The sequence below is a fragment of the Arvicola amphibius genome, chromosome 2, assembly GCF_903992535.2.
Source record: "Arvicola amphibius chromosome 2, mArvAmp1.2, whole genome shotgun sequence".
In the NCBI taxonomy this organism is placed as follows: domain Eukaryota; kingdom Metazoa; phylum Chordata; class Mammalia; order Rodentia; family Cricetidae; genus Arvicola; species Arvicola amphibius.
In genome coordinates this window covers 92,789,856-92,912,307 of record NC_052048.2, presented here as the reverse complement: position 1 = coordinate 92,912,307, position 122,452 = coordinate 92,789,856, and the positions used below count along the sequence as shown (strand labels likewise).

Below are 122,452 nucleotides of genomic sequence, written 5' to 3'. Positions count from 1 at the left end.
TATGTGTCTATGCCCCACACATGTAAGTTATGGACAGTTGTGAGCCACTATGTGGGTACTGCGAATTGAACCTGGGTCCTCTGGAAGAGCAATCAGTGTTCTTAACTGCCTAGCCATCTCTCCAGCCCCTGAGAATTCTACATTTTGATCCAATGGCAACAGGAAGTGAACTGAGACACTGGGCATGGTTTGAGCATATATGAGACCTCAAAGCCCACATCCAAAAACAGTTCTCAAACAAGACCACACCTACTCCAACAAGGCCACACCTCCCAATAATGCCACTCCCTGTGAGTTTATGGTGGTCAATTACATTCAAACTACCACAAGTACCATGTTTTTCTTTTCTTTTTTCTTTTCTTTTCTTTTCTGAGACAGGGTTTCTTTGTGTGGCCCTGGCTATTCTGGAATTCCCTCTATAGATCAGGCTGGCCTCAAACTCAGATGTCTATCAGCCTCTGCTTCCCAAGTGCTGGGATTAAGTCCTTTGTACCAACGGGATAATTATTTCCCCTCAAACATAACATGAAATGGTGATCTTCACTTAGAACCATTGTAATAGGGAAAGGAAAAGCACACAGCTTTTCTAATCAAGGGTAACTCTAAAGTCCAGTGATGGAGGAGTGTCTATGTGTTACTTTCATTATTAATAAAGAAACTGCCTTGGCCCTTTAAGAGACAGAAAATTAGGTAGGCGGAGTAGACAGAACAGAATTGTGGGAGAAAGGAAGCAGAGTTGGGGAGACGCTTCAGGCAGTCACCATATGCAGTCGCCATGCCTCTCCTCTCCGAGATGGACGCAGGCTAAGATCTCTACTGGTAAGCAACCACCTCGTGGTGTTACACGGATTACTAAATATGGGTTAATTAGATCATAAGAGGCTGGGCCAGGCAGTGTTTAAAATAAGTTTCTGTGTAATTATTTCGGGTGTAAAGCTAGTTGACAGCCGGGCTGTGGGACGCAGCCCGCTGCTCCATCTACAGTCCAGTGACATATATCCTGTAAGCTTGATGGGGGCTCCAGTCTATTATCTACATGTAAAATCTTAGAACTACCATGACTTTTAACACAACTCTTTTCAAAACTTTTCTACTGTGCTTTTCTGTGTATGATGTATATATGTGTACTTTGTGTGTGCTTAGTACCCACGGAGTCCAGGTATTGAGTCCTCTGGAACAGAAGTTACAGGCAATTGGGACCGTTATGAGGGTGCGAGGTCCTAACTGCAGAGAGCTTGGCTGTGACACTGGTATGGAATGAAACCTTAAAGGTATTAACAGGGTTTCTTTGGACAGCCCTGGCTGTCCTGAAACTAGCCCTGTAGACCAGGCTGGCCTAGAACTCAGAAAACCTAAAGGTATGTGCCATCACTGCCTAACCAGAAGGAAACACTGCAAAAGTCTTAAAGACCCACCTAAATTTTCCTGACACCGATGCCCTAGCTAAAGGATTACATTGTCTGACCTTGAATTTTTTTTCTTCCTTTTCCAAGTTGAAAGCAAGGTGCCATTTTTATTAATAGCTAACTTTCAGTACAGGGCTTAGGCCTTTGGGGCCCTGAGACCAGTTTTTGTTCCTTTTAAGGAGGCCTGACAATATGGGATTGGTTTTTGCACCGAAGCCTTTTTCTAAATTTGAAAAGTTGTCAGCATCTTGCACACAGGAATGAGATGCAAATTTGGACCCTTAGATGTCACTCTCACATTTTATTACAGGCACCAGGGTTCGGCTGAAGGTACTTTTCAGTCTTGACATTCTAGTTTATTGTGTGTCATTTCCTATTCCCCAGGTTACTATGCATCCATCTCTTTACTTAGCTTCCCACATCCTAATCATGGCACTTCCAATTCAGTGTTTCCCAGTAAAACTAGCTGGCTTTCTGTTGCTTCCTCAAGGCCATTTAGATTTGTGACATTTTGTATCCAGTACTTTATGAATTAGATTTAGTTTATAACATTTACCTTCAAGTATGAAGATCTGTTCCTCTAGCTATAAATAAACCACTCTGAACTTCAATGTCTTGAAACAGTGTCCTGTCCCTTAATTCCACAACTCATTTGGTTTATTCTGGCTTGGAATCTCTCCTGTTTTGAGACACAGAAAGCTTTCAACAACTGTAGAGTAAGGACACAATACCTCTTCTACCAGTATCAAGGCTTCTCCACATGAGCAATTTCAGCTTCCTCCTATGGCAACCATGAGGAGAGTAGCTCACTCCTGTCAAGCCTAGAGGATCCATTTAAAAGCCCTTGAGTAGTCTGAGACCAACGCAGGAGTTTCACTTCTGTCTATTCACATCTAGCCTGGGACTACATAATTCTACCAGATTCCTTTACTCCAAGTTACACTCTACCCAGAGCAAGGAAGGTTGATGTGGGATTCCTCTCTATATGCAGTGAAGATGTTTTATTACCAGTGATTAATAAAGAAGCTGCTTTGGGCCTATTGTAGCACAGAATAGAGCAAGGCTGGAATTCCAAGCAGAGATAGAGGAGAAAAGAAGGGATTTAGGGAGACACCATGTAGCCACCAAAAGAGACAGTTGCCTGGGAACCTTACCAGTAAACCATGAGCCTCATGGTAAAATATAAAATAATAGAAATGGGTTAAGATGTAAGAGTTAGTTAGTAAGAAGCCCAGGGTAATAGGTCAGGCAGTGTTTTAATTAATACAGTTTCTGTGTGATTATTTCAGGTCTGGGTGGCCGGGAACAAATGAGCAGCCTCTGTCTACTGAGGGTCTCAACAATGCAAGATCCTGGAACATGGGAGGGACTTCCTGTTGTGGCCACCTGTGAAAGATATTACCTGCTAGAGGGAAGGAAGGGAAAAGAGGATACACTGTATACATAATGCTGAGTGCAAGCCCAGGAGCTGAGATGTTGACTCAGTCACACCTCAGCAACCAGAATCTCACTGACTTCCTTCACACCCTGGGGTTAACCTCAGAAGGGGTGAAGTTGGCAGCTTCAAGGTTACAACTCCTATCACCAAACATCTAACTTCCTTTCAGTAGGCTCCACCTCCTGATGTTCCACCACTACCCAATTACCAGCACAGGATAGAAGAAAACCAAATTTTTAACACATGGGACATCAGGGGACACTGCAGCAATAGCTGTGTAAAAGCATTAACAATATGACTGGAATACTGCCACAGGACATTATACACATTTAATCTTTATTCCTACATCTAATTTGTATTCAAGGAAAAAATTTGGTGTGTGTGTGTTGCGGGGAGGGGGTCTTGTTATGTAGCTCTTCTGGGAACTCATGATCGTTCTTATCTTCTGGCTAGGCACTCTGGGTCACTCAATCACAGCACTCTTGGTACAATACAGTGCCCAGTTTCTTATACAGAATTTGAGCCAGTCCTCCCACACATGAAAGGGAATGGAAGAAATGAAAACTTGGAAAATATTTAAAATAAGTTGTTTATTAATTTTAGTAACTATACACATACTTTGGCTAAACTGACTACTCTTGTCATTTTGTGAATTATTCTGATCATTTCTTGGGAGGAATACTGAATGTGTTAAGTTTTAAAATCAAAGCTGTTTTGGGGTGTCTAGAGATTTTAGATCTACCTGAATGACATGTATAAATACCTGTTCAAGAATTGGCCCAAGTTAGTCAATTAGTCCTTGTCCAGTTCACAAAAGCATAACCTTAATACATATAAATTTTACATTTTTGGAAGTTACACATAGTTTAAAAGAACAATAGCTTTTAAAATTTTCCAACGGATGTTACTACTAACACAGGATGGCTTCACTAAAGATTAAAAATAAAACGTTTTGACTGTCTTCAGCAGGAGCAGCTCAGTCTCTGAGGGCTGCATTTCCCATAATGCACTGTCTTCAGCGGGAGAAGCTCAAGATCTGAGAGTTGCATTTCCCATAATGCACTGCCTTCAGTAGGAATAGCTCAGATCTGAGGGTTGTACTTCTCATTCTGTAAAAACACATTTAAAACTGCTACAAGAATTCAAATCACTGAAACTCTTTAGCTAATTAATGTACTGGTAAATTCCACTTCACTTTTTATTTGAAAGAAAAATGTATGTATGCTAAAATAGTTCTGATACAAAGGAGTTATGCTGCGTATGGAGGTGGGGAGTTTAAAATACTCAGCGGTTTCCTCTTTCTGTATCAGACTAGAAATGCGTTTGGATTTTTGGCAACTATTCTAAGAATACATTCTCTTCCCCACCAAAACAAAATCAGATTTTTCAATAACTATATAAGTATGCTTGCATTTAAAAATAGTACTTTTCTCAAAATATTTCCTTTTCAAGTTCATAAATATGTATTCTGATTCTTATTGCTGGTAATATAGGGAGTGCTTCTTGCTGCTATTCAATGTTAGTTTAAAGGTTAGTCCTAACCTTAGTAGCTGTTACAGAACACAGGCACTAGTATGCTCATGTTTTCTTAAAGAAAAATCAAAATAGCAATTTTTACAATAAACTCATCAGTGTGGGAACTCTTCAGTCTTTGTAAAATCAGAGTGTCTCATGTCATTCCACTATCAAACGCAGGCTTTGACCCATGTAGCCACTAGCTACTCTGACAAGAGGCATGCACCTCCCGATCTTCCCAGTCCTCATTTTCACTTTTATTTTAAGATAGGTAAAGCTGCCCAGGCTGGACCTGAAGTTACTCTATAGCCCAGGCAAGCCTAGGTGATCCTCTTGCATACACACACACACACACCCCACCAGTGGCAGTACCACCAGAAACAGAGGGCTTACTAGGGAGACAGGCTACAAGTCAAAATGGGAACTCTATTACACAGCCCTGGCATGTTCTTCCTTGGGTAGAAGACAGTTTAAGGACAAAGGAGAAAGCATTGTTGGGGCTGGCAGTACTTATTTATCAAAGTGCCTAATAAAAGGTACTTTTGACAACTTAAAATTGATGAAATATAGTGATTAAAAACAATACCCCAAATCTATAGTTGTACCCTAGTGTTAAAAATCAATGGGCAAGCAAAGATTTGCTTAGTATATCCAGACTTATGTAGGTCTCTAATACTTAAACCAAGTGTGCAGTATATCCAATCTTGTGCACTGCATCCCTCTATTCCATACTGAGACATTTGCTAATTTTAAAAACTAGACCGTAACAACCTGGAAAGTCAAAAATAAACATCAGGTGCTCAAACTTTTATTATAATTCTTACAAAATACTATAGAAATGAACGCAAACTGAACAGATATGTACATGTGCATATGTACAAAATTTTACTCCTGAAAAAATTTATAAAAGTAGATGGTAAAAACAAACAAGTAAAACACAGAAACTCCAAAGCAAGCAAACTTAAAAGATTTAAAACCAGTATTATGAAATTGGTTTTCACAAGGAAAGCAGTAGTAATTTTATCTATTGGCAGCGGCTGGTTTTCTAGGCTTTCCACAATCGATGGATCAGATTAAAGGAGCCTCTTCTATTTCAGAATCTCTCTAGTCTCATTCTGTTTCATCTGTCAGTCCAGACCCCCTCACAATCTTTCAGCAGGAGGGCAAGGCACTAAGTTGTCAACTGGTGTTGTCATCTTCCTCTTGAGTCACAGGTTGGAAAGGCAATGTGGTCTGCCCTCTTTCAGGATCAGACATTCGAAGAATTCTAATCAGTTTACTTGAAGGAAGTGAGCTAGAGGAAGCAAAATTAAACACTCAATTTCCCCCCAAAAAAGTTTCTACTCATTAAATATTTGCACTCACCATTGGTTCAATCCCCAACAATATGAGCAATCAATGAATGAAAACTTCCTGCTAGATCCCAATATTTTCAATTTGGATGAAAAGAAAATAAAAAAAAAACTTTATGTCAGCTATTTTACATTCTTGTTCTTGTCTAGAGTTGCCTGTATATTCCAAATCAAACTTTCACAGAATCACAGGACAGAGGAACAATCCTTAATGGCAGAGGATGGCTAGCAGAGCAGAGCTCTTTCTAAGACAAAAGACTAGTGTTTCTAAGTAACCAAGATTAAAGAGGAGGAAATCTTGAGTCATTTGTCTTACATAGAATTACTAAAATCACTTTGTATTAGCTGGTCAAAAAAACCACAAAGGAACAAATTCAAAATATAATCAAGTCAAAATTACTTCTGAGTCCATTTCTTAAAGAAGGGGCAGGACATGAATGGAAAGCAGAAGTCATCTTAAGTCTGCTGAGCAAGAAAAGGATTAAAGCCCCCTCACCCTGGTTATTTACTTCTGTATTTAAAACCATGCCAGTCCCATGCTGTTTTCACTCAGGACTACTTTGGCTGGCTGGGACTCTGTGTGTGTGTGTGTGTGTGTGTGTCTCCATACAGATTCCTCTCCCATTGTTAGATGTTGCATATATTTAGAAATGAAAGATGCTCTGAAAGGAAGACCCACTGAGTCTTAGACCCACTGATCTCAGAATGTTTGCTGGATGATACTGGGTATGAATGAAACACCTTCATCTGGCAGGTGTGACTTTGGAGCCTTGTATGTGTAGGGAGGGGTGTAAGTTATGTACATCACTTTACATGTAATCAGAAAAACAAAACACACACATATGTGTGAGTTCACAGAAAGTTTTAAGAAGTTACCTCATGCTTTGAGGAGTAAGCAGGATAAACTGTCTAAAACGCTGGGAATCTGCCATCTTTAGTATCATATCCATCGCAATTCTCCTGTTAACCATATCCTGAAGAAAAGTGATAAAGTTAGGACTGGTTTCTCATCAGCTATTCCTGTAAAAGCACATTCCATTGGCTGAAACAAACTTCTAGAGTTTGGTTTATTACTTTACATACAATGCCACGTAGATCATTTATAGAAAAATAGTATCAGAAACTATAAAAGGAAAATAACTGAATAAATATCCTCCCAGGTCATTTCTATAGACACGAGTATTTATATTATGGCTTCCTCTATCAAACATAAGTAACAACTAAAATAATAAGAAAATATACCAATAACACAATTATTACAGAATGAATCTATAAGTACAGTAATAGTTAATTCCTCAGGATTAAGACAAAACATGTCTAGTTTAAAATTTATCAAGTTTCTTAGAATTTGGTAGTCACAGGCATCATCAAATCAGTATCACTGAAAGATAAGCAGACCTGAACACACAATGTATGAAAACATTAGACGGGCATGGAGCTTGGAAAATTACAGTTTAGTACAACTAAAATTTTTATACCATTAAAGGTCTCAATATTACCTTACAAAATTAAATACTTTAGATATAACCAACTAGGGCTTTTAAAAGAGTTACCACAGTCAGGCCTGTTTTTACAAATCAACTCTCCTAAAAGATGTGGAGGATGGGCTGCAGAAGTAGCAAGACACAGTCCGAAAGCCTAGCAAGAGGACACTACAGCAGCTGGAGGTAAACAAGAGGTAGCAGAGCCACACGAGGAGGGAGAAAAGGGTACAAACTTTTGCAGAGGATCAAAAAGAACCAGTCAGTGTGTAAGTCAAAGGAAAGAGTTAGTCAGATATACACAGGTTTTAGAGCTAGGTGATTAGGGTGGTAATGATAATTTGTCATTAACAAGGTAAAAAATTAGAAAAGATGTTTTGAGAGAAAGAGCCACTTAGTCTCAGACACACTGAGCTCGGATGCTGACAGTTTACTGGATGGTGGAATGGGCAGTGGGAAGTCTAGATTACAAATGAGATATCAGGACAGGAAACATCCATCAAGTAGGTCTATAAGCAGATAGTATTTGGGGCCTGTAGGGAGGAATATATATGACATCAAATCTACATATGTGACCAGAAAATTAAGAATACTGTAGAAAGCAAACTGAAAACTTCAAAAACTCAATGATATCAGAATTGGGAGGTAGAAAGAGGACACAGAAAATGTAAATCCAGAAAGGGTGTAGAGGCGATAAGAAAACACACCCCAAAGGAGGGAGGACAGGTGCCAAGTACTCCAGTAAATAGAGACCAAGCTGACAGACGACATCTGACCAACAAGTGCTGCTGTAGAGCCTGCACCCAGACTACAATGCATCAATAGTATGGGCACTGTTAGACAAAGAATCTCGTCTGAGCCTCACTGCAGCCCAATGAGGTAGCAAATAATAACGTCATCTATTACATGGAGAACTGAGACCCCTGAAGGATAAATCTAAGTCATTTGAAAAATTATAGCAGACCAAGATTTTACAACCTTTTTTTTTAAACCCTTAAAGTCAAATGTTCTTGCATCTCTGTTACCTAGCTTGCCTTCATGTTATTCTTTTGAAAAGCCTGGCCATAACCCAAGTCTACAAAAGCTCTGTGTTAAGAAGCAAAAGCTTTATGATATCTCTAGGTTGATGGCAATAAGCTAGGGAAAAGGCTGAAGGAAAGAAAGCCTGCCAGGTGGACACTCACAATGTACATCGTTAGACAAAAGCTGGAGTATAGCTGGGTCTCTAGAGGACTACAGTAGCCTCGGAGAGAACTAACCTATAGGGTTTTCCCACCACTAACATCACAAACTAATGTGACAAGGCATGCCTACCCTGCTGTGGGGAAACAAAAGATTCTTCCTTTCAAAACATTCCAACCAAATAAAAATTAGAAAACTTAAAATTCAACAGTACCATGTAGACATCAAACTCATCCAGGCATCTGAAAGGTGATTCGGCAATGGACCACAGGGAAAGGATGAAGCACACTGTGGAGAAAGAGCGCTCACCGCCGGACAAAGCACGCATGTCATTGAAGGAAGCTTTATTTCCCTCTCCAGGCTGAACCTTTAAGGGTGATCACAAGAAATAGGTTTATAGTTAAAAAGAGACAAAGAGAGACACAGAGAGAGAGAGAGAGAGAGAGAGGGAGGGAGGGAGGGAGGGAGGGAGGGAGGGGGAGAGGGAGGGGGAGAGAGGAGGTAAAGCTAAGATAATTTAGAAGTTTAAAAGAATCTACTACATTCAAAATATTTTATCCTCTAACAGCAAGCTATCCAACTTTTGTTTCACTTTAAAAGAATTAAGCAGAGGGCTGGAGAGATGGCTCAGAGTCAAGATGCTTTTAGCTTTTACAGAGGACCCTGGTTCATGTCCCAGCACCCACAATGCGATCCATGCCCATCTATGAGTCCAGTTCCAAAACTATGATGCCTTCTTCTGGCCTCCTCAGGTTTCAGGCATGCACTTAGTGCATAGACATTCATGTAGACCAAAAGTCCATACATAGAAAATAAATTTTAAAAAATCAAATTGAGTACTTTTTGTCACCTTAATGGAACCTAACATACCAAAATTCAAAAGGTATTACAACAAATCTAATACTTAACCAAACATTATTTATTAAAATGAACAATTTAAACTAGTTCTTCTAACACTGTTACCAAGTTAAGCATTTAACCTGCTGAGACAATTTCCATTACTAGAATCATAGTGACATCTAGTGGTTACACAGCTTTAATAATTGAGATTGTCAAAACAGACCCACTTAAAGAGGCTTACCCAAGAACAGTGGGAATGGACTGAAAGAAATTTTTTAAAAATAATTTTTAAAACTCTCCATGGTAACAACAACAACAAAATCAATTAATGATATTAAAAGCATTCTTTTTGCATAATCTCCTGAGACAGTAATATAAAGAGATATTCTATTTTATTTTGACAAAACTGCAGACATACTATATATCTAACCAAGTGAAAAGACACACATATGAAGCACACACCAGCCAAGTTAGAATAATTAGCATTTCGATCCCCTTACTTGTGTCTGGGATAAAAGTCAGTTGGGTTTTTTTTTCCTGTTGAACCAAAAGAATACTCAATAATTTGAATCCAATATAATTCACAAAATGATCACCCTTTACCCGCAGGTTTACAGCAGTGTCTGTCTAGATGAGGGAGTCGTGGTCAGTCTGCTTTGTAGCCTCCACTGTCTTGTTGTCCCTGGACATGTGCTTTCTCCTCTCCTCTCCTGCTCTCACAGTTTTATGAGGTCTCTGTACCCGAATTCCTAGTTATCTTCTCCTAGCTTCCTGAGATAGACCACTAACGTTGGCTCTGCCTTCCTGAAGCATGTATGAGCGCCACGCCCCTTCTGGGAATGCTGCAACCCCACTCAAGGTCTGCCGTGCTTCACTGTTTCACTGTTGATGGAGATTATCCTCTAACTCCCACGTGATCTGCTATGATTCCTTAGTCATGTAGAAATCTGTAATTTCATAAACTTGGGGTTTTTAGGTACTGTTATTTCTAATTTCATTCAATTATAACTTTAATTCTTTGAAACTTATTGAGATGTTTAACCAAGAACAAGAAAATGGTCTATGCTGGTAAATGTTCAATAGGCAGTTACCAAAAATTATAATCCACCACAGTGTTCTACATTTATGCTACTGGGTCAAAATTTTGGTAATACAATAAGGCTTGTAAAACTTTACTGACTTTATGATTTTTCCATTAATTACTGAGAGTGAAAGTTCCACCTATATTTAACTATTATCTTGCCCTTTAATCCAGTTTTTCTTTATTTCTTGTCTTCTGACTATACAAATTTAAGTATTTTTCAACATAACTTTCTAATCCTACGAAGCACTCCTTTTGGTCTCGGGCCTATGGAAACTTCATTTTGTTAGCAGCAATGTGTAAGATCTCTTGTCTACCTGCATAACACACCTTTGTTCCATGTTTTCACTCAGGATCCCTGTTGTCCTTATGTTAATATTATTTCAGGTCTCCCTTTAATAGAACTGATTCACAATCTCATACACATTGGCAACCTTTGCCTTTAATATACCTTCTTGGCCCACAAAGGCATAATGTAATTACTGGTAACTACATTTTATTTCTCACTATTTTGTGTCTGTCTCCCATGCTCTTTGCTGTCTTCTCTCTTTTGACTATTTTAAGACAGAGTCTCCCTCTGTAACCTACAGTGGCCTCTAATTTGTATTAATCCTCTTGTCTGAGCACCCCAAATGTGATTAGACATACCTGGCTTCTAACTAAGCAGTTTCTTTTAGTTGGCCTTTAACATGTATTCACTTGCCATTCTTTGCAGTGGTTGTGTTAGAGACCTCAGAGTAGCCCTCATGTTTTGGTTTATTATAAATTAAGAGCACTTCCCAGAATGTGAAAGAATCTCAGAACAGGTTAAGTTTGATGCTCTTGGCCCCTTAAATACTTTGGTTCTGAACATTTTTCTGTTCTTTGCTCATTCTGTTCTTAGTGGAACTCCAAGTACATTTTCACAAAAGCTGTTAATTTTGTCCTTCCTGTCTGTTCGGCTCTGTTCAGTGGTTTTTTGTTTTGTTTTTATGTTGCTCACATATTTCTTTCTGACTTACTTGAACTCAGTTGTATTTATCTTTACCTATATCCAGCTGGCGATTAAGTCAAGCCAATCAATGAGTTCTTCATATCAAGTACAACATTTTTAAAGTTTTAGAACCATGTTTTGTGTGGATTGCAAATCTATATTGAAACTGTACTTTGCTATGGATAACTCTTATTTCATGAAACATATCACTTGTGGTAAGAGACCAGTCTACTATCTACTGTAACTATCACCATGAGTTTGGTTCTATTCTTGCTTTTCCTTTTAATTATCAATCACATTTCGAAATCTTATTTCTCTGGTAACTGTTATGGCTTTGAGACAAAAAGAAAAGAAAAGGAAACAACAAGAAAAGGGCCAGCAAGATGACTTAGCAGATTAGGGTACTAGGGGCCAAACCTGAGCATCTGAGTTTCATTCTTAGGGACTCCCAGAATAGAAGGAAAGAATAAACACTTGCAAATTGTCCTTGGGTCTCCATACTTACACTGTGGCATGAAATCTCAAATAAATGTAAGAAAACCTTTTTAATTTTAATAAGACCCAGCAAACCGCACACATTTAAAACACACAATTTAACTAAGTTGTAACAAATATGTTTAAGTATGAAACTGCAATTCAGAATAAAGAACATATCCATCGTTCTGTAAATTCCCTTGTGTGCCTTGTAATCTCCACTTGGTTTCCATAATCTGGATGGCTTTATATCACAGGGGTTCTCAACCTGTGGGTCACAACTCCTTGATAGGTCTCTCAATGTAAATCAGGAAACAGATTTGCATTATGATTCATAACAGCAGCAAAATTAGAGTTATGAAGTAACGGGGTCACTACAAGTTTCATAAATGAAAATAATTTTATGGTTGGGGTCACCACAATATGAAGAACTATATTAAAGGGTCACAGCATTAGGAAGGTTGAGAGCCACTATGTAACAGAACCTTACTGTCTATTACTTTAGTTTTCAGTTAATGGAAGTCTTCAAATACTTTTCTTCCTTTTCAAAGTTATTATAACTATTTTAGTTCCTTTGCATCTCCACATATTTTAGAACCAGTTTATCAGTTTCCACAAAAAAGCTTGTGACTATACAAATGGTGTTGAATCTAAGAACCAAAATTTTGACGTGTTGAATTGTATGTGCTGTATGCATATATGCTTTATATACATAAGTGTACGCAGTATGTGTGTGCATGTGTGGGGGGGGGGTTCCTCAATCCTTTTCACATTTATTTATTTTGAAATGGTCTCTTACTGAACTTGGAGCTCAGAGAGCTCTGGGGTTGGTGTGTGGCCTTTTATGCAATGTTGGCGATCTACATTCAAGTCCTAACACTTGCAGAGCACTTTACTGGATGGGATTCTCCCCAGACCCTGCTGAGTCTTTTGAGTCCTGACAACCATGGATTTCTCACTTAGGTCTTCATTAATTTCTCATTACTACTTTTGGCTTTTCATATATTGTAGATATTTTGTCAGATTTCTATGTATTTTATATCTTAATGTTGTTATAGATGGTTTTTAAAATTTCAGTTTTTTTTAATATTTATTTATTTATTTATTTATTTATTATGTATACAATATTCTGTCTGTGTGTATGCCTACAGGCCAGAAGAGGGCACCAGACCTCATTACAGATGGCTGTGAGCCACCATGTGGTTGCTGGGAATTGAACTCAGGACCTTTGGAAGAGCAGGCAATGCTCTTAACCTCTGAGCCATCTCTCCAGCCCAAATTTCAGTTTTTGATCATGCTGCTATATATAAAAATATAATTCACTTTTGAATGTTAACTGCCTCTGTAACCCTGCTAGTTGCATTTAACTATTTTAGTTCCTTGTTATATAGATTTCATCATCTAGATGGCCTGGTTAAGGTATAAATATAAGGAATTTGACTTCGTTTATCATCCCTTTCTTTGGTTCCTTGACTTTGGCTAGAATAACTGGTACACTGATGGTGAGCATGGACAACCTGCTTGACTCCTAACTATATGGTAGGGACTCAAGTCTTTTTACTTTATACTTAATGTTTTGCATAAAAACAGATATGCTAGCCGACATAATAGCCTACAAAGGTGGAGCCAAATTTCCATGACTAGGACATACTATGCTAAGGCTGGCTGACAGTTAATCTGGGAGAAATCAGGCCTGGAGTGGATTTATAGTCTTACTAAGATTTAGGCTCTGGTGCCTTTGCCCAGCCATGTACAACCTCGGCCCTCAAGAATGAACTGAAATAGTCATGTGCCTATCACTCCACAAGCCCTGCTGCCTAGTCCTCTTCACCACCAAAATTCTGACATCAGCAAATGTCTCCAGGAAGGAAAATACCCAGCAACATTAGCTTACTTTGGACAGGCTCTCCCACTTCTTGGAATTTCAATTCATCTAGTCGCTGTTGCTTCCACAGCTTTCCAATGTCTTTAAAAATAGAATTTTTGTAATTTCTTTGGATTTCTTGTACTTTTGCAGTAAAAACAATGGGTTATCATGACATACTACCCACCAACCATAGGCCTAATTCCTCCCCATACTTTTAAATCTGTACCTTTAAATAACTGGATCTCAAATATGGTAGGTAGAGAGATGGTGTACACAATTTACCAGTGGAAATTTAAGCGATAAATAAATAAATAAATAAATAAATAAGGCAAAGCCAATTTCCTATTTTGGTTAAAATACAGAGATTCTAAATGACGAGGGCACCACAAATATCAAATATTTCCTGTGAATATTAGAATAGAAGGATAAAATTATGGTATCAAGGACAACAGTTACTATTTAAAGTGAGAAGCTGTTTTTTATCTTCCTATACAATTGTTAATCCATACCACATACCACATGTTCTGTACACATTTCCACAACCACAGAATCTACAAAGGTAGTTATCTACAGCAGATAATTAAATTACGAGGTAGAAACTTCTTGGTTTCCCACAGTGGAACTACAGACAATGGACTTTCTATAATGTCCTACATGGTGCTGTGCAAAACTTAAACAGGAGTAAACAAGATTAACACTTGTTAGACTGAAAATAAAACTATTTATCATCCTAAGATAACATTGTGACTGGGGGAAAAAATCCAAGCTACTAGCTTTATTAGTAGCAACTTAATGTGAAAAATACTAGCACAGATCATCTTTAGCTTAGAAATAAATTTCTATTTTCTAAAGATTAATAGGATAAGGTTGATCAACGTCTCATCAAAAGAACAGAAAAAACTAATAATAAAGATGTGGGGTCAAAATACTTACTGATATGCTAAGAGTTTCATTTTTGTGGTCGAAATTCATTTTTCCACAATAAGCCCGCTGAGATAATAAATTGTCAAAGTATAATTTGCATCGCAATGTCAAACACCTTGAAATAAAATATGACACATATTAATACAGAACTGCATGTTCGACATGGTCTAAACACAGACAACTATGCTAACGCTTGGACAACAGCTCTCCATTTTAATAGGTGTATTTAAGATGATTTTCGCTAGGTTTTTAATATTTATTTGTGTCCTGGATTTTAACAAATTCATTACTTTTAATCAAGTATTTATAAATGAATAAAGATAGTCTACATTTAATATGCCCCATTATGAGAGCCAGTCCATATGAATGTATTAGTCACCCAAATAGTTTATTCAAGGTATTATTACTCTCGGGCATAAGACAAATCTTGTCCTTAAAGAAATTAAGCTTTAGAGACACCAAGGTAAGTAAATATTCATCTTTTTTATCTGCCTGTCTGTCCCCCCAACTTCACAGTGGAAAGAAGGTTAAGGGAATGTTTTGTCTCTTGTCGGTACACTATAAGCCTCATCATTTCTGCTCCACTGTCTGGTGACACTGAACTATTAAGGAAATTTCTGCTGCCTTAATTCTCTTTTCCTCTTGATTCTGGTGTATATGTATATGTGGACATGTGCAAGACCCAGTGAACCACCTCACCTGTCATTCTTTGGTGCTATCCACTTTGGTTTTCCTGTGTGCATGCATGTTAGATGATTATGATTATGTGTGTTTTGTCGGCATGTTTGTCTGTGCACGACAGACATGCAGTATCCACGGAGGCCAGCAGTCAATGGATCCCTGTGACTGGAGTTGTAGATGGTTTAAGTTGCTATGTGGGTGTTGGGAATTGAACCCTGGAAGAGGAACCAGTACCCTTAGCCATCTCTTCAGCTCTGGGGCTTGATATTTAGTGAGCCCTAGAGATCCTCCTATCTCCACCTCCCCAGTAATAAAAGTCTAACTATGTACTGCTATGTCTGACTCTTCTGTGCCCAACTTTTATGTGGGGGCACAGAACAGGGACTCAAACCCAGGTCCTTACGCTTGCACAGCAGGCACCTATTGACTGAGCTGGGCCCCAGCCATCGAGTTCTTTACTGATCTACCTTTCTCTTTATCAGGACAGAGTTGTTGTGATCATCAGACTGTCCCTGATTTTGGCAATGAGAGCCTTTTAAACTGTCTCCTAAGACCTTCTGTCATCACTTTGAAGGAGTGGTTAGGGCTGGGATGTGAGCCATAACAAGAGACTTATCTATACCTTTCCCATACTGTTTGCTATTGGCTCTTTCTTTCCATGAGATCTTGGTTACTTTTAATGAGGACACAGTATTTAAAAAATAAGATCTGGGTGAGAGAAAACTGGCAATTTTTCTTACCATCTCTACTCATTAATGAGTTGAAGCCTTATTTCCTCAACATACCCATGACTTTCTCCTCACTGTTTCCTGTCCTTGATGTGGGATGTCCTTTTGTATATGTGTTGTATTTATTGCTTGATAAATAAAGCTGTTTGGGCCAATGGCTTAGCAGAGTAAAGCCAGACGGAAAGTCAAAACAGAGAGAGAGAGAGAGAGAGAGAGAATGAGAATAAGCGGAGCGAAAGAGATGCCATGTAGCTGCCGAAAGAGAGTCGCCTCTGCTGGAAGCTTTTCTCTTGCCAGAACCTTTACTGGTAGGCTAAAGTCTCGTGGCAATACACAGATTAATAAAAATGGGTTAATTCAAGATGTAAGAGCTAGCCAATAAAAAGCCTGAGCTAATAGGCCAAACAGTGTTGTAATTAATAGTTTCTGTATGATTATTTGGCTCTGAGCATCAGGAAAACAAATAGGCAGTTTCCACCTACATATCCTAAACTACTGATGGGGAACTTCAGCCAATCACATGCTGTTTAAGGTGTGTCCCCCTGGGGCCACACAAAACAAATAAAAAGATCCAGGTGCACTTGCTCCTCCTTTTTTTGGTTCCCTACACTCCTGGTATTCGCGGGATCTTTGGTGGTGTAAGTTTTCCCTTTTTCCTCAATTATTAAAAACTAAATCTTTTGTATTGAGCTGGTCTGGTTATCAATCGACCATGTCCCTTCAAACTACATTAACTCTCTAAACTCAAAGACAGAGAAATCTGGGTTTTCTTGGTTTCTTTCACTGCCTCAACACTGGTAACTGGATTCCGGAACTCCCTATTAACATCCTTCAATACTCCAATGTATGGACTGCTTCCATTTACAGGATTTCTATCATAAACGGTCCAAAAATAAGGTTAGAGAGTAGAGAGAAATGATTCTAACAAGTTGGTCATTTTTGTTCTCTTTCCACAACTGAGAAAACAATATAGAAAAACACATCAGTGTTAAAGCCTCTACTAAGGTAATACACTGTGATGGCTAGTTTTGTCAATGTGACAACCCAGAATAACCTGAGGAACAAACCTGAGCATACCTGTGATGGATTATCTTTATTGGGCTAACTAAGGCCAGCCTAAAAGCAGGTAAGACCATTCCTTGAGCACGGGATGCTTAGCTAACAATGTAAAAAGGGAGCCGAACAGCATGTATTCACACTTGACTCTTGCTTTTCCCCTGTGGATACAACATAACCAGCTGCTTCAAATTCCTACCTCCTTGACCTGTGAGCAGAAATAAACACTTCCTCTCTAAGCTGCTTTTCTCAGTGTTTGTCCCAGCTACAAGAAAAAGAACCCAAACCAAGAAAGCACAAGTTTTACAGAGACTATTTAAATGTTAGCTTCTATAACAACAGAGAAACAAACTACATCTGGAAAACATGTACATAACAGAAACTTTATTTTAAATTTAAAATTCAAAATAAAAATAGGGAAATTAAATATCACTTATTTTTCTAAAACTCTTCAAAACCCAGACAAAATACATGAAATAAGAGTTTTCAGTCTGGATACCAAATAGCAAAGGCAGTTCCAGTCAAAATGATCTTTGAAAAATGGGAAATGAACTGATGAGCCCTACAAATGGCCCCAAATTACTACTCATCAAAGACTAAAGCAAGTGTACACTTACATGCAGCCTAGCATTTGAGGAGGAACACAAACCTAGAGAGCACAGCACTAGAGAGCAGAAGGATGTACAAAGACTGCGGAGGACATACCAGTCGTGCCAATGACCCTGATCTGATCTTTGCATAGTATCTATTTATGTACATGTACTGAAATGCCACCCTGTACATAAATGCGCATGATTAAACTGTCCATTATAAACACCTTATTTTAAAAATTCAACAACTAGTAACAGGCGGTGATGGTGCACACCTTTAACTCCAGCACTCAGGAGGCAGAAGCAGGTGATCTCTTTGAGTTAGAGGCCAGCCTGGTCTACAGAGCTAGTTCCAGGGCAGTTAGGACTGTTACACAGAGAAAGCCTGTCTTGAAAAACAAAAACAAACAAACAACAAACAAAAAGCCAACAACTATACACATGCATTTCAAAGTTTACTGTAGTCCAAGACTATGATGGAACATTTTATCTTTAAAGCCGTACTTACTGGCCAGTAAGATGGGTAAAGGTGACTGCCACTAAACCTGGCTCCTAAGCTCAATCCGGACATGTGATGAAAGGAAAAGATGAACTCTTGCAAACTGTCCTGACCTCCATATGCCAGGTCACAGTGTACAGTACACACATACATACATGCCAAATGATAAACATAAAAAAACTTAAGACTACCTCTGAATTTCTATATATATACAACAGCTAGGTATATTTTCATGCACTTTTTTTCCTAGGAAGTTGATGGTACAGTTATTGAATTGCCCCCTAAAGTGTAAAGATCTGAGACTGGATCTCTAGACGTCATATAAAAAGCCCCACATAGTCTCAGGCTGCTGTAACTCCAGCACTGGGGGGTGGGGAGTAAATAGGCTCAGATCGCTTCAAGTTCGGGGGGTGGAGTGGGATTAAGGAAACACACTTGTTATCAATATCAGGCCTCCACACACATATGTACACGCACTATACACAAACACAAGATCATAAAAATTGGTATATATAGACAAGTAAGAAGCATTACTGAGGGACTATATGGGGAAAACAGAGGTAAAAAGAATTACAGCTGCCTCGGGATAAGAATATTAAAAGCTATATCCTCTATAATCTCCCTGCCAGTTTTTATTCCCCCCAACCCACCCCAGGCTTCTTGTGGTGTAAGCAGGGGATCTATTTACTCCTGAAAGAGCATGAATCTTTGAGTATTGTCTTAGTTAGGGTTTCTATTGTTCTGAAGAGACACCATGACCACAGCAACTCTTATAAAGGAAAACATTTAATTGTGGTAGCTTGTTTATAGTTCAGAGGTTCAGCCTATTATGGCGAGACACAAGGCAGAATGCAGGCAGACGTAGTGCTAGAGAAGGAGCTCAGAGTTCTTACATCTTGACTCACAAGCAACAGGAAGTGATTTGAGACAGTGGATATGGCTGGAGCACATAAGACCTCAAAGCCTGCAGTGACACACTTCCCCCAACAACAGCATACCTAGTCCAACAAAGCCACACCTATAGTGCCACTCCCTTTGGAAGACATTTTCTTTCAAAGTACCATATGTATGTTATTTAATAGCCTGTTTCCTTGGGTATTTATTCAACCTATATATATCAAGTACCAGCTATATTTCAAGCACAGTTATAAACACTAGACACTGCAGTAAATAAAAAAAAAAAAAGAAAGGTTTATAATCATGGAACTATACCATTCTAGTAGATCTCGGTAAAGCAACTGAGATAGTGTCTTAAGAGGCCCCTCCAATCTCCCTTAGTAACATACAATTTCCAAGAGTAAAATCAATTGCTCCAGTACTACTAAGCTCTCACTCAAAACACCCTCCTGGGCAATCAAGCATCTGAGAGCTATCTAGTAAAGGATACCTAACAGTAGAAAAGCTGGGCCAGCTTGTTGTTAAGGTCCTTTCAAAGTATTCTGATTCAACTACAGTTTCTAAACGTGGATCGTGCACCCACAGTATCTCATACTGCTGAACTTGAGGAAAGAGCTAATGATTTTATTATTCATATAGAATAATGTGAAAAGAAAAAGAGATATACCTTTCAAATGCACTTACCTTCTAAACTGTTGGTATGTTTTGTACCTATGAGTCATTATTTCTTCTAGTAATTTAATGAACCTTCTTAAAGTTCTTACTTTATTATCCAGATCAAGATATGTTTCTCTTGCTTCCTGGTACTGCCTATTTTATGAATAAAATATTCAGTAAATAAATACAAACATACAAGTAAAGTTTCAAATATATTTTATTGGAGAAAGAAGGGAAAAGAGTAGTGTTGAGAGCCCCTAGGAACAGTGACTCCATTACTCTCTAGTCAAAGCATGTTCCCACAAGGAATGAATGCTACCAGAGACCGACATGCAAGCGTGAGGGGTAAAGGAGAAAATGCAGTGAGATGGGATGGTTAAGTATCCAGGTAAGGCTCAAAGGCGGCGGATCTCAGAAAACACTAGTGAACTGACACTTTCTAAAGATAAAAGGTCACACCAGAAGGTCTTCTTACTAACAATGTCAACAAGGAACAAAGGGACAAAAGGTCAGTATCCAAACCCCTTCATTCTAAACAACATAGATCAGCGAGGTAAGGAAGGCATACTTACTCAAAACTGCCACAATAGAAGAAAATCAACAGGCTGACACACTCTCACTACATCTAAACCTTACCTAATTGTCTGGCTGGCCCACTGAGGACTGATGCTGGCTAATTCAGGACACTGACTGCACAGCAAGAATGTTAGAGTCACTCCCCTCTCCAGCTCATTCATAGATACATATATACATAATGTATACATGATGCAGTACTGAGAAGCAAAGCCGAAGCCTTTAGTATGATAGGCAAGTATATACTATTGAGTGGCATCCACATCCAAATAATGGAGTTTATAATTTTTTTAAAAAGTGTGATATACTGCCTCCAGAAAGTTAATAGTCTGATTTTCTCCCCATTGTTTTGAAAATGAAGCTGAGATTACTTGTTTTTTCAAACTTGCTTTTAGAAATTACTTATTTATTGTGTGCACCTGCATGTGGAGGTTAGTAGGTACCCAATGTTGTCAGTTCCCTCCTAACTAATGGGTCCCAGGAATTGAACTCTGGCCACCAGGCTTGGCATCTGGTGCTTTCACTTGCTGGACCCCTTCTCAGCCTTTTGTAATATAAAAAGGGATTTTGTAGAAAAGCTGTTATTTTACTAATCTTTAGCCATTCTTCAGAGATGTGTACTATTGTTAATGTTTCATTTGTAAAAAAAAAAAATAATACCTATAAGGGGATAGGGGCTTGGTATATTTTCTCACATTACAATATAAAAGTAGTAACTCTTTTAAAATTACAACAAATATTCCACAAAGCATTTTGATTCATACTGATGAAATGCTTTTTAGAAAAGCTTGAACAACCATATGCTACATTTCCTCTAGGTTTTATTTATTATAGATTCTTTCATTTAATTTTCCTAACAAACTCTAAGTTATCATAATTGTACGCATTATGTAAATGGAGAAGGCTAAAGAAGATTCGATGATTGCTCAGTCATGGCAGTAGACAACAGTCCTCTAATTCTCTTAAAGCCTTCCTTTTTATCAGTAATGAAAGAACACCCATTTCAATGAGACATCAATGACCTAGACTATTAGTGACTGACTAATTGCATTTGTTTCATGCATATGGAAAACAGCTTCTAATTATTCTGACTTGCAGTTCTGGATCACTTATGAAACTTAATATTTTCCTGTCCATATGATTCTTATAACATAAATTGTATTTATGCTAAAATGTCATTCCATAATTTAGTAATAAGGTATTGTTCGTTGATAGTAATGCCCATCTAACACACTACTTCAGTACAATTACATATTGATGGTAAACTTCATCCAAATTAAATTTACATATAAAATGATTCAGTCTTAATAATATCCACGGATATTACACTAAAGTAGAAAATTAGAAACACTTACTTCATTATTTCTTCTCGATCTCCATGACTAGCATGTTCTGCCTGTATTTTTTGTCTTAACCGATTAATTTCTTTGTCTAGAATTGATGCAGATTTCTTTACTTCTATCCGTTCTGGGCATATCTGTCTTGCTTGTGACATTTTCTCCTAAGAAAAGATATTTAGATCTTAAAAACTTCTTTGTTATGATAATTCATTGTACTAACTCTGCTAAAGCATGCAAAGTAAAATGAACTTAAATTTAAGGCATATATTTACTATCAGTGGTTTTTCAAAGATTTAATATATTTAGTTACATATATGATGTGAGATTTCCCTCCGTATGCTTAAATACCATTAATGATTAAAGAAACTGCAAAACTTAGGTAGGTGGGGAAGACAAAACTGAATGCTGTGAGAAAGAAGGGCGGCAGAGTCAAGGGATGCCATGGAGCTGCCCCAAGATAGATGTGCTGAAACTTTGGTGGTAGGCCATGGCGTCATCGTGATATACAGATGAATAGAAATGGGTTAAGATGTAAGAGTTAGCTAATAAGAAGCCAGAGCTAATGAGCGAAGCCATGTTTTAAATAATATAGTTTCTGTGTGATTATTTCGGCTCTAAGCTAGCTGGGCAGCCGGGAACCAACAAGCAAACCTCCTTACTAATGTGTATGTATATATATATATATAGAGAGAGATATATGCATATTTACGTGCATATACATACATACACACATATATAGGTATATGTGCGTGTGTGTGTGTGTGTGTGTGTGTGTGTGTGTGTGTGTAGATGCCTGTGGAGGCCAGAGATGTTGCATCTCCCCTGGGCCGGAGTTACAAGCAGTTGTGAACACTAGACATGAGTGCTGGAAAGCACATTCAGGTCCTGTGGAGGAATAGTATAAATGCTCTTAGTTGCTCAACCAGCTCTCCAACTCATATTAATGTTTTTCTCCATGGTTTTACATTGAAGAAATAAATTTCCCTGTCATTAGAAATGTGCCATCTTTAAGATGTACTCTGAAGAACAGAGGGATGGAAAACACAGACCATCTTGTTTATATGCAATGAAAAAGAAATTCAAGTATTTTCTCATACAGTATCTATTTTTTTATCATAATGTACTGTATAATGTTTGGAACAAATATGGGAACAGATTAAGAGTTCCACTCATTTTCCTTACAACATAAAGCAAAGAGGGAATCTACCTCTTCTGGCTACAAGACTGTCTTCAATTTATTCCCTAAAAACACAGTGGCTGCTTAGCTATGAACAGGCACAGCTGGCAGGAGTTAAGCCCTGCCAGCACACACCCCAGTGATGCAGAGGCATAGTCCTGACATTCAGTGGCATGCACTTAAAGAGAAATACCTAATGAGAGAGCCACGTTCTCAAGCACCAAGACACAGTGGAAATAATTAGGTCCTTACATTTTGTTAATTTACAAAGTACCTGTTTCTCTGTAGAAAACAAAAACTCAAGACAATTTGTTTTTTTCTAAAAACACGACATTGGGGGAAAAAGGCTCATAAGAAGCAAGTAGGAAAGACAACATAGCAAAATGGAAGGAAGGCTGAAAACCAGAGTATAAGGAGCAGAGAGATATGGGAGAACAGGGGAAGATAAAACTAACCAAAATGAATTATGTATGGAAACCTCATATGGAAGCTTGTTACTTTATAGTTAAGGGGCTCCTTGGAAACCTCCAAACCCAGGCTATTGCCAACTCTCCACAACTGATGGACCTACTTGCTGAAGACAACATCTACAAAAAGAAGGAAAGAAAATCACTGAACATGGAGAAGTCTAACTGTTATTTACCCAGAGCCTTCACCTCAACTAACTAGTGTTCCTGGTACTGGAAGGCACTCTACACACACTACCAGAGGAGAAAGGTAAGCCCCAATGTAAACACTATACAGACCCTTCAATCTACATTAGTGACCTTCATGCAAGATACATTGGTAAAATGATGTCACAGAAGAGGAAGTTAACTAATCACTATCTGAATAGAATTAAGGCCCACTCCGTGAGATGGAACCCACACACTGCACTGGCCAGTGGCCAAGTACCTAAGATTAGATAGGACACAGACTATCTATGGGAAACCGAAATACTTCTGTTATGCTAAAGGAACATAGCAATAAAATGGCTTCTAACAACATTCTGCTATTTTCGTAGATCAGTGCCTTGCTCAGTCATCATCAGAGAAGTTTCCTCCTACAACAAATGGGAACAAATAAAGACCCACAACCAGACAATGTGCAGAGAAGGGGGAGCTTCAAACATTCCATTCTAACTGGGATATCTCCATCAAAACTTTACCTTCAGGGTTCAGGAACTCTGCAGAAGAGCCAGAAAGACTGTAGGAGTAGCCACAGGGGATAGAGAACAGCAAAAAAGCAAGGCCTTGCAGACACAACAGGACTGACACACACAGGAACTCACAAACTGTGCTAACACGTACAGAACCTGCAAAGAATCCCACTGCTGAGACAAAAGACCCAACATAAACCCAAAAGCTGTCTCCAAATGCTAACGCCCACAAATGAAGTTCCCAACGGACTTTCACTAGGTATACAAACCACACTTAAAGAGCAGATCTCATGCCCAACAGCAGATGGTCACCAAGAAACAGATCTTTTGCATTATGGTTTCTGATTTTGTCTTTATGGGCTTTCTGTGTGTGATAATGTGTGTCTTAGCATCTGTACATGTTTGCATTTTTTCTCTTCTATTTATTTGTTTTGTCCTATTCTGGTTCCCTTGTTTTTAATATTATTTTTAGATCTCTATTTTGTAATAAGAAAGAAAATGTGTAGATTATGGTGAAAAATGTGGGCAAGATCTGGGAGGAACTGGGAGAGGGGAAACCATAATCAGAATATATTGTATGAAAAAATCTATTTCAGTGAAAAAGTAAAAATAACAAATACTAAAATTACAAAAATTTTAATGATTCAAGTTGTAGATAAAATAATTTGAAATGAAAAAAGCAAATCAAGAGCTGGGTGGTCGTGGCGCACGCCTTTAATCTAGCACTCGGGAGGCAAAGGCAGGCAGATCTCTGAGTTTGAGGCCAGCATGTTCTACAAGAACTAGTTCCATGATAGGCACCAAAGCTACAGAGAAACCCTGTCTCGAAAAAAAAAAAAAAAACAAAATAACAAGAGAAAGAGAGAGAGAGAGAAAGAGAGAGAGAGAGAGAGAGAGAGAGAGAAAGAGAGAGAGAGAGAGAGAGAGAGAGAGAGAGAGAGAGAGAGAGAGAGAGAGAGAGAGAGAGAGAGAGAGAGAGAGAGAAAAGCAAATCAAACCATTGGCTAACCTGTAACTCCTTTTCCTTCATGTCCAGTTCTCTTCTCTTTTTATTTAAGGTATCCAAATGTTCTTTCTGTTTATCTTCATAATGCTGCTTTCCTCGTTTTTGACTATCCACTTCAGAGTCAGCAAGATTTAATTCATCCTGTTTCAATAAAGACAATATAATCTATAAAGAAAGGTGGGTGGTCTGGGGCTCTGGGAACAGGGGACAACTTAGCTGATAAAGTGCCCACTGCAGTTTTTAGCAAGGGAAAAAAACCTATACACCAAGTTCCCTGTGAGTACACTCACTACCTCCCCACGACACCTCTGACTAACACTCAGTATACTCCCAAGTTCACTATATTTGGCAGCTGCTAACATATTACAGTGGGAGTCTTAGGAATTCAATTATTTTGTTTGAAAATCATCTTGGCTTTGTTACTGACAGCTGGTATGACATTCTGAGGAGGAGGAAAAATCTCCTGCTAGTATTTGATTACAAGCAAGTTTACCAAAGAACTAAGCTCCTACCTTACAACAATTTGAAGGCAAGGCAAAGATAAAGAAATTCTTAATGCCTTTTATTGAACTTAAGAACTCCCAATTCCATTGTTTGCTGGACCTTAGGTATTAATTAAGAACAGAGAATTCAAAATAGAAATTAGAGCACTAGAGACAGAGAGAGGGAAAGCTCAGGGGTACCGTGCCCGCATTGCTAGCACAAGAAAGTCCTGAGTTTGTCGCAAACAAACAGATCAAGAGCAAATAAGCCCAAAACACGGTTTGTTCTTCATTCTTTTCTAATTTTAAATCTCCTGGGCAAATATTTTATCTGCTAATCTCTTCTATTCTGCTTTAGCACATCACTATTAATATTTTGAGTGACCCTGTTCAATTCTTTTACCTGTGTAAGATTTTCAATGTTACTTTACTTTATTATAGTTTCATTGTTGCAATTCTTGAGACCAAAATTTTATTTTACCTATTCAAATTTCTGACATTTAAAGTTTCATTCCTTATTTTAAGGCAAAATACTAACTTTGTCTTATTTTTCATTCTTGGGTACTTTGTAGGCTGATACTTATTTCCTCTAGGACCTATCTTTTCTTATTTTTTTTATCTTAGCCAATAGTATTTTTTATATGAAGAAAAACGAAAACTTTGCCAGTGAACCGTGCTTTATCAATGAAATTTCTAATTCTGAAAACAGAATTATTCATTAGCATGGCATTAACAATAAGGTGCAGGATAGCAAAATTACCATAAGGACTGAAATTCAGTTTATTAATTCATATATATATAAATAATTAATTAGTTTAATTTAATTCACCTCACTTTATTTCCCTAAATATAGTCACAAATAGTATATGCTTAAAATAAAAGTCAAAGGAAATCAGCCCAAGCCATGTGTGATGGCACATGCTGCTAATCCTACCAATCGGGAGGCAGAGGACGACTAACCTCCTAGTTCAAGACGTTAATAAAACAGAGAGACCCTAGTTTCAAAACGCATCAAAGAAATCAGTCTCAAATCTAACTGCTGATCAACAGCTTAAATAACAATTTATTTCGAGCTGACTTTCACAGCTGCTAATTCATGAATAACTAAGTTAAGGTGGGAAGATTCCAGCAGGGACTGAAACAAGCATTCAAAGACACCTCTACCATTGCTGCTTCTGGAAGACAAAGAGGTTTTGATCCAATTATTCATTTTTCTAAAGTCAAGAGTAGAGTGTTCTGTAATAACTGGCTTAATTCAACAAGTTCTGTTTCTATTTACAACTAAACAGTGAGGCTCTCCGAGTCTGTTGGTGAGAGGCTGAGACAGGACAGAACCGCAGATACCTTCAGTGGATCCGCCAGCTCTGACAGCTGGTTGATCTTTAGTTTAATTGTATCGTACTTGTTTTCTGCTTCAATTTTTAGACTTTTAAGATTCTCCATGTTTTCTTTTTGTTGCTCCATATTTTTCTCAACCATCTGCATTTTTATTTTATTTTCCTCAGCTTCATCTTCCTGATAAAATTTAAAGAACACAGAGTTAAATACAAGTTATCCAACAACAACAATATATATACATATACTCTGAGAAAGGACAACAGGAAAAATCAGAGCTACGATAAAAAACAAACAAATGAAGCCCTTTCGTGCTTAAACAGAAATTTACAAGGTAGGGCAAAAAAGTTCAAAAGAAGGAAGGAATTGTATTTCAATCAAGTAAAATAATGTTCTGTTTGAAACTATAACAAAAGTATGACATCCCATCTACTAGCTTCCTTTCAAAATGTACTTTGTATAAATCAGTATTTATTTTGTGACAATATGGTATTGGCTAAGTAAAAAAAATTAAAATATAACCTATGCTTTTATAAAAGGTAGTTTATCAATAAAATAAATGAATATACGGAAGGAAACAAGACTACTAATAAAACTCAACAATCCTCATTAGCCAAAAGCTCTGCAGCGCAGGAATCAGAGCTGTTGCTCACGCTTACTGTACGTAACATGCTGCCAGTCATCATGTAGGACATGAGTCACGTGCTGCTTTGTTGTGCTCCAGAAAAGGGGAAACTGGATGTCACAAACAAAAGGCTAGAAAACTTAAATATAAAAAAACATGTAAAAAAAATGAGATGGAATATGAACCTGGAAAAAGAAATCCAAGCTCAACCCTGACTGACTGACTGGAAAGGAGTCCTGACCTCCCTCAGACCCCAGTCACAGGGAAAGCCAGGCGCTTCTCTGAGAAGCAGAGCTCTCAGTACACTGTTCAGATGCACACGCTTTGCTAACGTGTTCTGTATGTGTTAGAAGAGCAGGGCAGTGGTGCAGAGCACCTTTAATCCCAACACTCAGGAGGCAGATGCAGGCGGATCTCAGTGAGTTCAGGGACAGCCTGGTCTACAAGTGAGTTCCAGGACAGCCAGGATTCTTACACAGAGAAACTCTGCCTCAAAAAAAAAAAAAAAAACCACAAAAATCAAAAGGAAAAAAAGGTGACACTTGTGAGCCAAAAAGCTAAGTTACAGTTTTATCCTTTAACGTTTAAATGGAAGAAAAGCATTTTACCAAAGTTGCAATATCGACAGACTGGTGTTCTTCTATATTCTCAAGTTCCCGAATTTCAGAAATATTTTTTCTTATTTTCATCTAAAAAGGAAGTATTTAGAATTTAACAAAAACCGAAGTCCTTGGAAGACTCTATTAAACTATGAAGCTCTATTATGCTTATCCCACAGCAGGGTGCAGCAGTCAACAAAGGAGACATCTGTATTCCTCCACAACCAGGTGAGAGTGCTTCCCATTCTACCACAATCCTTCTCACTGCTAGCCCACAGCCATGCAGAGAAGACAGAAGAAATCTACCTTAGCATTCCAAATAACCACACTACTCAGTCTATGAGAGAAAATGCTCCTCTAAAGTAACAAATGTTTCAAAATATTGAAAGATTACTGTAGAAATACAGTGTCTTTCTCAAAGACCCAAATAGTCCCTGGGAGATCTGGGAGTCCATGCAGTCAAAAGTATTTTCAGAAAAGCACTGCAATATTGCCCACCATTTTTATCAACGCTTCCTCTCAAATTTACAGGTACCTTATAACTGTACAGATCAAAAAACCAAAACTTTGTTTTCATTTCTAAGTACTACTGGGCAGTGATAGTGCCTTTAATCACAGCACTTGGACAGCAGAGGCCTGCGGTTCTCTGTGAGTTCAAGGCCAGCCTGGTCCACAAAGCAAATTCTAGGACAGCTAAGGCAATACAAACAAAGAAACAACAACAACAACAAAAAAAAAAACCAACTTTAAGATACAACAACACACTTGTACTGTCTAGTTTTCAACTCGACACAAGCTAGGATAATCTGTAAGAAATCTTAATTAAGAAAATGCTCCGACCAGTCTGTAGTGCAATTTCCTGTTAGTCACTAATATAAAAGGACCCGGCTCACCATTGGTGGTCCTGGATGTTCTAAGAAACAGGCTGAGAAAGTCCTGAGGAGAAAGACAGTGAGCATACTCCTCTGTGGCTTCTGCATCAACTCTTGCTCCTATGATTTTGCCTTGTGTTCCTGCCCTGACTTCCTCCAATGATGGACTGTGATGTGGAACTTTAAACTGGAAACAAAACCTTTCCTCCCCAATTTGTTTTTGGTCATGGTCTTTTACCACAGCAATAGAAACTCTAATTAATACAACCCATAAAAGAAAGTTTATGCCTAAGAATACAAAGGGGATTGAGGCCAAAATATTTGAGAAAATGAATGACAAAATTATACAATTAACTTTGAAATGGTTAAGAAAAACCAAAGGCTATTTTTATTTTTGTTACCTTTATTTCTTTATAATGTAGCTGGCACCTTTTAAGAAGTTCTTCATTTCTTTTAATATCCTTCTCAAGGGCAGACAAATGGTGCTGAAGATTTATTATGTGGGCCTTTTTATTTTCAATCTCAGTCTCCAAATCACTTGATAGAAAAGAGGGAAAAAAAAACTCTTTTATTAGATTCCTTGCTCTTTTACAACAAGGAAAGTTTGTTTGTAATAGCTTAGTTACAAAACCCTATTCCATCAAACCCTATCAAATAATTTTATGACGCTACTAAGTTATTAGTGAAAACTAGCAGAAATGTCAAAAGATCATCTAAACATAAGTTTTACTTATTTGATTAACAAATATTAGGTACAAATTCTATTCTTCAGGAATTATGCATGGAGGTAGGTAGAGGCAGAAACAGGACAAAGATTCAGTCCCTCAATAAAAAAAGACAACCAGACTATATGCAACATTAAATATGAATAGGACAAGATACTTTATGTCCTCACAACTATAGGAATGCAAATGTTGTTCTGGAAGAATGTTTTTACCAGCTAGGTCAGCTGGGTAGAGCACAGGAGCACGAATGCACAAACACACAGTTGGTGGGGACAGAAGACTGAAAAGAACAGCTTAACAATTCTTGTTTAAGAAAAACAAATGCTAGGAATATGTAAGGAGTGGAGGGAAAAGAGGACACAGAGATGGAAAACAAGGAAGGCAGAAGCCAAACCCATTAAAGGTCTCTTTGCAGCAATGGAGCTATAGTTTCAGTGTTCTGCTTTACTAGTTTACATACAACAAAGAAAAGCTGTTCCCTAAGACATGCTGAACATGAGCTAAGTATACAAGCTGCTTGTGTGAGATGAATGTACTCCAACCAAATAGTGATCCTCAGTCTCTAACTGAGCACTGCACTTTGCTGGTTTCCACAGTACCAACCTCGTATAAACTACCTACCTCTCCTTAGCACATTTGGCAAGCACTAAGTAGTGTTGTTTGAAGGAACAAATGAAAGCACAAACTCTGGAGGCTACTTCAGCACTGCCTATCGAACAGTTTCATCATGCAGTTCAACAACACACAGGCCCTAAGAGCCTACTCACACATCATGTGTGCTTTCCTAACGGGACTGCTTTGGGATGAAAAATTAAACCAAGTGTCACAACATTCACTTAGTGGTTTTTTTTTTCTCCTCAACCTTTTCCTACACTAATCAAGAAATTTTATTTAAAATTACCAAAACCTTCTAATGACTTCATGCTACTTTAATAATCACATGAAAACTATTTAGCATCTGAAAATGAGAAACTGCAACAAAGCCCTCATTTCCTTACATTGCAAGTCACTTAGGATCTAGAATCCTTTGATTTTGGCTCAGTTTTTTCAGATGCCCTTCCTTTCCCTCTCCTTCCTTTCTTTTGTGGTGCTGGAGGGTGAATCTGAGACCTCGCACATGGTAGCCAGGTCTCTGCTAAACCAATGATCCTTCCGCCTCAGTCTCACAAGCAGCAAGGATAGCACCACCACTAGATCTTTATCTTAAGCCAATTTACTATAAACATATATTAAATCATTAACTAAAGCCTAACCTATCACCAAAGGGAATTAGTTTAGTTGGGACTCAAGATAACAATGATACCAAAATTTCTTTTTTGCAAACCTCTCTATAATTAAGGGCATGACTCTTTTTGTAATTTTTTTAAGATTTATTTATTTATTTTATAAAGTGGTCTATCTGCATGTATCCATGCAGGCCAGAAGAGGGCACCAGATTTCATTACAGATGGTTGTGAGCCACCATGTGGTTGCTGGGAATTGAACTCAGGACCTCTGGAAGAACAATCAGTGCTCTTAACCTCTGAGCCATCTCTCCAGCCTCCAGGCAAGGTCTTTTAACTTCTCAATTTCTTGTTTCGTTTTTCTATTTGGATACAGGGTTTCTCTGTGTAGCTCTGGCTGTTTTGGAACTCGCTCTGTAGACTTAGCTGGCCTTAAACTCAAGAGATCCACCTGCCTCTCTGCCTCCTCCCATCAATCCCTTGACTAACATACACTACCACCTCCCCCTCCTTATTTAACTTTTCAACTTATCTTCTCTACCAGCCTTATTTTCCTAGGCCTATGTTTTTGCTTTTGGTTTTTCGAGACCGGGTTTCTCTGTAGCTTTAGAGCCTGTCCTGGAACTAGCTAGCTCTTGTAGATCAGGCTAGCCTTGAACTCAGAGAGATCTGCCTGCCTCTGATTCCCAGGTGTGATTAAAGGCATGTGCCACCACCGCTCAGCTCCTAGGCCTATAGCTGTGTCAACTGATCTTCTTTCTTGTTTTCTCAAACAATGTCTATATATGAGACAAATGAGGAAGGTTATGTCTGAATGTAGCTCAGCACGCTGAACTCTTGCTTAAAAAAAAAAAAAAAAAAAAAAAAAAACACTGTGACCTAATAGTGAGCAGCAATCCAGCTCCATTTCTTCCCCATGGACTGCTTCAAATTTCTAATCCATCCTTTCACAAGAGTGGACTAGTCTTTTCAGTACACGTGTGCCCAAGCAAGCACTAGTTCCCACTCTGTCCAGTGCGCTTGCAGCTTGTGGACAGGTGGCACTGTGCAGATCAGCTGGTGAGGACATTCTGTGTATTTGGTACTCAATATCACTGTCAAAACATGCTAAATTCCACATCAAGTGAAATAAACTTTTAAGACCAAACACTTAGATAAATCACAATACTTCCCTGAGAGAATCCCTATGGGAAGGCTATTAAAGAAAATGGAATCCAAAGGAGAACAGTGGGAAAATAAACTTAATCAAACCTTATTTCAGAATCCACATCTCTGCTTAGAAACTTGGGCCTTGTGTTTTCAGATGAATAATAACGACCTGCAAACACTTGATCACCATCAGCAGTAAAAGCTTCTCTACAATTTTTAGGTGGCTTTTGGGACTGCATGACTGCACGAGCTACAGAATTATTCTAGAATAGAAAAGAAAAGTAATTATTAAAACACTGTCAAGGTATTTCTCATGGATATACTTCAAAATTTTATCTACTGGTAATAAAATTTAAGTATTTTTATTTAAACATGGAAATAATTCTCAAAATAATAATGTATTTATGAAATACTTTACAAATACCCCAAAATAATAGGGCTCTTGGGGAGCAAACTGCACAAACAACTCTATATTATCCTATAGATTTTCCCATGTGATGAAAAAAACAGACACATATCTAAGAAAAAATTCAGTTATGAAGATTTTGACTCATTTGCCTTACTTTGATAAGCAGCACTGTCTCTATGCTCCGCATGTCAATCAGGCTATTTGCAACAACAGCATTGTCTATTTCTAACGCTGTCAGAACAGTTGGAAACTCCGGATGGTAAGCAGCTCTAGAAGACACAGGGGGAGGGCAACTTAACAAACTTTAAACAGAAAAAAAAAGAGCAAAATTGTGCAATTTAATGGGTAAGTAGACTATAGAGAGAGAATATGAAATATCTAGTAATTTGTAGACATGTCTGTAAGAGATTTATTTATTTATTGAACAAGTACACTAAAACAGTGTGTGAAGACACTGCTCTAAGCACCTAAAAAAAAAAATACAAGCTCATGTAATGTCCTAACAACCACTATAACATATCCTCTCTATTTTTTGTGATGAGGATGCTTCAGAGAGCTTAGTTAAGTTCCCTAACATCCTAAAGATACTTAAGTGGCAGGCTAGAATTTAAAGTTGGAAATACTGATTTAAACCCAGACACACAACCATCATGCTCAAAACTGATTATAGCAGTTATAATTTGTTTTATAACTGTACACAAACATAAAAGTTAGTTTATATAAACACATTTTAAATAGCCGAATAACTATTTCACAGAATAAATGGAATTGGAGATGGCTCAGCAATGCTTAATCTGCAAGCATGAGGACACGAGTTCAAATCCACCACATCCATATAAAAAGGTGGACACAGCTGCAAGCCCATTACTGAGGCAAGCATGTCCCGAAAACTCACTCACCAACAATCATTTCATAAATGAATAAAATGCATCTTAAGTATCTGATACAGTTGATGTTCCAATAGTTGTTCTTTTTTATATTAAAATGTATCATTGTTATATAAGCTCTTCAACACACATATGCACAAGTCTTCTTCAGTACATTTAAGTCAGCTAGAGATTATTAAACCTACTCCCATCATATCAAAAAGGCTCTTATCAATAGCCAGCCAACAATAAAAATACTACAATTTAGATCTTTCCACTACTTCAACAACTTTGTACTTTAGCACATTAGACTTGATGCCAGCTAACACAATGACTTTGCCAACACCCACATCTGTTTTATTAAACTATAATTTCTATAATTTCTCAATCTTATCAAAACTTTTTCTCAAGCTCTGCCTGCTAAGCGTGAATATTTTACAAAGCCAGCTACATTTTCTCCCAGGCTCCACTTTCTACGAAATAATTTCTCAGCAGTACCTCAACTGCTTCTCTCCTCCTTGTCACACCTGCACGTTCAAAGACTTACCTACTTTAGTCTAGTAAAGACATTCTTACTGACAACTATAAAGACGTATTATTAACAAAAACCCCATGCAGCTACCATAGGTGTATATCTTAAGTGGAGTATCAGTCAACTTCCTCTGTGATTTGCAGCAGTTGGTTTAGACTTTTCAACAGCATAATTTCCGAGCCTCCTACAACTCCAGTGCAATGCCCTCATTCTCAGCACATGAACTGTATTATCTGCCCCCCCCAATGAAAATTAGCAACATACTGCACAAACTTAGTTCACCTTCATACCCTTCCACAGTATACTGTAAGTCAGAGCTGCTATATATTGCTATCTCTGGAAACACATCGGGTTGGAAAGCACCAGGTCAGCCAGGCAGTGATAAGCATTCCCCGACACCTGGCCCCATGGCAAATCACAGAGCAGTCGACACAACTGTTCAGGACGAATAGGGAACTGGAGAGGTGGCTCAGTGCTGAAGTGCTTACTGTTCTTGCAGAGGACTCCAGTACTGACATCAAATAGCTCACAACCTTTAACTACAGCTCCAGGGAATCAAATGCCCCTTTTATAGCTCGGTGGGAACTGTACTCATCTGTACACACCTCAAGACGCCCTATCCCATTAGTTAAAAATGAAATAAACCCTTCATTAAAACAAACAACACAACAGGCATAAGGAGGCATTCTCCCTCACAGAGCTTTGTAGAACAGCTTCCAACTTCCCTATCTGGACCCCATCAGGCAAGTAGGCCACCAGTTCAGGTGCGTTTCTGTCCTTAGACGAATTCATTACTTAAAGGACTAGTAAACCATGTTCCCAATCTCACTAACACATGACTTAATGTTGTGGATTATTAGTTTGGGAAGTGTTACATTTGTTTATGCTGTGGAACATTGGTTTTAATGATGCAAAGAAGTATTGCATTCTTTTATGTTGCATTTGTTTAACTCTGTGAAGCTGTGTTACTTTGCCTGTCTAAAAGACCTGACTGGTCTAATAGAGCTAAACTGTCAATAGCAAGGCAAGAGAAAGGATAGGAGGAGCTCCAAACAGAGAGAATAAATTGGGAAAAAAAAAAAAAAAAAAGACGGCTCAGGAAGCTAGAGGAGGAGCAAGAACAAGGAGAGGACGATAGAGAGGGGCCAGTCACCTGGCCAAACAGCCAGCCACGGAGTAAGAGTGAAAGCAAGATACACAGAAGAGAAAGGTAAAAGCAGAGGCAAAAGATGGCCAAACTAAGACCAGGCATTTATAAGTAATATTAAGACTCCACATAATTTATTTAGAAGCTGGGTAGCTGGCCTCTCAAAAGAGTAAAGGAAAAAAAAAAAAAGACCAACCACAACAACTTAATGACCCCCTCATTTGAATTACACCTATATCTTATGATACAAATTTAACTAATGCTTAGAAAGAAACAAAGGCAACTATATGTTGGCATACAAATCTACTCAAAAATGAATCAGGTAGCATCAGACTTACAAAACAAACAGAAATATAGATTTATGAAAGTCAAGATAGCAAGAAATCAAAATTCAATCTTAGAACTCAATACATTTATTTTCTTTCACCTTTACTGTCCCTATGAGAGGAAAACAGCTCTTTAAGCATCCTATGAAATACCTTTTTAATCGTGCACACGATTAAGCAAAACCAGAGACAGTATTTATCTGATTACCTGAGTCTCACATCATATACCTCATTCCGAAATTCAGAAACAATTATCTGAGGCCGAGAGGTCCCTGGCGGATAAAATTTTTTCATCAATGATTGAAGTACTCTCTCATCAGCATGATTATGGCAACAATAGGCTTGCAGAAGTCCTTTCAAGCAAGATTCAATGGCCAAAGCAAGTTCTGGATCCCGCAGATGAATGCAAGCACCTAAAAGTGATCCCCACCCACACACACAAACACATAAAAAAAAAAAATATAGGATTCATAAATATTTAAGTAATATATTTCTACACAGAGATCACTACGTAGAAGAACATGACTAAAAAGTTTCTGAAACCCTACGTAGAAACAAATGAAAACACATTAGCATGGACTTTGAAACTAGGAGAGGACTAGAGACCAGACTGTTTAAATGAAGTTAACAAATGAGAAGGAAGACATTTATAAGAAGCACACGAATCTGAGAGGAATGCCGCTTTTGTTTTGTCTCTTTATTACGTGTTCATGGTAACAAGTTGGCTTACTAATATTCCTTCCCTAAATTCTCTTTCTCTTCTCAGTTTTAGTTCTAAAAAACAAAAGGAAAGGTAGGCATTTAAAGTGATTTTCTCATTATGTTTAAAAAACGTGAACCAAAAGTGGTAGCACATGCCTGTAGTCCCAGCACTCAGGAGACAGAGATAGGAAGATCAGGATTAAGAACTCAAGATGATATATATCAGACTATCTGTCCCACACTACTGCCCAAACCCCTTAGTTCAATCAAAGCTAATACACAACCAGATAGCTCATTAAACAGAATACTTCCTATAACTAAGAACTCAAGTTAATGACAATATTAAGAACAATGACAAATACCTAAAGGGCCGATAGGCTTATGAGTGAATTGTCTCCGCCTGTACGCGTCGTCTATTGCCTCCAGCAGAGCTGGAACATGAGGACCAAATCTTTTCAGTCGATCAGTTTTACTATCTTTCAGTTCTTTCAATTGTCTCTGATTATAGTTCAGTGTATGCCTCACATCTATATCTTCTCTCCTAAAATATAAAACCAGAAAAAGGAAATATTATGTACAAAGTTATACAAAAATACTAGGGTTTTGTCCATATTTCCATGTTAACCAGTAACCTTACTACATGAAAAATGTGGGTTCATTTTATTTACAAATTGAATTACCAGACAAAAGCAGCCAGCAGACCTCAAAACTCACATTACAGGTGCTGCAATAGCAATGGAACAAGAACCCACCGACTGTGAAAACATAAGTAAAGTCTTAGAAGGAGAACTGGAATACATCTCTATCAGCAGTTCAGGTGTGGTGGCGCAGTATTTAATCCCAGCATTCGGAGGCAGTGATCTCTGAGGTGGAGACCGTGAGCTTGCCAGTCCAGTGTGATCTGACTCAAACAAACCAAGTCAAAAGGATCTTTACTGCTATCACAAGAGCTGTTTTCTCCTCATACTGACAGCAGAACTACACAATATTCAGTAAGAGGAAGGTGTGAACTTACTTAATCCGGACATGTTCTTGTTTGTCCTTTTCTATGACTTGTTCGAATTGTGCAGCCTCCTGATTGACAGAACTTTCCTGGTCCTGCAAGGCCTGTACTTTTTCTTTCAACCAACAGATTCTTCGTTGCCTTTCCAAGCGCTCTGGTTCCAAAGACTGATCAGTGCTAAGGAGGGTAATAAAACAAAAGTAGGAAATGGGCTAAATGCCATTTAAAAGTACAAGTTACTGTGGCGAATTTTCATTAACATCAATACAGAAGATGCACCACTCCTGGTGCCTAATCATTACAGAGAGGCGACTGTGGAAATGCCAGGCTACTGTACTACCTTTTCTTTAGCTCCTCGATTCTTTTACAAAGCTGTTCATCATCTTTCTTTAATGCTTTATATTCATTTAGGGAACGGTTATACAAAACCTGACCAAAAAAAAAAAAAATATTTTAGTTAACATGTAGAAATACATACACATTCCATCAAAACATACCCATGATCACTTGAAACATTTGGTTTGGTTAGATTTTTTGAGGCAGAGGTTCTCTGGGTCCCTGGCTGTCCTGGAATTTACTCTGCAGACCAGGTAACCTCAAATTCACAGAGCTCTGCTTGCCCGTGCCTCCCAAATGCTGGGATTAGAGACATGCGCCACCACTGCTGGGCTGAAACAACATTTTTTTAATGAGGAAATGAAACATGTTTACTTTGATCCAGGTAGAATAACAGACAAGGAAATGCTAAGACAGCAGTCATTGCATTTAGAAGACTCCTCCCACCTCGGCATCGTTAAAGGCTCTCGTCCTCGCGATGACGTCTGTTTTCAACGCCATGCATTCCGGAGCTCGGGCATTTGTCTCTTCACTAATTTTTTCTAGTTTATCTTGAATATCTTTGTACTTTTTTTCTGCATCATTAAGTCTGACCTTTAAGTAAAATAAAATAAAATACTCTAATTATTTTTCTTCAATAACAAGAAAAACATAAAAAAATATGGACCAATCACAGTCCAATAAAATTAATTTTACTCAACAGGGAGGGCACCCATTGTCAATCCTGACAACCAAAGTTCAACCTGACAAATAATATGCTGAAGAGAATTGACTCTCTTAAGCTGTCCTCTGACCTCTTGGCATGACCCAAGGCATCTCTGGATGCCATCGCTTACATGCGTATACACATATGTGCACGCGCACGCGCGCACACACACACACACACAAACACAAATAAATGAGATGAAGCCTTTAAAGTTAAAAGTTTGGCAATCAGTTACATAAAATACAAAAATATAATTTAATTTGGACCCATTTAATTATCCAATAGATGCTATCCTGAGTATAGAAAATAGTGTCTTTAAATGAAAAAGATTTAAGAAAGATACAATATAACAAAATACACACAAGCTGAATACCATGTAGAATATATCGTATCTATACTTATAAAAACATAGAAAAAGAAACTGTAGGTATGCCAGGAAAAGTCAGGATGGTTCAAGGAGAAGCATTTATGCTAGCAACAGGAAGGGTGTTCATTAAAGTGCACCTGGATATAGAGGTCAAAGTTTTAGGGAAAGACACTAGAGCATGTGCAGAGTTATCAGTAGCTATCCCAGAAGTTAAAAATAACAGGAGTTCAACTGAGAACATATTGAAGTGAAATTAGATGATTGGTAAAAAAGCTTTATATTCCATAATCCACAGCTTATAACTCAATCCTCTAAAGTAAAGATAATGTACATCTTGGTATCTGATTATCCTCAAACTTGTTGAAGGCAAGGTGGCAGGAAATTTATAGGAAAAGTTTGAATAATAAAACAAATATAAAGTCTTATGGGACCAAAATGAGACAATGACAACAGGGATGAATTAGAAGGACGGGAAGGAGGGGAGGTGCCATTTAAATCAGAAGCTAGCAAAATTCCTCTATAAAGAATCCAACACAGGCCTGCCTCTGCGGGCCAACAGGGCCATGTGTTAGCGTCACACTATCAGCTCTGACCTTGGAGCTTAACAAAGACACCTGGGTCCGGTGGCTCACACCTGTAATCCAACACTGGAGACAATAAAACAAGAAGAATACAAAATTAGAGCTTGCTAGATGAGGAAGAGAGTAGAGGAGGGAAAGGAAAAACAAAGCAAGCAACTAAGGATGATGTGGTAAATTGTTTTTCAAGACAGGGTTTCTCTGTGTAGTCCTGGCTGTTCCTGGAATTCAGTCTGTAAACCAAGCTGGCATTGAACTCAGAGATCCACCTGCCTCTATCTCCCAAGTACTGGGCTTAAAGGCATGAGCCACCATTGTCTGGCTAAAAATTGTTATTAAGTTAACAAAAATTCAAAGTTTGTATGATATACTCTTTCATCAGAAACCTTCGATTCAAAAGTCAGTCTACAAACAATAATAAAGTCATATTAAAAGTGCTGCATAAAAAAATGGTAGGAAGGCAGGGCAGAAGCAGGTGGATCTCTGTGAGTTCGAAGCCAGCCTGGTCTACAGAGCGATTGCTAGGACAGGCTACAAACTACAAAGCTACACGGAGAAACCCTGTCTTGAAAACAAACAAACAAACAAACAAACAGGGTAAAAGGTTAGAAAAGGGATTGGACAGATGGCTCAGCAGTTTAAGAACACCTGCTGCTCTTTACAGAGTGTTCAGGTTCAATTCCCTGAAGTCACATGGCAGCTCAAAACCATCTGTAACTTCAGTTCAAGGGTTCCAACAACTTCTTCAGGCCTCCATGGGCACCAAGCACACAAGTAGGAAAAACACCCATACTAATAAATTTAAAAAGATAAATGGTAGGAAGGATATAACTATCACTATAAGATAGTCCTTACCCTCCGAAAGTTTATACTTTTACTACAGAAATACCAAATGCTTACACAAAAGAGAGTCCTATAGCTTTCTTCACAACTACTAGCTTTTGAAAAGAGATGAGCATCTATTACTCAAATTTGGTTTCATTATTAGACTGGGAAGTATTTCTCAAGGAAAGTACTTAAGAACTTTTTCTACAACAATCTGAGAAGTAAGGCAAAGAGGATAAATATTTCAAGAAAAAATTTTAGGCTATTATGTCAGAAACAAAATTTGAGGTGAGAATGGTGGCAAGGGTTGAACTTCCACTTATTACCTGAAGAGGGAATGAGAATCCTTGCCTAGGATTATACTATACTAGCAAATATACTATTCATGACTACTATTTTTCCATTGAAGGATCAACAATAGAACCCTTAAAGTAAAGGCATCTGTTGCTTTGAAGACAGGCAAGAAGCAGTAAGCTGGGGAAGATTACATCCTAAATTTCAACCATGCTTGGGGCAGAAATTCCTTAAGCAAAGGAGAATAAAACACTAAGACGTAAGCAATCTATAACGACAGAAAAGGATGAGTAAGGGCCAGACACAAACCACAACAACACATAGAGTAGGGTGTGGAAGAGCCAGACATAAGTAATCCAAAACGACAGAGTAGGATGAGGAAGGCAATCTTATAAAGCACTACTTCTTAAGTTGAGCTGTACTCCATGTGACAGCATGTAATAGAATGTGTGAGTCCAAAAAATTAATGCTTTAATAGTAAAATGCTACCGAATTAACAAAATGAAAGGAAAATCAAATGCATAATGAATTTAAGGTGTTCCTGGCGGTAGTTGCCCATGCTGTATCATGCACCTTCACTGCAGGCTTGATTCTGAACACAATATGAGCACTTAGCACTATATACACCATTATGTCACATAAACACCTACACTGTCTAAATTATACCTCAGCTCAGGTCTGGGAGTTTTGTTATAAACTGAAGTATTGTTATTGTATACATAAAGTTAGAGTAACATAATGGCTTAATTAAGGAGAACAAAGACATTAATATTTTCTTTCCATCATTCTGTAGCTTATATCAAATTACTGTATCTCTAAGTTATTACTGTGTTAAGGTGCTTACTTTTAAAAACTGCTCTGAGTTTCTGGCTCCAGTTTCATAAAAAACAACAAACCATCAAAACATTGCTTAAAGCAGGCATGGTGGCACAAGCGTTTAATCTCAGCACTCGGGAGGCAGAGGCAGAAGGGTTTCTGAGTTAGTTCAAGGGCAGCTTAGTCTATAGAGAGAATTCTAGGACACCCAGGGGTACACAGAGAAACCCCGTTTCCAAAAACAAAACACCGCTTAAAAAATTCCTTGAGATTAGAACAGTATTTCCAACAATTACTGAAATAAGCCTTCTAAAAAGCTTTCTGCTACTTTGTACTCATATTGTACTTTGTACTATATAAAGTGGCATTCTCAGCACTGATGACTATAAACCTAAGACACCAACTCTGAAGAAAACACTAAAAACATATGAAGCACAGTATCAAATACGGAGCTAAAGATTTAATTACTTAGGTAAAAAAATTAAAAAAAAAAACCCACCCATCTTATTATTATACAAATTTGTGCTAGTTTTTAAGGTAAAATTTTATGTTCGCCAAAGAAGTATGCCTTTAATCCCAGCATTCAAGAGGCAGAGACAGGAGGATCTCTGAGTTCAAGGCCAGCCTGGTCCAGTTCCAGGATAGCAATGACTACACAGGAAAACCCTGTCCCAAAATACAAGCAAAAATTCCTTTATGATTTAGTATCAGTAAATGTTTGACTTACAAACATATTTTACGAACCTACATACAGGTGATAAGGGGCTGGGAGTGGAGAAGTTGTAAGAAGCTCTACCTATAAAGATCAAAGGAGCTACGAGTTTCTGGTGTGGGAGGTCCTTTTGTCTATGTGTTGCTTTTATTGGTTAATGAATAAAGAAACTGTCTTGGGTCTGCACATAGCAGAATAGAGCTAGGAGGGAAAACTAAACTGAACACTGGGAGAAAGAAGGCAGAGGCAAGGAGATGCCATGTAGCCGTAGGGAACAGATGAGCAGGAACCTTGACAGTAAACCACGTGGCGATACACAGATTAATAGAAATGGGTTAAATTAAGATGTTAAGAGCTAGCCAATAAGAAGCTAGAGCTAATAGGCCAAGCAGTAATTTAATTAATACAGTTTCTGTGTGGTTATTTTGGGAGTCTGGGTGGCTGGGAAATGAATAAGGGGCCTTCCTACAACAAGTTCCACTTCGGCACGACAGTGCGGGAAGCCGTATGTACAGCTCCACAGCGGGTTAATATTCTAACATCACTGGCCTACACTTGAACAGCCCTAACAAGTCATCTAACACAAATTCTATATATAGGAAATCTAGATTCTGGATCATAAATCATAGCACACTGAAGTTTCTCTGGACACTGCTCTCACTTCTGGTGTCTTCGGTTCACCAGTGCTTCACTTCAATGTGAATCTACAGGTACTTCAGTCTCTCTCTCTCTCTCAAGTGTTTTATGTTTCCTCTCCTTTACAAAATCATACTGTCCACAGGCACGAGAAGTCAGCAGTCAAGGCTCAGACAGAATTATTACAGACAAATACAGGTCTGTTTCAAAAAAGCTGCAGCTGCTATATATAATCTTTGGAAAATTACAAAACTGGTTCAAGTTTAACAGACTTAAGTACAGATAATACACAGACGGTTTGTAGATCAAACCAGCACCAGTAGTCTCATGACCTAACTGATTATATCCTTGAAAGGACCTCTAAGTACCTGCTGTTCTTCCATTTTCCTATCAAGTTTGGCAGCACGCTCTTCACCAATTTTGATATTATCTCGAATAGCATTTAATTGTTTTTCAATTTCATTGACCTGAAATGCAATCATATATAAAATTATTACAAAAGTTATGAATTACAAAAAAGTTATGTTACAAATGAATATAGATGAACAAAAGTGAAAATTACCACTGCCCAAGCCATTTCATGTTTCAAATACTCTAAGTTAGTCTTCATTGTACTTAAGCCAGCAATATTTTGAAAACGTTCCTCTTTCTCCAAACACTGGCGCTTCAGTTCAGTAAGTCGCTTAAAAGAAAAAGATTATGTTTATAAACATCAGAAGGAAATATTCTGTAAATATGTTTTTTAAGACAAGGCTTAAACTGGCACCACACAAACACTTATTAAAAAAATGACATCATTAATGTAAAAATAAAAAGACTTTATAGTATTTTGGAATACTTAGTATAATAATTTTGCTAAGTTCTGCACAATAAAAATGATCAACTATTATGACCAAAGCATTACAGGTTCAAGATCACACAAGTCCTCAAGCTTCCTTTTCATTTCCTGCTTAATTCCCTATCTAAATATCCCTAACTCTTAATTCCTCTCTAAAGGCTAGACAAGCCTAATCTTCCAGATAAAACATAACAAGTACCCAAAAGATACTGGAAAGAGAAAGAATGTATTCCCCCAATCAAACAAGTCCTAATTTTCTTTTAATAATGAATGAAACAAATACAAAATATGTCATTAGAACAGGGTATTAAGTGGGTCCCAGAGCTCACCTATGTGGACGGTCCCCGTCATTCACGTTTTCTATAATCAATCAAGCCTCAATACTGTAATCTTACTCTGATTCCCTTTCCAATCCAATTTACCTTCCCTTAGCTAAGATTATTTTAATCTACTTCAAAATCCTTCCAAACTTACTTTCCCTGCCTCCTGATTTCTTCACTAGTGCTCCCTGCCTTTGCCTTCAGAGGTTATGAAAGTCAGCAGAGGGAATCACTCAACAATTTTCAGCATTCTAAAGTAGCTATCCGCAGGGACTGCTGCAAAAGAAAGGAGGTGGCCTGGTTATCTAAAAGGTCATCTCTATCCCCTACCTGTCTTGGATTCTATAATCTCATTTCTCCTTTCTCACCGAGTTTCATGAAAACTGTCTGTATCTACTACTCCACTTCCTAACTACAGATCTGGCTCCTGTTTTTCTCCCTACTGAAACTTGACCTGCCATAAACATCTGCGAAGACTCTGCAACTTAATATAGTGAGAAGTCCTGTTGATTTCTACATCTCTGAGCCATAACCACTTCTCAAATCTCTCTTGCTTTGTCTTATATGGCTTCCTCTCATAGTTCAGACTTGGGTCTGCCTTTCCTGTTCTCCTAGTGATCTAAATAAAATATATTATGTACTTGGACTCAAAAATGTTATCAAGATCAGATTTCACTCTGATGTTTCTAATTTATATAACCAACTTTCTACTTGGTAATCCCATTAGATAACATAAAAGCAACTCAAAATTTTGTTTAAAACAGACTGAAACAGGGCATGACTGGTAGAAGTTATTTAAAAATTCAAAGATTCCAACAATTTGGCCTGGTGGCCAAAGTGTTAAAGTACAGTCCGACAGCAGTTAACAAGCCACTGGATGCCTAAAGAAGGCCACTATCCTGCTGGTGTTATCAGTCACCTACTATAGAGACATACCAGGTTTATCGTCAGCTTGCGGCTTGTACTCAACAAAATAAATGTTATGTAACATTTCCAAACTACTTATAGTGAGAATCAGTGACGCTTTGTACAGCCAATCCCTTGCTGTGTTGTACAACAAGGGATATGAAAGGTAAGATACAGCCTTATCTTCTAGTTTAAAACTGTCTAAAAGGTGAAAAAAGACACACACATATCCATTATTACAAAACAAAATTAATTCCCTAATTATAAAAATTAAATGAAATATAATTTAGTATGCTAAAAAATGCCAATCATTTTAAGAAGACATAGATTTTATACACAGGAATATAATTTTGATACTTTTACCTTAAGTAATCTAGGACCTGAGCTCATATCAAAAAGATTTACAGTATTTACAAACCTCTTCTCCCTGATTTATCTGCTCCTTTGTTCTTTCTTTTGTTTCCATAATATATGAATAATCCTCCTTCATCTGTTCAAGCTGGGTTGCTTTCATGAAGAACTATACCAACAAAAAGAAAAGTATACTTAGGATTTTCTAGGCTTTTCTGCACAAAAAGGGGGACAATGATGGTCCTCCAAACTCTTAAATCAATTACATAAAAAGCATTGAAAATGTAAGCACATATACATAAACACGGAGAACATATTTTATTTTACATTAAAATTACTGAACCTGTTACATCCACATCTACAGTCAACTGTGAAAGCTCCTAATACCTCATGAAAAAAAATACTTCTAAGCATGAAAATAATAAAACTTGAAAATTTAAAAAAGAATTCCTGTATTTTTATAATTCTACTTTCAAAGTAAAAATGACATTACATTCCTATCTTTGATCTGAATGAATCTAAAATTTCTAGAATCAAAACACATTCAGATTATACACTAAGTTTTAGTAGTAATCAAATAATCCTTTAGCTTTAAAGTTTGTTATTAGATTATATGTGGCCAATTCATTCCACTGTATTTTCTTGAAGGTTATTTGAAAAAAAATAATAATCTATTCTTTAAGAATGAAAAGTCAAATTAAAAATATAAAGATCCACCAAAAAGTTATACCTACATCTTATTTGGCAATGTTTAAATCTATTTTACAATACTACTTTAAGTGGGTGATTCTGAAGAGAAAAAAAATTCTCAGTACCCATTATCTGAGCAAGTTCCTATGTATCCGAAAGCATGACCTTAGTTAGGTTTGTATTTAGTTCATTCTCTTACTTTGTATTTGTCTCCCTCATTTTTAGACTGTAAGAACTGCTTGCTCATCTCCTGCGTTAAAACAGAAACTGGATTGTCCACCTGAAAGAATTTTTTTAAAAGGGCATTAGAAAATATTCCATTTTAATGCTTTAAACCAAACTATACATTATAAAAGACCAGTGGTCAATCAAGAAAGCTAAGCTTTAGGCAAAGTTTATAGCACGAGGACTAAAATACTAAAAGCAATGTTACACATTTTTAACACAAGATAATGCTTCAAAATGGAACAATACCAAAATGCGCTGTCATTCCGCATTCTACTACAGAAGATACAAGCTCAAGAAGCCTCCCATATGCCTTCACTGGTTTTTTCAGGGGCTAGAGAAATGGCTCAGTGGGGAAAACACTTGCTATGCACGCATGAGAACTGAAGTTCAGACCCTCAGAACCCATGTAAAAGGTCAGTCAGCAAGGCCAGCCAACTTTAACCCTAGCATTCAGGGGACAGAGACAGGAAGAGCTAGCTAGCTAGACTAGTTGGAATTAGTAAGTTCTGGGTATAGTAAGAGAACCTAATTCAAAGAAGTGCTGAGCAACTGAAGATACCCAATGTCAACTTTGGCTTTCCACACAAGCACTTATACCCACATGTACATGCATACCCAACACACACGCAAGCACACAACAAAAAAAGAAAAAGTAGGCTTTCCACTTTCATATAGCTCTAATGTTACCAAGATCAAAGGATAATATAGGTAAACATACAGCATGTGTGTCAGCTTTCCTACACTCTTATCTGAACTCTGTCCTTACCCCTATTATGCAGTCAGTGAGCTTTTCACTACACAAAAGTTCAGTCCAGTTACCAGTGGTCAGATCGGTGATCAAACAGGTGCTGTTTTCTCACAGCAGTGCGTTAAGATTTATTTGTCGTTCTAACTTCGTGAGGATAATAGAAAAGCCAATGGAACTATATCATTTAACACTTGGAGCACAAATCATTTTAAATAACAGCTTAAGCAGGAATACAATTGGCTACCAGAATATATAAGATGAAAAAGTTTTAAATACACACTCTGCTTTGAAAGATTCAGAGTGCTTCCTTAATAACAACTATGGTACTAGCAACAAAGCAACTTATGATACTAAAAATACAGATTATATAGAACTAATAAAAAAATGACACTTCTCATTTTTAACATTAAAAGTGACAACTGTTCAATTTTTAAGTAAAACAATGTTTTTAAAAAACACCTTCTTTAAGTGAATGCTGGTGCTTTTTTATTGTTTTCAAAACTGCTTACAGTTCAGTATGACGGTGCTCATCTTTAACTCCAGCACTTGGGAGGGGAGGCAGACAGGAAATTCTACGACAGTCTGATCTACAGAGCGAGTTCCAGGCCAGCCAGAGCTACACAGTGAGTCTGTATTTCAAAAGGAAAGAAAAAGAGGAGGAAAGCAAGAAACACGTTTCACTGTGCATCCCTAGACCTTAATTATATCTGACTTCTTGAAAATGAGACCTGCGAGTCCCTATACTGCACAGAAATTTTATACCATTATTAAAATAAATTCTAACAAGATATTGACTATGCTAACAAAACCAATGCACTAAAAATGGAGCACATATTCTTATCAATTTACCATGAAGCAACCTTATTTACTTATATGCATGTCAAAGGCAAAAATCACACCAACAAAATGATAGTTTCATTAATTAATCTGAAAAAGAAATTTAGTAATTACCTGGATATTAAAATGATCAAGAATTGCAATGAGCTCTTCCTTCTTAGTAGAAACCACGGTGCCTGTTTATAAAAACACAAAGACCAGACTCCTTGTGAAATGCAGGGGAAAGGTACAATTATCTATAAAATGCAAATATTGAGCACATTTATCAGGCCAACAACAACAAAAATACCAGTAAACACACGTAGTTTCAGAGTGACATTAAGTCATTATATCAAATAGAGAGTAGGAAAAAACCCACGTGCAGGAACAGCGCATGTGTCTTCCTGTGGGAACCAGACAGTACCTTCTCAATAACTGAACCCCCCTTCATGCCCTTTCCTACCTTCTACTAGCTCTAAGCTGTAGAAGTCAAGGGGAAGAAAGGATACCTACAGTTAAAAACAAAATGACAGAGCCTACTTCAAATTAATTCTGTTAAACATGTTGACTTTATGTCCTATAACAATTAAGTGTAATATACACAAGTACTGTTATGTATTGAGTAACCAAGCAGGTTATTAAATGAAGTTTCAAGATACTAGGACGATATCACAGGGACAATCATAAGAACTTTTAACTATTTACTAATATTTTATAAGAAACAAGGAAACCAACAAACCTTTTTCACTTTTTAGTTTGTAAGATCGACTTCCGTCCACACTAATGTGTTGCTGCACAACTATGGAGTCTCCATACACATTTGCCCTGAAGGCATCATCACCTCTGTTCCTTAACGTTATTGAGATGTCTGCTGAGCTGAAACAATGAGGTTAACCTGAGTTACATGATGGCACAATGCAGTATGTTAGATTACAGCAATTTTCAAGTCCCCTATGCAATCTGATTAACGTGTTAGTTAAGGGTTATAGTCTATCACTTAATGTTAAAGACACTGTGTCAGTCAGAAAACTAAAGCTGAGAGTAAAATCAGAAGTATTTCCTGATTGATATGAGCAAAACACTAATGCCTTCTCATGCAAAACTATTTTCATTAAGTGAAATCTTTGACAAATTTCTAATGAGTCTGTCAATAAACTCCATCCTTTAACATTTACAGGAAATGCAGGGAAAATGTTTAAGATGAGCTTCTCTGTGCCCTACAGATGTGACGGGAGATACACATCAGCATTTGCTGTACATACTCCCATCCTCCTTTCTGCAAGATGGACTTAGTCACCTGTCTATATCTACATCTCCAAAAACTAGGCTAAATGTATGTAAATCTGCATGGAACAATCACTCTTAAAATTCAAGTTCAGGAAAATAAGCCACACTTCAGTGAAGACTCCACTAATGTGAATTACACAGATGTCTTGGTTAAAGACATCTTAGGGACCCCTAATCAACAGTAAGGGAAACTGGGTGAGAAATATAGAAGAAACACTATACTATTTTTGCAACACTTCTGTAAATCTAAAATACATTTTTCGTAATTAAAATTTCAACATGATCAAACCAAGAAATGATGGTTCATTAGAGCTATAGTTTTGAGGTCTCAACAGCAAAACTAATCTGGTGAGATGATGAAACCTGCAGGAGCTCTCCAACCTCGCCAACTGACAGAACCATGTTCCCCCAGTCACTGAATCAAAGACAGACAGAACTCACTTCCTTCACACACACCTAAATAAAGTGTCAGTGACACCTGCACGCATGGAGTCTGGGTGGCCAAGACAAAGATGAGGAATAAGACATAGAACATAAGCTTCACAGCTGAAAGTCACATACTCGTTATCACAGAGAGACAGGGAAGGAAGCTAACACACAGTGAAACAGAGCCAACCAAGAGAAGGGATTGGTGGGGAATGCCTTTACACCCAACATTCAGAAGGCAGAAGCAGGCAGATCTGTGTGAGTTCGAGGTCAGCCTGGTTTACAGAGCAAGTTCCAGGGCAGCCAGGGCTACAGAAAAACCCTGTCTAAAGAAAACAAACAAGGACGGGAAAGATGGCAGAGGAGAATCAAAAAGAAGGCACTACAAAGATACACAAAACAAAGTAGCCATACAAAAAGAAAACTAGGTCTGAAATAACATCTAATACTTTTAAATTAATGGTCACAACTGTTTTATTATTTTTATTATTTATTAGACACTCTAATGCTGCAACCTTTAAATAGTTCTTCATGCTGTGATGACCCCCAACCATAAAATTATTTTCATTGCTATTTCATGACTGTATTTTGCTACTATTATGAACTGTAACATAAATGTCTACATTTTCCAATGTTCTTAGGTGTCCTATATGAAAGTGTCATTCGTTCAAACCCAAAGCAATCAACCCACAGGTTAAGAACCAATGTAATAAAAGTTCATTAATTTTTAATTTTACACTTTCATTATCAATTACATTTATTCACTTGCGTGTCATTACAAAAGGATAAAGAAAAACTGGAACTAGAAATAAACTAAATTTTATTAGTTAAAGTGCAAAACACTAAGCAGAATCCCAATGCTTTAAAATAGCCATTCTAACTATATAGAAAGTGACTGAGTGTTTGACTGGCTTCCTTAAACTAGCCAAGCAATGTTTTTCCATGAGACATTTTATGTTAAACACTTTAACCTGTCTTCCCAATTTGGGAAGTACTGAGACACGAGCATAAATTTCTAAGACATATCCTGACTATACTTTAAAAACTACTAGCTTAGGGGGCTGGAGATATGGCTCAGAGGTTAAGAGCACTGGCTGCTCTGCCAGAGGTCCTGAGTTCAATTCCCAACAACCACATGGTGGCTCACAACCATCTGTAATGAGATCTGGTGCCCTCTTCTGGCCTGCAGGTATACATGCAGGCAGAACACTGTGTACGTTTTTTTTTTTAAAAAAACAAAAAACAAAAACCTACTAGCTTATACAACAACTGATTTTCAAGGATAATTGCCTTAAGAGGGAAAATGTATATATCATAAAGCAGAGGTAACAACAGTAAATAATTTGTTTTGGGAAACCAATTTCTTAACTAACCAGCCCTTGCTGGACTGGTCCAGGTTGGCTTGGAAATACAACAAACATCACGTCTCTGCCTCCTCAGTGACAAGATTACAGGTATGGACCACAATGTAGCTTTAGTAACCTTTCTTTAAATAAAGCTAAAAGAAGAGCCTTTTAAAAAAATGCATTGCTAGCCAGAACTGTTGACACATGCCTTTAATCTGAGCACCTGATCTCTGTGAGCTTGAGGCCAGCCTGGTCTACATAGCAAGTTCTAGCCAGCCAGGGCTACACAGTAAGACCCTGTCTCAAAAACAAACAACCTCATTATGAGTTCTTTTTTCTTCCACCCTCTGTGATGCATTTAGTATCCATAAAACTGTCTTAGCTTTTTAATGACTCTTACTTCTGCAGATGGCTACTCCACTCGGACTCTATCTGAAATTATACTCTTGTTCCCTAGTAGCCTACTATGTCTGATCTGGAAGTTATCCTAAAGACAACAAGTTCAGAGAAGGAGGCCAACAGAAGTATTTGTTGGGACAGAATTCCAGTAAGATAAGTAAAAGCAAAGACTATACTGGAAAACTGTCATCAAATAGTTTTTTTCCTAAGCCAGGATGGGAAATGATTTCCTGTGTACCTATTCTTCTTTTCTATCAACTTGGGAATCCTGAATTAAGGCTACAATTCCTAAGTTCCTCAGCAATATGTAATTAAAAAACTGGCATTCTTCATTTGTATCATATTTCTACTCTATGTTTAAGTATTAAAATAAAGAGAAAAATGGAGAGAACAAATAGAAATCTGTATCCTGTTCTGTCAGGTATTAGTATCAATTATCAAAGTTTCCATTTGATAAAATCACCAGCTACACACTGTAAGAGAATGAAACAAAAGCTGGGCATTATTATGAGAACCTAAGGCCTCTCTAGAGGGTATCTTGGGTGCTGGGGAATATTATTTTAAGGTGTGTTGCTTTTGTGTATGCTGCATTTGTTTAACTCTGTGAAGCTGTGATTCTTTGCCTGTCTAAAACACCTGATGGTCTAATAAAAAGCTGAACGGCCAATAGCAAAGCAGGAGCAAGGACGGGAGGGGCTGACAGGTAGAAAGCATAAATAAAAGGAGAAACAAGAAAGAAAGAAGAGGAGCAATAAGGAAAGGGGAGAAGAATGTCAGGGGCCGGCCAGCCAGCCATGGAGTAAGAGTAAAGTACAGAAGTAAGAAAGATAAAAGCCCAGAGGCAAAAGGTAGATGGGTTGATTTTAGTTAGGAAAAGATGGCAAGAAATAAGCCAATCTAAGGAGGAGCATTCAAAAGAAATAGTAAGATGCCATATAATTTATTTGGGACCTGGGTGGCAGCCTCCCTAAAAGAGCAACAAACAAGAAGCCAAAAAAGGAAAACATCACACAACACTTGGATAGTGACAAGAACAAGAGGAACTGGGAATGCTGCACAGTCCTTGTCTAACAGAAGGGAAAGCAGAGCAGGAGGAAAGACAACACCATCCTGACTCCTTAGAAAAAGGGTTGTCAGAGGGCAAAAGGCTCCAACAGCAATGACGTAAAGTTAGACAACTGGTAAGTTATATACAAAAGAAATGTCCAACAGAAATAGGAATAGAGCCAGACACAACTGAACACAAAATTCCAGCACTGGGAAGGCAGAGGTAAAAGGACAGAAGTTCAAGACCAGCCTCCGCTATATAACAAGTTAAAGGACAGTCTATGTGACACAGAATCCTATTTCAAAACAAATAGAAAGAAGTATGAATGTTAACCTACAAGGCAGTACTATGACTGCTCATCAAGGGTCCAGACAGTAGACGTGTGACTGTGATCCTAAACTCATATTCACTGAGTTAAGAGAAACAGCCAGATATAGGATACTTTTCTAGGAATCACAGAAAGCTAAAAGAAATTCTGCACAGAACAAGTTGGTTCAACACTGACTTTGCTCTCATCCCTATCATGTTAGCATGACTGCTGATACGAAGTTTAAGCAAAAACCCACAAAGATATATTTAATAAATATTTGTTTAAAAATACATAAATTTGCTGCTGCCATTTCTCCCATAAAAACAGCAAGTTTAAGTGGGCAGTACACAGTACTAAGTAACACAGGCTATCTGCCAAGATGATAAAAGGAAGCAGAAGGCCATGTTGGCAACAAAGGCAGGACAAAGGACTAATATCTGAAACCTCTCCTTGGAGATACCCGCTCTCCAGGGTTCTAAAGCATGCTTCTTACTAGAGAATAAAGATCAGCAGAGAACACTTACTTCTGTCCAGCTTTTACAAAACCTTTTAAAGAGGATCCTCTATTAGTAGCAACTGCTTTTCCACCAAGACCAACTATGAGAGCGGTGAGCACAGCACTCTTTCCACCTAAAGAAACACATTGAAAAATTCATAAAGAGAAAATGCTGACTTTATAACTTCATTCAAAAAGATGGCCAAATCTGTCTCAACCTGAAGTAAAACGTTACAAATACAATTCTAATTTTCTTCCAGTGCTATGGTGGCAAACTAAGGAAAGTTCCCCATTAAGAACTACATTTCAATACCAATTTTGTACCCACAATAAGAAAGGAGAAAAATGGTTACTATCTTTCCAACCCGAAACTCAGTCTATTGTCTCAGTGCATCAAACTAACAATTACCGGGCTGGAGAGATGGCTCAGAGGTTAAGAGCACTGACTTCTTTTAGAGGTCCTGAGTTCAATTCCTAGCAACCACACGTTGGCTCAAAACCATCTGTAATAAGATTCGGTACCCTCTTCTGGCTTGCAGGGATACATGGAGACAGAATACTGTATACATAATAAACAAATCTTTAAAAATAGAAACATTTACATATGTAATTAATTTACATAATTTGTCATTACATTCTAATTTAATTATGGCTATGCCTTTCATCATAAATTTCTTTTTTTAATATTTATTTATTTATTATGTATGCAATATTCTGTCTGTGTGTATGCCTGCATGGCAGAAGAGGGCACCAGACCCCATTACAGATGGTTGTGAGCCACCATGTGGTTGCTGGGAATCGAACTCAGGACCTTTGGAAGAGCAGGCAATGCTCTTAACCTCTGAGCCATCTCTCCAGCCCCTCATCATAAATTTCTAGGCACAGAAACTTTAAATAGCTCTCAAATGTAAGAACCCAACATGGGAAGAGATATTGTCTCTTTACAGTATGGATGCATCCTGGAACCAGCACATGTATTCATCGAACGCATTAAATGAAAAAAAGAAAAATCACATATTTCTAATTTAATATTCTAATTTAGTATTTTAAATTTTAGTATTTTAACCCTTAATTTTCAAATTCATTTCCTATCTCTTTTACGTTTAATTTTTTGAAATGTAATTTTTATTCTAAAAGATATAAAACATCCAAAACTCCACTTTGAAAATCTAAACAACACAGACACAGCAACCATTTTCTGAATCTCATCAGCCGCCAATCAATTAACAACAGTTTGTTATCTTCTACAGCATACCACCTATTAAGCCAACAGAAATTAATGATTATCTTGCTTTAGTTCCTGGAATGCCTTTTAAATTCTTATTTTTTTTTTTTTACTGCCAGGTATAATGTTTTAGTTAAATGTCCTTTATTAAGTTTTATAAAAGAAACCACTCAACTTTTTAAAGACACAACTTGAGAATCATGGTTCTTTTTTCTTGTATTCTGCGACCTCCCTGTAATAATGAACCTCTTCTTCATTCACACTCTCCTACTGAAATATCTTCTTCTTCACTCAATGACAGAAGAAGCAATAGTAAAGAAAGGGACTATGGCACCACACATACCTAATTTCCTTTCCTTGTACTGTCACTATCTCAGTCAACCCTGACACCGGCTTGTCCACCATCAGCTGCCACAGTGTAGCCAGTCCGTCACAACAATCTTGCCCACGTCAACTCATCACTCAAAAATTTTAAACTGACTGTCCAAGGTTAACTGAGTGAAGTCCTAAAATCTTTATCAAGCCTTTAAGATGCTCAACAATACTATGCACAATATAACTCTGTCATGTTCTGCTCTTCCCCGCCATGTACTAGATGATACATGAGGTTAAGCCCCATTCTCCAAAAACATTTTCTTTCTTCTGAATATTTGAGAATGAGCCATGTGTACCTAGAACATCTCAGCTTCTTGCCAAATGAATCTCAAGGACTCTTCAAGTTTCATCCAAGTACCAGCAAAAACACAACCTCCTCATAAAAACCACTGACATCAACAATGGATAGTCACTTCCATTGTCTGGATTTCAAGGCACTTCATCTGTGCCTTATCTAGTGTTTACACAAAGCTGCTATGGTGCCTTTCTACAGAGACAGGAAGCTTCATGGGCCAAGTAGTTTGAGGTGAGCCTGAGCAAAATAACTGAAATTCTATCATAAGAAAATGGAAGGGGGCGGGAATAAGGATAGAGAAAGGAATGAGGTATGTATATATGGAAGGAAGAAAGAGGTGGCATAGTGGTTAAGAGCCCTGCTGCTCTTAGATAGGACCTGGCTCACACATCTGTAACTTCAGTTCCAGGGGGTTCAAAGCCCTCCTCTGACCTCTGAGGGCAATGCATGCATATGGTTCACATACATACATGCAGGCAGGCAAACATTAATACACATACAAATAAATAAATCTAAAAAATAACAGAGAAAATGGAGAAAATGTTTATACCTACCTTAAATAACATATTTAAAAATAATTCAGTATTTTCTTGAAGTGTAAACTGAATAAATACAGGGAAGCCACAAAGTTTAGACCACATATTTATCATCACTAATAGTCACCTATTTCAAAACCTCATGCATTCTCATCACAAAGTAGAGGATAAAGATGGCAAAGTCACTTACTTCCATTATTGCCAACAACGAAGTTGACATTAGAACCAAATTTAAAAGGTCCAAGCATTGAATGGCACATGAAGTTTCTTAGCTGAATACTCTCAATTATTCCAACTTCTGCTGCAGTCTATTAACAAAGAAAATGTGGAGGGAAAAATCACTCTCTTGAATCCACTCATTACTAATACCCAAGTATCTAAGAGCCTAGTAGTATTTATCAGTCAAGTTATATCAGGTGAGCAACAATAACTTTAAAGACCACCATTAAATAAAATGGGAATTTTCTTTAGGTTACCACTAATTCTACAAACTATCTACTCAAGGTCCCAAAGTTTGACTATGGAATTCATTCTGTGACTTGGCATTTCATTTTCACAAAAAGAATTCAAAAAACATTGTACAGACTCTTCTGACATTCTGTTTCAGGCACTTACAAGAGCTGAGAGACTTTTAGCAATGTATAAAGAATACATGATTTGCTCAGCAGCGGTGGTGCACACCTTTAATTCCAACATTTGGGAGGTAGAGGAAGGTAGAGCTCAGTGAGTTCAAAGTCAGCCTGGTCTACGAGTTCCAGGATAGCCAGACTACAAAGAGAGACTCTATCTACAAAAACAAAAATAAGAATATAGGATTTCCAAGCCAGGTGTGGTAGGGCATCCCACCCCCTAACCCCTCCAAGACTCCCTACCCCACCACCTGTACCTTTGCTGTGTTGGGTTTTCAAAACAGCATTTCTTTGTGAAGAAGCCTTGGCTATCCTGGAACTTGCTCAGTAGACCAGGCTGGACTTGAACTCAGAATTACCTGCTTCTGCCTCCCGAGTGCTGAGATCAAAGGCATGCGCCACCAAAACCCAGCTAAGATGGTTTTAATAATAAAAGTGCGAAGTTTACATGGTACACTATTTCTTCAGAAATCATCTATTCAAAAGTCAGTCTACCAATAATAATAAAGTCATGTCAAAAGCGCACAACTTTAATCCCAGCACTGAGGAGGCAGGAGTCGATCTCTGTAAGTTTGAGGCCAACCTGGTCTACAGAGTAAGTTCCAGAACAGCTAGAACTACACAAAGACACCCTGTCTCGGGGAAGGCGGGGGGGGGGGGGGGGGGGGGGGGGGGGAGAGGAGTAGGATCCCCAAATATGTAAAGCAGAAAACACTCATATTATAAAATAAATGTCAGGATTAAGATTATTAAATGGTTTAATCAGTATTTGGCCTATAGCACTCACCTGCACTCCTCAGATACTAAGTACCAGAATAAACCAACCAGATTGTTAGTCCTAACGTTTCAGAGACCACTTTAATGTGATCAACAATTTTAATAGGTTCTTTAGAAACTCCATCTCAATTCTAGCCATCTACATCACTAAAAAGCAGAAAATATTTACATCATTGCACAAGTAGATTACCAGGTATTCTGCTTTAAGCATTTCTAAAAATATTTTTACTTTATGGTAACTGAAGAGTCACATGCAATTATTAAGAAATGAGACCCTATGTACTGTTCGCCCAGTTTCTGTTAATGGAAACATTTTAATAAAGCATGGTTTCTCAGGCAAGACACTGACAGTCTCGATACACTGTATTTCCCTCACACGCAGTCCCTTCTGTTTTAAAAGACCATAATCGCGATCACAGCCCTTCCCTTTCAACCCACTTTAACCACGTGCACACTAATCTTTATTTCTGTAAATGTTGTTCTAAGAATGTCAAATAAATAGACTTATACAAAATATCATCTTTTGGAACTGGCTTTTTTGCTCAGCTCAATTGTCTGCTGTTGACTCTGTCACGACTAAACAGTTTTCATGGAATGGATGTCACAGAATGGTCAGCATATCACATGTGGACTTATTTTGAATTTAACTTTTTGTGAATAAAGCTACTAAAAATATACTATGTTTTATACTAAAATAAATCTTCATTTCTTGGGAACAAATGCTAGGTTATATTGCAATTTTATATTGTTTGCTTCAGAATCAAACATTCCATAGTGCGGTAACAACTTAAAATTCCCATCAGTAATGTTTAAATGATTCAATGCATTCTTGCCATCTGATAATACCACTATTTCATACTTTATCATTCTGAGGAGTATGCAGTAATAGCTCAGATATAACTGAAGAGTTTCCTTACTCTTTTAAAGCTCATAAGGAGTCGAGTCAATAATCATGGCCTGTACTCTATCCACCACACTGGCAATTTATGACTTCTCATTTTCCTACTAGTCTTACTACAGGTTTGTCAATTTTATTTAAAGATTTAGTTATTTGTCCCATTATTTTCTTTAAATTTTCTAATTAACACAAACTTCAAAATCAGAAGCTATTTTTACCCAGCTCTCTAAAACTCTTCTACTGTCTCCAGACTACAAATTACAAAAGAACTATAAATTATCATGAAATTATGATACATAAAACGACTATGAGAAACCAGCCAATTGGAACACATTATTTGTGATTCTGTGCTTACCAAAGTAGAGGTCCCATTAGTGAAAGAAATTGTGCATTCGTCCTCATCGCCATCTTTATCAAAGTCTTCCAGTTCCTCTTGCCTTGGCCTTTTAGCATTTTCAGGAGAGCAGAAATTTTCTTCCTTTCTTTTGGCCATCAGATCTGCACAAATATTCATAGTAACAATAACATAAGCCAAGAATCACATATAAAGACTATTTAATAAACACTGAACAAAGAAAATTACACAAACTCCTTTAAGAAAAAAAGTTTCCCTAGAACCTCCAAAAAGAAATGCAACCCCACTGACGCTGTTAGTCCCTTAAGACCTGAGCTAGACCTCTAATTTCCAGACATGTAAGAAAGTAACTTACAGTGTCTTAAAAGAAACAAAACCACCATCACCTGGATCATACATATCGGGTGATTTTCACCTCATAACTTTTCATGGCTACAAATCAGTAAGAGCCTAGCTGAGTATTTCTTCTCAAACCCACGAAAGGGAAAAACACTTTACTGGGAAAATACTATCTTCTACTTTCCTATTAGTAGAGAGAACACAGTCTCTCCTGAAATTACTATCACACTCAACTTTTATGACTTACAAAGTAGTATTAATCAAATAAAACTTGATTTTTAAATTATTTCCCAAAGGAACACATTTTGAATCAGCAATACCTCACACTAGTAGTTTCCCTGTTCTCTAGATAATCAATTTCAATTGTCAAAACCAAGTACTTAAAAATACAGTAGACACTACCCTTGCTAAAGTCATGAACTATATAATAAAGTTAGAGCAGTGAGGACATAAGGACCATAAGATGACTTGTAGACGTGATGTTCAGAATACAGCCCAAAGATCAGAAGGCAGTGTCTGCGTACCTGGGAACTGCAGATACCCCCAATCCCCGGCTCCCTGTCAGTACCCTGGGAACTACAGATTTCCCCAATCCCGGGCTCCATGTCAGTACCCTGGGAACTGCAGATACCCCCAATCCCCGGCTCCATGTCAGTACCCTGGGAACTACAGATACCCCCAATCCCCGGTTCCACGTCAGTACCCTGGAAACTGCACAGATACCCCCAATTCCCGGTTCCATGTCAGTACCCTGGGAACTGCAGATACCCCCAATCCCCGGCTCCATGTCAGTACCCTGGGAACTACAGATACCCCCAATCCCCAGTTCCATGTCAGTACCCTGGAAACTGCACAGATACCCCCAATTCCCAGCTCCATGTCAGTACCCTGGGAACTGCAGATACCCCCAATCCCTAGCTCCATGTCAGTACCCTGGGAACTACACGGATATACCCCCAGTCCCCGATTCCATGTCAGAACATGCACAAGTAAGAACCTTAGGAAGATTTCAGGTGACACAAAAGCAGTTTTATACAATTTGAGAAATGGTTAAATCACGTTACTAAAGGATTTGGATTCTGTGCCACTCTAACATCACTAATCTTTAATAGAAGATGTACTAGCATCTAAAAGACATTTAACCTAAACTAATACTTTTCCTGGGAATATTATTATTAATTACAACTGTATCATATTATCATCTTTCTCTGCAAAGAGTTCAAAAAGTATGCCAAAACTTCAAAACCAAACATCTTTTTTCCAAATTACTCAGTCACAAGAATCAATGTATGTTCATTTTAGCTTGTGGCAAATTTAAACTCCTCTAATACCACCAGGACATTATTTCCAGCAACACTTTCTGTCTCATCCACTCTCTACTCCTTTACCAATGACTTAGTGATAACTTATAAATTACTAGCAGAGAGAAGCATTGTTTTTATTCCTGACTAACAGACACAGTCTGACAGAAAGCACTCAGAAGTAGCCTGGCTGCCTTTAGTACTTCATCATTAGAAAGCAATTTGACAAGTATAACTGGGGTGAGGTGGGTATGCCAGGCTAAGTGTGATGAATTTACAATGGGCATCGGAGTCTACATTACACAAAAGATACTACACTCAAATACTTCAAAATGAAGCTGCTTTTTATTTGCTGGGTATAGCCTGGGATTTGCAGTCTGCTGGGTTTCCAAGGTAACTTGCATCTGAGAGACACAGAAGGATCCTAACTTTTAAATAGGAATCACTTTGAGACTTAAAGACGACAGACTTTCAAAACACATATATGAAATGTCCTGAGTGTGAGATATAGGCAATAATAAAACCATTATTACTAACAAGATAACAGACACAACAGATGTAAGAAAGGGAAAGATTCCTGAGATCTTGAGCATACTGAAAGCAGTATAGTTTATTTTACTTACTTATCTACAATTTTCTAAATATTTGTTGTTTGGTTTGTTTGTGTCTGTATTTAAGACAAGGCCTACCTATATAGCCCAGGCTGTCCAGAACTAGAATGCTGGGATTATAAGTGTGCCACAAGACTTTAAAAAAAAAAAAAAAAAAGAAATCTAAGGAATAATATCACCTCTTCTTTTATAAGTAAAACTTTAAAGCACAAACAGAACACCACCTCCCCCACCAAAAAAGCAATGAAGAAGAAAAATCAGTAACTAAGGTCTCAAGGAAGCATTTAGGCACATTTGAAATTTTAATATCCTACAAATTTTAGCAGGATTATAAAATTTTGACTCTTGATCTTTAATTTTTGTAACTCATACTTCCCATTAATGCCAAAGTAAAGATTAACAGTAGTATCCACCATAACACAATTAGACTTATTAAATTCAGTAACTATTAGATTTTTTTTTTGTTTGTTTGTTTTTTGTTTTTCGAGACAGTGTTTCTCTGTAGCTTTGGAGCCTGTCCTGGAACTAGCTGTTGTAGACCAGGCTGGTCTCAAACTCACAGAGATCCGCCTGCCTCTGCCTCCCGAGTGCTGGGATTAAAGGCGTGCGCCACCACCGCCCGGCTATTAGAACTATTTTTAAGTAATTATAAAACTGCCACTTTGAGGCAGAAGTGATGGATTCAGATATCTGCTCTAAACTGTGTTTACCACTTCCCTAATTATATTCTTCTGATCTACAAAACACGTTAATTCTATATTAAACAACCTCAATGTACCAAATTAACTGAGCAGTGTTTAGAATATATTACAAAATCAAATGAGGTTAACTAGATAACACAGTAAAACATTTTGTTAAGTCAAACACCAGAAAATCGAAGACCAGCAGAAACTGGGAAGCCCTCTACTTTCAGCATTCCCGGTAAGATGATCTGAACACTCAAATTTGAGTTGAAAGCATACCATAATCTGAGATACACTAAGAATAATGCTAAAGTAGACAGTTTCTAACAAAATCCTAAACAAAAACTCGAGGAGGGTCAGGAATGAAGAGGTGGCGGTGAAACCAAACAGTTGAAAAGACTAGGTAGAATTAACATTAGTTGAGTAGCCTATGGTTAGCTCTGGATTAAACTATATCCTTTGATTTCCTTATGATAGAAATCATGCCTTTACTTTGCAAAATAGGAAACTAAGGCAAATGTAGATTTCAACTTATGTAGCATCAACTTAGTAACTAGATGCAGACAGCTGCTAGCAGAGCAGATCCACATCCAGGTTTCTCCAAGAAAGGTGAAGCGACTTATGTACTGGTTCTTACTGGCATAAATAATTGAGTTTAACCAATACTTGATTGACACTAAGTGACTGAAAATGTCTGTTACCTTCTTGTGTGCCTCCTGGAAAACCTAGAAAGAAGAATTTTATCCTAAAGTGTTCCTCTAAATGTTCCTTTGGGCTGGCTTCAGTTTCATTTTCTCACTTAATGCTAACGATCATCATAAACTGACAGTATATTCGTCAAGAGAAAAGGATAATAAGTTTGTTTTGTTTGCAAACACTTGAGTTTGAAGGATTCCAAGGATAGACTCTGCCATAGAAATCAATCTAGAAGTGGAGGAAAGAAAATTACAGTAAGTAATTTGAATTCGGTGACCAAGGAAATCATACAGAGTGAGAAAGAACATAACTAAATTAACTCATAAATTTAAAGACACACACGCACACACATACACAGAGAGAGTACAACTGACCACACCGGACCATTGGGTGCCAGAACTTACTAGTGTGATATTTAAGTATGTAAAATGGGCTGGAAAGGTGGCTCAGGTTAAGAGCACAGACTGTTCTTTCTGCAAACTCTGTCTGATTCCCAGCACCCACATGGAAGCCTATTTCTGTCTCTAACTTGAATCCTAGGGATCTAACACCTCGGTGGGCACCAGGCAAGTATGTAGTGCATAGACATACATGCAGGCAAAACACCCATACACATAATAAAAATTCTTAAAGTATTTCAAATATAATGCACATACAGTTACAGTAAACTTTTTAGTTATCTATTATTTCTTGAATAATATAATTTCTTGAAATACTTTGGGGAGGGGGGGTCACTGAAGATTGGATCCAGGGTCTCTACATGTTAAAGTAGCAATCTATCACTGAACGATACTCCTAGACTGCCTACTACATCTTGGTTGGCTGTCCTAACAATTAAATTCAGGCAATTTTTACATAAAATTCTAGTTTTGGCACTTAGTAAAATAAACCTTTGGGGACTAACACTTGCCTTCCGCTAACACTCAACATGGTGTTTTATACCGGCTTCTTGTTGAGCTCAATACTGAACACTTTACACTTCATTAATCTCTCAGGAATCCTCTGATTTGGAACTGAGAAGTAAAGAGGTGGAATTACTCTTCAAAAAGTCTTACTACCTGCCTCGTGTGGATCAAAAACATGTTTTAAGCGATTGCAAGTGGTCTCTACACTTACTACACACTAAGAAAATGATTTCTTATTTTGGACAGTCTTCCATTGCAGGCTGAGCTATCCTGGAACTCACTACATAGCCCAAACATTCCTTTAACTCTGTCTTACCTCAGCTCCTACTAAGAACTGAGATTACAGGCATGAGCCACCAACCCCAGCTCAGAAAACGATTTTTTTCTTTGAGACATGACCTCGTGTAACCCAAACTGGCTTCAAGCTTGCGAGGGAGCTTAGGGTCTTCAGATGCTCCTGCCCCCATCTCCTGGATGTTAGGATTACAGGCCTGCACCACCAGAGAGTTTTGTGTGCTGGTGGGGACAGAACTCGGGGTTCTGTGCTTGCTACGCAAGCAAGCCATCATCAGCACTACGTAGACTTCAACACTCAGAATCAGTTTCACATACTAACTGGCTGAGTCCAAAGGGGAAGTCCTAACAGCTCATCACCCTCATCTCCCCTAAAACCAGCTGCTTGCCACTGAAGATTCTAGTATACATTTTCAACGACTCCAGTCTCCTTCTAAGAGTCAGGAAATACGTACCTTTCTAATTTGGAATAGACAGCTCAGAGCAGCTTGCTTTTAAAATGCAAGCGTGGTCTTCTGTCTACTCATTAACTATAAACTGTAGCAAGTTTTGTCTTCGGGCTTCAAATGCCAATTAGCCGCTCTTTCTAGGAACCAGGAGTCTTACCTCAAGCCCTACTCTCCAGAGTTGCCAATTGGATTTCCCTCCAATTCCACAATGAAGGACAAGAAACGCCACCCAAACCTTTCCAACACGACGATGTACCCTCGACTGGTTATCCGAATGGTGTTCAGGGGAAAGCTAATTTAACGGCAAATTCAGATTTCAGCGGCATTTCCAGCCGTGTCCGCCCCCCACCCCCCATCCCAGGTGCCTGCGCATGGAGTACCCAGCTCCGAAGACGGCCTCAGACCCGGCCCCGACCTCTGCGGCTGCCCGCCAACGCCCGGGCCGCCTGGGGACGCGCGAGGGCTGGCCGGCGCCCACGGCCAAGTTTCCCCGACGCGGAGAGCCGCGTCCCCCGCTGGGAGCGTAAAGGTCCCCGCGGCCAGCACGCAGGCCCGACCCCTCGGCACCCGCAGCCCGCAGCTTCCCAGGAGGGGCCGAGGGCGGCCCGCCGAGGCACGGGGGCTGCGGGACATCGCGCAGAAGAAGCGCGCGCCCTCACTCTACCTCCAACAAGTCGCGGTCGCCCGGGGCAAGGTAGTCAGCGAGGGTGTCACGACGCGAAGGCCAACCCAAATGCGTCCAACCTCGGCCACCACTCGCCCGCCCGCCAAAGCAGGGGTAACCCGCCCCGAAAGCAGGCGGGAGCCCCGCAGCCAGGCGCCCGCCGCGGGACGGTCCGCGCCTGCGCCCCGCCCCTCCCCGCCCCCGGACTCCGCCCGCGCATGCGCGCTCCAGGTCTCTGGCGCCGCTCGAGTTTGCGAGAGGGAAGCGGAAGTGCGCTCTGTGGGCGGGAGGAGGAGGGTGGGGAGGGAGAAGAGGAAGCGGAGAGGCACGCTCCCCACGGCGGCGGCTCCATACCACGGGGGTGGCGGGTGGGAAGATCTCCGGGGCGCCCTGGCAACAGGTCTACGCATGCGTCCGTGGGGTCGACCGCAAGGAGCAAGGGGAAAGCGAAACCGCGAGGGAGGGAGGGAGGGCGAGGGGGGTCTGGGAGGAAGCGGACCGTTTCCCGGAAGGGGCGGGGCTAATGGCCAGGGCGCTGGATTCGAAATTGTGGCCCAACGCTTAGTGCTTGGGAAGGCCGCATTCGTCTTTTCTTTTTTCTTTCTTTTTTTTTTTTTTTTTCTTTTTTGTTTAACCTTCGGTTTGAGGGCAACGGGAACTTGAGGGCGGCGGTAGTTGTTAGACTCCGGGCCAGATTGGTAAATGACAGGAGTGTACCTTCCGCGGCCTCGAAGAGGGGCTGTCTGGGTAAGTCCTTCCCCGAGGACACCCCCACGCCATCTGGGTGACCTTCCCCGACGCCCGCTCGCACCCCGCTCGGCGTTATGGTTGCAGTTGGGAAGCAGTTTTCTGCCAGGGGTGTGTGTGTGTGTGTGTGTGTGTGTGTGTGTGTGTGTCCCTCCTCCCACCCGCCCCACCCTAGGGTGGGCATCGCCTGAAATGAATAGCAAGCAGTTAAAGTGGTTCTTGGGTCTTCTCCATTGACTGCTCGACCCGAGGTTAGCCTTCCATCCTGTCTTTACACAACTTTTTCAATTTGCCGACCTAACCAAGAAACCTCGCTGTGTTTCAGCTTGCCCACCGACGTCGAGGGGGAGGGGGGAATATGGCGTTCACTGTCACCCCAACCTCGGTGTACAACATCAGGTCTCCGGTAATAAAGTAAATTTCTTCGTTCAAAACCACTGTTCATTTCAAAAATAATCATACATTGCGTCCTTTAGAATGGATTAGTGAAAAGTTTGACATAGTCAAAGTAGACTAAAATGTGGGACCGAATCCTCGTGTAACTAATGAGAAACAGACAGCCTCAGGCAGGACTATTATCCTATTAAAATGCTGGGCTTTTTTTTTTTTTTATTCCCTTTACAGCCTCACCCTACCAAGTCATTTAAATCCGGAACCTGATTATTATCGTTAACTCCGGCACCTAGGCACATTCCTAGTAAATACAAATAGGTAAATTAAATATGGGTCTCAAACTTTAAATTCGTGTGAGAGGATAACTGAAAGGAATTTAAAACAGCCCGAGTTGGTGAAGTTATGTGGTAAATCCCACACAACTACAACCCTGCGCAATGGAAGTTTATACTGTTGGTCGGTCTTTCCTTTATGAAAATACAGTTGACTAAATGTGGATTTGGAAATTTAACTATTTCCTGTCTCTTCTTTAAACTTTGACAGAGCAGAAAATCTGCCTTAATAAAATGTGGTTTTGCATAAATCAAGCTATTGACTTCTTTTTATGTTCTTTACATTTGATTCATTAGTGGAATTAGCAAGGGTCTGTTTTTCTCACCTCGTTCAGTTTTATAATTAACCAGTAGAAACTTAATAGCTTTTAAGGAAGCTTTAGGAGCATGAATGGATTTATGGGCACCATATGGCTACTTCAAAGCATCTGTTTTTGTTTTAACTTGAAGAAGATTCTTCAGCTCCTTTTTAATGTAGAAGCTTAGCTTCTATCAAGCCATAATTCGGATGTTCCTGCTACTGATAGGAGCTCGTCATTTGTCTGGTTTAATATGTCTCATTTTCTAGACAGGCTCGCTGTCTCTCTGAGGCTATGAGGTTGATCACTAGTATATCCAAAACCCAAATCTTAGGCGCTTGGACTCCAAATTCAGTGCTCTTTTCACCAAGCGAGACTCACTGAAGCTATTCATGAGTTACGAAACTATTTGGTATATATTTTGACTTTGTTGGCCCCTTTCTTGTTACATAACTAATTCTTTAAAATTAGAAATTTAGGAGACACATCTGTGTTGACTGCATCAGTGGTTATTATAATATAAGAGGTTTGAATAGGGACCCACAAGTTTATATACTTTTGTAGTATTTTAAGTTTTACTTAGTGCTAATCCTTCAGTTATGGAGTATAACAAAATCAAGAAGTGTCGGTATTGTCTTTCATTTCAGGAATACATCTTAAGCATTGTTCCATTTGGTCTCCTTTTGGAGTTTCACAAGCTTTTAGAGTCTTTAAACTATTGCCATGTAATATCACTTTAGAGAAATGATGGTACAGAGAGAGAGAGAGAGAACGCAGTGCATTGTGGCTTAATATAGATTCTGGAGTCACTGCAGTCTTAGAACAAGTTATATGGGCTTTTTAGTATACTATAATGGGTGTTCTTCATAGACAGCATGGATTTTTAGACTTAGATTGTAGAATTGGAGAAAATTCTAAAGTAGTATTTTTAAAGAAAATAGATGTGGTACACACCTTTAATCCCAAATACTCTGGAAGCAAAGGCAAGCAGATTCTGTGAGTTCAAGGCCAGCCTGGTCAGGACAGCTAAAGTCACATAGTGAGACCCTCTTTTAAGAATGTGTGTGTGTGTGTGTGTGTGTGTGTGGTATATATAAACATATTGTAGGTATAATTGTACATATATATGTTACACTTAAAATATATAATTTTGTAATAGCTTAATGTTTATATTTTCTTATAAAATAGCCACCATAAGTGGATGAAAATGATATCTTAATGATTTTTTTTTAAGAAAACATGATTGTTCAGGCTGTTATAGAGAAAAAAAATCATACACAAACAGAAGTAAAAGGAGGTGGGAATCTTATTACAAACTTACAGCTGTATATAGCAGAATTAGTGAAGTGTTAGAAATGGGGGATTAAGAATGCATTTGGGGGCTGTGGCTCAGTGGTAGAGCACATACTTTGTGTGTGAAAGGCCCTGGCTTCAATCCCCATTACCCCCCAGAGAAAGGAGGCTGTTACACAGAGAAACCATGTCTTGAAAATTTAAAAAAATAAATAAATAAATGCATTTTGTAGGTAAAATGTGCCACTCATTTGCCTGTTGGGGACAAAACATAAGCAAGCAAACTTGGGAAACATTAAGATTGAAACAGTTGTAAGGAGAGGTAATGAAATTAAAGAGTTTGATAAAAAAAAAAAAACAAAACAAACAAACAAAAAAAAACAGGCAATTCCTGTACTTGGGCGCTGAGATGAGGGCACAGTTCCAGACCAGTCTACTCAGACAGACCCTGCCTCAAAAACAAACAGAAAAGGTGGGGGTATCATGCATCCAGCAAGAAGCTAGTAAATAGGCTGAGTTAGTCCAGAGAATATAACTAAAGATAGGGGTTAGTGATGTTAGAGGCCAGGCTAGCAAATCAACGTTCTAATTCTTGTGGCTACCTTTGTTCTTTTAATTTTATCCCTTAATGTCATCCTGATCTACACTTTGTGATGTTTTGTTTGTTTACCTAGTGAATGCTTGGTGACTTTATAGGAAGTTGAGAAGCTCTAGTAGAAATCCAGTGTAAGTTTCTAAGGGACAGCAAGGAGGACAGCAATAGGCTATTTTGTTTTGGGGACTTCCTGACCAACAGGGCCTGGCACTAGGATTTTTGTGAGCCCTGTTTTGGTGGGAAACTGTCACCCCAACTGGAATGAATTCAATGTACACATATGTATGTAAATATAGACATATGTAATGTTAAGTAGCCACAAAATGTTTCCTTGTCACTATTTAAGACATCTTTAGTGTTTTTATCCCTTTTTTTTTTTAAAAAAAAAAAATGAGTCTTTTCAGGTATCCAGCGTAAGTCACAAATAAAAGCAAAAATATAGAGAATTTCAACCTCAAATTCTTATCTGACTTTAATGTGTTCTCATGGCTAACACTTTACAAATCTCATTTACCTTCATAATAAAGTGTTAGGAAATATATGTGCCCCTGCTCTTTCAGAATTAACTACAACTTTCCACATGAACTCAATCTATTGCCAGAGTCTTACAAGCAACAGAATTTGTTACAGTAGAGTAAAAATAGCCTACTATTAACTACTTAATACTTTGTGTTTACTCTGTGTGTTTTTCTTTGTAAAGTAATATAATCATGTCTATTTATGCACTCCACAAAAGTGAGTGCACAACATTAGCAGTCGTTGCAGGACTGATCACATTATAAAATCAAGATTCAGGAAACAAAATATATTATACATTAGCCTTTTCAACAATGGTTTTCTTTTGCATCTGTGTGCAATTTGCACTGGGGGCCAGCGTCGACAAAAATACCTTTCTTCAGAGTGGAGACATGGGGATTTAGAAGTATAGTAAAGAATACGAAGACACAAATGAAAATATTAAAATGCAGAAACATATATGATGGTGTCAGGAAGGAATTTTTCAATGAGTACTGAAAATTTGCTCATGTTTAATTTCCAACTGGTTAATATACCCCGGATCCCAAAAGGTAGGAGTAAGAGGAAAAATTGCATTAACATGCCAGCTGAAAATCACAGGCTTCATTCCTCGTGCTTACTCCCTAGACCAAACACTGTAGGCTAACCACTCCCTCGGTGGAATCCCAAGTTATTTCCATAGAGAAAACTGGAACTTAGTTGGATCCTTAGACTTTTAGGTAAGGACCAATTACTTCCCTGTTTCAGGAGCAGAGGTCTGGCCACTAGCCACACCTGTTGACAACAGCCTTGAGGGAGCAGAACTCTCTGATTTATAACTAGGTGGGTTGAGATAGTACAAAACCTTGGATGAACAAGAATCAAGACCCAAACTTTCTGACCTTTGGCCTCTTTGGGTCTCCACAAATTTGATAGAGTAGACTTTCAGAATATAATTTTAGGAGAAAAGATAGTAATTTTTATTCAGAAAGTTTCTGCATATAAGTTATGGCCTTTTGGTTTAATATATTTTTGCTGTATGCTTTGGACTTTTAGACTGAATTAAGGCCACTATTCAGAGGATAATTGGTTTAAATTTATGTACTCAGATTTAATCTTCATTGCAAACAAATACCTTTATCAATTGCCAACAAAGGGAAAGAAAAATGGGTATGTTTAATAAAGAAGAGCCAACAAAATACCCAGACAGTACAATAGAGTTTAAGATGATTTGTTACTAAATTGCCCTGTTACCATATAAGGAAACACTAATTGAAATGACCTGATGCCTGTGAGAAGGAGACACGGAACACGCAACAAACCCACTTAGGAGTTTATTGGGGGTGTACAGGCCTGGGAAGTTAGTGTGCAGAGAGAGCTGAAGATGGCACCTCCAGCTTTTAAGGGCTGTCTTGCGCGTGCACATAGGGGGATGGTGTGGCTGTGTCGTACACAGATGATGGAGCTCATGCATGCACACAAGGCCTCATGCAGCTGCATCATACTTAGATGATGCAACCATACTACACATGGGACACGCAGGGTCCTTGAAGATTCCCAGGGCCATTAGGTACTTCTGCCTGAGGGTTTGTCCACACATGCATGGCCCTAGAAACCAGAAGTGTCAACCATATTGTGTGGCTGAATCATTACATTCCACCCTTTTGTTTATTTTAAAAATTTAGGAGTTTGGGGTCTTGAATGGGTGGGAATGGAGTGTTGTGCGGTCTCTCGTGACTGCTTCCTGCCGATTTTGTGGGCATAGGAGAATTGAGATGCTTGATCACATCCTGGGGTGGCTGATTACTTTTCTGTTTTTTCCTGACTGTGGAACTGGCTGGCTGGCAGCTTGGACCTTGCAAGATGCTAGAAAGGCAGAAAATTATGTCTTGGAAAAAATTTTAGATCCTGGTGATTAAGGGAGGAGAGTCCCAAGATGGAAGATAGAGGGGGCTTTTGAGGGGGGGAGTAGAGGAGGGAATTTCCCAGGGATTCCTGAGACCAGGATAATAAGGAAAGAATTCAATGATACCTACTCTGGGTGAGTCTGGTCCATTTAGATAGGTCCAATTGGCTCCCTGAAGCTTATGAAAAAAAAAAATGTTTGAAAAGAAATAAGTTTTAGACATACGAAAAGCTTATGATTACAATGGTATAGCATTGGAATGGAAGACAGTAGGGAAGAGGGAGGAAAAGAAGGGGAAATTATTAGACCCTTTAGTATTTTACCTGAAGCAAATCTTAAGGCACTTGTTCTTGTTTAGCATCATGGTATTACCGTAACATTCAGGAGACAGGGCTGGACAGATTTAGGAGCACTGACTGCTCTTCCAAAGGTACTGAGTTCAATTCCCAACAACCACATGGTGGCTCACAACTATTTATAATGACACCTGATGCCCTTTTCTGGCCTACAGATGTACATGCAGGCAGAACACTGTACATATAATAAATAATAAAGAAAACATTTTTTAAAAAATATCCAGGGGCTGGAGAGATGGCTCAGAGGTTAAGAGCATTGCCTGCTCTTCCAAAGGTCCTGAGTTCAATTCCCAGCAACCACATGGTGGCTCACAACCATCTCTAATGGGGTCTGGTGCCCTCTTCTGGCGTGCAGGCATACACACAGACAGAATATTGTATACATAATAAATAAATAAATATTTTTTAAAAAAAAATATCCAGGAGAGGGCTGGAGAGATGGCTCAGCGGTTAAGAGCATTGCCTGCTCTTCCAAAGGTCCTGAGTTCAATTCCCAGCAACCACATGGTGGCTCACAACCATCTGAAATGAGATCTGATGCCCTCTTCTGGCCTGCAGGCAGACACACAAGACAGAATATTGTATACATAATAAATAAATGAATGAATAAATAAATAAATAAATAAATACTTAAAAATATCCAGGAGACACTGCTGCACTCAGTGATAAACCTGTTATGTTAAAGTCTGTTGTGCAAGGTTTTGGAGTTTGGGGCTGTGAATGTCTCCAAACTCATTATTGTTTCTTACCGCCTGGGCTTTTGGCAATCCTTGTACCTCCAGATCTATGCTTAATGTTGGTCCCTGTAATAACAGCTGAGTGGTTAACTGGGAATTTAAGAATGACTTTGGAGATATAGAGAAGTTGGTAAAGCAGATAGGAGGAAGACGGAGAGTATATGGAGTTTTTGACACAGGAGAATTGACTACAGTGATGACGCTTTTATATTTCTGGAACTGGAGAAAGAGTGGCTGATCTTGGTGTCCTCTGGAACTTAAGGGAGCAGGGTTGTTTGTGTTACCCTATAGGAAGGATTATCTTGAGCTGGAAGAGTAAAATGTTTAAGGTGAGACAAGTGGATCCAATGAGAGAGTCTCTCAAGCTTGGCAGCTGTGGGGTTTCAAGAATTACCTTAGCCAGGCAGTGGTGGTACACGCCTTTAATCCCAGCACTCGGGAGGGAGAGGCAGGCGAATTTCTATGAGTTCGAGGCCAGCCTGGTCTACAAGAGCTAGTTTCAGGAAAGGCTCCAAAAGCTACAGAAAAACCCGTCTCAAAAAACCAAAAAAGGAAAAAAAAAAGAATTACTTTAAAGGGGCCCTGACATTTAGGGGAAAGAGGTGAGGTGCATTGGTCTGGGGAGAGAATAGTACTTTATCTCCTATTTTATTCAGCGGTGGGCATGAATTAGCACATGGTTGAGGTAATGAGTAGTCAGAAAATCCTATAGTAGAGAGCAAAGATGGGATAACAGTGGAGTAAGCAGGTGATCAGGAAGGGGAGAGGTTTTAGGTGAAACTAGCCACCCATACATGAGTTCAAAGGGTGAGATGGAAAGGGGGCTTTTGGTAGAGTCCTAAGCCTAAGAAGGGCCAGAGGCAAAAGTTTTACCCAGTCTAGGTGAAACTCCTGTTTCATCTTAACAAGAACATCTTTTAAGGAACGGTTAGTTTGTTCTACATTCCCTGAAGACTAAGGATGGTATGGGATATGAAAATGCCAGAGAATGTTAAGAGCCTTAGATAAAGTTTGAGGGCTCTGGGAGGTAAACTCTAGGCCATTATCTCAATAAAGAAAGGTTGGGATTCCAAACCGGGGGATAATTTCTTGGAGAAGAACATTGGAAACTGTCTGAGCCCTCTTGTTAGTGGTGGGAAATGCTTCAATCCACCCAGACACGGTGTCCACCAAAGCAAGGAGATATTTAACTCATCTGACTGTGAGCATATGAGTAAAATCAAGTTGCCAGTCAGTTCCTGGACGGATGGCTCAAAGGTTAGGAGTCCCTGGCCTGGTGAGTGGGAAAAGGGAAGCTATGATATTTGATCTTGGGATCTTGTAATTGGATAATGATGGGGGATGGTGTTTAGCAACAAAAGGTCTCACCAGACCAAGATGAGGTTTAGGGCATGCTCGGCCCAGTGACTAGCTCTACGACATTTGAAGCATAGGGCTGGTGGGTCTTGAGCCCCGGAGGGCAAGGAAGCAGCACAAACAACATGGATAGGGCAGTCAGAGGGGCCGTGGCTAGCACATGACAGTGATGATTGCGGGCTTTGTCATTCCTCTCATGGTACACCTTAAAAGCCACCTCTTAAGACTTCTGCCTGCGGGGTCAAGGGGCCTTTCTCCAAATGTCTAAGTTTAGCTTTAGTGTTAGGGTCGCACTGAGGGGGAAAAATGAGCCATGATTAACTGCCTTCCGTGGTTTTTTGATCTAAGTTAGTATATTGTAACAGGGCTTTAGTGAGGCATTCTAAAAATGCAGAAGGATTTTCCTTTGTATCTTGAATGACCCCTGAGAGCTTATTATAGTTTACTGGCTTAAGGGCAGCCTTACGGAGACCTGCCAGAAGGCAAGTCAAATCCGGTCCTTAGCTAAAATTCCACTTGGGGTGTTGTGGTTCCCACTTGGAGACTGCCTCTGTTCCCTGGGGGTGTGTTGCATGTGTTTGGTGAACCTCCTGTGTATGTAGTCTGGCCTGCTCCCAAGCTCGCCTGTGTTCTTCAGGAAGTAGGTTATTAGATAGGATCATATAGATGTCACGAAAGATGAGATTATAAAACTGGGACTTAGAGGTTAGATAGTAAAAGGCTTGGATATAAGGAAACTCCTTCCATTTGCCTTGCACTGACAGTAGAAAGCTCCCATAGAATATTGGGATCAAAGGTGTTGTTAGGCGGCCACTTTAAATTGTTATCTAAATTGTAAGGAGGCCATTTTTTGAACAAAGATGGACAAGTGTGGGACTCTGTAAGTAGGGCATTAAGGCCTAGGGTTTCAGGGCCTCTAAAAGGCATCCCAGGGGGAGGCTGGATTGATGGTCTTGGATGGCTTGCTAACTACCCATAGCTGAAACCATGAAAACCTGCAAAAAAAAAAAAAAACAAAAACACAAGGCCTATAGGTGGGTTGTAAAATGGTGGCGAGCACGGCAGGGTTTGTAGGAGAGCATCCTCTACCTACAGGCAGGGTATTAAAGCCTGACTGGCTTTAGTCGGGGTGACTAGGAAGCCAGAGAAGCCACAGCAGGGACCATTGATGGCTGGTCACAAAGAAAAGAAAAAAGGGAGAAAGAAAAATCTGAGGAACCCTGGGCCCCTAGTCGTGGAAGGGCTGACCCTAGGTTGTGCAATCATAATTTCAGCTAAGGGAAGCAATCCAGAGATGTCAGTGAAGGGCTCAACTGTAGCCATGAAGGTCATGGCTGGGGGAGGTCCCTCCACCCCCATATATAGGAACACCAGAAGATTGCCACGAGCTCAATGGTCAATTCCTCGGGTTCGGAGAAATGGTTAAGCTGACCAGAATGGGGAAACTCACCAATTTAAGCTGGTGTTGTGTGTAGAAATCGCACTCAAGCAGATGGAACACATGGTTGTTATGGAAAAATACCCGGTTTCGGATCCTGACTCTGGGAGAGGGGCAGGAGAGCATCCCGAGTCTCACAGCACCAATGAAATTACCTGGTGCGAGTGAGAAGGAAACACAGAACACAGAACAAACCCGCTTAGGAGCTTATTGGGGGATGTGTACAGGCCTGGTGAAGGTCAGTGGGCAGAGAGAGAGAGCTGAAGATGGTGTCGCCAGCTTTTAAGGTCTGCCTAGTACATGCACACAGGGGGATGGTGTGGCTAGGCCATATGCAAATGACGGTGCTCACGCATGCATGCATGCAAGGGCTCATGCAGTTATGTCATACGTAGATGATGCAACCATGCTGCATGTGGGTCAGCCAGGGTCCTTTAAGATTCCCGGGGCCATTAGGCACTTCTGCCTGAGGGTTTGTCCACACATGCGTGGCCCTGGAACACGGAAGTGTCAGCCATGTTGTGTGGCTGAATCATTACACTAATTCCTTTGGATGGTAGAACAACAGGTGACTTAAATACGTTGCTTTAAATTTCATTATTCCATAATGAGCTCCTTATATGGCTATACAATTAAAAGCAATACCTTTTATAAAAATATAACTGTTTTTGTCCAGTATTTCCTACTTCATTTCTCCCTCTCTATTTTCCACCAGAGTTTCTATGAACTAACCTTGGATCTGGGGTTGTTTTTGTTTTGTTTCTTTAGTGATTTGCCTGCTTCCATGTTCCTTGCCTAAGCATACTTCAGATAACAGCAGATAACCACCAGGATGGGAGTAAATGACTTGTGGCAAATTTTGGAGCCTGTAAAACAACATATCCACTTGCAGGATCTTAGTGGGAAAACCATTGCTGTCGATTTGAGTCTGTGGGTATGCGAGGCACAGACAGTGAAGAAAATGATTGGCACTGTCGTGAAGCCCCACCTCAGGTATGGTAAAGGTTCTAAGACTACAGATGCGTGTAGCCAGTCTTGGTGTCCTGGCTTTGTTTCAACTTTTTTTTTCTTATATTTGAGATTTTAAAATAGAGTTAGCCTAGCTTGATCTGCCATTTTATACCAAAGACTTAAGTATGTATCTCCTACTCCAGGCTTCAGCTCACGTATCTACCATCACTAGCGTGCTTCATTTACTGAAAGCCCGGCGCTGAGAGGCCATTATCTCCCTCCTTCATTTTTCATATCCAGTCCATCAGTAATTCTTGCCCATTCGGCTTCCAAAATACCTATGTGTTCACAAATTTCTCTTGCTGTCCAGAGACACATCAGCCTGTGCCAACCTCATGTCTTACCCAAATCTGCTGGTGGGATGGCATTTCCACCGCCTGTTCTTAGCCCCGCCCTCCAAACCAGCTGGCAGTCTGTATAGTCAGAAATCGCCTTTGCTAAAAACCGTCAACTACTTGTCCATTGTCCTTAAAACAAGACCTTAATAAATAAAATACGGGCCACTGAGCTAGTTCAGGAGATAAATACACACACCACCAGTCCTGACAACCTGACTGTGGTCCTTAGAACCCGCATGGTAGAACAGTAGAACTACTTCCTGCAAGTTGTCTTTTGACGTCCATGCAAGAACAGTGGCATACATGTGCCTACACAAATACACCACTCACACACCCTCACACGCGTGCGCACGCACATACACACACACACACACACACACACAAATAAATGTTTAAAATGTGTTATTGCATCTGACATTTTTTGTATTAGCTTTTAAACCTTTTTTCATACTGTTATTTGGACTTGTCATCAATATGATGATTAATACATCATTTGTATATTTCAGGAACCTATTTTTTCGTATCTCATATTTAATCCAAATGAATGTGAAACTGGTGTTTTGTAATGGAAGGGAGCCACCAAAGCTGAAAGCTGATGTCATGAGCAAGAGGACTGAGACTCGCTATGGGCCTTCTGGAAAAGCAGGCTCTCAGAAAACAGGGAGATCACATTTTAAGTCAGTCTTACGAGAGGTGAGCATTTGGATTCAGCTAGTAATTCTTATTTGAATTAAGGAATACATTTTATAAATGTATTGAACTTATTAACTATATTGTGACCACAGGAGCAGAGAATTTATGATAGAGTGAAACAGACCCGAGACCAAGTTCTAGCACCAGCGTTCAGAAATTAGGAGATAACTGGGTAGGATTTCTAACTTACTTACATTTTAATTCTTAGTGAAGTGGGGATAGTGATGCTCTGCAGTACTTTCATGAATGCTGAGTAAATGCTACAGTACGTAACCCATGGCAGGACCTTAACTGTCCTTCTAACTCCAGCAGTTTCAGAATGCTTGAGAGTCATAAGTCGTTTGCTTCTTTGGTCAAGGTTAAGGGCACCACGAGTTTATGGGTATGACATAATACTTAGGAGGCAGTTTGATAATATGTTCATTTAACTAAGCAGCAGTAATAGATTCTGTGCCAATGACCTCTCCAGCTATGAGCCTCTACTAGGACTACAGTACCAGAAACTTCTAATAAAGGGCCTTAGCGTCATCAGAAATCAATTGTCTCCTCAACAGTCATGATACTGTTGTACTAGTGAGTACCTCTTGTCTAGCAGGTTGGTATTGTAGCATGCAGTCTAAGGAAGACTGAGGTGGATTTTTTTCCCCCAGGTATATTCATAGCACCTTCTGGCACTTTGAAGGCTACCCATCAGGATCTAGGGGATTTCTCTTGTTACAGGATCTTGCTATATAGAACAGGCTGCCCTTGAACTGGCTATGTAGCTTAGAGCAGTCCTAAATAATGATCCTCGCTGGCCCTTCCTCATCAAATTAAAATAAATTACATCACTTTCTCCCTCCAAGTCCTCTCTCTCTCTATCTCTGTCTCTCTTTCTCCTTCCATATATCGTACTCAAATTGATAGCCTCTTCTTCGTGTGTGTGTGTGTGTGTGTGTGTGTGTGTGTGTGTGTGTGGTTTTAGGGGTGACTACTTTGTATGAGATTGCCAGTTAGAGAACTTGTCTCTGGAAAAAGCTAGTTCTCCCTCTCTCAACAGTTAACTGCCTGTGGTTCTTTGTCTAGGTGTGGGACCCCATGAGATTTCCCTCCTTTTAAGTTAGCATGTCTATTGATATTTCAATGTTCCAGTCTTGTTTATGGCACCATTTCTAGAAGAGACTACTTCACAGCCAGCTTCCTGGTGTATTTTTAAGAAGTTATTGGCGTGTTCAAATAATTTTTATAGTTGGCCTTTCACTTAATGCATCATAGACATAGTTCCCTATTGTTGATTTTTTAATTCAAAATTATAAACTTAAAAGTGTTTATATACCAGGTATGGGGCTATAAATTATTCTTATAGTGCATATCCTTTATATTTTAACTTCTCCATTGTACATGAAATTATGAAATTTTTCGTGTGTAATTTTTATCTTACCATTGAATATTTAAAATTATATTCAAAAATAGAATTGGACAAATTGAAGTTCTAGAATTTTTTTAAGTTCTTGGAAACACTTTCCTACCAACACAGGTGTGAAAGCAATTTTGATGTTCATGAAAGAATATAATATAATTCAATCATGGTTAATCCCAGTACTTGGGAGACAGGTGGATGTCTATATGTGATTCTTGATTTTCTGATCTTAGTGTTTTAAATAATTTTCAGTTACTGAGTAGTCATACTTAATGACAGTAGTTGAAGTAAACACCTGTGCTGGGGTCTAACAATTTAAAATTAGTTCCTGGAATATCTGTGAATCATCCTTAGAGCACTGAATATGCTGTATCTTTATCTATGTCTCCTTCAGGGAATTGCTCCGTTCCTACTGTTGTTGTATTTCAATCCTTATGGTGCCCTTAGGCATTTTATATATATTCAGTATTGCTTACCTATGACCCATTTTCATGTTTCTGACACTCCCAGTTGGTTGAAAAATATAAATTAATCATCCTTTACACAACCCGATCCTATAAAATAAGTAGAGGAAAATCGCAACCAGCCGTATCATAACCTGTGTACGACTGCTTTGGAAGGAGTGAAATATAAATGGCACACAAAACTGAAATACTTTGCTTAGCGTGGGAAAAGGTGAATCCCTCAAGAGAAGACATGTTGTTGCAAAAATGTTTCCCCAGAGTCACTGCGCCAGTCTTAAGACTGTTGGCCTTGGACTACGTCTGGCAGCTTTTTGGTGTTTAGTGTCATACAAAAGATTAACAATGATGAGCAACAGATGTTAATTCTGTCCACTGTAGAAAGTACATTGCATAGCCTCTTTTGTTCTATATTCAGCGTTTCCTCAATTCAGAAAGAACCATAATGGCAAAAGAAAATAGCTACTATAGTTCATATGGCTATACTACAAGGCTGCTCAGCAAGATCAAAGCCATAACCCAAAGAAAACTCAGAATGGATTGTTTTATGCATCATGAAAGGATAAAATCACCTTGCACAGGTATCTGATTTCCTAGGAAAAACCAACAACTTATCCTTGTGAGAGTCTTCATACTGTTGTCTGACACTATCTTTTGGGAAATCCCACCGGGTAGGGAACTGATGCCAGACTAAGGATACCACCAGAATCCAACTTGGTGAACAATGAATGTTATTGAGGATACTTACAGGAATATGGGTATGAGGTCACTTAGAGTAACAGGAACAGCTGCATCACCAAAAGTCCATCCCACATAGGCAACAGCTCAAAAAAGCTGGAAACCTGGAGTGCACTGCACAACCTGCTACAGTTCAGGAGTTGGGGAGTCTGTTCCAGGGGGCTGAGTTTCTCTGAGTATCTTTGAGGTGGTTCAGCAGGGTCTTCTTTTTCCAGGTAACTTGGCTAAACTGTCTCTTCTAGGCAGCCCAGCTCTCTCTCTCTCTCTCTCTCTCCTCTCTCTCCTCTCTCTCTCTCTCTCTCTCTCCCTCCCCCCCCCCAAATGTGGCCTGACTGATGTAACAAGGTTTCTCAATAGTCCTTGCAGCTTAGCTATTCTAGGGAAGGGAGGAGCCTAGTGTCAGTAGTCAGGTCAGGTCAGGGGCTTTCTGAGTCCTTAGAGTTATTTCCTGATCTGAACATTTTAAGCATTCTACGAGATGAATGTTTTCACTCCCTCTTAGAACATACTATGTAAATCCCAAGCATAATGCTTGCAGAATTCTCGTATTTCCGCATTGCTTTCTGCAAGATGACACTTTAAAATTAAATAGGCATAACCAAATAGTTATTTTAATTATCTCACGTAAAAGGTTAGCAGCCCTTTCTTAATGCTATCAAATTACTCAGTGTCCAAATTTCCAAGTGTTTCTTGAATAACACAATTTTAAAATGCCCTAAAGACAACTACTAATACTTTTAATGTAGAAATAATTTAATAGTGAGAACTTGGATGTCTTGTACCTACTCTTTGTTTCAGTGCCTTGAGATGCTAGAGTGCCTGGGAATCCCCTGGGTCCAGGCTGCCGGGGAGGCTGAGGCCATGTGCGCGTACCTTAATGCCAGTGGCCATGTGGATGGCTGCCTCACCAATGATGGCGATGCCTTCCTTTATGGAGCCCAGACTGTTTACAGGAATTTCACTATGAACACAAAGGTACTTCCTTCCTTTCTTTCTTTCTTGGTATTTGTCTGAAGAGTGAGACTGAGATACATACTATGTGTAAAATCCTTCCATGATGTCTGGCAAATGGTTATTGCTGAATAAAATGCTTACTGATTAAAAATATCATTGTTATACATATAAATAAGCTAGAAAACATTTTGAAAAGTTTTCACCATAAATGTGTGTGTGTTTAGATTTAAATTTTTTTAATGATTTGTGTGTATGAGGTGGAGAGTATGTGCATTTATGAGTGCAGGCATTGAATCTGCCTGAAGCTGGAGGCACAGACACCAGTGAGCTATCTGACATGTGCGATTGAAAGGAAACTCGAATGCTTTTCAAGAGTAGTGTGATCACTGCCATTGCTCCACCCTATAAATGAAGATTTTGAGGTAATGGAGATTATAAGCTGATTATCTATAAAATGTAAATTAATAAACAATTTTTAAAGGCATTGTGGTCCAGCAAGATGGCCCAATGGATAAGGCACTTAACTGGAGTTTGAAACCCCAGAAACCCACCTGCGGGAGAAAAGAACTGACTTCAAGAGCTGACCTATGCATTCCACTCATGCACCACGGCACGCACACACACCCACATGCAAATCCATTAATTAATTTTAACTAAAGCATTACCAGCTGCTTATTCTCTTCAAAATGTTTATTTCTTACCAATGTAACACAAAATTATGTGTGAAATGCATTGCTTTGTCCCAGAACTTCTAGTTTCAGTGTTAACCCTCAGGACACCTCAGGAGAGGGATAAAACATGAGAAATTCTTTCCTGCAATATTAATAACTATAAAAAAATAGTAAACCAAATGCTTGTTGTTGAGGAATGTTTAAATGTTCCCCAGTTATGATTTCCAGCTGGGGATTCTTGCCAATTATCCTTTTTACTGCAGCAATTCAGGTGGAAGAACACTAGGCGGTCTCTACCTAGGCATTTGGTGTATTACAGCCAACAAAACTAAGCTTCATGCCTTTTCTCTCAAAACACTAGAGGTTTCCACAAGAAGTGTTATCGCTAAGTCAGTGTGATCCAATGCTAAGCAGTCATATAAAGGTATGTCTTAGAGCAGATGCTGCACACCTTTAATCCCAGCACAATGGATATGGGCAGAAGAATCTCTGTGAAGAATCAGGTCAGCCTAGTTCACATAACAAATTCAGTGAAACCCTGACTCAGAAAAGGGCAGGGGGAGATGTGCTAGTGACATAAAAAAATATCCAGGCATAGTATTGGGGAAGTGTTAGAAAACAGTATTTTTATATAATTCCACTTTTATTAAAAATAAAGTTAATAGCAGGGTGGTGGTGGCGCATACCTTTAACCCCGGCACTCATGAGGCAGAGGTAGACGAATCTCTGTGAGTTTGAGGCCAGCTTGGTCTACAGAGCTAGTTCCAAGATAGCCACAGCTGTTACATGGAAAAACTCTGTCTTGGAAAACAAAAACAAGCAAACAAACAAAAAGAATTAATAGTATATATTAATAATAAATGTCAGAGAAAGGGATTTTTTTTTAGAATAAAGTATACCAAGCTACTAATAATTAACTTTAGGTAACACAGTTTTAGTGAATGTTTGTTTTCTATGGTATATACTATACATTTGTACTTTTTAGACACCAAAAGCAATAGAGAGAAAGAAATTGCCCACTATGAAAGGTTTTTCTTATTTAAATGTAATATGTTTGGTAATTAGATAATTTTATACATGAGTTCAATGTATTTCAATCATTTACGACCTGCTCCCTCCTGGTCTAACTCCCACCCCTACTTGCTCTATCTTAGTTTGCTTTCTGTGTTATGATAAACACCACAACCAAAAACAAGTTGGGGAGGAAAGAGTTTATTTAAGTTATACTTCCAGGTCATTGTCATCATTGAAGGAAGCCATTACAGGAATCTGGAGGCAAGAACTGATGTAGCGGTCAGGGAGGAATGCTGTTTTCTGGCTTGCTCAGTGCTTGCTCAGTTTGCTTTTTTGTACAGCCCAGGAAAACTTGCCCAGGGATGTCACTACCCACAGGGGCCTGGGACCTCCAACATTAATCATTCATGAAGAAAGTGCCCCCAAAGACTTGCCTACATACCAATCTTATGGAAATACTTTCTCAGTTGAGATTCCTTCTTTCTAGATGACTATAGCTTGTGTTGTTGACAACAGCTAAAAACCAGCACACCCTTCCAAATTCACGGTCTTTATTTTTTGGTATTTTTTATAGCCTATGGGTCTAGTTTATAATGACCATGTATCATTGGATAGGAGGCTATCCACTTACAACATGGACAACCTACTAGAGTTAACATCCTTGAAAAAGATTGACTCTCTCACCCACAGAAGCCAGCAACTGTCAATAGTTCTTCAGCTAGGGGCGGGGGCTCCTAAGCCTTCTCCTATTCAGTGCTGGAACATTGCTGTCCCCATCTTTAGTGGGCACACACAGCTGCTTTGAGCTCACGAATGCAGTGGTTTTGTCGTGTCCAGAAGTCACTCTTGCTGCTGTCCTCCAGCCTCTAGCTTTGCACTCTTTCTGCCCGCTCTGCTACCATGATTCCTGAGCCTTGGCGAAAGGAAGTATGATATGCATGTGTGAACACTGTCCATACACTTACTCTCTGCACATAAAGCCCATTGCTTCTCTAGTGAGGTCTGACAGTGAAAAAGTCTATAGGTACAGATGCAAATTTAGAGGGCAGTTTGATACTATATCCATTTAGCAAAATAGTAGTAGTAGGTTCATCCCTGGGGCCCATGAGCTCCCCACCCATGGGTCCTTGGCCAGATATACAGTACCAAGCATGTGTTGCCTTTTGTAGAGTGCTTCTTAAATCCAATCATAAAACAGTTACACCCATAACAGATAGCATTCACTATTAAACCCATGGGCAAATCTTAACATGCTGGTAATGATTGTAGCTCACAGGGCTCATAGCTGAGTTAACTTGTTGATGATTTTCTCATCCCCATAGCAGCAGGCACAGCACCTTCTGGTACTTTGAAAGACAGCCAATAACGAGGAACTTTCAGTTACACTTTATCCATTTGTTGAAATATCACATTATAGATATTGTTGTGATCAGGATCATTTTGTTTAAATTTCTAGAAAAAGACTTTAAATGACAAGTCATTCTTTTCTATTGTTTAACATAAACCACTTTGAAGATGAAACCTCTGTGCTGTCTTTAGGATCCACATGTTGACTGCTACACCATTTCATCTATCAAGAGTAAGCTAGGCTTGGATCGTGATGCCCTTGTTGGACTGGCAATACTTCTTGGCTGTGATTATCTTCCAAAGGCAAGCAGAGCTTATCATTTTTTTCTCAATATTTTCACATGGTGTGTGTGTGTGTATACATAGTATGCATATATAATTAGGTATAAGACATTACAGCCTGAGTTCCATGCCTGAGATACACATAAAGGTGAAAGGGGAAAAACAAGTACACAGAATTGTCTTCTGACCTTTCACAGGAGCAATGGCACAGATGTTCAGACACATCATGCACACACTACGCGCGATAATAAAGTAATAAATCAAAAAACAATCAGGCATCTCAGATATGCTAAAAAGCTACTTTGTGACAATAAACATTACCAAGGGGTAGTTCAGTAAGTGTTCCCATGTTCTTCAGCCTCAAAGAGATTGACATATAGGTTTGAGTAACCTCTCAAAGAAGTTTAAGAGTTCCTCTTTTGTTTTATAGCAGTGCCAGCTTCTATTCTCTATGCTCATCATAGCTGTCTAGCTACACACATGTGCAATGCTGTTGTCGCTGCTGCTAGGAAACATCATTACTGAGATAATCCATTCATGGCTCCCAACACTGTATTACATTTCCTTCATAGAGGATAAGAATTAGGAAGATAACTGTTTCTTACGTACCCTGTGTAAAAAGCAGAGATAACTGTTATACCTCTATATGCATCCCATCACTCCAGATTAACATTTAAGTTTGTTTTTCCACTTTATGAAAGGGAGTGCCTGGAGTTGGAAAAGAACAAGCCTTAAAACTTCTGCGGATTTTGAAAGGTCAAAGTTTGCTTCACAGGTAACTCAGTATTGCTTTTTACTTCACACTGGACACTTATTCTTGTTGGACTTAGCAGTAAGTTCACAGAAACGATTACTTTTGAACTACTCTGTGTTTTCATTTTTGGTGACTAATTCTTACTTATCTTGAACTCTTCTAGAGGAAGAAAATGAATATGTTTGAGGCATGCTATTAAGTGTAATGGTCTGTCCTGTCCCTTTAAGAGACAAGGGCCCTCCGTTCCCTCTCCCCCCCCCCCCCCCAGACAGGCAGAACTTCCTGCTTGCAGTCCAATCCTCTTTCTTTCCATCTCTCCCCAGAAGAGGTTGCTGCTGTGGTTCCTCTTGCCCCTCCATTCTCTCTCTCTCTCTCTCTCTCTCTCTCTCTCTCTCTCTCTCTTTCTCTCTCTCTCTCTCTCTCCCTCCCTCCCTCCCTCCCTCCTTCTCTCTCTCTCTCTCTGCCTCTCCCTGCACTTCTCCCTTCTCTCCTTCCTTCTTTTCCCTTCCCTTCCATAACCCACTAAATAAATATCCAACCTTACTTTGCATGGCATGCCTATCCGTCTTGGTCTCTCACCCACCATGCGGCTCCATGCAGGAACCAGTGGCCCTCATGACCTGCGGGCCACATGGAGGCTCCCTTCCTGGTGCCTGGCTGCCTTCATGTCCTGCTATGGTCTCAGGACCCAATGCCCGCTGCCTGCTGCCATTTGGGGACCTGCGGCGTGGTCTAATAGCCCGCTGCCCACTGCCACCACTCAGGGACAGTGCAGCATTTTTATTTAAACCATAACATTAAGTATGTACTTTTGCTTCACCACACATAGTACAGATATAGTAACTTACAGCCATGGACATTTTTCCATAGGTTGTTGTAGACAATTAGCATCAAGTAAAGATGAAAACATTAAAACAATTTTGTATGTAATGCTTTGATAATATATTTAATTTCTACAAATAAAGTACAACATAGCATGTTGAAAATATTTAATAAGTAACTCTGGATAAACAACTTTTACTTTGGACCATCAACGTGACTCAGCAAGTGTTAGGAGTCACAGTGCAAGCCTGACTCCCTGGGTTCATTTGACTGCTAGACTCCAGGGTGGGAGGAGAGAACTAATACCTGAGAGTTGTCGTCTCGCTGCCATGCACACGCCTGTCTGCACACGTGTACATGCACACCAGCACATGTGCACACCAGAGTGTACACACACACACACCGAATAGGTATGCATATGCACAATACTACAATAAGTAAAACTTAATATTAAAAACTTTGGCTTTGTTGTTTGTCTTGCTGCTATATATTTAGTAATATATGCTAATTTGAGCTCTACAAATGACAGTCCAATTAAGATATAGATTATATTGAAATTTGTAGACTACTTAAATTCTCTTAAAACTTGTGAATTACATATGCTTGATAAAAGCAATAGTTTATAAAAGTTAAGATTAATGACAGTAAACTATAAAATAAGAAAGAAATGAAACCTGGGAGGCTGAACATAGTCTTGACCAACCCTCAGTAGGTCTGAGGTAGTGTATTTCTCAAAAGAAAAGGTGGCGGAACTGAAGAAATGACTGACAAATCTTTCAAATCTCTGTACCCTGTCTTACAGTGCTTCTCTTTTAGCTATAAAGCTGTTGGTAGAGCAAGTCTTCAGTAAGTTGCTGAAGGACCTCTGTGATTATTGTGCCAAAAGAGGGAAGAAATGGTATAATTTGACATGGGAATAAATAAAGGAACTCTCAGAATTGTCTTTACCATAAAATAATGAAACACAAGTAAATATGGTACTTATCTAACTCTGAGCTATGCTTATTGAAATAGTGTCAGCAAATATGTATTTTTTGACAGCATTTTAACATGGTGTTTACACTTGAAAATGATCAGAATTTTTTATAATTATCCATTCTCATTTTAATAATTTATATTATTTTTCCCTAATTTTTAATCTTTGAAGTTCTATCATTTATCCAGAAGCTATTAATACAGATTTTTAGAATACTACTTTAGAATACTTTAGTTATTCTTGATAGTAAATGAGTCAGAATTTCCAATAGTTATTTATTTACCTCAGTACTACACATTACCCTGAGAACTCAATGTTTTTTGAGTAGCATCTGGGTCTTCTTGATAGAATTATGTTAATTTGAAACTTAGGAAAAACAAAAATTTTATCACTCAAAATTTTAACAGTTGCATACATTTCTTAAAACCTTGCATTACAGAGAAATATTTTGCCATTTGTATACAGCAAATTAAGAAAAGGAAAGTTATAATGGTAAAAATGAAATGCTGTGGATCCCTGAGTGGCTGCAGCAGGACCGAGCCATGAGACCATGCTGCAGGCCCCCAAGCTGGGGTTGGCAGTGGGCTCCAGAGCAGCCAGTCCCAGGCAGGGATGGCACACGAGATCACGCCGCAGGTCTCCAAAGATTGCTAGTCCTGGGTGGCAGGGGAGAGACAGATGGATAGGCATGCCATGCAAAGTGAGGTTGGATATTTATTTAGTGGGTTATGAAAGGGAAAGGGAGGAGAGCAGAGAGAGAGAGAAACAGCATGGGGGACCGAAGGGGAAGAGGAGAAGTGGGGAGAGGCAAAAGCTACCTCTTCGAGAGGGAGACAGAAAAGAAAAAACTTGGACTGGAAGCTGAAGATCTGATTGCCTCAGCAGATGGGGAAGGAGTGGGCGTGGCTTGTCTCTTAAAGAGACAGGACATACCATTACAAAGTTGATTAGCATTTTAAATTATTTATTAAATTTTTATCAGAAAACTTAATGTTTTCTTTGTACAAAGACATTATTCTTTACCCTTATTTCCATTTAAAAATAGTGGGGCTGGAGACATGGCTCAGTGGTTAAGAGCATTGCCTGGTCTTCCAAAGGTCCTGAGTTCAATTCCCGGCAACCACATGGTGGTTCACAACCATCTGTAAATGAGGTCTGCTGCCCTCTTCTGGCCTGCAGACACACACAGAGACAGAATATTGTATGCATAATAAAAAAATAGTGACTGTGTATCTAAATCTGCCTGTTCTATACTCTGGTACATGGTAACAATATGGGAAAGGACAAATATAAATTATTCTCCTTATATATTGCTTCTTAACAAACTCATCAAGCAGAAACAAAAAGGCTGATGACAGTGGTTAGATTTACATCTGCACAGACATGCACATATGCACACTCTGCTTCCCTTTGCAATTCTTCTCTACCTGGGACCACATGTAAAGCTTATAGAAAATAGCATTTTTCCAGGCTATGCAAGTGGGTTTATGACCAGCAAGGAGAAAATAATTTGATAGATTGAAGGGAATAAGATAAACTGACATTTGAGAACATTCTTTATTACCTCTTTTTTTTCTGTTTTTAATTTTTAACCCATTTTCTAATAAAGGTTTAACCAGTGGATTGAAGAACCTTGCTCCTCTGCTCCACAACCAGCAGCTAAAAGCGTGGCTCACTGCTCTGTGTGTTCCCATCCAGGTAAGCAGGCTTCGGACCCTCCTCCAGAGCACTGGAGTCTGAGTCTACATCCACAGTCCTGTTCCTCATACTTCAGGACGGCAACCCAGTGAATACTGAATCTGCCCATGTTTATTTTTCTTTTTTTTTATTTATTTATTATGTATACAACATTCTGCCTCTGTGTATGCCCACACGCCAGAGAAGGGCGCCAGATCTCATTACAGATGGTTGTGAGCCACCATGTGGTTGCTGGGAATTGAACTCAGGACCTTTGGAAGAGCAGCCAGTGCTCTTAACCTCTGAGCCATCTCTCCAGCCCCATGTTTATTTTTCATATGCTTTATATACCCCAAACCTAAAGGGGAGAAAAAGGCAAAAGACTTGTTTACCATGATAAAAAGAACAGAGTAATTACCTCTTCAATACCTGAAACAGCGAGTCACTGTCCTGAGTTAAGTATTCAGTTGTTTAGGCAGGACAAGCAAGGACCACATCTTAGGCCAAACTTTCTGTAGGCAGCCACTCCCTGGATCAAACCTCCTGTCCTAACCTTAAAGGAGCAAGAACAGGCCTTAACTCTTTGACCTTTGGTCAACTGGAAGGGATTCAGGGGGCTCTGGCATTGACTCAACAACAACAACAAACAAAACCAAAAGGTATCCCTGAATGTGTTTCCTTTCAAAGAAAGCGAGGGCCCCACCCACACCTGAGCTGCAGTGATAGTCTTCCTTTTCCAAGTATAGTTTAAAGCAGCCCTGAGTAACTGAGACGTACACACTGACAAGGGACACAAAGTGGGCAGTATTTTCAATAAAGAACCCATTTCATGAATTATTAAGGGAATAATCTTTCCTACTAATAATTACATTCGACTTTCCTACCTTATAGCTACTATAAACCAGAAAATTTTCTATTATTGGACATAAATTAACTAGTACTTCAAATAAATGAGTATGCTGTGAGCAGTGTCATGATAGTAAGTTATAATTGTCCTCAGAACCACTCTGGTGTACATTATTCTTTCATCCAGCTGCGCAGATATTAATTTTGAGGTTTTAGATAGCGAGAGAAAAAAAGGTATATGTTGAAACTCATTCTGCAAAGCAGTAAAGGTCACACATCTTTGTGTCTCCAAAAAGGTTCGCCTAAGGATCACGAACGTAACGGATGTGCATTATGTAACAGTGATAGATACTGTGAACCACACGATTATGAATACCGCTGTCCCTGTGAATGGCACCAGACAAACCATAGTAGACAACTAAATGAAATAGAAAACAATATTAAAAAGTAAGTTGTTTTGAGCCACTTAATGCTTTTTTTATGTCTTGTATAGAACCTGAGGTTGATTTACTTCCCCTACATGTCTAGATTAACCATGCCTCACACACTGTGTTGTGAATTCTGTTAAGACAAATTTCATCCATCTAGACCAGTCACAGTGGCATACACCTTTAATCCCAGCACTTGGGAGTCAGAGAAACCAGCCTGTTCTAAAGAGCACGCTCCTGGCCAGCCAGAGTTACATAGTGAGACTCTGTATCAGGAAAACCAAAGGGGGAAAAAATCATCCATCGAAGGAGCTGACGAGATGACTTAGCAGGTAAACCTGAGTTTAGTCACCAGAACACACATGGTAGAGGAGAGAACCTGCTTCAGCCACATGTGTGCTGTTCACGTTTGCCCACACAAACTCACACACACACATAAATAAATATTACAAAAAGTAAAGATGAAATTCATCTGAGAAGGTAGCAGTTTAATAGTTTTCCAGAGAAAGGGTTGGAAATTGTATATAAGATACTGTACGTGGGTATTTGTTATAAAACGAGATTGGATGAGATTTCAGCCTGTCTAATCCTTTGATGGTCTTGATAATATGTGTGATTTATCTCCAGGAAAGCTTGCAGTTGCAAAGGATTTCCATTCCATGAGGTAATAATAATCCAATTATATATTTATTTTTAAATAAAATAAATAATAAATAAAATAATAATAAAAGGTATTTTAAAGTTTTCATTCCTGTTTTTTGTTGTTTTTGTTTTTTTATACTTAGGTCATCCAAGAATTCCTTTTGGATAAGGATAAAATGTTAAAACCCCTCAGTTATCAAAGACCTGATTTATTATTGTTTCAGGTATCTGAAAATAAATTCTTACTTAATATTAAAATTAGGCTGGGTGGTGGTGGTGCACACCTTTAATCCTAGCACTCAAGAGGCAAAGATGGGCAGATCTCTGTGAGTTTGAGACCAACCTGGCCTATAGAGTGAGTTCCAGGACAGGTTTCAAAGCTACAAAGACAGGCTGTCTCAAAAAAAAAAAAAAAAAAAAAAAAAAATAGTAAAATTAGATATGAGGAAGATCGGAAGGATATTAACTTCAGTGTATAAGAGGAGACTTCAAAACTAAGACAGATAGCTAATGACTGTCCCTATATTCTTCAGCATCTGTTTATGATCTTTACCCCTTAGCTATGCTGGGTCCATACTTTCCAGACCATAAGGCAAACACAAGCTGCTTCTCAGAAGATTCTTAGTCACCATGTATAGACACATTGAATCCAGGAATATATCTGGGAAAGAAGGGCTTGGGACAAGGGGTGCTATGGTTAAATATACTATATGACCCTAAATGTGAAATATCCTTAAAATAGAAATAATATTACCACCTCATCAAGTCACTATGAGGATTAAATGAGAGTATTTTAACCCCTGAGGTTGTAATTAGGGGGACAGGATGGCTGAGTCAATCTAGTTGCACTCTACCTTGTTGACAACTGTAATACCATAATGAATTAAGTATTTTCCCACTTAATCTACATAACCTGTCAACAGGGTTACCGTCTCTTCACTTAAAGATAGAAAAATGGCCTAAGAGGTCAAGGCACTTCACCCACCATATTGGACATAAGCTGGCCTTCTGAATAGAGAGCCCTCTCAACCACATTATTTCATTACCCTTAGGGAGCTCAGTTTTTTGGGGGAATATTCTCATTAATTCTATATTAGCATTACTCTTAGAGAAAAGATAATGTTATCTGAGAGTATTTCTTGTTTGAAAAGTTTTAATATTTATTTTTACTGTATTTATAGAGATTTACTGCTCAAAAAATGGAGTGGCCCAGTCACTATGCATGTGAGAAATTGTTGGTGCTTTTGACCCGCTATGACATGACAGAAAGAAAACTTGGAAGAAAAAACTCTAGTCAACTACAGCCAATTAGGTAATGTGGTTTAAGGAGCTGTATGGTTGGGGCTAGAGAGATGGCTTGGCAGTTAAGAGCAATTGTTGCTCTGGCAGGGGACCTGGGTTCGCTTCCCAGCACCCATCTGGTAGCTCACAACCATCTGTTACTTCAGTTCCAGGGGATCTGATGCCCTTTTCTGACTTGTGCATGCTTGTGGTGCACAAACATACATGCATGTAAAAATAGACATACATGTAAAATCTAAAAAATTATTTTTAAACTATTAGAAAAAGGAATTTTGTAATAAAGACTGTTTCCACTTGAATACTTGCTGACTGGAAGTGTTAATATTTCTCCCCGAGTGTATATGAGCTGTTGTTTTCCAAAGGTGGAGGAAAGCCTGAAAATTAAAAGCACAGTCAGGCCTCACACTCAAGACAACATAGTAAATTCGGGTATTAACATACTTTCAACTTCTAATACATTTTACTTAAAAAGTATAAAAATGTACAGAAAATATAAAAAGAGCAGGGTTTAACAAAGAACTCTTTCAGTGAACCAGAAGAAAACAAAATGATGGAGTAATATAGAATAATATTTTAAACTATAAGAAGTATACATCAAAACACAAAGTGAAGCCAGAGGAAGATATGAACTCAAAATTGGTCAATATGAACTGGGTGAAATTATTCACCTGCATACTCACATAATTTTAATGATTAATAAATGTCAAACTAAAGCTCTTCATTTTGGATTATATGCCAAGTGTTAGTCTTAAATCTTTAAACACATGTTTTGAGAGTGTTATTTATATTTGTTGTATATTGGCATTTTTTTTTTTGTTTTTTTTTTTGTTTGTTTGTTTTTTCGAGACAGGGTTTCTCTGCGGCTTTAGAGCCTGTCCTGGAGCTAGCTCTTGTAGACCAGGCTGGTCTCGAACTCACAGAGATCCGCCTGGCTCTGCCTCCCGAGTGCTGGGATTAAAGGCGTGTGCCACCACCGCCCGGCGTATATTGGCATTTTTTTACTAGAAATACAATATCTGACTTTCAAACAATTACAATGAAAGTAAGAAATAAGCTATCAAACTAAGTATATAGGAAGGAGGAAGTGAGTAGCAAAGAAAAACTGCTAACAGAAAAACATAAAATTTATGAATGAGTCCAACTCTCACTAGTCCTAATAAACGTAAGTGGGTTAAATTTATCTATTAAAATGCATATTGCATTGAATAAGTGATAACAATTTTCAAAAGCTAATACTAAATAAGTATACAAAGTTCAAAAACAAAGATTTAAGATTTAATAAGAAAGTACGAAAGTACTGTAACATAGTAGAATTTACAAGAGAAATCATGAGAAAAGCAATACTACACAATAATGACAAAATATTGAGGGACTAGAGAGATGGCTCAGAGGTTAAAAACACTTGTTACTCTTGCAGAGGACCTGAGCTTAATTCTCAAAACCCACATGGTGGTTCAGTCATCTGTCAGTGTAGTTCCAGGGCATCTCAGTCCCTCTTCCTACCTCGATGGGCATCAGGCATGCAGCTGTTGCACCTACATACATGCAGATAAAATACTCACAAATAAAATAAAATAAATAAATGTAATGAAAACATGTATGTATATTTATTGAGTTAACCTTACAATTTTCAACTCTGCCTCACAATGAAATTATTCAACTGAGTCCAAAGAATCTAGGCATTGATTCCTTATATCTTTACTTAGAATAAATATGGATGGAAATTGAAGTGTATAAATTAAAATTTTACAAATAGCTTGTACAGTTAGACCTCAGTATATAAATTTATTTTTCAGAGTTGTTAAGCACCGAATCAGAAATGGAGTTCGTTGCCTTGAAATAGAATGGGAAAAACCTGGTATGTATCCATTATACACAGAATGTCTGATTACGGCATTTGATCCAAGTGTGAAGTAGAGAGTGAATGTTTAGAAAGCATACATGCTTGTGAAAAGTCATGAAAAGTATCACATGTACTATGAATTATATTTTTATTTTACTTATTTTAAATAGATCTTGACTAATCAAGGTGATAAACTTCAAATGCCTTTATTTTTAATGTCTTTGATATTTCTTTAATTTTGGAAATGTTGTGATTCAAATTTCTTTAAAAATTGCTTCCACAAGTGCTCTGTCTTTGGATTATCATAGTTAGCTGTTTCCAAAGCACTTGAGGCCAAAGAGTCGTAAGAATGTTCCTCCCTTTCCTTTATCCTAATGTTTAGTTCCTGTAGTAAGTTGTACTTTTGCTACAATATAAAAATAGTGAAAGACCTGGCTAAGCTTCCAAGCTAGAGGCAGTGGACAAGACTCAAGATTCGTGGGGTTTTATTCCATCCTTTTGTGTGTAGCTACCTGGGGCGGGTGGGGGCACACATGGGCATGCTACGGTGTACCTGTGGAAGTTGAAGAAAAATTTTCAGGATTCAGTTTTCTGCTATCTCATTTTAATAAATAACAAAATATAAAATGCAATACAAGCATAAAAGTTCACAGACTTTACCAACTCAAATGCTTTCAAAGTCCCATCTCTTTAAAAATTTTAAGTCTCTGGAAAACTCCAAAATCTCTTTTAAAAGTCCAAAGTCTCTCAACTGTGGGCTCCTGTAAAATTAAAATAAGTTAGATGAAAGACCCTAATTTCTAGGGTTCAGGGAAGGATCTCCCGGACTCAATAAACCACACCAATGGATGCAAACAACAAAAGGATTCTTTAATGTCAAAGGCGCCAAGGGGAACTCAATACTCCAGTGAGACTGAGCCCCCTTGGTATTTTTCCAGCAAGCATTTATAGGGTCTCAGGGTTACATAACAGGGAACCATAGCAACAGCAATATCATTGGTCAATTCAAATTAACATATGGGGGGATCAACATCAGGATGAAAACAAGTCTAACAGGATAAAAACAAGTCTAACAGGATAAAAACATGTTTAGCAGGACGAAAACAAGTCTAACAGGATAAAAACAAGTCTAACAGGACAAAAACAAGTGCATTTCCTTTTGGTAGAAATGGTCCACAGCACTAACTGGTAAAGCTATTGTACAGTAAACTGTCAGCATATCTTATAACCTTTATTAACTGTATAGATTGTGCACTTCAAGCTGTTACCAAGTTGTCAGAACCTTAAGAACAAAAACAAGTCTAAATTAAGCCAGTTTTCAGCCAGTTTCTACCTCCTGAGCTTTGATAACACAAAGGACTGGGTGTTTTTCTCAAGACTGATCCTGCTGCCCACAGATAACCTGTTTTGCCCCCTTGGCAGGTGCAGCTGGTCTCAAGGCTGCTTCTGCTACTCATAGGTATCCTGTTTTTCCCTAGTTGATCACAAAAACATCTTAAAATGGAGACTAAGTAAGGTTGGGTCTTTCAAAATACTTCCTTATTCTATCAGGGAAAAGCCAGGGATAGTCATGGTTAGGTTAAAGCAAAACCAAAGTCCAGCAGTTCATGGTTTAGTGTCACACTTTGGGATCCGCTCACTATATTCTGGGCTCCCCTAAAGTGCTTTCCACAGTACACAGCACACACAGCTTGTCACCTAGGCCCAGCCAGCTCCACATCCCAGCTGCTGTACTGGGGTCTCCTGCTACCACCAGGCTACACTTTGACCAGTGGCCTTTCCTGGACTCTCTTCATGGTATCAAGCCTCAGCTTCTTTGCATGACCCCTTCAGTTCTGGGCCTTCAACTGCTACTAAGGCTACACCTATGACCTCTTCTGGCTTCTCAAAGTGCCAAGTGTCAGCATCTCTCCATGACCACCCCTTCGTGCCTTCAAAACCACCTAGAGAGTAATACACATGACCAGTACCAGCTGCCCACACAAGGAACAACCATGGCCACTTCTGGAACTCAGACTATGTGTGTTGGCCCCAAGGAAATACTTCTCAAAAGATCTTACTCAATGATTCTCTTTTCTTTATCGCCAGTAATTTCTCATCCCCAGCTAAGCAGCATCAATTGTCCCAGTAATACAAAGGTTTTACTTCAGGGGTACTGGTCTCTTGTTAATCACAGCTAATTTTTTGGCCCCAAATAACCAGAACCACAGATTTTTAGTTCAAAATAGCACGTGTTCCCCAGAGTGTCTTTAAGGAACTCTCAGATTTCCCTCTGAAACTACAGAAGCCAGGCCTCCATCCTCTGCAGCTCTCGGCACTCTTTATCTTCTAAGCTCCTACAGGACAGCTCAGATCTGTCAAAGCAATATCTTATATTCTCTTTATAAGTCTTTTTTCTTTTTTCTAACTAACTTACAAACTAATGTTTCCTTATGTCATTTTCATACATACTATGTTTTCTGGTTCACACAGGGATATTCTCCCCTCTCCAACTCCCCATTTATACCGTTCCGCCTCCAGTATTACCCTTTTTGCTTTCATAGTATGTGTTCAGTTGCCCTCCCATCCCACTTCCTTAAAGCCTTTCCCCTTCTGCCGTAGGCCCCTGTATAGTACAAATTAGAACCACTTTCAGATTCCATGTAATCCCAGTCAGAAGCAAGCAAATCACAACAAATGCTGGTGAGAATGTGGAAAAAAGAGAAATCCTTTATTGACTGTTGGTAGAAGTGTAAATTAGTATAGCCACTGTGTGAATCAGTACAGAGGTTTCTCAAAGAAATTAGGGGAAAATAGACCCAGCTATATCAACCCTAGGCAAATTCTCAGAGGACTGCACTTCCAGAGAGATACTTACACCCACGTATTTACTGATGCTGCATTCACATGAGAAAGGAAACAGACTAAATGTCTATAAGTAAATGGCTAGATGATGAGAAGAGTTAGTGCGTGTACACTATAGAATTTTATTCAGCCTTAAGGAAGAATAAAGTTATGAAATTTGTAGGAAAACAGATGGAAGTAGAAAACAGTGAGGCGTTCAAGACCAGGCCTGAGAATATGGAGGTGTAGCTTGCCTGGTACACAGGAAGCTCTTTATCCTGGGAAATTGTTTATCCCATTCCTTGTCTCTAATTTTAACATTTTATCTAATGAAAGTTTTCTGTTTTCTCAACTGACATTACTATTTCTGAAACAAGAGAATTTAAAGTTTGAATGTTAAAAAGAAATCTCCCTTTCAGCTCTCCTAGGAAAAGAAAAGAAAATCAGTTTAAAAAACAGACTGGAGAGATGGCTCAGAGGTTAAGCGCACCTAGCGGTTCTTCTAGAGGACCTGAGTTCAATTCCCAGCAACCACATGGTGGCTTACAACCATCTATAATGAGATTTGGTACCCTCTTCTGGGTGCAGGCAGAGCACTGTATATATAATAAGTAAATAAAATTTTAAAAGAAGACTTGTTATAAGCAAAAAGCAACAACCACAAATACCCGAGGGTAGGAGGGAGAAAAGAGCCAGCCAGCAAGAGTAATAAGGTGGCCGTATTAGCTGACCGGGACTCATTCTATGCCTGTATGTAATTATCAGAAATAACAAACCGAGAAGTGGCCATGTTGTAGAGCAAGATTTGCGGTGAATTACCTGCTCATTTTTGGACAGTGTTGTTTTCCTGATAACTACTTGGAAAACAGTTTTTAAACCTTTTCTTTGTTGTTTTGTTTTGTTTGTTTGGTTGATTTGGTTTTTTGAGACAGGGTTTCTCTGTAGCTTTGGAGCCTGTCCTGGAACTAGCTCCTATAGACCAGGCTAGCCTTGAATGCAAAGATCCACCTGTCTCTGCCTCCTGAGTGCTGGGATTAAAGGTGTGCGCCACCACTGCCCAGCTTCAGTTCTTAAACCTCTAGTTTTCTGCTTTGCTGTGTTTTTAATCTTCTAGAACATTATGCTGTGGAAGACACAGAGGCTGGGGAACTGGATCCCCTTACCATTGAAGAAGCATCACTGTTTGAAGCAGCCTATCCTGAGGTCGTTGCTGTCTACCAGAAACAACAGTCAGAAACCCAAAGGAAGAAACAGAAGAGTAAGTGTTGTGTGGCTTGTCCTGGGCACCAGCATTGTGTAAGCCAAGAGCAAGGGCCAAGCTCTTGCTTCTGTAGTGCACCAGCATTGTGTAAACCAAGAGCAAGGGCCAAGCTCTTGCTTCTGTAGCGCACCAGCGTCGTGTAAACCAAGAGCAAGGGCCAAGCTCTTGTTTCTGTAGTGCACCAGCATCGTGTAAACCAAGAGCAAGGGCAGTGTTCTTGCTTCTGCGTCTTCACATGCTTTATTTCCCGATGCTGCCTCGCTAACGATCACACCCTAGGACCTTCCAGACACCAGCCAGGTGTGCTTCCACTGCATTTCGTATCAAGCCCTATACACTTCCTTTTAAAACTAAAATGTTGGGAGTCCACCAGTGTGCTCTTTGTTTACTAACTTGGATAAGTTCAATACAGACTAATTGTGTGCTGTAACATTAATGCTAACCAGCTTCAGAACAGCTCCTGCAAACAGACCTTGTGTTATAAGTGCATTTTCTTTATTCCACAGAATTCAGTGAGGGAAGTAACTCAATAATGACATTTCCCAGAGAAAACTAATAGTGTTTCCAGGAATGTACTGGGTACTAGGTGGAGGTGGGGGAAAAAAATCCTTACATAAATTACTGGTTTAACTCTTTGGTTTAGGGTACTGTTTTTATTTTTGCTTGCTTGAGGCTTATTTTTCCCCAAGTTAAGGAAAGGAGTATTTATTACATGTTTATCCTTCTTTTCAGGTGTGAAAGCTAAGCCTAAAGGAAACAGTTTACCAGAACCGAATAATGTAGTCAGTTCTCAGTCCCTTATGACTTTAAAACCTACATGTGAAGTCTTTCCAAAGCATCATCCCAAAATTAATTTGGAAATTTCTCCGGACCCTATTTTCCCCCAGGAATCTACTTCTCCCTCCTTGCGTAGTTTTGTTTTCCCTGAAAGTGCTCCCTGTCTGAATTTGCAAGAACATTCCATGCCTTCTCCAAGACCTTCTTCTGGAAAGCAAACTAAAGATGGCAGTAATTTTCTAGTTTCAGAATGTGGTCAGCCCAGCTCTTCATCCCATAATATTTCTGCGATTGCTGATCTCCAGTTGAGTACCATTGACTGGGAAGGTACTTCTTTTAGTAATTCTCCAGCTGTTCAAAGAAACACTTTGTCTCAAGATTTACAGTCGGGACTTGAGTCATCAGCCGTCCTTCCTGGCTTTGAAAATGCCCCAGAACAATGCACCACAAATAATGAAGTGCTGGGTAGAGACCTTCAAAAGGTTAGTCCTGCAGAACGTCTACTTCCTGCCTTTGCTGGCTTACATCTTCACGATTTGCCTCTCAAGGAACGAATCCATATGAAATCCTCATGCCCTCAGTACAATGTACAATCAGAGGCTGACCTGGGAAGTTTGTACCTAAAAGTAAAAGGCGCTTGTGTTCCTGACAGTAGCTCTGTTTGTTTATCAAATTTCTCAAAGGAATTTCCAGTAATACTGCACAAAGAGTCCAAAAACTTGAAAGTACTTGACAACAAACTCCTTCAAAGGAACTCTACAGTAAATGCTTCCATACCTTATTCTGAGAACAGAACAGTAGAGACCTCCAGTCTTCAAGCTGGGCTCTCAAATTCTGCTCTACCTCATAATCCAAAAGTTGTTGAGAAAACTGCTAAGAACCTTGTGAAGAATAGTGTTTGCCTCAAAAGAGATTCCTCAGATGACGAAAGTGCTCCAGCGTCCTGGAAGACTCAGTCTGCTGCTCCAAAACTGAAACCCCGTTCTCAGAAGCTCAGCCTAGCCCAGGGCAGAGACACACCCAGAAACCCTAAAGTCCATGTGAAAGAAACCAGACTCCATACAAAGTCCTATTCCACAGCCGAAGATGGAGAAAACTGGTCTTCCGATCCAGCAAAAAGGACTCAAAGTTTTCTACACTGTCATAAGAAAGATGAGGGCTCTGCTGCCTGCTCGGAAAGTCCTCTCCCTCTATGCCAGAGGTTAAAACTCAGGCACCAGAGCACTTCCGGTGGCTTTTATCATACTTAAGTTGAATTCATTTGAACATTGTCAGTGTTAGCAGAAGCCAGGCGGTGCAGTCCAGCTCATGTTGGGCAGAGAATGGACATGATTGTGTGCCGTTGTAATCAAAGTGTAATTTACAAAGTTAGCGGCCATGTGTTGCTCGCGCCTGTAATCACAGCACTTAGGAGGTGCATGGAGCCCCGAGGTTGGGAGCTCAGTGTCATCCTCTGCTATATGGAGAGTTTTAGGCCAGTCTGAGTTAGCTAAGGAAGAAAAAAGTTAAAACTTTGATTGCAAAGTGTTTTTATTTCAAAAAATGGTGATTTTGATTACAGAAAAACTTTGATTACAAAATATTGTGACAGCTTTAAAGATTGTATATTTTAGAGCATTTTATCGTTCTTGAAATGTCTGTACTGATTATTATCTAGCTTTAACATATTAATGTGTTCTTTGATAGAGTAAATGCGCTATCATTTTTAGTTCTTCTTACGTAAGCTTCTAAACCATTTGTTACAGTCTAGCTTATCCCAAGAGGGTAACACATTGTAATTGTATTGCAGTGCCTTCTATTGGGCCTTCCTGATAACTGTATTTTCTCCTCATGTTAAAACACCATTAGCATATTCTTCCACTCTTAATAATGTCATGTTTGAGACATGAAAATGGAAAAAGAGGATGCTGTGGAGTAAAGTGTGTTTATAAAATCTGGGTAAGCAAAGCTGTTCCTTGCATGCATTCGGAAGTGCACGGGCACTGCAGGTGGAGAATGCTTCTAAAACCAGGTATGAAACCAAAAGGATGACACAGGACACATAGGAAGGGTGTGAGTCCCACCTTTGCTTTCTAGTTTGGATTTTATATTTCTGTTCTGTATGTCTGTTTTGTTTTTAATGTACAAAACTGCTCCCTTTTGCTTTAAAATTAGTTTGTATGTTATATTGACTTTAGTCCCTACCGATACTGAGTCTTGCATAAATTGTACTAAAAAAAATTCTAGAAGCATCTGAATTTTAAGAGACAGCACAGCTGTTTGTAAGTGACCAGAGTCTGAAAGTAGAAGCTCCTAGCAATCCATTAAAACATCTAAAAACAAAAAAAAAAACCAGCCAGATATGGTGACCACGTCTTTAATCCCAGCACTTGGAAGGCAGAGACAGGCAGATCTCTGAGTTCCAGACCATCCTGCTCTACAGAACAAGTTCCAGGACAACTAGGAGTGTTATACAGAGAAACCCTGTCTCTGAAAAGAAAGGAAGGAAAGAAGGAAGGAGATAAAGAAAGTGAACACAATAAAGATGGCAAAACCAGTGAATGAAAAGAAAAAGTCTAAAGAAAAAGAGACATATCAGATTCATGGATCAGAAGGTTTCGCACGGTGAGCTGTTTAAACTGTGGTTTTGCCAGGTGATGCTGGTGCACACTTTAATCCCAGCACTCCTTGGGCAGAGGCAGACGGATCTCTGAGTCCTGGGACAGCCAAGGCTACACAGAGAAACCCTGTGTGGAAAAACAAATAAATGGTTTGGTTTTAATCCAGTCCTATCGATTTCATGTTTGTTTTTCCCCCAGAACATGGCAAGGTGATTTCATTATTCAGATAGAAATTTAACAAAATAACAAATCTTGGGAAAATGAGAGAATTCGTCCTTCCTGATGACATAATTTGCTACAAAGCTGTGTAATTTGTTGTGCTGCTCTAAGGGTAGAAGTGTGGATAGTGTGAGATCATTGGGACAGGCTCGAGACTAGAAATGCGCCCTCACATTTATGGTTAATTGCTCTTTAACCAGGATGAGAACAGTTCAGTGGGGGAAGTCTCAATAAATGCTGCTGGAACTTTTGGATGTTCCCATAAGAATGACATTTAATTCCTACCTTTTTGTCTTTCCTTTTTTAAGTACACCATAGCAAGAGTGCTCCTAGTAGATAAATTCTTCAAATGTGTACTGACCTGTATTGGTAACCAGCAACATTTCAGATCTAGGGCTTGATGCATGCATGGATTGCCAGTTGTGGGGAGAGGGTGACAGTGATACTTGTCATCTGCTAGATGCTAATATAATAAACACAACTAGGTCTATACTATCCTTGAGCCACAGCTACATCATTACCAAATAGCCATGCAACTGGTGGACCGCAGAGGTAGGAATAGAATTGTCTGCTTTCAGGTTCCTGGTTCAGTCTGCCCCATTTTTGCTCTCATAACCAAGAAGAGTACAGAAACTATGATATTTAGAATAGGTGGGCCCTTGAGCAAGTGAGGCAGTGGTTATTTGCATGTTAGTAGTGCCAGATAATGAGAGAACATCAGATTTGGTTCTCTTTCCTGACCATGACTACCTCTGCTAGAAAGACTCTTAAGACTCTTGAAGCTCTCTATTTTGTAATTTTTTTTTTAGCAGACTGGGTAGAGTAGTTAACTCTAGAAATTAGGTTTGCAGAGACATTTTAGATACTACACAGGTCCAGATCAGAAATGCAGCAGGAGCAAGTTCAGGTATGAGGCACCTCAAGAGAGAAAAGAAGGTTATGAAAAACTTGGGATAATTAACTGAGGGGTGCAGGTGTTCTAGAGGTGGAATCCTATCAATCATTGCTCTAGGAGGGCAACATGCCTCCACTCAAGCCAGTTCCCACCTCTGTCCCAAGGAGAGATCTGAACACTGGGTCAGTCTTCTTAGTGCTGGCCTTATCTCACCTGCCAATGGACCAGGTCTCTCAGACTCCAGTGGATACGAGGCAACCAAGAAGAGCAAAGGCAAGCCATTGATGGCTTATCTTAGAACAATTCTTCCATGTCGTGGGAACTTCCATAGAACAAACTTGGTTGGCCTTAAGATCACTGTGTGATCTTTCACTCTACTCGTAAGACACCACGGTCTACTGGGCAGAGAGGCATGTGTCAAAGGGACCTTAAAGGTAGTTAACACACTGGCCAGTGCACACTGGCTAGCATGATGATCGAGGTAGATGATACAAGAGTGAAATCCTGGGCCTAGGGCCTTCTTAGGATCTACAAGAGCAGTCCTTTGGAGGCATGATTGCCCTCATATGGTTTAAGATGCAAAATGGACCAATGACTTGAGATCTAAAACCGTAGGAGAAAATAGGCTGAAGGCTAGAGAGATGGCTCAGCAAGTAAGAGCGCTTAACTGCTCTTGCAAAGAACTGGAATCGAGTTCCTAGCGCCCATGTGGGGTAATTCACAAGCACCTATAACTCCAGGCCTAGGGGATCCAAAACCTGACGTCCTGTACCTACACACATGTGCATACACCCATATATACATAATTAAAAATTCTGAAAAGAGGCTAAAATCTTTGAGGTTGGGGTTTTTTTTTGTTTGTTTCTTTGTTTTTGTTTTGTTTAGGCAAGGGCTTCTTAGATAGGACATTAAGACATGCATAAAATAACTGGATATTATCAAAATTTGTTTCAAATGACAGAGAAAGTAGTGAGACAGTGTAATGAGAAAAAAACCATTTAAAAAAATCATAGCTGTAAAGGACCTGTACAGAGAGCTGTTACAATTCAGTAGTAAAAAGATAATTTTAAAAATAAGCAAAATACCTAAATTGACATTGCTCCAAAGAAGACATAAAAAATTTGGCCAATAAGCATATGAAAAATTTCTCAATCATAATGTCAACTGGGAAAATATAAACCAAGCCACCGGCGGTTCCTACTTCACAATCACTAGGATGGTTACACTTAAGAAAGTAGTACCAAGAGCATGAATTGGAACTTTATAAACCGCTGTGGTGGAAGTGTAAGAAGACTCAAATGATTACAGCTATTGAGTAATCCTGCTTCCAGAAATATACTCAAGGAAATAAAAACAGCCACATTTTTTTAAGAATCATTATACGAATGTCCCCTAACATTACTATTAAGCCATGAAGTAGAGACCACCCAGGTTGCCAAGGAAGAAGGGAAACTAGCATGCATTGTGTGACAGGTACTCAGCTAGGTTCTGTACAAAGTTCCTATCAACTCTGTTTGTTGCCAAGTTTTAAATATTTAGGAAAATAATCCCATTAAAAATTTCCAAGTGTTGCTGGGCCATGGTGGCCCACACCTTTAATCCCAGCATTTGAAAGGCAGAGGCAGACAAATTTCTGAATTTGCCGCCAGAGTGGTCTACAGAGTGAGTTCCAGACAGCCAGGGCTACACAGAGAATTTCTGTCTCAAAAAAACTAAAAATATAAAGTTTCCAAGTCTTTTGATTTGTCTCGATTTGTCCTTTTTTCTGGGCTAATAGCTTAGGACCAAGCATTCCAGGGAAATACGTAATAGCTATGATCCTGGATGTTTGATCAAAAGTGAGACCCCAGTCCTCTGACAGCCCTGTATCCAAAGAGGCTGGACTGTAATATTGAGTTGAAAGTGTCACTCCCAGCCTGCCATGTGCTTTGTGCTTGGACTCCAACTCCCAGCCTGCCAAGCGCTGACCCCACAGGGTATTTAAGCTCAAGCCGAAAAGAGGAACGCGTGGTTTTTGGGTTTGCATGGGTTTCTCCTTTGTTTCTCTCCCTCGCCATGCTCTCCCTGCTACCCGAGAGTGCAACATTTATTAAACACGGCATCTTAATTTGGTGTCAATTGGTTTGATTGGAATTCTTTGTGCCGCTGAAGAGGCTTTTCTTAACATTGAGGTTTTATGAAATGAAGGCAACAAAGTAGGTTAGGAATGGCTCATCTGGACTACTTATAAATCTTCTGTGGACATTGGTCTATACAGTCTGTTACCAGCTTTCACTTCCTCTTCCTGGTGTCTTTTGTTGTCCAGGCTATTACTCAAATTCTTTTATGTTGTAGTTCCCTGCTGATAGGCTCATGACACTTGTGCATAGACTTCCCTAATGAATTATTGTTTATGTATGGGTCCATCTTTTTATTAGGTTGTCTTTCAATTACTCTATGAAAAAAATATGCCTCTAGCCACCCGGGCCCTGGAAATGGGTTTCTTCCTCTTTCCTCCGTCCTGAGCCCTGCTATGACATATCTACTATAGGTTTCGTGAGGTCAGTCTGAAGTTCTTAGGGTATTGGGTCCACAAGGCTGTTGCGCAAAGGTGGGGACAGACCACCAAGTCTAATAAACCAGAAGCAAACTTTATTCCAGAAAAAAATTAAAATAAAAAACACCGTGGGGCACAAAAAGCTTATCAGCTAACTGGGACCACAGCCAGAGATGGGTTTGTAAGGCTGTGGCAAAGGCCGGTTTCTGAACTCACCTTTTTATAGTAAGGAGCACCAAGCCTGAACAAAGTCTGAACAAAGGAATTTTTACAGTCTTGAGGTAAAATTCAGATACAGATTGCCTTACTTTACAATCTTCATTAACAATTTTTCAGTTAAACTCGTGTTTGTACTTAATCTATTGTCTTCCCTGATATTTCCAGGTGGTGTTTACTGAAGCCCTGTGCTCTCCCCTTTGATGCTGTCGGTTTCATGTAGCAGGGATAATGCATAACCCAGAGGTCATGTATATCCACCTCCTAAAAGTTAGTTTGCAGAGAGATGCTTCGGCCTTGTAAACGGAGCTAGGGGTTGTAAAGCGGAGTAACCCACTATTAAGAGTTAATCCTTAAGCTGATGAGAAAGCTGCTGATAGCCTGCTCTCATTCTCCTAGGCTTACAACATTATATTTCTTTATTTCTGCATTCTTATTTCTGAAATCTACATTTCTATATTCTTATTCTTGGACCTTTCAAGGGTTTGCCTTCCACAGTTCTTATTAAAGGATATTTCTTTTTGGGAGGCGTCAATGATAAATACTTTTTTGTATATGTCTGGTTTCAAGGGCTTTTCTGCTACAGATTTCCCCAGGTAATTCCTCCCCTTTCTGAGGCTCATCGAAATATTTGTCACATCTGTTAGGTAGCAGACATTGCTAGGCCCCAGAGATAGAATGATAAATGAATCTTGTAAGGCTGTTTTAATTTCTATAAATTAACTGTCACCATTGGCACATTGGGACACTTAATTAATGATAAATATCAGGTAGTATCATTTGGAAGAACCCTTCATATTTAATTTCAAGCTAAACAGAGCCCAAACATTGCCTCTGAGTAGTCCTCTGTTAGGGAGTGTGAGGTAGAAATACCTAGAAAAAGGAAGCTCACTGGGTTAGCACACTAGAAAAGAATCTACAGAATGTAAGAGTTGAGCTATGGTTATAATTCTGGAAGAGAACAGTGTATTTACAGAAATACCATTGGTAACTAATGTTAATCTAATCACTCAACATAGTTACTATCCCCAGCTCCCTAGAAAGCTCTTGGACTTGGTTTGGCAGCTGGCCGTGTGTCTGTGGGTTTAAAAGGGATTTCTGGGGGCTGGAGAGATGGATTAATGCTTAAGAACACTGGCTACTCTTCCAGAGGGCTCAGGTTAGACTTCCAGCCCCCACATGGCAGCTCACACCTGTCTGTAGCTCTAGTTCCAGGGAGTCCAACACTCACACAGAGATACTCATGCAGGCAAAATACCAATGTACATAAAATAAAAATAAATCATTTTTAAAAAATTAAAAAGGAATTCATTTTAAGCCATTCAGCTAAAAAATGCTAACGCTGGCCTGGGGAGACCACTCAGTGGGCACTGGCTGTTGCTCCAGAGGACTTGGTTAATTGCCTGCCCCCATATAGCAGCTCACAACCATCTATACCTCAGTTCGAGAGGACCAAATGCTCTTTTCTGGACTCCAGGGGCACCAGAAATTTACACAGTGCAGACTAAATACCCATACACATATTTTTTTTAATTTAGAAAAATACTAAAGTGAGAGCTAGAATTGAGATTACCCTACTTAGAGAAGGAGGTTCCTGTGTTTGTAATTATGTTTCTAAACTCAGTTCTTGCCTCAGATATAACCTAGACGTCCTTCCTGATTTTTCAGTATAATTCGGCTGCTGTCTTCAGCCCTGTGTTATTCTTTGCACTTAATAGTGTCAGACACTAATGTGCAGTTGTTTGCTTGTGACTTTTTTTGTCCATTTCCCAAACTAGAATGCAAACTAGAGAAAAGAACTTAAAGTTTTGTGTTCACAGAATATTAGGAAATTGCTTGGTGCAGTCATTATTATTGTGCTCATTACCTCCTCATAACCCACTGGAGCCTATATCAGCAATATACTTATTTTGTTGAGTGTAGCCTAGGAATTCCAGCATAGCTAAAAAGACTGTGACAGGGGGCTGGAGAGATGGCTCAGTGGTTAAGAGCATCTCCTGCTCATCTAAAGGTCCTGAGTTCAATTCCCAGCAACCACATGGTGGCTTACAACCATCTGTAATGAGATCTGGTGCCTTCTTCTGGCCTGTAGGCATCCATGTAGACCGAATACTGTATACACAATAAATAAATAAATCCTTTAAAAAAAAGATTGTGACAGCCTCTAGTTTCAGTATGAAGTAGGCTCTGCTATAAATGTCAGCTTTAGCCACCCAAGAACACTTGTTATTTACTGCGCAGAGGTCGTCTTTGCTCATGAGATGCGGTCCCTTCCGTAACAGCTTGTTAGACCCTACCCCTTGAGAATCAACTCGAATGGAACACTCATTCCAAGCAGATTTTACTCTTTGTATTTCCAAGATAATTACCCACGCCTCCATGAATACAACATCTGTCTTTCAAAAATGTTTCTATTTGCCTTCTCAGATGCTGGAATGAAACCTGATTTGAGGTCCCTGAGAACCCTGGACAGGAGTTGATACCTTCCTTATGCCGTTTCTCCTTCACCAACACACTGACTCCTTGGAAGACTCTGTGTAAACACCATCTCTCCGAGTCCTTGCTGTTCCTTATAGACCTTTGAGGTGTTACCTGCCAATGGTTTGGGGTTCACTTGCGCTTTCTTTCCCACACTACACCAAGCATCTAGTGTTTCCGAATCCTTAGCATCTACAGAGGGGCTTGCACAAAAAGCATTCGGTGAGTGGATGCTGGGCTACTAACTAGAGGTGAATTCAGAGTCTTAGCTCTTCAATTTGTCTACAGAAAGACCAGACCGAGTCGGATGGCTCCCTCCCTTGGCTTGATCACTAGTCACCTTCACTGCTTTCAAGGTGTCCCTGGGAGATGCTTTCTGGGAGAACTAAATCAACTTCTACTCCCATTGCTCTGTCGTACATAGGGGTAAATGGGCTTCAGTAAGACATCTCTAGGGCACTTGCTCTTATCTGGGGACTAACATGATAGTGGCAGTGTTTATCCACTTCTTAGCCAGAAACACCTTTTATCAGCTAACAGCTTGCACTGGCCTCATTCAAAGAACTTGCCACATTGCCTTAAAGAGACTTGCTACAGAATCAATCTGTAAGACATGATACTATACAATAGAAGTCCAAAAATGTGATCTTTATTTCTGTTTTTTATCTCCAGGAAGGATGAAATTTGCTGGTTTGGTGGAGAGTCATCAGCAGCTGAATGGCCCTTCTGTAGCCGTTATTTAAATATTTATATATATGGAAGTCTTGAAAAAACACCAAAGCAGAGCCTCTCTGCAGGTATTAAGTATATGATCATCTTTGGCACAATTTTGTGCCAAGACCTGATATATCTTCACCACTACCACCACCACCCTGCCGCCGCTGCCACCTTAAAATGGTTTAAAAAAAAAAAAAAAAAAAAACTTTCTATTCCAGGATCTAACAAAAGACTTAAGTTTTCTATCATTCTAACTCAAAGCTTCATGTACCACTGGGTAGATTCCCACTTTTCCCACCGGGAAAAAGGTCAGGAAGGGCTGCCCTAGATACTTTGAATCCAAATGTAACAACGAAAGGCTTACAGACCACCTCTGTGAAGATAGACTGCCAGCCCTTCACAGTTTCTGTTAAACCGAAGGTGGTGGCAAACTGTCTGGGGGCAGGCAGCTGATTTTTACAAGGCTGTTCAAACCCAGACATCTCTGGTCTAAGCCTCCTCAGGGCCCCACTTCACAGCTGCGGTAGTTCCAGAAGAAGTGTCAAAAGACTTGGCACAGGCCGGTCTACATCCTGTGAAACAGACTGAAGGACGCTTTCTTACGCCCAGGAGGCAGCGGTCTGAATAATTAATTACCCTAGCATTGTTACAGACGGGCCTCCCTTGACAGGTCTCCCGAGGCTTCTGCTTCCCTTCCTGTATCTGCTAACAGCCAGAGCTCATCCCTCTCAATTACGTGTTAAGGACAAACACGCTGATTTTCACTTGTCGCATCCACGTATTAGGAAAAAATTCTCTTTAGCATGCGCCTCGCTATAACGTGTAGCATTTCTTGAGACAACAATCACCTCTACACAGAACCTAGGCAAAATGAGTACTATGAGTTAGTTCGTGGTCTGGAAAGTATTATGCAAGAGTTAAAGAAGGCAGGCATTAAATGTGTGCTGCGCACCACACATTCAAATTCCTTTAGTACATCCCGCGACAACTCAGCCCCAAGCCCCAGCTTCCCTTACTGGAACCTGTATCCAGTGCTGCAGGGATGCTTTTCTCCCTAACCTCATCTTCTGCTTTGCCCCTGCCCACCTTGGTCCAGCATCACCAGTCAGTTTCCTTTACCTGAATCCTGGAGTTCACTCCCTAGTGAAACTCTTAACTTGCTGTGCTCTCACTCAGGACATCTCAAAGCCACCTTACCCTCCTTATGACCACGCTCGCCCCCTCTTGTCAGCTGGTACCTCTGTAAGCTGAAGAGCCACATCCAACTGAAGTCTCTCCCACTTCAAACTTGCCTCTTACCTTGCTCTTTTCTTTGTACGTTTTTAGAGTTTGTTGTTTGCTCGCTTGCCTCCGCCACCGCAGTAACTCAAGAGCGAATACACTTTGAACTGTCCTTTGTTACATTCCTGGAACTTCAGCAGTATTTAACAAGTAACCTCAGATTCATGCATGCTTGTGGAACAGATGAGTGCATTAACCTTTGAACTCAGATCTATCTGCAGCACACGCTGTGATTACCAATATACTATAACCATAAGGTGGACTGAGTCTTGAGCTTGATGTGTAGAACAGGCAGGAACAATACTGGGAGTCTCTTCTTGAGCCATTTATAACATAGTTGCGGTGCCAGACTCATTTGTACTTGAGAATAACAAGGACAGGAGCTGGAGGGATGGCTCAGTGGTTGAGAGTTCTGGCTGTTGTTCTATAGGGCCTGGGGTTCCGTTCCCAGCAACCACATGGTGGCTCACAACCATCTGTAACTCTAGCCTCCAATACCTTCTCTAGCCTCGGTGGTACTTACACATACACATGGTACACAGACATTCACATACATATACATATGATACACAGATATGGACATGTATATGGGCAAAATGTGCATATACATAAAAAATAAATTAAGGAAATAATTACAAGCATAATAAATGCTGGATGAAAAGAATGGCATTAGATGGCCTCAGAGGGCTGCTGGAAGAGGCTGCTCCCTACAGATGAGGGGACTCCATAGTGGAGCCTTTAAGTGACAGGTGTCATTTAGAGAGGGAGAAGGGAAGACTCTGGCTCTTGGATATGACTTAGTTGAGGAAATGGATCCAGGGAAGAATCTAATATGTAATACACACTTTAAGGAATTCCAGTCTGGTGCATTCATTAGGTTCTTTTGTATGGAAAGGACTCGATACAGTTTCCTGAGAAAATGAAGCTAACGGGGGGGGGGGGGGGGGGGGGGGGGGGGGGGGGGGGGGGGGGGGGGGGGGGAAGAGTCCAGGGGATACGGGAAGCGAGGGAGTCGCTTCATTGCTTCCCGACTGATGGTGATGGTTATGGTGAAGGCAAGGCACTGAGAGCTGCTTCAAAACGAATGTCAAGTGCTTACTGACCTTTTTATCCTCAGAGGTCTCCTCTGTGGGGTTTACCTCAAGTCCCTCACTTTCTACAGAAATTGGGGAAAACTGTCAGGCCAAAGCTTCCCCGGGGCATCATGCGATGCTAGGATATGAAACTAACTGATCGGATCTCGGGCACTGGAGAGGAGATTGTGCTCATCCAAGGCTTCCTCAGAGGACCACACTGCTCTTCTTGAGGGTCGCTGCTGACATGTTTCCAATGAAGCCTTGTGGAGGGGTGCTTCAGAGGTAGGCCACCAACGAGTGAGAGTGGCTTAAGATCATCATACATCAACCCATCCATGCATTTACCACCTAAGCACCCACCACCGGTTCATCCATTCACCATCCATCCATCATTTAGCCATTGACCCATTCCTCCATCCCTCCAACCTCCATCACCTATCCATCTCCTACCTATCCCATCTATATATCCGTTCACCATTTCTCCATTCACCCTTCCATCCATTCACCAGACACTGGGCATGTATGGAACACCAAGAACCATGCATATTAGAAGAGTTATGATAAATCCAGGCCTACTGGTGCATACCTTTAATCCCAACACTTGGGAGGCAGAGGAGGGTCTCAGTGAGTTCAAATCCAGCCTGGTCTACATAACGAGTCCCAGGACAGCCAGGGTTACATAAAGAAACCTTGTCTCAACCCTCCTTCTCCTGCCCCAAAAAGAGTTCTATTGGGGATTACACAGTCTCTTCTACTTGCAGGGACCACAATCTATTTGTGAAGAAAGTCATGTGCAATTAGCTTCTTTTCTGTCCATATTTCTAGGTCTAATTTGGATGGAACATTCATCACATAATCCACATTTGCTCACAAAATGATGGTATCCTCAACCAAAATGCTTCAAGTAGGGCAAGACTATGGCTACCCTCCTCCCTACTCCCCCCCCCCCAGCCTCCTCCCTTTGTGCTTCTTCCCAGAAAGGTGATAATGAAATATTGAGTCCCAACTGGGCCACAGGCAGGGGATTTGCATTTTAAAGTTTGACAGATATTTATAGGCCTTTTGATCTTTCTTGTCTCTAGCCACCCTCCAGACCAGGCAAGGCTGGCCTTTCCTCCCCCCACCTCCATTTAAGAAATGATGACTCCAGGTCCAGAGATTCCTGGTATCTCCATCCAGGTCCAAATACAGCAAATGCCATCTAGTTATGGATTTCTTTTCTCACTTCCCACACCTTTAATCACTATGCGTGGTTCATATTATAGCATCTTTTTTTTTTTTTTTAAGTATAGAAAATGAAGCTCGGGTTAAATAACTCATCCCAAATCTCCTATAAGTGGGAAGAGAGACAGAACTAGCCCCGAGTTTGTGTGCCTCCAAACCTGTGGCCTTCCTATTAAACCAGGCTCGTTCCCAATAGGCAAGGCTGATTATTCTGGCCTCCTTAGCTAAAATCCTTCCTGGAAAAGGTAATCTTGCATTCCAGTCACTTGCTAATATCATTCTGGAAATAGCCCAATAAACGTCACCGTCTGATTTATTCGCGGACAAGCTTGCAGCTGTCGTTTTCCTTTGCCGCTCTTCTTGGGCCCTGACTGCTTTTCTTTCGCACAAATTCCTGCGCCCAACAGCTGCACGTTTTAGATGTAAGAAGCAAGCGTTATCCACAAACCCTCCAACCTACAGGACGGAGTCTCTTTTAAGACAGCCTGCCAGAAATAGCTAAGCCTCAGACCCTTGAATTCCGGAGGGAATCACCAATCACGGATGCCATGGAAGAAGCAGGTTTAGACAAATGGCTTGAGGGTCGGTCACATTTATGATCCTACAGATCTGATTCTTTAAAGTTGAAGGCAAAAGAACAAGGCACATCAAGGGAAGCCTAGGTGGGCTAGGCATCGCCTCACTCCTCAGTGCAAACCAGTGAGGAACAAGCCACTGTTCTCTTGTGGCCTAGCTGAGCTCTGGCTGAGAGAAATAAAGAGACTCAGGTTTTAGCAGCGAAGCCAGAATCAGAACTCAAGTGACTATAGCAAAGCCATTATGCAGGTGCTGGGTGAAATGTACCTCTACTCTGAGAGCAAAGAGCCGACTCAGCGAAGCTAAGTTTGTAATCCAAACTCTCTTGCATTCACAGGCACCCACGTCACATTCTGACCCAAGTGGGCTCCCCTAAAGAACAGGCAAAACTCACTAGCCCACTAGCCTCTCCTGACACTCTCTGAGACAAGTCAGAGCACTCTGTAAGTTCCTTAGAAAATCCCTAGCCCCCAGCTCCCAACCCCCACCCACTCCCAAAGAGAGAGGCTTAGAAGTGCCAAGTCTCAGGAACCATAAGAGTCATTGAGGTTGCAGAACATTCCTGTTGAGCTTGAGAGATCAGGTTCAAAGCTTCCGCAGGCTGTTCCCCACTCCTTTCTCATCTCCAACCCAAGGGAGGGTAGCCTCCCTTCCCCCACTGTAGCTGCGGGTTAATTCCTTTGGTTTGTGGCTCAGCTGGGGGAGGGGGAGAGGGGACAGCTGGCAACCCAGGCATTCTTTCTGCTCTCTCTCTCTGGACTCCAGCCCCATGGGGATAAAACCTTCCAGGAAAATCAAGCACAAAAACAAGAACTGTCTGCCCTTCATATACGGAGGCACACGTGGGTGTGGATTGGGTGTCCACAAACCTTCTCTTTTTTGGTGATTCTGTATCAACTTGATGCTGATTGTCTGTGGTCCATCACACAGACAATAGATGCCAGTGGCCCAATGGCTTCCAGTCTGACTCATGATGTCAGCCCTTGTCTAAACCCAGCCACTCTCTCAGAATCCATAACCCATTTCTGCCAAGGTATTTATCTTGACTCTCTCTATACATACCTGACTCCATTTGTGCTCCAAAATGTTACGCCGTCATCTTCACTGTCATCACAGGGTCTATTTGTGTCTTAGGAGCCGCCTTTGACATGTCTATCCTCCAGAGACATTTCTGCATCTTGTTCTTACCCACTCTGGAGTAATTGGTTGACCTGCTTACAACAATGTTTCTAATCAACCCTAGTTGGATCATGGTGCTTGTCTGCAACCCAGCAACTTCCTTTTATTTGAAAGCACCCAACTTTGCTACTAGTTCTTGCAGTATCCCTTAGGCTTTTTGGAGTTGCACAAAACTTTTAGTACATTAGCAGGCATGTCTTTAGGTATCCTCACTAGAAAGATATACATGATTTTTGTTGCCTAGTTGGAACTTATCTCTAACATGCTTTGAGTTCTGCTCTAGACAGCAAGATCCCTGCCCTAGGGAAAACTACACCCGGTTCTCTGAGAGACCCCAGGGCATAGTGGGTTCTAATACAGATAGAAGTACAGTTTGTGGGGAATGTGTGCCATACGTTGACTGAATTAATCATTCTGGGAAAGAAGTAGATGCTCCTCTGTCCAAAAGGAATGACGCTGTGCACAGCACATTATGCACAGCTCAGATGGGCCCCAAGGCTGCACTTAGTAGGATAGAAATCAGAAGTGGCAGGTTAATGTGGCTGACCAGTCTAGAATAGCCAAACACCTTGGGAGGGTCTATCCTGGGGCAGATGTCGGTAGGTACTTCTGAAGATTGTGCACCTCAAGCCAAGGACTCTCCATGTTGGCCTCCTCCAACCTTATTTTAGTATGTTATGAAAACAGATTAAGGTTGCTGATCCAGTTAAAGTACTCATCACTAATTCTGACTTCCTGAGTCTGATCCCCTGAACCCACACTGTGGAAAAAGAGAATCTATTCACACTAGTTATCTCCCTGCTTCTACAAACACGGACACACACACACACACACACATGCAAGCATGCACATACACACATGCAAGCATGCACACACACACAATTATTATTACATTATTGCCTAATGTAATCTTTTAAAAAGTAAGCAATATTATTGGGCTCAATAGTATTCAAGTAGTATTTGTTTGTTTGGGTTTTTGTTTGTTTGTTTTTGTTGTTGTTAATTTTTGTTTGAGACGAGGTCACAGTATGTAGGCCTTGCTTGGCCTGGAATTCATAGAGATCCTCCTGCCTCTACTTCTCAAATCAGCATTTGAGATTAAAAGTGTGCATTATCATGCCTGGCAAGTGAAAAACCCAGGAAAGCGTGGAGAGATACCAGGGTACCGAAGAAGAAAAAGAGAAAAGGAAAATAGATTTTGATTCTGTTTCATTTACCAAGTGTAACAAAATCAAGGATCTCTCTCCCTCTCTCTTCTCCCGGGTTCTGCCTTTCTCCTTTTTTCAAGCTATTACTCATCTCAAAGGCTTCTGAAAGCATGAAGAATTTTTTTATTACCGTCGCATTGTTGAGAGCAAGCACACATTAACTAACAGAGCTCGCTCTCACGCTCTCTCACTCTGGAATTGGCAGAGTTCTGTCACTGCGTCCATACTGTAGGTAAGGTTCCATAACCAAGAGCTTAGGTCATACCCGAGGAAAGCCCAGGCCAACCAGATCTGCCCTCTTCCTCTCCCACGGGGACACTGCAAACCCTGCAGACACCTGTGCTGGGGGCTCTGTGCTCTCTATTCTGCTGCCACTTCTCCCTTGTTGCTTCTTTCCAAAGAAAACAACAAAGACCTCATGGGCAATGGAAAACTCATGGTCTCTCTGGCCCGATCAGAGAAGATATAGAATTCCAAAACTCCATGAAGGAGCAGTATCAGGGCCTCCCACCCACAATCCTGGCTCATGAAACTTGAAGCAGGTCCAGAAGATCTGTCCTAGGCCATTAGGAAGGACAATCAGGTTTAGAAACTGACAAGGACTCTAATGTGGTTGCAATTGTCCTGGTCCTCTGACTAGCTGAGATCAAAACCTCTACCCACATCTGGGAGAAATTGCCTGTAGTCTTTCCCACCACAATTCTGCCTCAAAACTCATTTCTTTCTTTTTCTTTCTTTTCTTTTCTTTTTTTTTTTTTTTTTTTTTTTTTGAGACAGTGTTTCTCTGTGTAACAACCCTAGCTGTCCTGGAACTAGCTCTGTAGACCAGGCTGGCCTCAAACTCACAGAGATCCACCTGCCTTTGCCTCCCCAGTGCTGGGATGAAAAGTGTGTGCTACCAACACCGGGCTTCAAAACTCCTTTCTAAAGCCACTGTTTCCATGAAGTATTCCTAGTTCCCCCAACTGAGCTGCAGCTCCCCCTTTCTCCACTACAGCACATTTTTAGTGTCTTTGCCCTATGTCCTATCCCCCTCTTCATTTGAAGTTTGTCCGCACCAGTGTGTAATGGCAAAGAATGTGGATCACATGAAGATAAAACCCTCATAGATTTTGTTCAAAGTGCATTAAGCAATGTCCTCAGTTTAACTTGATATATTCAAAACTTCGGCATTTCAAATGTGTAATGAATGCAAAAGTCATTAATGAGACATATTCACACTGCCCATAGCCAGTGTATATTTTACATTTAGAGCATTTCTGTAATTGGTGAATGAATGCCATTCAAGACAGCACAGTGCTAGCATGCGGCCCAGGGCACCCTGGCCATACATGGGGCCCAGGCCACACAGCTGCCATGGCAGACTTGATAGAGACCAGCTAAAAAGTAGGCCTGAGTTCCAGTTTACTAGGCAGGCAGGGAAACCATAAGCTGGCACCACCCGGGGAAGGCCATCATCTAAAGGGAAGAACCTGACATTCCAACCATTAGATGAGATTAGATAACATCACCAGATGTCCCTGAGCTCAGAAAACACACTTATTCTCCTTTTGTCAAGAGATGATACCCCTAGACAAATGTTAACCAATCAGGGTCCCGAACCCTAAAAATTCCCTCTTTTGCATACAAGTGCAGAGTCTATGGTGGTTTTGGGGGGACCCCCTGATCTGGGCATAACACTAGCTCTTTAAAGCAATTCTCAACCGGTGGGTTGCAACCCCCTTGAGGGTCTGACAAGCCTTTCACAGGGGTCACCTATGACCATCTGGAAACACAGATATTTACATTGCAATTCATAACAGTAGCAAAATTATACTTATAAAGTAGCGATGAAAGTAATTTTATAGTTGGGGGTCACCACAATGTGAGGAATTGTATTAAAGGGTCGCAGTGTTAGAAAGGGGGAGAACCACTGTCTTTAAGGTTCCCATAGCTTTTGCCTCTGGGACCTCAAAAAAGACACAGTGCCTAGGTGCCGGGTAGGTAGTCAGAAAGTTTCTGAGCCAAATCACAAGCCCAGTTTATGTTCTATGGCACTCACTGTTTGGCCAGATATTTCAAGGTGCAGCAGCTTCAGGTAATAGACACATTGTTACTGAAAGCAAATCACCGGGGCAGGTTTCTTCAGAGAGAATGCGGGTGGGAAGGAGCCTGAGGCACTGCAAGAAACAGAGCCAAACAGGCAAATGTCCATGACCTTCTGCTCCTGTCCTGGCCTCGTGTAGATAAAAGAGATGGGGACTCTGAACCGTGCCCTCAGCTTCCCACATGCACAGGTTACTTCGGGTCACCCAGAGCCGCTACAGTGGTTGGCCAAGTATTTGATTGGTTCATAATTTGAGCAAAAACACAGCTGTAGCAAAAACATATTCTCTGGACCCGACCTCTTCCAAGAACAGGTTGAGCCAGTTCATGGCCACAGGCTTCCCAAGAGAGTTCACAGGCTGGCTTTGTAACTCAGCTGCGATTAGTTCGATTAGTTCGATGGAAAAGGGCTATCGCTTTTGTTAATAAAGTCCTTCCTCCAAGGCAGAACAGGCACCTTCCCACAGAGGGACTGGAGCTATGCATTCATTCTCATTATAACACTTTTCTGCAAAACACCAAAGACCGAACTTCAGTCATCAGTCCCCAGAAAAGGCCTCTGGAGATGGTGGCAAGAGACCAGACTTTCAGATGAACACTGTTTCCCAGTGCCAGCTCCCTCCCCCATACACACATTAGAACATTTAACTTGGATGCCTCTTTTGTTTTTCCCTTCTTCTTCTTCTTCTTCTTCTTCTTCTTCTTCTTCTTCTTCTTCTTCTTCTTCTTCTTCTTCTTCTTCTTCTTCTTCTTCTTCTTCTTCTTCTTCTTCTTCTTCTTCTTCTTCTTCTTCTTCTTCTTCTTTTTCTTCTTCTTCTTCTCCTCCTCCTCCTCCTCCTCCTCCTTCTCCTCTTCTTCTTCTTCTTTCTTCTTTTTGAAACTCAGTATGTAGCTAGCCTTGAACTCTTGGTCCTCCTGCTATTGCCTCAGGAGTGCTGCAATCACAAGCCCATGCCCAAGTAACCTACATACTTCTTTTTAAAATTTTTTTATGTATGTATGTATGTATGTATGTATGTATGTATGTATTGAGACCAGGTTTCTTTGTGTAGACTTAGCTGTACTAGAACTAGCTCTGTAGGCCTGGTTGGCCTTGAACTCCCAGAGGTCTGCCTGCTTCTGCAGGAATTAAAAGCGTGTGACACCACGGCCCAGATTATCTACAGACGTCTTAAAGGGGACTTTTGATGGTTTATACAGAGCACTAAGGCAAACACTTAGGGTCTTGGACCCCAGCAGGTGAACTGAAGCCCTTTCCCTGTGCTCTCTAACCAACAGCGGTCTCAGGTGTGAAATACAGCATTACCTGTCTCTGGAGGCATTGCCATTCCTGAAGCTAGGAAATAAATAGTATTTACCAAAACAAGAGGAAACTACTCATGAAGCTCCATAGCTGAAGATTAAACCACCACATGTAAGACCATTTAAAGCAGAAATAGCCGGGCGGTGGTGGCACATGCTGCCTTTAATCCCAGTACTTGGGAGGCAGAGGCAGGTGGATCTCTGTGAGTTCGAGGTCTATAAAAGCTAGCTCGAGGACAGGCTCCAAAGCTACAGAGAAACCCTGTCTCAAAAAAAGAGAGAGAGAGAGAGAGAGAGAGAGAGAGAGAGAGAGAGAGAGAGAGAGAGAGAGAGAGAATGTAAAGCAGAGCAAAGTGGGTATTATCAATAAGTGGGGGACTGGGTACATAACCTTATCTTGTGCAGAGCAAGAGGTGGGCATTCGAGAGAAATGAGAAGGGAAGCCCCCCCACTTTCAGTCCACAGTCTGCTTGGTAGTCTAGTTGAGGGAAAGTCTGTGTTAGGCTGTGTGACTTCCAAAGAGAGCTAGGAGAGTCCAGGCTGGACGAAAGGGAAGGACAAAGAAGGAATTGGAAAGCTACAGTGACCTGTAAAGTGGGCAGTTAGACTATCAAAAGAGAACACGGACCAATGAACTCCAGAGACACAGTGCCCGCTGCATAGAAGTCAAGGTGAAGCTCAGCAAACCAGGACAGCCTGTACTGTGTAAGGGGCGGGGGAGTGGGAGGAACGTAGAAGCAACCTCTTGTCTTACTACCAGCCCCTCAGCAGAGACACTGCAGGGGCTCTCCAGCTCTGCCAAGGACGAGGACACCCATCTTTAGTGTCCACTGCAAACACCATATCACAAGTGGCTGAAGGCTTGTGCAACCCCTGCAGGCGCCTTCCTTTCTCACCTCAACAATATCACACAATGGCCAGTTGAACACATCCTTCTTTCTCTCCGTGCCTGGCTTTCTTATACTCCTCAAGCGTGGCCTTCCTGAGAAGTAATTAGATTATATCTTTAGAACGCTTTGAGCCACAAGGCGAAGAACATCGTGCACACACATACGGCACGGTCATTATTGCAAACTCCGTTTCCTTTGTTCTGTTTGAAATCCATCTCCTGGCAACAGCTGTCTGGCTTCGAAAGGCAGCAACAGCTGCAATAAAGAGCCTGCTATTGGAGTGATGACAGTCACTCCGTCCCACGGTGCAGCTGTTCTTTACAGGGAGATCTTGCCTCTCCCTTGAGGCAGGACAACACTAAGAGCTATTTGTGGTTTTGGTTTGCCTATACGCAAGTCCCCTGTTCGTTTCCCTCTGGTACTTTCTAAATTCTGCCATGGACCAATAAACTTGGCATAGATGTGGCAAGCCTCTCTGTCTTTGGTCCCTTACTCTCCAGCAGAAGTAATCTGACCTACCTCTTGAGGTTGCTGTGACATCCCAAAGATGGAATAAAATCTTTCGCAATTTCTAAGGCACTATTTCTGAACTAGAAATCAAGAAGGCCTCTTTAACAAGTGAAATGAAAATAGCTGGAAAATTCTACGCCGCCCCTGGAAGATTCTGAGCTGGCCTGTAAAAATAAACGGACACCGGAGATTGGCAGAAAGGGATTCTGGACAAGATCCTGATTTAAGCTTGAAGATCCGAGCAATGAAAAGAGAACTGAGTGCAAGTCACAAGCCAGCCATCGACTGTTATAAAGAGATGCAGACGAGGGGCTGGAGAGATGGCTCAGCAGTTAAGGGCACTTGCTGCTGTCTCCGAGGACCTGGGTTTGATTCCCAGCACCACTTGGCAGCCCACTAAGCTGTAACCCAGTTCTGGGGGATGTTCTCTTTGGGCCCAATGGGAGTACTTCATGTGCTCGCTGCACAGGCATACAGGCAGGCAAAACACCCATACACAGAAAGTAATAAAAACAATCAGCATAAATAAATGAATAAATAATCAAACCCAGAGTGTGTCTAAGGAGGAGGGGCACACAGGTTGGAAGGATCAGCAGGGCCCAGATGATGAACAGTCTTAAGTGACAGGCAGAGAAATTAAGATTTTGATTCAATATTTCTTTTATAAAAACAAATAAAACTCCAATTTTCAAAAGTGAACGGGTTAATTTAGGACATAGTACCCTGTATAGAAAGATATCAAGTATTTTTTTTAATGTCTTGATACTTATCTTACATGGTTTTCTTTCTTTTCTTTTCTTTTCCTTTTTCTTTTTTCTTTTTTTTAGTTTTTTGAGACAGGGTTTTTCTGTGTAGACCTGGCTGGCTGCCCTGGACCTCACTCTGTAGACCAGGTTAGCCTCAAACTCACAGAGATCTGCAGGCTTTTGCCTCCTGAGTGCTGGGGTTAAATGTGTGCACCACTACCAGCCAGCACAGTTTTCTTTTCTAAAATTAAAATCTAATTATATCATGAATCCCCTTCCTTTCTTCTCTCTGATCCCTTCCTTCTCTTCCCTCCCTTTCAAATTCATGGCTTTACAATCTTTAATTATTACTGTTACATATATGCAAATAAATATATACATGTAACCTGCTGAGTCCATTTAGTGTTGCTTGTACTTTTTTATATATTAAATTATGTGTGTATATATGTTTGTGCACGTGAGTGCAGTCCCCAGAGAGGACAGAATAGGGCATTGGATCCCCTGGAGCAGGAGTTACTGGCAGTTGTGAACTACCAAGCAGGTACCAGGAACCAAACTCCTGTCTTCCTCAAGGTCTGTCTGCCATCTCTTCAGCCACAGGGGATCTTTTAATAATGTGAAAAGTCACTGGAAGGTGGTGTCACACACCTTTAATCCAATCACTCAGGAGGATGGTGGATTTGCTTGAGTTCAAGGCCAAGCTGGTCTTCAAAATGAGCTCCTGGACAGCCAAGGCTACAACACGTGAGAAGGCAAGGAGCTGCTAAAGCTTAGAGTTTAGTCCTGTACCCTGTGTCCGGTGGCTTTCACCAGCTGAGGCGAAGGGCCTGCAACGGGTGGGGTTTTTCCTTTCTCTACATGCTCCTGCCGGGTCGGCTGCTCTTGGCCCTCAGGATACCCTCCATTTGACCAGGTTCCCAGTTAGTTACCAACCTCCCTGCTTAATGAAAAGAAAGCCTATCCAACCGCAGCTCAGGCTCACAGACCCACGTTTTCAAGAGAGGGAAGTGAAACCTCATTAATGAAACGTGTTTCCTGCCTCGCCAAGACACTATCATCCTCCAGAAAGTGGATGCTGCCGGAATGTGAACTCCAGGCCTGCATCTAAGCTTCAGGTCCGCTGTGCGCTTCCAGTTTGCTGGAGATGGGGAGGAGGGCTGCGTGGCCTACAGAGGTCTGGGGACAGGCCTCAGCTGCTCAGTGTGACAACATCGAGAGGGGAAGGGCTCCAGTCTTTCCTGTCTCCATGGGAAAACCTTTTCCTCTATCATTTTCGCTATTTTCTCTAGATTATCTTTAAGAAGAAAAATAAGATAATTAAAAAAAAAAATCCCTTCTCCTTTTCTGTTGTCATGAATATCCCACTCTTAACAATGAATTGTTTCTGTTTTAAAATATTAACATGGGGCTGGGAAGATGGCTCAGTACTTAACAGCACTGGCTGCTCTTCCAAGGTCCTAGGTTCTGTTCCCAGAATCCACATGGCTGTTCACAGCTATTCAAAACTCTAGTTCCAGGAGATCCGATGCCTTCTTCTGGCCTCTGTGGACACCTAGCACGCCAATGGTGCACACAGATACATGTAGGCAGAATGCTCATACACATAAAATAATAAAATTAAAATTTAAAAAATGTCAAAGTGAGTCAAAGCCTTAATTTTATATAATCTGCTTAGTATTATATTGTATTTCTGTAATATTAGATTATATTTCTTATATTAAGTATTCTTCATAAACGCAAATCCCCTGTTGTTTCATGTATGGTATTCTACCACGTTAAGGGCGCATGATTTACATACTCACCTCTTAACTCAGATATTTGATTGAATAATTTATGATCCTAACTATGGGGATTATTCTCTCTCACAGTCATTTCAGTGTGTATTTGTTTACTTCTAGAGAATAAATCCTTGTGCCCAAACTACGAGTCAGCTTAAAATATTTTCTTTAGTGGAATGGTTGGTTGATCATCCCATAAGCAGCATGTGGGAAGGACCACTTTCTGCCCCCTTTTCAAACTGTGCCAATTTGGGAGGTGAAAAATGTCCTCGCCTCATTGATTCCATTTACATGTCTTTGATTGCTAATAAGGTAAACATTTTTTTTCTGTTTATTATCCCCTTGCACTTCTTTTGTGAGCTGTTCATTTCCTCAGGAGCAAGCTGGTGTTTTTCTTATCTGTATGAGATTTTCATAGCCATAACCTTTTGACTATCATATTTGACAAGCTCGTATCAAAATATCGAGAAATGTGTCTCCCAATTTTTTCTCTGCCTTGTCATTTGCTCTGTGGGTGTCGGTTCGCTTGGAAGACAGAAATCCAGATTACACACAAACCAAAGCAGAGGGAAAGCTGTGCACAGAGAATCCTGCTGAGGATTCTCTTAGGCATCCATTTTAGTAGCAGGAGTTTGAGCGTTGTCAGACGTGAATGGGGAAGTAACTTGGCGCTTTTCCCTCTGCTCTTCAGTCTGGCTAATACAGAGGGTGACCCTTGGAGAACGACATCCTTCCGAGCTGCTTTTAACTTTTTGACATGGGTATTAAAATGCCACCCCAAATACCAGCGGTCATAAAGAACGGGACTTAAAAGGGAAAGAGGTGTCAATGTAACACTGGGAACCCTTTTTTGACTCTTGCTGCCCAGTTGCTGAGGAATCACCGGTGGGGGGCTCCGGCCTCCCACCCCTCTCGGTCTCAGGTAGTAGAAAACCTGGGTCATTTGAGACTGCTTGTTGAGTCTAAACATTTTGAAGCAAGACCAACCGTTGACGAAATAATAATAACCAAAGTGTCCTGTGTGCAGGCTCTCTTGGGGTGGGGGGGGGGAATTAGCTTCCTCTTCCTCTTTTTACTGCCCCTTCCTTCATCTGATGTCCCTTGCCCCTTCTCCACTCTGCCACTGCTCCAGTCTGTGCCTGCTCACAACTCCTCATTTTGTGCAAAAGTAATGATGGTGTTTTCTTTTCCCCGAATGAATTTATTTCCAAGGGGACAGGCCCGCTTTGGGATAAATTCTTTTTGGAGAAATTCATATTGCTCTTGCTTCTGTCTATGTTCACTAGGCAAAGAGTCTCACAGCATTTGACATGGGGGGCGGGCATCTCTGTCCTTGAGGAAGGGGGTCTCTTCCGTGCTCCAGGAAGATGGACTGCCCAGGCTCAAGACTTTGCTGACTGAAAGGGACAGAAAGATGAGTGTCACTTCTGACCAGCAAATCCTCACGAGGGGCTTCAGAAATGACAGCATTTCTTCTGGCTATGTTTTTGAGAGTGTTAGCATATTTCTTTCCCATCTTTTAAAGGTAATCTTTTATTCTTTGGCACTTTCATACATATTTATATAAAATTCAAGTCCTTTCACCCCATTGCCTCTCTCAACATCCTTCTTCCTCTGAGACCGTCTCCTTTCCCAACACGTCCCCCTCTCACATTAAGAGTATGTGTGTGCACATGCATGTGTGTATGAGTGTGTGTTTGAGACACTGATGTTTACATGAGCATGGGTGAAGGAGCTGGTATTCACAGGAGCCTGGGAGTGTTATCAGTGGATACGCCATTGCAGAAAAGCATCATTCTCTCCCCAGCCTCCCTTAGTGGCCAACTGTCCTTTAGGGAGGGATGGGGACCTTATGATTCCCTTCCTCATCCACGAAGAAAGGTTGACGGGCCAATCACTTCTGCCTTTTGTGTCTCCTATGAACTAGGTCCTGACTGTTCACTTCCTATTCTCTGCTACTTTCTGTTGTCAGCAGGACTAATGCACAGCCTGTGAAAATCAATTCTTCTCTCACCACTTGATGCTCTCCAAGAAGTTTATTTTTAAGGAGATCAAAACCAAGCATTGCTCTTGAGCTTTACAATGAACCATAAAAGCCGGGCAGTGGTGGTGCACACCTTTAATCCCAGTACTTGGGTGGCAGAGGCAGGCGGATCTCTGTGAGTTCGAGGCAACCTGGTCTACAAGAGCTAGTTCCAGGACAGGCTCCAAAGCTACAGAGAAACCCTGTCTCAAAAAAACAAAAAACAACAATAACAACAGAAACAATGAGCCATAAACTCCAAACTCCAATCAGAAGAGCTAAGTACTTTCATTTCTGTGTGTCTGTCTGACTTTCTTTTTTCTTTTCTTTTCTTTCTTTCCTTTGTTCCTCCTTCCTTCCTTCCTTCCTTCCTTCCTTCCTTCCTTCCTTTTTCTTTTCCTTTCCCTCTCTCTTTTCTTCCTTCCTTCCTTCCTTCCTTTCCTTCTTTCTTTCTTTCTTTCTTTCTTTCTTTCTTTCTTTCTTTCTTGTCCTTTTTTTTTTTTTGAGACACATTTTCTCTGTGTAG

At 39.9% G+C, this 122,452-nt stretch overlaps 2 protein-coding genes across 5 annotated transcripts; one reads left to right on the top strand and one right to left on the bottom strand.

The window, feature by feature from the left end:
• Window positions 1-3,414: 3,414 nt before the first annotated feature.
• On the bottom strand, window positions 3,415-107,442 carry Smc6 (structural maintenance of chromosomes 6). 4 transcript variants are annotated; one of them, XM_038318704.2, is made up of 28 exons: window positions 107,348-107,442; window positions 73,341-73,483; window positions 57,440-57,582; window positions 54,971-55,088; window positions 52,378-52,483; window positions 47,777-47,913; window positions 47,173-47,234; window positions 45,445-45,525; window positions 44,623-44,724; window positions 42,703-42,822; window positions 42,509-42,607; window positions 37,654-37,800; window positions 37,211-37,299; window positions 36,883-37,047; window positions 36,230-36,408; window positions 35,374-35,578; window positions 32,449-32,563; window positions 31,988-32,148; window positions 29,190-29,325; window positions 27,926-28,006; window positions 26,702-26,872; window positions 24,879-25,016; window positions 21,570-21,715; window positions 19,669-19,794; window positions 14,543-14,648; window positions 8,589-8,741; window positions 6,588-6,685; window positions 3,415-5,653 (listed from the first exon to the last, which is right to left on the bottom strand). In XM_038318704.2, exons 3-28 carry the CDS (start codon window positions 57,575-57,577, stop codon window positions 5,539-5,541), a joined length of 3,294 nt encoding a protein of 1,097 aa, XP_038174632.1. In that variant the 5' UTR covers window positions 57,578-57,582; window positions 73,341-73,483; window positions 107,348-107,442; the 3' UTR covers window positions 3,415-5,538. The 4 variants fall into 4 exon arrangements, with proteins under 4 accessions (XP_038174632.1, XP_038174633.1, XP_038174631.1 ...); XM_038318705.2 differs by lacking the exon at window positions 73,341-73,483; XM_038318703.2 differs by lacking the exons at window positions 73,341-73,483; window positions 107,348-107,442 and adding an exon at window positions 63,382-63,556.
• On the top strand, window positions 74,161-97,673 carry Gen1 (GEN1 Holliday junction 5' flap endonuclease). The gene is made up of 13 exons (XM_038318707.1): window positions 74,161-74,321; window positions 75,184-75,370; window positions 78,767-78,943; window positions 82,147-82,257; window positions 82,938-83,011; window positions 86,398-86,486; window positions 87,608-87,758; window positions 88,367-88,403; window positions 88,525-88,605; window positions 89,563-89,693; window positions 91,480-91,541; window positions 95,464-95,607; window positions 96,343-97,673. Exons 1-13 carry the CDS (start codon window positions 74,161-74,163, stop codon window positions 97,635-97,637), a joined length of 2,700 nt encoding a protein of 899 aa, XP_038174635.1. The 3' UTR covers window positions 97,638-97,673.
• Window positions 107,443-122,452: the final 15,010 nt, after the last annotated feature.

Bases quoted from the DNA above. Each gene is read 5' to 3' on its own strand.
- Gen1 (XM_038318707.1), top strand. From the start codon at position 74,161: ATGGGAGTAAATGACTTGTGGCAAATTTTGGAGCCTGTAAAACAACAT. The intron at 82,258-82,937 runs GCAAGCAGAGCT...ACTTTATGAAAG, and splicing joins GCTGTGATTATCTTCCAAAG to GGAGTGCCTGGAGTTGGAAA. The intron at 88,404-88,524 runs GTAATAATAATC...TTTTATACTTAG, and splicing joins AAGGATTTCCATTCCATGAG to GTCATCCAAGAATTCCTTTT.
- Smc6 (XM_038318704.2), bottom strand. From the start codon at position 57,577: ATGGCCAAAAGAAAGGAAGAAAATTTCTGCTCTCCTGAAAATGCTAAA. The intron at 36,409-36,882 runs GTAAGTTCACAC...TTTATATTTTAG, and splicing joins CAAGAACATGTCCGGATTAA to GAGAGAAGATATAGATGTGA. The intron at 32,564-35,373 runs GTAATCAGATAA...TGTGTCTTCTAG, and splicing joins GTATATGATGTGAGACTCAG to AGCTGCTTACCATCCGGAGT.